General features: G+C 45.1%; 2 protein-coding genes and 1 pseudogene across 3 annotated transcripts in view; 1 reads left to right on the top strand and 2 right to left on the bottom strand.

Annotated features, from left to right (window-relative positions):
- The window catches only part of LOC134934231 (zinc finger protein 850-like), a 146,158-nt gene extending 125,658 nt beyond the window's left edge, over positions 1–20,500 (top strand). Inside the window, exons 3-5 of the mRNA XM_063929715.1 lie at positions 17,044–19,755; positions 19,881–20,055; positions 20,220–20,500. Of these exons, the coding sequence (XP_063785785.1) occupies positions 17,044–18,435 (1,392 nt within the window). The 3' untranslated portion in view covers positions 18,436–19,755; positions 19,881–20,055; positions 20,220–20,500. The remainder of the gene's footprint in view (positions 1–17,043; positions 19,756–19,880; positions 20,056–20,219) is intronic.
- Positions 20,501–42,704: 22,204 nt separating this feature from the next.
- LOC134936055 (zinc finger protein 182-like) lies at positions 42,705–124,159 on the bottom strand. 2 transcript variants are annotated; one of them, XM_063930962.1, is made up of 3 exons: positions 124,056–124,159; positions 100,571–100,645; positions 42,705–47,696 (listed from the first exon to the last, which is right to left on the bottom strand). In XM_063930962.1, exon 3 carries the CDS (start codon positions 47,522–47,524, stop codon positions 46,304–46,306), a length of 1,221 nt encoding a protein of 406 aa, XP_063787032.1. In that variant the 5' UTR covers positions 47,525–47,696; positions 100,571–100,645; positions 124,056–124,159; the 3' UTR covers positions 42,705–46,303. The 2 variants fall into 2 exon arrangements, with proteins under 2 accessions (XP_063787032.1, XP_063787033.1); XM_063930963.1 differs by lacking the exon at positions 124,056–124,159 and adding an exon at positions 123,912–124,042.
- On the bottom strand, positions 122,543–122,661 carry LOC134938165 (5S ribosomal RNA; annotated as a pseudogene).
- Positions 124,160–144,179: the final 20,020 nt, after the last annotated feature.

Genomic DNA, 144,179 nt, shown 5'->3' with positions numbered 1-144,179 from the left:
CCCTGCAGCAACCCCTCCCCCACCCATGGTGGCTCCAGAACCCCTCCCCAACCTGTGGCACCCCGCAACCGCCTCCCCCCACACATGATGGCTACAGAGCCTCTCCCCCCATCTGCAGAAAGTCCTCACCTGCCCTCCCCCAACAGCAAGCACCCCCGCAACTGCCCCTCCCCCACCTGTGACAATGCCGCACCCGCCCCTCCCCCATCCATGGCAACAAGTCCATGACTCGCAAGACTCACTTGGTGGGTTTGGGGGTGTGGGAGGCTGCCTATTAGAGCAATGGGGAGGCACGGGATGAAGTACAGTAAACTCAGTCTCATAAAGGTAAGTCAGAATAAAAAAAAATCACACTTGTATATTTCTGTAAAAAGTAGCACCTCCAGTTTTTTTCTCACTTACGCCAGGCATCTCTCGTTCTCTCAGTGCATGCACAATGCTAATATGCCTACAAATGAATGTGCCTTCTGGGTTCCCTTTCTCCAACCAAAGCTAGCAGGAGTCATTCCCGTGCCTCCCCATTGCATTAATAGGCAGCCGTCCCCACCCTCAATCTCACCCCTATGAGACTTGTGATTTCACGGACTAGGTGCACTGCTTAGTAAATGACAATCACAATACAGCTGGTAAACTACTGTATATAAATTAACGGCTCATGCTGTCATTAACTAAGCCGTACAACCAATCCATGAAATCACAAGTCTCACAGGGGTGGGATTGGGGGTGTGGGAGGCTTCCTATTCAAGCAATAGGGAGGCCCAGGAAGAAGTACAGTAAACTCAGTCTCATAAATATAAGACTCTTGTAATTTGCAAAGTCACACTTGTATATTTGTGAAAAAAGTAGCACCTCCATTTTTTTTCTAATTTGGACTGTGCACATGTCTGACTCTGCATACAAAGTATGACAGAACTCTTTTAATACATTATTTTTAAAAACCTGTGGATGCTAATTTTTACACATACAATACAAGTGTGTCCTTTGTGGGAATTGGACTATAGATCATGGGCATGGAAACCACCAGCAACACCACTGTGCCAAGAGAGCCTTGGAGATAGGTGATTGACACCTGCAGTGACAGTGATGTTGCTCATAATTTTTCTGTGTTCATATTTTATACAGCACACCAGGGGAACTTTCAGTTGTATGGCATGTTGTCACTGGGTGCCTGCTGTTCTGGTGATTTCAAACTCCAACCTGCAGTAATTATGTATTCAAACAGAACTACTACATTTAATGTGCACTGGCCCGCTTGTCAGGGCTTGCTACAGTGTTCAGTATTCTGTAGTGCCGTATCCATCTGCTGCTATTTAGCACTGTACTGTAATTTTCATTAGTGGAACAATCACCACCCAGTGGTGAAACTGTGTATTGCATGCTGTGAATCCAAATGTGCCTTATCATGCCTTACTTCGCCAACCTATGCTTTTTGTATGGCACAACTAGGACTCCTGTATGGGGCCGCAGCAGCACTAATGAGCTTAGCTACATCTGTACATCTCTGCCAAATCATCAGAGAGAGGCTAATAGGATGATAGTGGGCTCCTAGGCCCCACCAAGGGTGGGATGCTGAAGTATAGACATCCTAAGCCGTAGTCTCTTACCAGTCCATATAAAAGAACTATCCAGATACTGCAGGGAGGCAAAGGTTCATCTGAAATAAGTAAAGCAGAATGGGGAGAAGGTTTATTTTAATGGCCACTATGTGAAAAGTCCATGAAATAAATGGTTTATTTTTAGGATGGAATAGAATGTAATTAGCTTTAGAAAGTGCAGAACAGTGTTTAATAACAAAAATGCCTAAATAGTGAAATTGGGAGGACTGCCAGGTAAATTGGAAACTAAGGGCAAGAAATTTCTTTGTAAACAGAGAGAGAAAAAGAAATGTGAAACATTGGTTTTATCAGGGTTGATTTGAATTTAGAGCAGGAGCCAAATAGATGAAGTTCATTAAATTTATTTCAGGAGAGATGTCAGGGGATTAGAGAGAGACATTAAAACCTCATTGGCATAAAGGGTACTTTTATGCTCCCGGGTGCTAGAACCCTGATATTCATGGTGTTCTAGCACAAATAGGCAGCCAAGGGTTCCATAATAAGGGCAAACATTAGAGGGGAAAGAGGGCAACCTTGACATTTGCCATAAGAGAGGGTTCGGACAAGGAGCCTTCAACTTGGACAAATGCTAAGAAATTGTGATAGTCAGCAGAGATGCAAGTCAGATATTCCCCAGAAAGAGCAAAGGATCCCAGGACATAAATCTATGAACGTGACCATACATTTACAGCATCTCAGGCTATATTAGAGAAGGGAACTTAAATGATTTTGATGAATCCGGCCCATCACTCCTGGGACAAAACCCACCTTATCAAGGTGAATAAATTGAGGCAAACAGGTAATCTGGTGGCAGACACCTTTGCAGATATCTGGAGATCAACATTAAGGATAGAGATTGGTATGTAACTGCTGCATAAAGTCAGATTCTTACCTTGTATGTGTATGGTGGCCTACCCAAAATAAGCAGCATCCCTAAATGCATTAAAGAGATCAGCTAGCCTAGCAGCGAGGATTCTACTAAATGTCTTTTAGAGACTGGAAAACACATTGTGATCTGGATCCTTAGATGGTGACTTGCACAGAGTGACTGGTACCCTGAACCATAAGGACTATCACCGCATTTTGCAACTCAATGCAATACCCTCTGGTCTACAATTAGTTGGTCATGGGTTCATCCTACAGCAAGATAATGCCCCAATATATGCCTCCAGGTTATTTCAGAACTAACTCATGGAAAAGAACATTGCAGTTGTAGGTTTGAAATCAGGTAAAAGCCAACACAGTCTCCAGACTTAAAACCCATTGAACTGGTTTGTGATAAACAGGACAAAGGGTGAAAGAAAAGCAATCTGCAAGTGCAACACATTTGAGGGGAATTTTGCAACAGTGTTGGGAAGAACAAAACTTGAATTTAATTGTGGAGTGAATGTCATGAGCTGGTCCAGTGGTTATATATGCAAACGACTATTTTTTTCTTTTTAAATAATGTTTTTATTAAGTTCCAGATACACAGGAACCAAGAATAAAAGTACTTACATAAATTGTACATAAGATAACAGAATTGAGTAAACAGCGGAAATTTACATAACACAATAGCACTGGAGCAGAGTGCTCAATTCGCCAACTGTGTACTCATAACCTTGGCATCAAACAAAAAACAAAAATGAAAGAACAGCAAATAATGCAAATAGGAGGATAAGAAGAAAAAGTACAATACAGTGACACAGAAGGGGAAACAAATAGAGGTAAAATACTACAATATATGTGTCCATGGGAACGGCATATCCAGGTATTGGTACATAGGGGTAGAAGAGAAATAACTGTTACAATTGGTTAGTATCAGATTGTGGGGATTTTAAAAGTGACAAATCTGTGGAGTCACTAATAGTCATAGCATGTCCCTGCCTTACCCGGAATTCCCTCCATTTCAACCGATTCCTATGAATTGAGGGAGGCGATATAGAGTACACACCCCCTGCTGTTTCGAATAAGAAATGCTTGTGGGTATTATTGATAGTCTGGATGGTGGGTATTGACTGCGATTTCCACAATTGACCTATTGCTGCCTTAGTGGATAGTAAGATGTGACCAGCAACATTCCTATCGCAGTTCAGTAGGGTATATGTTGAATAGTGAAATAAGGCAAACACTGGGTCCAATGGCACCTCCACACCCAGCACTTCCCACAAAAGAGTGAACACTTCCGTCCACAACGGTCCCAGGATCAAGCATTCCCCAAAAATGTGTAAGATAGTGCCCACATGTCCACAATTTCTCCAGCAGAGTTGGGATATCGAGGGCCAAATACTATGAAGCCGTTGTGGAGTGAAGAACGCCCTGTGGCATAATTTATAAAACATTTTGGAATGTTGGAGACATTTAGAAATCTTGAAACACATTAAGGAAATAGTGTCCCACTCCTCCTCTCGGAGAACTATAGAGAGGTCTGTTTCTCATTTAATCTGCTAAGGTATATTACTCGTTTTAGTCAGAAGGACAATGCACTGATACCATCTAGACATCCCACCCCTATGTCCAGGGGAAGACAACCTAGAATATAAAGGAGCAGGGAGGGGAGAGGGACTTCCAAACTTACTAATACAAGAATGGAGCCAGTGCCGTATTTGTAAGTACTTAAAGAAATCATGTTTCGGTATATCAAAATGGGATTGTAGGCGAGAGAAAGGTACTAAACATGCTTCAGAGCAGAGATCCTTCAAATTCACAATTCCAGCATCTATCCAAGCGTCCAGCGTGAGATTGGGAATAGTACAGGCAATAGTTCTAACAGAAAGATCAGCTGCTGGCAGCAAAATAGTTGGGTCAGACGTTACCACTAAATGCCAGAGCTTTAAAGTACATCTAACTGCTTCTCCACGGCCTTGCCATTTTAGAACGCCGTGGATAGGCAGCAGGAAGAGATCTATTATGTTTATCAATCTCAAAAAAATCATTCAATAAGTACCCAAGGTTTGGGGTGGTGCATAGCAAACCAGTCCCTAGCCTGGTCTAGAAGACAGGCGGAGTGGTATGCCTCCAAGCCAGGGTAGGCTACACCACCAAAATTCTTGGGTAAAGTCAAAACCTGCCTATCTATGCGGGGTTTAGACCCCTTCCAAATAAAGTGAGACAATTTTATTAGCTCTGACACTGAGAGGTTTGGGGAAGCTACGGGGCATAGCCCGAAACAAGTAGAGGAGTTTAGGTAGCAATACCATCTTAGTTGCAGAAATATGCCCTAGCCAAGAGATTCCATGGGAGGACCATTCTTTAATTAATTTTTCAAAGGTGCATAATTGCAATCGTACAAATCCGTGTCTAGTGAAAGATGAATACCCAAATACTTAATAGATCTCACTTGCCAAGCATATCTGTATCTGTCCTTGAGTAAAGCCAGTGTATGCGGTGGGGTATGGAGCGGTAGAGCTTCCGTTGTGGAAGTATTTAATTTATAGTAAGATATTCCGGAATATATATCCAGTATAATATGGAGGGCGGGAAGGGAGGAGTCAGGGAGGGTTAAACAGAGCAAGATGTCATCTACGAAAAGGTTGATCTTGTGATTCAATCCTCCTATCTCGGGACCTGTAACTGTCGCATCAGTTCTAATGGTCTTGGCCAGGGGCTCAATAGCTAGAGCAAAAATGAGGGGTGACTAGGGGCAATCCTGTCTAGTGCCATTCAGTATATCAAACCTACCCGACAGACACCCATTAACAAACACACTTGCAGAAGGAGTGGGGTACAAGGCAAAAATAGAGTCCAAAAACCTTCCAAAGATTCCAAATTTATGTAGAACAGATCTCCGATAACCCCAATGGGTTACAATACTCCATGACGTTGTAAGCTTTCCGAGTGTTGTCTGGGGCCTGCCTGCCTGGGACAAAACCAACCTGATCAGCTATGTGGGAAGGTAATAAGGGACAGAGGCGATTAGCGATAAGCTTTGCAAGAAGCTTTGTCTGTGTTTAACAGAGCTATAGGATGGTAATTTTGGACAGATGTGGGAGGTTTACCTGGCTTAGGGAGAGCAACTATTTGTGCTTCAAGCATCTCCCTCGGGAACCTCCCAACATCGGATGCCTCGTTAAAGATGGTCAACAGCTCTGGTGCCAAATCCGCTTTATAAGTTCTATAGAAATTGGATGGAAATCCATCAGGGCCAGGCACTTTATCTCGCAGGAGATCACCAATAGCTGCATCTAGTTCAGTTATAGTCCAAGGGGAGCTGAGTGACAGGTAGGCCGCGGAGTCCAGCATCGGGAGGGAAAGTTTATTCAAAAAGGACTGTATTTCAGCCTCCATGGGCTGAGGAGTAGCCGGATCCAACTATAAATTGTAAAGTTGGGAGTAATACTCTGCAAAGGTGTTTGCTATATCATAAGGGTCACATACTCTGGAGCCTGTAGAGCAAGCATTCCCAACCGCGGTCCTCAAGGGACACCAACAGTGCAGGTTTTAGTGATATCCAGACTAGCCTGTGTACAAGCCTGGCCTTCACTAAAACCAGGACTGTTAGTGTGCCTTGAGGACCGAGGTTGAGAAACACTGCCGTAGAGGAACAAATATAATGAATTCTGGCCTTAGCTCGCCTACCTCATAATTTCCGGGCCAAAAGTCGACCCGCCTTATTTCCAAATACATAAAATCTCTGGTACAGTCCTGCAAAATTGCGTTGCACGTCCCGAAGAGAGAAAACATTCACCTTCTCCCTAGCGGCAAGCAAAAGCTTAAAAACATTTCTATTTTGGGGATTAGCCTTTTGCGTCATTTCAAGTTTGGCAGCTTCACTTTCAGCCAACAATCGTTCAGCATTTTGAGAATGTTTAAGCCGTGAAGCTGCCTGAATGGCTGACCCCCGTACTACCGCTTTAAAGGAGGACCAGTTATTAAAGATCGAGGTATCCTCCGGCTTGTTAGTATCTAGATATATCTGTATAGAATGTTGTATGGCAAGAAAGGCTTCTGGATGACTTAGTAAGAAATTCCCTAGCCTCCAGGGACCTGGAGATACTTTACGAGCTCCTAGGTCCCATACTACCAATAGTGGGGAGTGGTCGGACCAGGTCATCGGCAATATGATTATTTTCCTAATCGTCGATAACGACTCCTTACCAGTCAAGACAAGGTCAATTCTAGAGTACGAGGAGTGGACATGTGAGTAAAAAGAATATTCCCTAACCGTAGGATGTTTAGTCCTCGACGCATCATAGAGATCATACTCTCCAAGTAAATGGCGAATCCAGAGTTCTTTTCTGAGGTGATCCTAGTCCTAGTTAAAGTACTTCTAGTGGGGTGAGATCTACCCATATAGGGTCAACAACCAAGTTGAAATCTCCCAATATTATAATGGCCCCTTTAGCATGGTTCTATATTAAGGAGCATAATTTCCTGCAAAACGGAAGTTGATCAGAATTTGGTGCATAGCGAGAGACCAAGGTGACCATAGTGTTTTCAAGTTGTCCTAATAATATGAGGTACCAACCTTCAGGGTCTACTATTTGGGATTCTATGTTGAAAGAACAGCTTAGGGAAATTAGTATCGCAACGTCTGCCTTTTTTGTGGGGCCGTTAGCCATGTAACAAGTAGGGAAGCAATTATCATAAAATCAAGGGGGGGGTCTAGTTTCCTAAAGTGAGTTTCTTGATTAGCGACAACATTCGCTTTCATTTTATAGAAGCAGGATAGAGCCAATTTACGTTTCTGTGGGGAATTCAATCCCTTAACATTCAGTGACACCAATTTAACCATAACTGAATTACCGGGAAGCGGGCTGACTGCTTGAACCAAGAGGTGCAATTAAAGAAACTACCGTATCCTGAACACGGTGACCTATCAGAACAATGAACATAGGGGAGACAAGACACAAGAGGGAAACATACAAGGGGAGAAAAGATGAAAATAGAAAAAGATAGAGTGGATTCCGTAAAGATACAGAGTCATAGTAAGGTGCCAAAACATCCAGCGCCTCACACTACAAAGTAGAGAGTTTAGTGGCCAACCTCTTCACAATCAAATAACCAGAAAATAAGAAAATGGTAACCACTTGGTCACATGTCTTAAAGAACAGATAAAGTCAAGTCTGCATAGACATGCTATTTTGAAAAGGTCACTGAGTCCTAGAACTAACAAAATAGCTCAGTGATTGCAATAGGGATACAAAAATGAAACATAGTACGTAAATCCAGCATCTGAAAAGCAACATTAAACAGTAAATAAATGATTATAGCCAGATAATAACTCAATGATGGTAATTAGTTAAGTCAATGTTCGTAACAAACTCTTGTAGCAAGACTTTATGAAAAACAGCACTAGCCCAGTGAGGGCCGTTCTTGGCAAGGAAGATACATCAGAGGCTAGGCCCTACTTCCCAACCGTCGACCAGTCCTGCTGAAGTCTGGGGTCAGGAGAGCCGGTCTTGTGATCGCCATTTAAATTCCATTTGTGAAGAAGTCTCATACTGTCTTCCACAGAAGACACGACAATAGTGGAGCTCTCTCAAGAAAATAGTAAATGCCTGGGGAAGCCCCACCTATATACTATACTAGCTTTCCAAAGGTCCATGGTGTCGGGCTGAAAAGAGTGTCTCTTGATGAGGGTGTACTGTGATAGGTCTCCAAAAAGTTGAAGCGGTCCAAAAGCTTCCACCATGTCAGAAGAAGGTCTAGCTGCCTTGAGCAAGGATTCTTTAATGTGGAAAAAATGGACTCTCATTAAGAAATCACTCGACGACCCTTCAGGAGCACTGTGGGCCTTCGGAACCCTATGAATATGGTCCAATATCAGATCCGATGAGGTAGCGGTAGGTAGCAGCTTCTTAAAGATCTCGATATTATAGTCATGTAGGCTGCTATCAGAGATGGATTCAGGAACCCTCTGAGCTTGAGGTTGTTTCTGCATGAGCGGTCTTCTAAATCTGCAACTTTATCCCGCAAAGCTGGCACTTCTCCCTCAAGGGTATCATGAGAGTCGATAAGGGTATTATGATATCTCACTACCTTACCCATCTTTGTTTCCAGGTGTCCGGTCCTCTTGCCTAAATCCTCAATAGAGCTTTGGCAAGACTGCAACAAAGTACAAAATTCAGATGCCACTTTGTCTTTAAACTGGTGTAACAAAAGCTTCATGTTGCCCAGCGTTAAGGCTTCTCTGTCCTCCAGACTTGGCGAGGAGGGGGGTTACGAGGTGAGGATAAGGCTGTCATGGGTGAGGAAAGCTTAGGCAAAGGGCCTGATTCGGTGGCAGGGACTCCAGTCCCCTGAGACGTGTTACGATAAGGAGAAGGCTAAAAAAAGGCGACTTGAGAAATTGATTTGGAGGCTTTATGCTTTTTTGGAGGCATAATGTAGTACCGTCAAACGAAAAAATAACACTAGTAGAAAGGTGAGTTCAGTGGGGGCCTCAGAACGGCAGATAGCTTCTATGCCACGTGTGTAGATGTGTCGGCTAAAATGATTGCAGGGAGACACGGTGAGTACACATTTTTAAAGGTGATTACATCCTGTCAGAGCAACAGCGGAGATGACTTCAAGGAGTGAATGGCATCCACTTCTCAACAGAGAAACAGTAGTGAGGGCAGGGGATTCCAACCTCAAAACTATATAGGAGGAAGTTCACAGCGGAGTGAGCTATGGCACAGAGGACAGATGTATAGGAGGCCCAGGCAGGAGTGTGGAGATGGCATAAACAGGGCAGGCTGCCCTATAAATGCACTGGCACTATGCAGGATAGGACAACTGTATGATGCTGGTGTAAATGTAAAATGTCTGCTACAGAATTCACCTGACAGTCCTGGGTGTAGAGAGAGGGTTGTATCATAGTCCTGTGATGTCAGGGGGACCCGGGGCGAGAGACCACTGCAAAATGGGTGAGGCAGGTGTCTGCAGGCTATTCCGCGGGTTCCACTGTGGCCGCACTCCGCTCCTGGAGCTCACGGCCGGGTCTCCTCTAAACTCTAGCCCCTGGTCTCAGCACTGGATGGATGGAGGTCACATTCGCCGGGTGATGGGGGGAGCTGCCTGACCCGCTGGTGCTGCTCAGTATGCTGCCACAGTTGTGGGTAGGTCCCAGGAGGGGCAGAAGTGCTGTGCTTGTTGCAGGCTCTCTGAGCCCCAAGTATCAGACAGGCGGGAAGGAGAACTCACCAGCTGTCCAGAGCTGCCACGGCCGCCGCCCAGCGCGGAGGGCACCAACTTCTGCCGCAGCTCCTGTTGCAAGTGTGGATGCCACTGCTCCCGATCTCCGTGGTGAGGGTGTTCCGCTATGCCGAGAACCGAATCTGGGACATAGGGCCAACTGCAGCCCCAAGCTGCACTGTGAATGGAAGGCCACAACCCGCAAGGACCCTAATAAGAGTCCTCCGGCTCCATGGCTGCATCCCCCTCTATCACACAAGCTGGGGGGTGGTATCAGGAGACAGTGGTGGCAGAGGGAGCCCCCAATTATGAATAAAACCCGTAGTATGTCTGGGTCTAGCAGGAGCTCCTGGAGTCAATGTCCGTTTGCTTAGCTTGCTAGGCCACGCCCCCACAAACAGCTATTTTAAGGAGTAAAATATTTAAATTCTATGATTTATTTTTTGGTGGTTCTTAGGTCTTTGCTAACAGAACCACCTGTGCATCTTCCTCTGTGAATACACCCTCCCTGGAAAATGTCCTTACCCTGGTTTGAGTCACACTGCTTTGATAGGCTGACACTTGAAGCCATGATCATTAAGTGGTCTTTTTTGTTCAATCATTTAGATTATGCTTAGAGCTTGAAAGCCTACATAGGCTGGGATCTATCACTCAGTGTGGAAGACATACACTATCTGGTGTGACTACAGTAGAGTCTCTGAGCCCCAGATCAGGATGGCTTTGATGAGGGGCTTATTATGTGTCAATTCACAGCCCATTTTATCCCCTTTCACTAGAAACTGGCCTGCATTTTGGAGTTTCAGACCTTTTATCCAGGGTTTTTTTTCATATGCAACCATGTTATATTACCCTTTAAGACTTAAATTTGGACTCTCCAGTAGAATTAGGGGGTAATTAAGACTGTATCGCTACAGCGGCAGCGATCGCAGTCTGAATTACTTTGTGGAGTGCGCATGCACAATGGCCGTACTGCGCGTGCACACCCCGGGAGCCCAGTGAGATGCTATCGCATCTGCCTGTATGACAGGCAGAGGCATTCGCGGGAGGGGGTGAATATATTTTTTTATATTTTTATTGTTATTTATTTTTATATCTTTTATATTTCTTATATGCCTCTTATGATATTCAATTGCTGCTATACAATATAAATTATGATGACTTCCAGAAAGTGGTCGATAAATATATATAAGTCATGGAGACTGACCATATGGAGCGCACTTGACCCGCAAATTAGTATTACAACACACAGCGACTTGGTGGAAATTCATTGATATAGCGACCCACATGACCGGAAGTTACGATTATCTATATGGAACGCATTTGAGCCGCAAGCGGGAAGGGCAGTGTGCAAGAGCTTGATGGGAGTTCCTGTGAAGACGCAGACCACATGACCGGAAGTGACGATAACGGAAGAGCGATGTTTTGAATGTTCTAACGAACTGTTCCACAGCTGACTTTGTTTTTTATGAATTGTGGGGGTATATAAGGGAGGTCTATTACTACATGGGCACTATCCGCTTTGGAAAAAGGTTAAATCCGTAACGCGTTAAGCGGGATCACGTCCTCTGTATCCTGATGGATTCCTGCACACCGTTTGTACACTGCCTGGAAGGCTGAGCTGTGGGTAACTGGGACTCGTACTTACCTTGCTGTAAACTACCATCCCAGCAATCCAGTGTGGTGTCCTCTTGGGAATTGCAGGATAAAGACATATGATATGCTTGTTATTCTACTTTACCACGTGAGTGCATTTATGTAAAAATAAAAAACCTATTTGTATAAGGGAATATTGCACTATCGGTCTCTCTTTCTGCTGTATGTGTATCGGAGGCAACTCTGACACATATCCTACAGGTTGAAAGCACAAAGAAAGCTGGGTCCATTTTGGATTTCTTGTGGAGTCTATTTGAGGAAATCTTGAACATAAAGATACCTTGATATGCCTGAAATTTCTGGGAACTTTGTGAGTGAGATGTGTTAAACATATTGGATATTCTATGAAAAGGATTTCTACACTATTGTGTTTTTCTCTCTCTTTACATGAGTGGCATAGGCGTGCGCAGCACATTTTATTAGGGGGTGCACGATTGGAGGGGCGTGCCTATAATCGTCTATTGGGAGTGACTAACACGCCTATTGAGAGATGGAGGGAGAGCGAGGAGCGGAGACGTAGAGAGAGGGAAGCAGAGATGGAGAGAGACAGGGGGAGATGGAGAGAGAGCTGGTAGACAGAGAGAGAGAGAGAAAGAGAGAGAGAGAGGGGGTAGACAGAAAGAGGGGGTAGACAGGGGGAGACAGAGCGAAGGAGAGAGAGAGTGGTGAAGAAGGAAGAAAGGTGCAGGGGAACAGAGAGAGAGAGACACACAGGGAGAGAGAGGGGGTGGAGACAGAGGGGCAGAGATGGAGATAGAGACAGACAAAGAGGGGTAGACAGAGAGAGAGAGAGGCATAGAACAGTAGCAAACGCAGGATTTTTAGGGGGGGGGGTTTCCAGATATGCGAGATAGAGATTATATATATATATATATATATATATATATATATATGTACATACACACACACAGCAAGATATAGCGGCACTTCACAGACTTGATAACGTTAATAACAGCTTTCCTTATTGGCTGATATATATATATATATATATATATATATATATATACCCATTTGTGTGTGCTTAGGAAGACATGAAAGGGACAGAGAAAGAGGAATGGAGTGAGAAGGGGGGCTTGGGGAGGGAGAGAGAGTGGGGGAGCATGGGAGAGAGAGAAGAGAGGAAGAGGACTGGAAGGAGGAGAGAGAGGCATGGTGAGACAGGTGGCCAAGGTGTGAAACAGAAGGGGGACATGGGGAAAGAGGAGGTACATGGGCAGGGAGAGGGGATATGGGAAGAGAGAGTGTGGGGCATGGAGAGAGGTGGGAGAGAAAGACACGGGTGAGAGGGGGCATTGGGAGACAGAGAGGGGGCATGGGCAGAGAGAGGCATGGAGAAAGAGGGGCATGGGGAGAGGCATGAGGGAGGGAGAGAGAGCGGTGAAGGGTCTTGGGGGGAGAGAGATTTCAGCAGCAGCCAGCAGCACAATGAGAAGAGGTTCCCGTGGAGCAGTTATATTTTACCTGCAGGTTGGGAGGAATCCCTGAGGTCCAACAAGCTGGTCCTCCGGAATGTGCAGTGCTCTAGAGGGCTATCAGTTCCCACAGCCCGGCAACGGCTTTTAGTGAATTATCAGATACGCGGGAGGTAGACGGAGAGGCAGAGACGCGGCACAGGCAGAGGCACGCGCGGATAGGAGACACGGGAGGCGAGAGGAGGAGACGCGGGAGGTTGAGGCCCGAGATGCGGGACAAGCAGAGACACGGGCGGCGAGAGGAGGAGATGCGGGACACGAGAGGAGGAGACGCGGGACAGGCAGCGACATGGGAGGCGACAAAAGGAGACGCGGGAGGAGGAGTATAGGTTGAGACGCCGATGCAGGTGTGAGTTTGGTGAGGAGCACACTCATTTGTACAAAGATCCGCTGTTTAAATAAATGATCAGTCATCTGTGGCAATTGATCGGCTGGCAGGGGGGGTTTCCAGGTACTCAGAAACCCCCCCTGCGTGCGCGTATGTAGAAGAGGAATTATATTAGGCAATAGGAGAGAGTGAGGGTGAGAGAGAGGGATGAAGAGGATGGAAGAATGGTGCAGGGGAACAGAGAGAGAGACATAAGAGAGGCATAGAGGGAGAGAGAGAGAGATTGTGGGGGAGACCGAGAAAGAGGGGCAAGGGAGGAGATGGAGAGATAGGGGGCAGAGAAAGAGAGGCAGGGAAGTGGCAGAAAGAGGGGGGGAAAATGAGAGAGGGGGGGTAAAGAGAGAGATAGAGGAGGGCCGAGGGAGAAAGAGCGAGAAATAGTGCACAAGAAAGAGAGAGAGGGCAGAGGGAGGGAGAGGGGGGGGGGGGGGGCAAGAGAGAGTGGGACCTGAGGGGGAGATAGAAAGACAGAGAGAGAGAGGGGGCCGATGGAGAGACAAAGAGGTGCTAAGCAGCTTGCTACTTGAACAAATCTAGGATTGTGTTTCTCCTACCTCTACAATCAAGTGCTGCTGCACATCATGATGGTCAGCGCCTTTGCTACCCTCCAATGCACGTTTTGGAGCTGGGGACATCAGGGCACGTGGAGAAGTATGAAAGGGGAAGAGCTGAAAGATCAACCCCTCCAGCCGGGGAATCCCACACAAGCAGCATTGTGACCTATGGGAGGAGGAGCTAAGAGAGCGGCCCCTCCTCCCCCTCCGTCCGGCAGGTCCCACACAGGCAGCATTATGGAGTATGGGAGGAGGAGCTGAGAGAGCGGCCCCTCCTCCCCCTCCCGCCGGCTAGTCCCACACAGGCAGCATTATTGACTCTGGGGGGAGGAGCTGAGAATGCGGCTCCTCCTCCCCCTCCCGGCCGGGACCCGGTCATTGCAGCTGCTGTGTTGCTGAACTTCTGAAGACTCTGGGGCACTGGCAGCGGACAGCGCAGCGCTGGCATAACATGAGTCAGTGTGACTCTGTAATGCCTGCGCTGTGGCAGGCACAAGAATGAGCAGCGTGCTGCAGGCGTGGCGTGTGGGGGGTGCTGGACATTAGGGGGTGCCTGTGCGCACCAGGCACCCCCCGTGCGCACGCCTATGATGAGTGGTATTTGATGTTTTTACCTGAGGGTGAACACAAACACACAGTCTATAGGTTGTGAAATACAAGTATAAGATTGAAGAGAACAAGCATTAGTAATATGACTTGTTACATTTGGAAGGCGCCTTAGTGGAGAATATTATATCCTAGAACTGTGAAAATGTTTTGCAGTAGGTGAAACTTCTTTATATCTTTGCTGGGCTGACTTCTGGATCTTGTTGCGCACTCTGTAAACCACTTATTTTCCTTGAGTTGGTGGGGTGTGGTCTGGACAACGGAGGCGTGTCCGGACCATTTGGGGGGGGCGGTCCGTGGTGGCTGCGTGATGTCACACGCAGCTGCTGCGACCCAAAGTGTGGTGGGTAGCTCCCTGCCGCTGCACAGGAGCTATGCTGGCAGGGAGCTACTAGTCAGGTACATAAGCATCACCGCTGTGCCATGCTTTTATACCTGTGTGGGGTGGGTTGACCCTGACATGCTCGGCTGACTTGCCCTGTGCTGGGCATCCCCCCGCATGTCAGAGGAAATGATCGTAGAAGTGCTAAATTTACTACATCTACGATCAACTTTGAATTCCCCCCTTAGTGTCTATGTTTCATTTAAATCAGGAACTTATCCTGCTGGCTTCTCAGCATTCCAGTTCTTCTAGTTCTGCGAGCCCATTTCATCTCCTGCATGTGATACACCCCTTAGCAATCTATATTGATCAGACTGCTTAGCAAGGCAGCGAGCTGGTCTTCCCTGCACACGTTTATGACATTTTACACATTCTCAATACCTTTTGTGTCTTGGGATGCCCGTTTTGGGTGTTGAGTGTTGCTCACGGTAATTCCAAAAGCATTCACACCCTTTATAGGCTCGCTGTGGGAAATCCTAGCGTATGCAGTTGCCCCCTGATTGGAGGTAGAGAAATCAGTATATTTGTGTAAGCAGTTGCCCCTCTGATTGGATGTGGGGCTTTTGTGTAATGAAGGTTACAATTGTTTCTCATAGTCCATCTGGGTAATCTGCCTTCCCTCCCTTATGATATATTGTTGTTGTCTTGTTTCTGGTTTCTGTTTTATTAGTTTGAATGTGGTGTCTCCATTAGGGCTTTGTTAGTGAAACAACTGGTGTCCTTCTTGATGTAGGAGGGGTATACAGGGGAGAGCATCAATTAGGTTTAAGTAATTGATTTCTCCAAGTGCCCAACTCTATGCCCAGTGTAAGCCATGTCCCCCAGTTTGACAATGAGAAACAGATTTTCTGGAAAGTACATAAGAAAATTTGGATTTTCTTTGTCGTGAACACAAGCACCAAACCTACCCGTGTCTCTTACATAGACATCTATGTGCTCTTATATATACTGGTTGCTCAGGTTACAGATCCTGGAATGCTGCTGTTTCCTCTACACACGCTGCTCAGAATGATTGTAGTGTGTCACATTATCCCCATTTCCATGACTTGTGCAGAGAAAGTGGCAGCATCCTGGTGCATCAGCTGATGGGAGGTATGGCCAGATTTGTAGCATATATCACCTATCTATGCTTTTTACAGGAGGTCAGAATATCATTATTTAGATTTTGCAAGAAACCCTTTCTCCACACCTCTCCTCCCTTCCCCACTGTCCGCTCACTCCTGTGCATCTCTGACACTGGGGGGAGGGATCAGAGTTCTTACCAAGGGGGGTATCCAATTAGCCCTGATAACACAATCTGAGATCACAGCTAATGTTATCACACCTATGTCCCAATAAAATCAGGTTATCGCAGCCTGCGCGCTCCTATTTATCACATCTATACTATTCCAAAATGGCAATAACAGGAAACGCTTGATAATTCTAGCTGGCATTGGAGAAAGTGAGGAATTCTGCCTGTACCCCAAAAAAATCAAACTAACTTAGGAAAACATTGTAGACGTCTATTAGTGGCCATAATAAAAATATTTACGGTCATTAAATTAGGTCAAATTTCTGTTAATGCATTTTAAAAAAAATTGCATATAAGATTATATAAAGCAATTTTTTTCAGCAAAATAAGTGCTCTCATTAAATTTGGGGTACATAATACAAATGGGTATAAGTATATATTTGGGTAATTTTAGGGAACTTTAAAAAAAAGAGGAAACCTAATATAAATAATTAAAAACTTCTAAGTGCCTCATTAGTCATTCAGAGGGATGTACCAGGGATTCAGAACCAAATGGTAACATTTTTAATAGGGATTTTTCATTACTTACCACCAGCTCAAAGATGGTGAAGAGAAATGCACAATAAACCCTACGGAGACTTATCAATAATAACTTATCGCCACTAACACGATACCAAATGATTGCATTTGTGATAAGTTATCAATATACTGCAGCTAATTGGATACTGCCTAACTGTCATTTCATTCCAAATTGATAACATAATTTATTATAATTTGATTTGTTTTATATACATAAGTTGTATCTGTGGCAGGAGGAATGTGGTCTCTGTACTGCACACCTGACTGGAAATGGGAGCCCAGCAATTAGGCAACATTCATAAAGATACATCATGTTCCTTATACAATATAACACTACAACTGATTACAATGGTGATCTTCAGGCTATTAAATAACAGATTTTATTTTTCTAATTTTTTACAGGTAACTTAAGGAGCTGGAGTCCCACTAAGAATAGAAGACAGGGCTGCAGAAAGAGACGGGAAACGATCTTGTTCCCTGATCTAGAAAACTAAAGATATAATTTCTTCTTTAGCTTCTGAATGGTTCAAAGAAACGATTTTCATGTTATGGATAGAAGTTTTTATCCATTACATGATGAGTCTCACAGGAGAGAGACCACATCTGTGTTCTGAGTGTGACAGAAGCTTTACATGCAAATCAAAACTTATCAGACATCAGAGGAGTCACACGGGAGAGAGACCATTTATTTGTTCTGAATGCAGCAAGTGTTTCTCCCAGAAGTCGCATCTTGTTATACATCAGAGGAGTCACACAGGAGAGAAACCATTTATATGTTCTGAATGCAGCAAGTGTTTTTCCCAGAAGTCATGTCTTCTTATACATCAGAGGAGTCACACAGAAGAGAAACCATTTATTTGTTCTGAATGCAGCAAGTGTTTCTCCCAGAAGTCACATCTTGTTATACATCAGAGGAGTCACACAGGAGAGAAACCACATCTGTGCTCGGAGTGTGACAGACGCTTTACATGTAAATCACATCTTAGCAGACATCAGAAGAGTCACACAGGAGAGAAACCACATATGTGCTCGGAGTGTGACAGAAGCTTTACATATAAATCGCAGCTTATCAGACATCAAAGGAGTCACACAGGAGAGAAACCATTTGAATGTTCTGAATGCAGCAAGTGTTTTTCCCAGAAGTCAGAGCTTGTTATACATCACAGGAGTCACACAGGAGAAAACACAATTATATGTTCTGAATGCAGCAAATGTTTTGCCAGGAAGTCATATCTTGTTATACATCAGAGGATTCACACAGGAGAGAAACCATTTAAATGTTCTGAATGTAGCAAGTGTTTTTCCCATAAGTCATTTCTTATTCGACATCAGAGGAGTCACACAGGAGAGAAATCATTTATATGTTCTGAGTGCAGCAAATGTTTTTCCCATAAGTCATATCTTGTTATACATCAGAGGAGTCACACAGGAGAGAAACCATTTATATGTTCTGAATGTAGCAAGTGTTTTTCCCGGAATTCACATCTTGTTATACATCAGAGGAGTCACACAGGAGAGAAACCATTTACATGTTCTGAATGTAAGAAGTGTTTTCCCCAGAAGTCAAAGCTTGTTATACATCAGAGGAGTCACACAGGAGAGAAACCATTTGAATGTTCTGAATGTAGGAAGTGTTTTTCCCAGAAGTCACATCTTGTTATACATCAGAGGAGTCACACAGGAGAGAAACCATTTACATGTTCTGAATGCAGCAAATGTTTTTCCAGGAAATCACTTCTTATTATACATCAGAGGAGTCACACAGGAGAGAAACCATTTACATGTTCTGAATGTAGCAAGTGTTTTACTAGTAAGAAAACACTCAGTAATCACATGCGGAGTCACTCTGAGGGCCTGAATGCAGCTTGTGTATCATAACTAATGTAACTTATCACAACTGTATGAATTCAATGGAACCAATATTTATTTTCTGAATGTGACAAGTGTTTTATATAAATCTGTCTTGATAAAGACAGGAGAGGTCTGACAAGTGGACCTGGAGGTACTTTTCCCCTTGGAAGGTCTCTGTGTTGGGAACTAGAGCTGCAGTATAACAATAGCCAATGACCGTGGGACTGCCATTACTGAGCTCTGTAATATACAGCTGTTCTGCTCATGCAGGTGCTGGGACTAGTAGAGAATTCCAGCAGCTCCTCTCAGTACTGGGATTCCTTCTCTGACCAGCAGGGCTATGAGTGCTGGGTATTTCTACAGGAACAATGTATGCTGCTCTGTTTCACCGTATGGGTTATTGTACGGGGTGTTATTTTTAACCACTTTTAGATGCCATTTTGTCCATGTTTAACTCCATTTTGTATGTGTATGACCTCATTGCTTTATATACTGTACATACTTTTTATTAGTGCTTTGCAGACATATAGGCACCAGTTAGAAATAAAGTCTCACGTTAAGTTACAAGTTTTCTTTCACCTTTGACATAGTGTGAAAGACATAGTGAGTGGGAAGTGTATACAGCTTTTAGGGTGGTTGATTATAATAAATAAATGTTCCTGTTATCAGTATCTCAGATGGAAACTGTCTAGTAAGATGTTTGGGGTATTGTGTACATAAGTAGGGGAAAGGGTACAGTTGTCTAGAATAACATAAATTATGTTATCTTGAATGACTACTGCACCCAGCATCACAGACCCTGAATGTAATATCTGGTAAGACAATGTTAGCGTATCCTTGCAGGGTTATAAAGCCTAGAGACTTACACATAGCAAGTAGTTCTGATGGAAGCTAGGTCTGGCTGCAGCGGACCTAGACTTCTACAAACCCCCTCCAGCTTTTAACTTGCAACAAAGTTATTAGGCGGGACCCAAGAGAATGACTGAACTACATTAAACTACTTAGTTAATCGATGACCATCATCTGGGACAGATCTTATAATAGCTGGGATAAGAGCAGAGTGTATCTGATTTCATTATTTTTGGCTCTTCACAAGATATCTCCCATGATAAGAGATGTGAATAAAGAAAAGAGAGTGGAACAGGCACGGCGATGGATTGAGAGTGGTGAAACATTTCATGATGTGATTTTCACAGATGAATCGTCTGTTGCCCTTGAGCGGTTCTCCAGAATGTCATTCCGGAAACGTAACCATATCATTAAAACCATGCCCAAAGCATCCATTGAAAGTCCATGTATAGGGAGGCATATCACGATTAGAAGCTGGTCCCCTGTTATTTTTCGAAGGTACAGTACTATACTTTATTCTGTGCCTGTGTTCTGTAAAAATACAAGCTGTACTGTAGAGTATATGTAACTGCACAATAAAATAAGTTGCTTATTAATGAACAACATTTTTTTGATTTCTGTAGGGATCATGGATAAGAAATGTTTCCAAGAAACAATAGTAGAGGGATGTATGGTGCCATTTGTGAATAAATATTACCCAACTAACCATAGGATATTCCAAGACAATGATCCTAAACACTCCGCCTCAGCCAAATTTATGGAAGAGAAAGGTATGAATTGGGAACGCACACCACCAGAGTGAGTATTCTTTCAACAGTGTACAAGTAAAATTTTGGATAGCACTCTAGTACTGTAAATTTATTTTTTTATTTAATAAACAGTACAATATTGTATGTTTAATTTTCTCTATTTACTGTAATGTCATTAATTTTTTCTATACGCTTTTTATTTTTTTTATATAGATCACCAGACATGAACCCAATCGAATTAGTGTGGGCTCAATTGAAGAGGTACATTAGGAGTGTTGCGAAGCCAACAACAAAACAGCAGCTGTTGGATGGGATAAAGAAATTTTGTCTAGAAGTACTCACACCTGAACATTGTAATAATTATATAAATCACCTGTATAAAGTATTACCTGTTATAGTCGAAAGAAATGGTCAAGCCACAAATATGTAGTTCTGTACTGTATTTTCTGTTTAAAATTTTAAATTGGTGCATTATTAAAAATGTTTATAAAATTGCCTTTGTCTGATTATTGCATAAGCTAATGTAGAATATTATACAGTAGTAATGTTATTGATGTGTATGAACAGTTATTTTCAGTTTTATAAGTCCTGAATAAGAGTACTCTACATTTTGATAAGTACAGTACATGGAATCAGATGTTGTAATAAATACTTTTTTGTACATTAATATTGATGCTTTTCCAATAAATATTCCATTATACAGTATGGTATGGTACAGTACATGGGGGTAACTATAGTATGATGTGACGTTATAGGGGAGAAATACTGTATACACTAAATGTACAGTAAAATGTTTTTTACTTATTACAAACACACAAATCCCAGATGGAAATCTGCTTTACACAGCAGACAGCTTATGGTGACAAAATTTACCTATTGTATCCCCACCCATAGTCGTGGTATATTTTAGATTGCCTAATGAGACACTTCTGCAGCATTGCCATGGATTAATGTAAAACCTGTGTGCAAACAGTATCTCTATTGAATGCAAAGTACAGTAACAGTACAGTATACAGTATTACCAGAGCCGTACCTGACCAACATGATGCCCTAGGCTACATTTTGGCTGATGCCCCCTTGCACAGATGCTAGTTCTGCCTCTAACCCTGCACCCCTTTCCCAGCACCATTACCCATTTTGGCACTCCTACCCCTATATTTTAAATAGGAAAAATGTGCACATTTAGTGCCAGCCCAAAACAGTGCATGTTCTTGCTGGGAAGGGGCATGGGTAACACAATAATTCCCCCAGTTGAAATGACACAACACAGTACTGCAACTTTATTCACATTATATCATGCAATAGTGTCTCTTATTCTCGTTACATCATATGATAGTACCACATTACTCCTAACAGTATTGCCCCTTATTCACATTACACCCCACCACATTGATCTTTATTTACATTAGACCACAGGTTCTCAACCTCGGTCCTCAGGACCCCACACAGTGCATGTTTTGCAGGTCTCCTCACAGAATCACAAGTGAAATAATTAGCTCCACCTACTGTATGGACCTTTTAAAATGTCAGTGAGTAATTAATACACCTGTGCACTTGCTGGTTTACCTGAAAAACATGCACTGTGTGGGGTCCTGAGGACCGAGTTTGAGAACCACTGCATTAGACCATGCAGTAGTGCCCTTTCTTTATGTTACGCCAGAAAATATTGTAGTACACCTTATACACATAGTAATGCATTTCATATTTAAATTTTCAGATTTCATTTCATAGAGCCGCAGTCACACACAGAATATAGGCATGTAGCATCTCATTTTATTCAGCAGAAAATGATTATTCCCCGTTTGGCTAGTTTGCCAGCTCTGTATATTACAATAGAAAAAAATAATAGTGTCAGTGAAAAAAAACACCTCATGACAGATACTGTACAGAAGCTCATGTCTAAATGTACAGTAAGCAGTGATACCTTGCCATTGGCTTTATAGTAAGCCTTAATGGCAAGGGGACTTGGCCGCAGACTTACTGTACTGTACCACATCCCTAACTTTAATAGACCACACTGTTGCTTAAACTCCTTGTTTTGTGTCTGTATACTGTACATTATACAGCATTTATTATTTGATCATTCTACGGGACCTCATTGCCTCTGTGTACTGTTATTTTAGCTAGGGGATTGTGATGCTCCTTCAGCATTGCACCGTAGCCTGCAAAACTTATGCTATTTCTCACTCCATATCCGAGCGCTGCCTGCCACGTGGTGGGGGTTCAGGGGCGGGGGCCATTTTGCCAGTGTGCTATGAGAGAGAGTCCGGTGTACCGTAATATGCATAGACCTCGCTTATGCCTATCGCCCCTGTGTACTTTAGCTAGGGGATTGTGATGCTCCTTCAGCATTGCCCCGTAGCCTGCAAAACTTATGCTATCTCTCACTCCATATCGGAGCACTGCCTGTCACGTGGTGGGGTTCAGGGGCAGTGGCCATTTTGCCAGTATGCTATGAGATCAAGTCCGGTGTACCGTAATGTGCATAGACCTCGCTTATCCCTATTGCCCCTGTTAGCTAGGGGATTCTGATGCTACTTCAGCACTTCCCTGTTGCCTGCAAAATCTATGCCGTCACTCGCTCCATAGCTGAGGGTCTCCATGGGGCAAGGAGTCACAGGCGGTAGCCATTTCAATTGAGTCTGCCCTGCTACAAAATTGTATATGTACCGTATGGTGCATAGAACCTTAACAGTACATCCGCTCCTGCAGCTTTGCCCTGGTTTATGTGAATAAAAATAATAATAAAGTGTCTGGAAAAAACTAACATTCATTCGTACTTTAGGAATCGAACACGGGACTCTGAGTATAGGAAGTGGAACACTTCACCACTTTGCCGCAGACAGATGAATAAATCCATTGGTTTTGATTGTCATAATGGCTACGGAATTAGGATGCTAACATACTGTACAATATTCCTAATATCATTAGGCAATAATTAACTTCTAACACGTCCATTTGCATCAGTGTACACTACTGGTTTTATGTTGCTTTGTCTGTGGGACTTGGACGCTTACATATTCCTAAAGTACTGTAAATGGACCATATATGCTGTACTATTTGCGTCTGTACTGTATATACTATATTAAATAATGCAGAATGAGACGCTGTACATACTGTATGCAGCGTAACGAGACGCACTAGTAAAGTATTCCTTACTATAAATTTCAGTATTTTTATTTTATGGGAGACCACACGCATTCGCAGTGGTGATTGTAAAAAGCGACATCTGGTGGATGATCGCAGGTATTACATGTAAAGGTAACGCCCAATGCCCTGTCTGCCTCCGTGCGATAAGATACGCCTCTCTGTGACTAGGCGCGCCTCCCTACGCCCCAGTACGCTGCGTATGCTCGATCGGGACAAACGCCTCAGCCAGTCAAGATAAAGGTGGCTACATCTGTATGTGGGTGGTCAGTTTACTTTAAATGTGACACAGGTTTTAAGTCTACTTCCTAGGGCCTCATTCACACTTCTATGCAATGCTGATGTTCCTGCAACTGAGCGATTATCAGTAGACTGCACACGTCCCAAGCTACTCTTGCAATGCCAATCGCAACCAGGAACAAAAATATAGTGCTATGAATTGTTTGTTTGAGGGGGGGGGGGGGGGGGGGGCAAAATCAATATCTTGCCTAGGGCCCCATGAGGTCTAAATCCAGCTCTGATGAGTGGTGGATAATATGAAGAAGCAAAGAGTGTTTAAGTATGTTCTATAGAACTCAATAGGACACTCCAAGCAACAAAAAGATTGTGTTTAATGAGGGATGTTGGAGGAACCTATTTTAATCTTGGGGGATCTATCCATACTGGAACTATATTACAGTATCCTCCAATAATGAGTTTTCCCTTTGTCAGCTTAGTCAGGTAGGTAAAGAAGGAAGCCAGAAAGGTAATTGGGCCCACATTAGGGGTATAAACTGAGGCAGTAGTATGACCTAGAAGAATGTGATAGAATTATTTGAAATTACCTTGAGGGTCTGTTATGAGTCACCAGCATGACTCATCACTTCAACGGGTTATGGCTGTTGCTAAGCAGCTGGGATGCTGCGTAACTCTGCTGCATGGGCCACTGGTCCGAACCGGTTTATTTAAGAAGCTTTGGGTTATAAAACCGCCACTTCTGATCATGTTTATGACTATGCCCAAAATTTAAAAGGGCAATGCTTTTATTACCCATCTCTAGCTAGTAAAAGCATTGCCTTTTTAAATATTGGGTATAAACACAAACAGTAGTGCTGGTTTTTACAACCCAATGTTTCCTAAATTAACCACCAAGTGTAGTGGAGGATCATATTGAGAAGAGCGCTGAGAGACCAGGGGCAAGGTGAGCAGCACATGGATACTAAAAATGACCAAATTGCAGTAGAATTGGAGGACAACTGGAATATTGCCAATGTGAGAGCGGAGTAAGGGTGAAAAAAAAACATAACAGTAAAATCATGGCAAGTGAGAGGTATTGCCGAGGGGTTGATGCCTCGATGAATGACCAAAGCCACAAAGATCCCTAAGGAGAAAACCTAGGGCGAGGTCATGGAAATGACAGGACACACCAGGGAATGTGTAAAAACCATAGTAACAAGTAGGGATGATGAGTAAGTGGAGAGAGAGGAAAAGCAAAAAGAAAATGAGGTAAGGAGGGAGCAGGAACAGCTGCTATGAGAGGGGGAAGGGAAGCAAATTTACCAGAGAAGGGCATAGGGCCTAGAATGAATACTATAATAATACAGAAGGGATCATCTGATCCCATCACCAAGAGCATATAATTATTCAAAAATCTCTCCTGAAGAGGACCACACCAGTTACATATACACATCCCAGTGCCGGGAATCCAATGGATAATGGACTGGGAGAGGAGGATTTTGAAAATGTAAAGTCAAATGTGGAAATCCCATAGAGAGTGACCCTGATCCTTTGTTGTATGCTATGCCAATGCGGCAGGGAAAACGCGCAATTTGTGATTACGCTCAGTGAGTATTCAATCGCAAGTGAAATGACAGGAAGTGGCCGTTTCGTGGGAGGTAATGGGGAGTGGTGGCAAAAACACCCATCTCCTGCGTGTCAGTCAGTCTGTATTAAAAGATCTACAGTAATTAAACTGACAGCCAATAGGTATAAGGTCAACATGGTCAAAAGGTCAACAGGTTAAAGGTAGACAGTATATAAGGTCGACAGGTACAAAAGGTGGACACAGAAATGCTTGACACGTTTTATTTTCTTTGTTTAACCATATGTGACCACCATTAGTAGAAACGCTTCACTCGCCATGCTTCCGGCTTACTACAGGTAATCCTTTGTGACATGGATTGTAAATTAAGCAAAAGTTGAAAAAAGACTGAATCCCCCCCAAATTTTTAACTATTGTCATGTCGACCCTTTGAACCCATCAAACAGAGGCCTGTTGACCTATCATCCTAATACCGTCTCAGTTGTAGCATCCATTCTGAGTGACCACAGACCCATTGCTTTCTGAGTAGGGGGAGAATTGGGCAGATGACAGCTCTGGGAAGAGAATGGTGTGATAAGAAACATACATAATATGGGACTGTCAGTCTCTACTGATTCCCTGAATTAATATCTGATCAAATAACTCGCAATACATGACCGTTGTCAGCTCCTGGCTACCTATACCTGTTACAGACAGCACTCTGCTCACCTGTGACTGGGAATTTTACTGTAAGGGGAACCTCAAGATTCCACCACTCAATTTTGCACTCCCCTACCTCAGGCTCCTGCTTCAGTCATAAATCTACTGCTGCCCTGCTTTGTAGGTCAAATCTCCCATATTGTTTAGCTTATGTCAGGGGTGACAGTGACACTAAGGAGTTTGTTTGCAAAAACAGTGATTTGCTGTAGCTGCTGAGTAGTCACTGCTGACAACTCTCATTATCCTCCCTTGTGGGAACCCCTGACAGGAGAGAGAGACAGCAGCACATGATCACACACAGCAGGGTCCTCTTATCTGTACTGGTGTGCACTCATCCATAGTGTGCTGCTGCTGCTGCTGTTAGGATAAGAATCGTTCGTAATCTTTCTGTAGTTAAACACATTTCTTTAATTAGACTATCTGGTGTCAGTAATGAGTCTGTTAATGCTGTAATGGTATGGAAAACAACACATACAATAAATATAGGTAGTGTCTACAAGATAGGAAAAAACGGATAATTCGAGACAACAGTCTCAAATTTCACAAACCGGCGCTGATTAGTTATGTTTCATTAAAACCAGCGTCTCTTTAAAGCTGCTGAGTAAAACAGCTTGCTAAGCTGCACAACAAAAGCAATTAGAACAAAGAAAAATAACTCTGCGCTTAGAAACACTTTATGGATTTATATACGTGTGGTCTGTCATGTAGAATAAATAACTCAGTGAGACTTTGTATATTGATACATATTAACAATCTTTGATAAAAAGTAACATTTATCACAACATACAAGTATTAGTAATTTAGTAGCTATTATACATAAAATATGTAGTAAATGAGTGATTAAAAGCTTGTAAATCAGCACTAAAAGTTACACTTTGTATAAAGGTATAATTGAATATTTATAGACACATCATAACAAGGTGTAAAACGTTACTCTCCTATTTGGTATTGATATATAGTTGCACTGGCGTCCCAGTGTATTACTAAAATGAATGTCCTGCAACAGATTCACACTAATTACAGTCTCATGAAGACAGCATTTGCTTGAATATAATTACCCCCGTGTTGGTTCCTGACGGTTCCGTTTAGCAATATTACACGTGGTATACTTGCTGCTTAATAGCGCTGTACAGAACAGCCCCGCTGGGGGATGAATGTGTCCCCACTCTCCCGTTGATGCTGCCCGCTGTTACACTGTACGGCTTGTTAATTGTGTAATGATATGCGGTCCTCGCGGCGGAGGTCAGCCCAGACTCACCCGGCATACAGCAACAAGTCCCAGTGGTGGTTAATGCTGATGCTGTTTGGTGGGATCTTGTGCATTCACCCGTGATGTTACTCGGTGATCCGGACCTTTGTAGCAGAGGACGCAGGGTTCAGCCGAGAATAGCCGGGTCTAATTACAGCGGTGTGCGGGAGCTGTTCGAAGTGGCGGTGAATACCAGTTGGAGAGTAACTTCAAAAAGTGGGCGTCAACGCGTTTCATCTCCTAGCAACCGGAGACTTCCTCAAGATCAAAAATGGTGCGCCCCCTCCCCTCCACAAAAACAAAATTAAAAAGGAAAGTATGTGCCCACACCACCGGTGTCACTGTATATAAAGATATGAGGGTGTGTATGTACAGATGTAGGTGCAGTGGTCGAAGAGGAATTTTTAAAGAGGGAATGAAATAGTGAAGGTTGCAATTATGCGCGTGCCTAAGGCGCGCTCCGGAAAAGGGGGCGTGGCCACTCAAAAGGGGCATGGCCTTCAATGTAGTAGGTCTCCTTATACTATCTAGTACTGGTGCCCCTTTCACATTACAGCACATAGTATGAGCCAAAATTCACATTATGGGGTATATTCAAATGAAATCAGATCCATTCCAACATGCATTTGTCGGAATGAATCTGACAACCCCTATTCAAATCTCATCTCAATTCGACTTTTTCAAGTGGAATTGAGATGAGTGACCCAGGAGGAGGAGAGGAGGGGGGGGGAGCCACGGGGGACAGCCAGAGGATGTCAGTGCTACAGTAGTGCTGCAGAAGGATGTCACACAGCCGCCCGACCTCACGGCAGTGTCCACCCGGCTCCAGCAAGCTTGCTGGAGCTGGGTGGACGCTGCTGTGAGCGGCACGGCTGTGTGACATCCTGCTGCAGCGCTGGGCTGTAGCGCTGATCTCCTCTGGCTGTCCGTGGCAGTCCCCCGTCTCCCTGCGGCTCTCCCCCCTTTCCTCCTCTGGGTCCGCATCTCAGTCCAACATCTTTTGATGTCGGACTGAGATGGTTGAAAAGGGGGCTGTAAGCACGTGGATCGGCAGCTATTCTGCCGATCCACGTGCTGGTTGTCAAGTCAAATTCACAGAATTGGCGAACATATTGAATAGGTCGAATCACAATTCGACCTTAAAAAGTCAAAAACTACTGTCTTTTCTACAGACGGCAGTTTTCGACTTCAATTGAATATACCCCTAAAGCACACGGTATGAACCAAATTCACATTATAGCACACGGTATGAGCCGAAATTCACATTATAGAGTGAGGGGATCCTACCCCCCTCAATTAACTAATCCTGTGGGGCCCTTAATTAACTAATCCTGTGGGGCACTGTGGTGAGGGGAGCCTACCCCCTTAATTTACTATTTGCAGAGTTTAGCAGCGGAAGGGTTGCAGCGGTTTCTCACCCCAAGCTGCGGCGCTTCTACCACCTCCGACACTCAACGTCTTTGGCGCCACCCGGGATGCAGAGCACCGCACCGGGGATGCACCCTTTTCAGTGTGGTCTGCTGCGCTATGTAGGGGGATCTTCTCTCCTGATGCAGGATCCTGAAGTGCGCCGTACTCCCCGTTGTTCTGCACCATCTTCTTTAAGCCAGCCAGGGTCTTCTGTGGGTCCTTGCTCCGGTAAGCGGGTGTCCTCCGCGATGCCGGTGATCCCGTTGCTGGTCAGTCTCCTCCTTTGCTGCAGGGTCCCGCTCCACTGAAGGTTGGATGTCCTTCCCCGGTCCTGCGGCTGGCTGGACTCGTCCTCTTCCGCGGTGTCTTCTCCACTCAGCGCGGACGGCTCTGGTTGCTCTGGTGACAGGCATAGGCAGCGTTGGTCCTCTCCTGGCGTTGGTCCTCTCCTGGTCCTGCGGCTTGCTCCCTTGCATCTCTTCAGCTTGTGCGCATGTCTCAGCTCCTCCTCCTCCGGTCTTCGTGAATCCTCCAGGGCTCCTTCCTACATGCTGCTGCTGTCTGCCAATTAAAAAATATACATACTTCCGGGTCTGTGGAGAAGTGCCGCTACTTCGACCTACATACAATAAATTATATATATATATATATATATATATATATATATATACACACACACACACACACACACACACATGTATATATATAAAATTCCATGAAAAGAGCCGCAGCACACTTCCAAATCAATATGTAGGTGCCATGTCATATAAATACAGTACTGTCCATATACTAAAGAATCCCACAGGAACCAAGTTCAGGATAGACCAGCACACTGTTCAAATCATGAGAAAAACTTTCTGTAATTTAATAAAGTGCAAAATATGCAAACATGCAGCACAAGTAATTAAGCAGCAAAGTGTCATATGCAATGATATACTCAACATCCCATTTTGGTATGTTGAGTATATCATTGCATATGACACTTTGCTGCTTAATTACTTGTGCTGCATGTTTTCTTGCTGGTCTATCCTGAACTTGGTTCCTGTGGGATTCTTTAGTTTATGGACAGTACTGTGTATATATATATATATATATATATATATATATATATATATATACATATACATATAGGAAATAAGGCGGCACTCACGCAGGTTTTTGCTGAAGTAAAAAGTTGTCAGTTTTATTTTACCGACATGTTTCGGGGACTCGCCCCGTCCTCAGGGCATTAACAACCCAAACTGACCAAAAGCCATACATTTATACCACCACAAGACAAACAATCATGTGTAGATCAAACTCACCTGCTCACAGCCGCCGCGTGGAGTGTCCGGACGCCCTGCAGTTTTTCCGCGTCGCCCTCCTCTGACGTCATCCAGCCGCGCCTAGTCTCCATGGAGACGCGTCAAGCGCTTGCTGGGCATCAGGAGGTCTTCCGACGGTCACATACTGCTGACCCGTGACCTCATCAGACAGCGCAGAGCCCGGGTGACATCTGTGAAACAAATAATAATAAACACAAAATACAAATAAGTGAGATACATATAAACATAACTGGCATCGTATCTAATATTTACCCTGATCTCTAGAACTTTGGATCTGACCCTGACAAGCTCATAATACCATCACTGTAATTTGAAAGTTTATATAATACCAAAGCTGATATGGACCTATCTCTAAGGGGGAAAGCTATTTACTAATAATCTGCTAATCAAGTTGACTATGTCACTGTTTAATAATGTAATTATCTACCCCCCTAGAGGGAAAACATAACTAATATACTACCCAACCATATTACAAAAAACATTGTAAACCTAGATTTTCATTAAGGCCTCGGGGGGAAAGGGTCCCTAGTTTATAAATCCACCTGGATTCTCGTTGTAAAAGTGTCCTATCCCTGTTACCCCCCCTGAGGGTCTTGGGTGCCTGGTCGATCAATATGGCCCTAATACTAGCGACCCCATGTTTAAATGCCAAGCAATGTCTTGCAAATGGCTGATCACTAAGTCCCTTTTCGAAGGCTTTCTTGATGGCGCTCCTATGGAGGGCCATACGCTCTCGGAACTGGCGTATGGTCTTGCCAACATATGCAAGACCACACGGGCAGGTCAAGAGGTACACAACATGCGTGGACGTGCACGTGAGGCGATGTTTGATGGCTATTTTCTTCCCTGTATGCGGATGGTTAAACGTATTGCCTGTCATTAAGGTGTTGCAGGTAGCACAACCAAGGCACCTATAGCACCCTGGTTTGGTTCTAAGAAAATGTGCATCTTGTTTACAGGTTAACTGGGTGACATCCAGTTTTACTATATGTTCCCCTATGTTGCGACCCCTAGTGTAACTGGGGAGTAAGGATGTCTGAGATAATGATGATAAGCCTCCATCCGTTTGGATAATGGGCCAGAACGTTTTGGCCTTTCTTATCCGTTGTTTTGTAGCTGTGGTGTATCTATTTACCCAGGGCAATCTAGGTCTCTCCTCCCTGCTTGGGCTATTAATAGGTCTAAGTGTGTATTCCCGTGATACTTTTAAGGCCCTGGATTTAGCTTTTTCTAGTTCGCCTAGAGGGTACCCCCGTTCAGCGAACCTTGCAAGCATATTATCCATAGCTACTAAGGTTTCTGCTGGATCAGAGGTTATCCGGCGAACTCGCAGGAATTGCGAGTATGGTAACCCTCTTCGGGTGGAGCTCGGGTGAAAGCTATGATAATCCAAGAGCGTGTTTCTGTCGGTCTTTTTTGTAAATATAGAAGTCGACAGAGTGCCTTGTTTAATGGTGATTTTCACATCCAAAAAATTAATGGCAGTATCATCGACCTTAAATGTAAATTGTACTGGATGCTGCGTAGCATTGTGAATGCTGTGAATGCTACGCAGCATCCAGTACAATTTACATTTAAGGTCGATGATACTGCCATTAATTTTTTGGATGTGAAAATCACCATTAAACAAGGCACTCTGTCGACTTCTATATTTACAAAAAAGACCGACAGAAACACGCTCTTGGATTATCATAGCTTTCACCCGAGCTCCACCCGAAGAGGGTTACCATACTCGCAATTCCTGCGAGTTCGCCGGATAACCTCTGATCCAGCAGAAACCTTAGTAGCTATGGATAATATGCTTGCAAGGTTCGCTGAACGGGGGTACCCTCTAGGCGAACTAGAAAAAGCTAAATCCAGGGCCTTAAAAGTATCACGGGAATACACACTTAGACCTATTAATAGCCCAAGCAGGGAGGAGAGACCTAGATTGCCCTGGGTAAATAGATACACCACAGCTACAAAACAACGGATAAGAAAGGCCAAAACGTTCTGGCCCATTATCCAAACGGATGGAGGCTTATCATCATTATCTCAGACATCCTTACTCCCCAGTTACACTAGGGGTCGCAACATAGGGGAACATATAGTAAAACTGGATGTCACCCAGTTAACCTGTAAACAAGATGCACATTTTCTTAGAACCAAACCAGGGTGCTATAGGTGCCTTGGTTGTGCTACCTGCAACACCTTAATGACAGGCAATACGTTTAACCATCCGCATACAGGGAAGAAAATAACCATCAAACATCGCCTCACGTGCACGTCCACGCATGTTGTGTACCTCTTGACCTGCCCGTGTGGTCTTGCATATGTTGGCAAGACCATACGCCAGTTCCGAGAGCGTATGGCCCTCCATAGGAGCGCCATCAAGAAAGCCTTCGAAAAGGGACTTAGTGATCAGCCATTTGCAAGACATTGCCTGGCATTTAAACATGGGGTCGCTAGTATTAGGGCCATATTGATCGACCAGGCACCCAAGACCCTCAGGGGGGGTAACAGGGATAGGACACTTTTACAACGAGAATCCAGGTGGATTTATAAACTAGGGACCCTTTCCCCCCCGAGGCCTTAATGAAAATCTAGGTTTACAATGTTTTTTGTAATATGGTTGGGTAGTATATTAGTTATGTTTTCCCTCTAGGGGGGTAGATAATTACATTATTAAACAGTGACATAGTCAACTTGATTAGCAGATTATTAGTAAATAGCTTTCCCCCTTAGAGATAGGTCCATATCAGCTTTGGTATTATATAAACTTTCAAATTACAGTGATGGTATTATGAGCTGTCAGGGTCAGATCCAAAGTTCTAGAGATCAGGGTAAATATTAGATACGATGCCAGTTATGTTTATATGTATCTCACTTATTTGTATTTTGTGTTTATTATTATTTGTTTCACAGATGTCACCCGGGCTCTTCGCTGTCTGATGAGGTCACGGGTCAGCAGTATGTGACCGTCGGAAGACCTCCTGATGCCCAGCAAGCGCTTGACGCGTCTCCATGGAGACGGACTAGGCGCGGCTGGATGACGTCAGAGGAGGGCGACGCGGAAAAACTGCAGGGCGTCCGGACACTCCACGCGGCGGCGGTGAGCAGGTGAGTTTGATCTACACATGATTGTTTGTCTTGTGGTGGTATAAATGTATGGCTTTTGGTCAGTTTGGGTTGTTAATGCCCTGAGGACGGGTCGAGTCCCCGAAACATGTTGGTAAAATAAAACTGACAACTTTTTACTTCAGCAAAAACCTGCGTGAGTGCCGCCTTATTTCCTATATGTATCTATGAGGTAACCCCTCTGGGAAGGCACCGCAGTATCTTCACCTCGTGAAAAGAGTGCCGGGACAGTCTGTCTATATATATATATATATATATATATATATATATATATATATATATACATACACACACAACACATACACACGCATACTACTGCTTAGCCCTCCAAGTGTACACACACTTCTGCTTACCCCTCTAAGCCAGACACACACACACACACCATGGATATGCGGTGACACGCACACTCCTGCTTACCCCTCCAGGCAGTACACACACACAAACAGGCGCACCATGGATATGCGGTGACACGCACACCCCTGCTTACCCCTCCAGCAACATACATAAATGCCTGCTTACCCCTCTATTGCTGGACACATGCACACACACACACCCTTGCTTACCCCTCAAACAACACACACAAACCCCTCCACTGGTGGACACATGCATGCACACACAAACACACACCCCCTTACCCCTCCAATAACACACACACCCCTCCATTGCTACACGCTTGCAGCTTACCCCGAGCCCTCCATCATTGTCAGCGGGTGGGTGGCAGGTCCGGACCGGGGCCCTCCGTGTCTGCGCACACTGTCTGGCGCTCAGTCACAGCGGCGGCCGGGAGGCAGACGGCAGGTCCGTGGCGGAGGCCTTCCTTCACAGCACACAATGGCGCTCACAGCGGCCGGCCGGCGGGAGTCAAATGATAGGTCCTGGGCCCTCCCTTTATTTATTGCACTCTCCTGGCCGCGCCTGCGAGTGCAGTGAATAGAGAGAAGGCCCAGGACGACACCACATCTGGAGGTCTCATAGCGGCGCTGGTGGACTAGCAGTGGCAGGCAACATGGAGCGAGCGGGTCGTGCAGGTGCCAGTGGCGCCCCATTCTGCTGGGGCTGTCACGGCGCCCAGGGCACGTGACCTGCTCGCCCCATGCTAGTTACGCCTCTGATATTGCTACTACTGTTATATAGAAATATCTCACAGCAACAAGCATGTAAGCAGAGACACGCCCTTTGGGCAGAGTATGACACGCCCCCTCTGTGGTGTTGGAGGTAAACCTCCTTTAGCCTCAGCCTTCTCTGAGAGGACTCCAACAACAGCCTGTCTTTTGTATTCAGAATCATCTTTGAACAAAATTATATAAGTGCTGTGCAGCCAGCTGGAGAAATCAAATGATCACACACTCAGCCTGGTGTATTCAATCTGAGTTCTACTTTAATGTTCTTCCATACATATATTTATACCTGTTTTTTAAAACTGTCACTAACTATTGCCTTAACCTCAGGATTGCGTCTTATTCCTGATAACGCCTGTTTGTTTCCTTTTCTTTCTCCATTTCTCAGAAGCTTTGCCACAAGTTCTTCTTTTTGCTTCGTTTCTTGGAAATGGCTTTGCCACAAGTTCTTCTTTTTGTTTCCTTTCAGCCAACTGTAATTTTCCTTCTCCCAGGCATATTTAAACATCTCATATCTTAATACTAAAGTAAACTTGTAATTTATTGTATATAACAAAATGGAGTGACATTGGCTTTATTGCAGAATCATACTAATGCTTGCCCATCTACATTCATTTTCCCTCCTTTTGATTCTCAAAAAGACATCACACTATACCTCGCTACCCTACTTCGCCAAGCAGGCCAGGCGATGACCTGGTCAAGTACGTCGGTCTCCCTGGGCCTATTGCCAGGGGAGGGTAATAACCATCCCGTACAGACAAAATAGTCACAAGGCATAGATGCATAAGAGTCCTTTTTACAGTCTTTTTTGATTGCTTCCATTTTTGTAGACGGGTGGTCTGTCATTACGTGATTCAATATCATCATATTCATCTTGGTCACATTCATCCATTTCCACTGTATGTTCGAATTTTGCGTGTTTAGCAGGTTTCTTTTTGTTTATCTTGCGTTTTACTGTTTTTTTTTTGAAGTGCATGAAATACAACAGAGAATAATATGTATGAGTACATATACCAATAAACATACTCCAGCTACTTTTGCAATTAGGAGAACAATGCCCATTAACCATCCTCCAATCCCCTTTAACCAAATTGCACGGTTTAACCATCCAAAATCCCAGTCTCCCCATGTCCATTATGATTCCTCCACCTTTCTCACAAACTGCTGTTTTATATCTTCTATTTCCTGCATTTTTGCTTACTGCCCTCCTGTCTCTCCTATGCCTGGCTTCTAACAGCTATGCCCAATAGTTACTCTTTTGCAGGGAGGGCCTTGTCCAACATCCAGTCATACATGACCTTTTCAAACTGTTTATTTATTTATTTTTCAACACTTCCAACATGTCTGTACCCTTGCAAAGTATTTTCCCCATGTATTGTAATCAAATTTACATTTAATCTGACATTCCATTGCTTTTTCCATTGGTTCCTGTCCACACTCACACAAACATTTATCCCTGCCTTCCATTTTTGCACACGGTGGTATTGGCCACACTGCATGTCTTTTTTACACTTCAGGGGCATTTATTCATGGTTACAGGGTATTTTTCCGTATTTATCTCAGGGGCTGGAGTAGGGCCTTGACTTACAGGCGTGTTTACCAAATGTACAGTAAATACAATTGCAACAATCAACATTGCGGATCCCAAATAACCCCCCACAGGGACCTATCAGGCTTAGGTCCAAGTAAATTCATAGTTATTACTTTCCTGGGGGTTTAATAGTGATCTTGGTCTTTTTGCAGTGTGATGCATGCACCTACGCGTCTCTACCCTCGAGTTTCACCGAGGTGGGGGTCACTAGCAACACTTGTAAAGGACCATCATATCTGGGCTCAAGTGCTCCTCTCACGTGTCTTTTTAAGTAGACCCAATCGCCAATCTGGATGCTGTGTGGTCCAAGATCAGCTCTTTCAGGTCCTGAGGATAAAACTTGAGAATGTATTTCAGTTAAATGTTTATTCAGCTGTTTTATATATCCTGTCATATTCCCATGTTTATGCTGCAGTTCCTGGGGCGAATAACACCCTGTCTTGGGTTTTGTCCCAAATAAAATGTCATAAGGTGAGTACCCGGTTTCCTTGCCTGGTGTTGTTCTAACTGCAAACAATGCTAAGGGCAAGCACTCTACCTATGCTTTCCCTGTCTCTTGCATGGCCTTTTGTATTTTAAGCTTTAGGGTCCCATTCAGACGTTCTATTACTTCTGGAACCCCAAATCTGCACACTATTTCTGCTATTATTTTCCTTGCAGTAGAGATAGCATTTGCTTTTGCTACCGGACCCGCCTCTGGCCATCTGCTAAAAATGTCTGTGTAGGTTAGAACATATTCATATGTTCCATGCTTTGGCATCTGTATATAGTCAATTTGTATTCTCTGGAAAGGAAAATAAGCTTGTGGTGTCTGTCCAAGGCTTGTTCTTGTTGTTCTTCCTGGATTTTTCTCTGCACATATCCAGCATTGATCCGTAAAGTTCTTTGCTGCCACATAAAATCCTGGTGCTACCCAATGGTCCTGTACCAGCCTAGTCATTTGTTCTTTTCCTTTGTGATCTGATCCATGGGGTACATGTAGCATAGGTGGGTATAGTGCTCTTGATTAGCACCATTTGTCTTCTTTCTTCCATAACCCTAAACAGGTTGCTTTGGCTCCCATCTTTTCCAATGTCTTGTGTTCTGCTTTTGCTTGTTCTTGTAGCTTGATGAGAGTCTTTATGTTCATTTCTTCGGCTTCTTCCTGAACATAAATGGCTGGTTTATGTTTGTTCTTTAGGGCTGCTTTCCTTGCTTCTGCATTACCCTTGCTTTCTTCTGTTTCTTCCTTAGTATGTGCTTTGGTCTTTATGACTGCCATTTGTTTGGGCAGTTTCAATGCTCGTTAGTCTTTGTATTAGATGCCCATTATTTATAGGTTTACCTGCTGCTGTAAGGAAACTTCTGTTCTTCCAGACTTCATGCAGAGAAATAATTGCATACCCCGCCACCCTGTATCCTTGAACATAATAACTAGAACCATCAGTAAAAAATAACATTTTTGGATTATGTATTGGTTTGTCATCAATCTTCCAATCTGGCTGTATTTCTTCCTACATGAGGGCTATACAGTCATGTTCTTGTTCCGGGTATGGTTCTGTTCTTTCCTCTGGCTGTACTTCTTCATCTTTCCCTCCTTTTGAACCGTCAGGTTCATCTTTAAGAGGTAGTAAAGTTGCAGGGTTGAGAGTGGTACATCTCTTAATAGTAAGGTTGCTTGCTGATAGAAGGGCTACTTCACATTTTGTCAGCCTTGCTGTGCTGAGATGTCTTGTAGATGCTTGTTGCAGTATTTCTGTGACTGCATGTGGAAATTGTATGGTAACTGGGTGATCACAACATCTGAACATTTGTCCTTTAGGATGGCTGCAGCTGCTACTGACCTTATGCAGGTTGGTGATCCGAGCATCACTCCATCCAGCGCTGCTGAATAATAAGCGACCTCCTGTGTCAGGACTCCTGTTACATGTCCCCTATGTTCATGGCAGAACAAGGTAAAAGGCTTTGTGTTGTCTGGGAGTCCCAGGACTGGAGCTGAACATATGGCTTCCTTCATCTGCTTAACTGCCACCAATTGTGTCTCTTGCTCTTCTTGGGAGTTTGTAGCAGTCTTCTTGGCATTATACAGTGGGTGCATAAGGGCTGAAGCTCCTGGTATCCAGTCTCGGACATAGGACACCAAACCTAGAAAGGCTCTTTTCTGTGTTAAGGTCTGTGGATTTGGGGCGTCCCGTATGACGTTTATTCTTTCTGTTCTAAGGTGGCATGTTCCTTGAGAAATGCAGTGTCCTAGGAATATCACCTTCTTCTGGGCAAATTTTAGCTTGGCTTGTGTCACTCAGCAGTCTTTATCTACAAGAAACTTTAACAATGATATTGTCTCTTCTTGGCATTGCTGTTTGGTAGCAGTTGCTAGTAGTAGATCATCCATATATTGCAGTAGCTGAGTTTCTTCTGGATACTCGGGTGCCCATTTCTTCAAGCCTGTGGCCATGGCTTCTGTGAACTCTGATGGGCTTGTAGCTCCTCCTTGAGAAAGTCTTGTCCAGCAATATTACTGTCCATCATGTGCAAGCATATCTTTGATCTGTACTCCTATGGCTGCTGTCTGTTCCTTGTTCAAGGGGTACTGTTTTATAGTTACTGGTACAGTTCCTGGTTTGATAGCTTCACAGGTTGGACCTTTATGGTTCCCACATCTTTTTCCTTTTGCCCATACCTTGTCTGGAACTCCCCATCCTCGCCAGATTTTAATTTGTTCTGGGGTTTCTTCTTCATCCTCTTCTGCAGTGGTTGCTAGAAATATCTGTATAGCGGCTTGCACTTGATCATAGTCTGTGGGTGATAGTGCTGTCTTGAATATCATCTTGTTCCCTCTGTACAGAATACTTGCTTGTAGTTTCTGCAGCAAATCTGCTCCCAGCAAGTTGACTGGGCAGGTGGGAGATACTAGGAACTCTACTGGGATTTTATGTGGATGTCCTTGTACTTGTACATTAAGGATCCTAGTTTTCTTCAGCTGGATCTTTTCTCCACTTAATCCCTTTGCTGTCCTGTAATGAGGTGTGCTGGTACTTCTTCCTGCCTTAGAACTGATTGGCTTGCTCCAGTATCAAGCAAGCAGGAAACATTTTCTCCCATTGTCAGTTTGACTTTAATAAACCCATCTTCCATTCTGTTGGGAGGTTTCATTGGGAGTATCACTGGTACTGGGGTGCCGGGTGTTAGGCGCCGAGGGTCCGCTCGTCAGTGCGGCCGGCGCCTAGCAACGGGGACGCCACTGTCGGATCGTGTTCCCCGTTGCTGGGTCTAAGTTTATATCATCACTGGTTTCCTGGCTGTGTTGCATGCAGCTGCACGGCATGTTGTAATTATCACTCATCTGTTTCCCTGGCCATGCAGCTTGTCAGCTGCATGGCATTTAATCCAATCAGCCTCCAAACAGCTGATTGGAAGACTCTCTGTTAAAAGCACTCCCAGGACTCCTCACAGACGCCGGTGATAGCTTCCTGTTTGCCTGATTCTGCTGCAGAGAGAGTTCCCAGTCCCGGTCTGTTCGTTTGTTCCTGTTCTCAGTGATCCTGTACTCGGAAGTTACCATCTGTTCCTGGAGTCTGATCGAGCACCTTTAACATCTGGTGGCGTTCGTGAGTCGCGGCGCAGCCGTGTGTTGCGGCTTGTCCGCTACTATTTATTATTGTGTTTATTTTGAGTTCTGGAGCTTTGCGGAGGATTCCGCTTCCACAAGATCCACTCTGGTGTCCAGCGGTGCCGGATAGGAGTGTCGGATCCGTGGATCTTTGGTTGTCCTTTTCCCTGGCGGCTAGTCCGCACATACCTTTTGATTTAGTTTAGTTAGCTTGTAACCCCTGGCTTGGTTGCTTAGTCAGAGGGCCCCTTGTTATCACCCTGTCTCGGACTTCCCCTTGTCTCCCATTAAGACCTGCGGGGGCATCGGGGTTGGGCAGACATAATCCGCCCTTCGAACGCGGCTGCCATGGGCTCAAGCAACCATAGTCTCGCAGGGGATTTCTGATAACACGGGCGAGACAACGGAGTTAGGGCGCCAGGGGTTACTAGGCTCTCCAGCTCCCACAACCTGTATTTTATTCCTGTACTCATATCTCTGCCATAAGATCTTCTCCAGTCTGGAGTACAGGAATCGTAACACCGGGACTTCAGTCTGACTTATCCTTGGGGGCTTGATTGCCCCTTTCTTCTATCCAACTCTTATATGTGCGACAGTCTCTTTTGAAGTATCCTGGTTTCTTGCACCAGAAGCATTTTCCCGATTCGGGCTTGATCATGGCTCTTCCTTCCCCTTCTAATTTTTTTTATTTGAGCCTTCTTCTGTGACCAGGTAGACGATTTTTGGTTTGGTTACCTTTTTCTACTTTTTAACGTATCCAGAATTTGATCAATAGGTGTAGACCTATATGCAGGAGTACTAGTAATTAATTTCTGTTTTAGACTTTGTCTTAAACCTTCCAATACTCGGTATCTGACCATCCTTTCTCCTGCTCCTGTTTCTGGGTCCAAATCTTTATTTCGGACCATATCCTTAATTTTACAGAGGTAACTTCTAAATGGTTGTTCTCCTTGTGGTCCAATAGCTTCTGGATACCTTTGATTTCTTAAATAACACCATCTCCTTAGGCGTGCCACAAATTGTGGTCCACTGGCTATAGTTTTCCTTTGTGCTTCTAGTACATCTTCTATCTGTTCATGATAATCAGTGGCTTGATGAGCTGCCATATCCTTAATCTGTCTTAGATCACCCTCTGCTAATTTATTTTTACATATTTGTTCCACATCTACCCATGCTGCGGAATGTAAATTACACATAGTCTCCATATATTACCTAAACCGTCCAGGCTGTTTGTAGGGATCTGGGCTATCTTTTATTATGGCTGTAACTTCCATTACTGAAAAAGGGGTATGCTGTTCTCTTGTAAAAAAATTGTGGTCTAAAATTATTTTGTCCTTGAACATATCCATCCTCATCCGCTAATATAGGCTGTCCTCTTGGATTGACATAGGCAAAGGTACGTACTGGGTAACAAGCATGAACATTTAACTTTTCTGATTCATCTTCTTCCTCAATTTCATGCATCTGTAGAGTTCCATTTTCTGCTTCAGTGTAAAATAAATTTCTTGTTCCCAGTCTCCCCTTTCTCAGTTTTCTTTCGTCTTTATGAGACAATGGGGATCCTGAATGCATTTCCCCTTGACCGTGCAGGTTGTACGGTTTCAGTCTATTTATCATTAATGGAGTTCTGTGGCCTGTTCCTATCTGGGGTGTACAGTTGGGACAGGTCATCCTCTCTGGTTACAACAGAGATGCACATTGGGGACATTTAGTTAAATCGGGGTACTGGTTCCATACTATAGGAGGTTGCCCTGGGGTTCCCAGATTTGCGGGGTAAGGGGGTGGATCTGTGACTAGTGTAGGTACTGGTAATACAGGTGGAGGAGGGGGCGGATTGGGAATAACTGGCACATTATGGCCCTGGTTCGTTCCTGTAGTTGCTAAACAGACTGTCATATGCTGGTCATCTTCCCTCTTTCTTCTTCCTTTCCTCCTCCTGCTCCCATTTCTCCCTTCTGTTAGCCAAATATAAACCTGATCCCCTTTCTTGCATTTTTCTATCCATTCTCTATTACAGATTCTGAACTTTCTCCATTTGTCAGTGTTAAATTCCCCATCTGGAAGAAATCCTCCCCTTTTGGCTATACCTTTAACTGCATGTGGTCCAACCTCCTGTTTAACTATTTCCACAGGGGTTAATTCACCCTTGCTATTAGAGGTTCCCATCCTACCTTCTGCCAACTTATCAACACTTCTCTCTCCGATATGGGTTACACAATTTCAATACTCTGTTGATTATTGTAAAGATGGGTTTCCTGAACACTACAGGTTTACCTCTGTCCTACTGATTACATACACATGTAATCATTCAGTTTCCTTATGGGTGGACTCACAATCTTCCGTTATCAAGGTTATCTCAATCTGGTGGGTCTGACAGAATAGGGACAAAAGAATCTTTCAGGTTCTGGTTCCTTCAGTATCTTCCGCAAATCCTTGCCGTCCCTTTGATTAACAAAACCATGACATCCTGTTGTTAATATACCTTTTATATAACCCACAGTTTTACCATAAACATCTTCTTGATGTCCCTTACACTTTATTAAAAACCGGATATATCTTTTTTCAGTGCGTCCAACAAATGTAATATTTACTGACCCATGAGGACCTTGCACAAACCACTTTAAACTAACAGTACAACACCTACAACCATATGAGCTTTCAAAATCAATACATTCTTCAATTTCAGACATATATTTACATTGCTTGTTCTGATACAAAAGAGGCAAGGCTTTTACTAGGAAGCGCTTGAGTTGAACAGAGAAAACTGACACTTCTGACACAGACGTTAAAACACGTAAAGTAACAATTGGCGAAAAATCGCAATCACTTTGTTACTTACCGCGGTTTAAACGGTTCCAACGTCTAGAGTCAGGTGACTTGTTGCTCCTCTATTCAACTTCTTGGCTTCCCGGGTTTCGGCACCATGCAAATGTTGGAGGTAAACCTCCTTTAGCCTCAGCCTTCTCTGAGAGGACTCCAACAACAGCCTGTCTTTTGTATTCAGAATCATCTCTGAACAAAATTATATAAGTGCCGTGCAGCCAGCTGGAGAAATCAAATGATCACACACTCAGCCTGGTGTATTCAATCTGAGTTCTACTTTAATGTTCTTCCATACATATATTTATACCTGTTTTTTAAAACTGTCACTAACTATTGCCTTAACCTCAGGATTGTGTCTTATTCCTGATAACGCCTGCTTGTTTCCTTTTCTTTCTCCATTTCTCAGAAGCTTTGCCACAAGTTCTTCTTTTTGCTTTGTTTCTTGGAAATGGCTTTGCCACAAGTTCTTCTTTTTGTTTCCTTTCAGCAAACTAATTTTACTTCTCCCAGGCATATTTAAACATCTCATATCTTAATACTAAAGTAAGTTTATAATCTATTGTATATAACAAAATGGAGTGACATTGGCTTTATTGCAGAATCATACTAATGCTTGCCCATCTACCTTCCTCAGTGGCACAGAGCGATTTGAGCCGCACATCCTACTGTAATCTCCCTGATTCTAGTTTTCAAAAGTAGGTGAGTATGGATATACAGTACATACAGCAAAACACATATAAAAGGAGAAAGTCCAAATAAACCTACAGTTGTATAATCTGCCCCAAGGGAAATTGGCATGGGTGAATAAACAGTTAATCAATTACACTGATTTCCAAAAAAGGTCAGAAAATGTATTTAATACAGAGTAAAACATTTTTCTTGGAATGGGCACCCAGAGAGCAGTGTATGCTAATATGTGGGAGCAAATCAGTGTGCGTCTTTTACCCTTTCTGGGCGGCTCGGCACATGCCATTTTTAGCAGTAACAGTTTCGAGAAAATTTTAATTTCAGCCTCTGCCTGGTTGATTCACTTAATGCAATGCTATTGCAGGACCTGTACTGCACATGCACATAATAGGTATTACACATGGGCCGGTTCCCCATCAGGAAATTGCACAGAGGATCGTGATTACACTCCTTACTGAATAACCACCTACACTGGCTAAGCTGTGCGGCAGGGGGATTGTTTTACTCCAAGTTATTCCTCATGAGGACAGGAGACAAGGAAAGACAGCAGCAAAGCAGGGAATACGAAGTATCGTTCCTTCTACAGAGCAATCCCTGATTGGCAGGAAGACCCTGTGTTTATATTTCATCCACAGCTGTAAAATGACATAAATAATCTATTTGCCGAGTAGCAATAATGATAAATGATTCTTTGAGGATTTAATATTGTTTGCGAGATAGTTATCATTACATGATCACCTAAGTATCTCTCCTGGTTCTGACTTCTAAAATGTAGAAGAGGAATGTACAAAAGTATTAAATATTGATGAAATTGTTTTATTCAATGAGTGTTATGGGGGGAGGCTCTCGATATCCCAGCTGTCGGGATCCTGGCGCTCTGCATACCGGTGGTCGGGATCTTGGCGCAGATATGCTGGGAGCCGGTATCCCAAGCGCCGGTATATCGTAGTACACCCATTATGGGGACAACTGCTAGTAACATGTATGGGTATTACAGATATGGGGCCGGATGTAATGGTTTGGAGACGGCCAGAGCTCCGAGACTCCGGCCCAACTCCTACATTATTTCACAGCAGCAAATGTTTACAAGGCAAAACCAGTCTCAGAGCTCCATCCGTCTCGCAGCCCATTACATCCGGCACATTATTTGTACATGGTCCTTCAGTCTACATACAGGACAGATCTGTCTGCGTTACATCACTGAGTCCTATGGACCTGATTCAGAGATATATGCAGCCAGATCTGCGCCCATCTCTTCACATGCTGGGGGCCGCCCAGCACAGGACAAGGCTGCCCGGTATGTGTGATGGTCTGCCTCCTGATGCATCTGCAATTAGATTGCAGATGTATGAAACTAAGATTGACCCCCAGCAGCGCAGCCTGTCTGTGCTGTCAGGCAGTCGCCCACCATTTTTTAAATTGGAGCAGCTGCATGTGACATCATGCATCCGCCCCCCAATGCTGCGTCGCCACCCCACAGTGGTCGCTGCTGTCAATCATCTTGCGGCCACATCCTTCCTGGATGCAGCCACGAGAAGGGTCACACATGTGCACTGCGGCCAGTGCATGTGCGCAGACCACCCAAATGCAGCCACTGCGTACAGATGCACGGCTGTGTTCAGGTCTGTATGACCCCTTATGTCAAGGTATCGTGTATATTATTACTGTCATACTAGTTTCATTTATTGTGAAGGAACTTTACTATTAGCCTGGTACACAATGTGCACAACTTGGGACTTGTTTAATTACATGATGTGAAAAACAAGCATGCGCTGTAACCCATAGCAACCAGATATCAGCTATTAGCTGTCTAGTGCCAGCAAACAAGTGTTCTAATTTGGTTGCAATGGGATACAGATGACCAGTGTTTTAATTGCACCATTTTAGTAAATAGTAATATAAAAGGTATTAGAGAAAGAATACAGAGGTATAAGAGACCAGAGGAAAGACCTGTAGCGAGTATACTGTAGTTACTACACAGTTATTTTGAAAGCCAGAGATTTTCACTCCATTTGTGTGCTGGATTTAAAGGGCAATAGAAATACAAGCAAAACAAGCCTGAATTTACATGTATTATTACTGACCTTTATCATCCAGCGATCATAGACAGTGAGAAGAGTGGTAGTCATGTGACCGACGGTCGGTCAGCCGACCGTCACATGACCTCCCCCGTGAGCCCGATGGCTCACTATCCCGATGGTCGGCATGCCGACCAACAGGGACTATTTCCACTCGTGGGTGTTCCAGTGGGAATAGAACCAGTGGCTACCGCAGGTCGCCACCGAGCCCGCAAGGGGCTTGCTGCACTCGCCCCTCCCCGCCGGGATCCCGGCATCGGTAAGGAGACCGCCGGTCACCCGTACTACACCCGTGAGAATCAGTGGCTTTGAAAAACTGATACTAAGTTAATATAACTGTTGTCTGTTGAAAATCTCAAGCGACCAGGTTCTGGAATACAATGTGTTAAATATGGAGACACTCACAGGACAAAGTAAAAAGGATAATCATTAGTCAAAGTTACAATAATGAAAACATGCAAGTAACAAGTTCTAGTCAGTTACAATAATAACAAGAACAAATTAGAACACTCAGCTCTTATCCCAGATGTTATAAGATCTGTCCCAGATGATGGTCATCGATTAAGTAGTTTAAATAATGTAGTTCAGTCATTCTCTAGGGTCCCGCCTAATAACTTTGTCGCAAGTTAAAAGCTGGAGGGGGTTTGTAGAAGTCTAGGTCCGCTGCAGCCAGACCTAGCTTCCATCAGAACTACTTGCTATGTGTAAGTCTCTAGGCTTTATAACCCTGCAAGGATACGCTAACATTGTCTTACCAGATATTACATTCAGGGTCTGTGATGCTGGGTGCAGTAGTCATTCAGGATAACATAATATATGTTATTCTAGACAACTGTACCCTTTCCCCTACTTATGTACACAATACCCCAAACATCTTACTAGACAGTTTCCATCTGAGATACTGATAACAGGAACATATATTTATTATAATCAGCCATGTCTTTCACACTATGTCAAAGGTGAAAGAAAACTTGTAACTTAATGTGAGACTATATTTCTAACTGCTGCCTATATGTCTGCAAAGCACTAATCCTAATAAAAAGTATGTACAGTATTTAAAGCAAGGAGGTCATACATATACAAAATGGAGTTAAACATGGACAAAATGGCATCTAAAAAGTGGTTAAAAATAACACCCCATACAATAACCCATACGGTGAAACAGAACAGCATACATTGTTCCTGTAGAAATACCCAGCACTCATAGCCCTGCTGGTCAGAGAAGGAATCCCAGTACTGAAAGGAGCTGCTGGAACTCTCTACTAGTCCCAGCACCTGCATGAGCAGAACAGCTGTATATTACAGAGCTCAGTAATGGCAGTCCCACGGTCATTGGCTATTGTTATACTGCAGCTCTAGTTCCTAACACAGAGACCTTCCCAAGGGGAAAAGTACCTCCAGGTCCACTTGTCTGACCTCTGCTGTCTTTATCAAGAGTCATTTATATAAAACACTTGTCACATTCAGAAAATAAATATTGGTTCCATTGAATTCATACAGTTGTGATAAGTTACATTACTTATGATACACAAGCTGCATTCAGGCCCTCAGAGTGACTCCGCATGTGATTACTGATTGTTTTCTTTCTAGTAAAACACTTGCTACATTCAGAAAATAAATATGGTCTCCATTGAATTCATATAGTTGTGATAAGTTACATTACTTATGATACACAAGCTGCATTCAGGCCCTCAGAGTGACTCCGCATGTGATTACTGAGTGTTTTCTTTCTAGTAAAACACTTGCTACATTCAGAACATGTAAATGGTTTCTCTCCTGTGTGACTCCTCTGATGTATAACAAGATGTGACTTATGGGAAAAACATTTGCTGCACTCAGAACATATAAATGGTTTCTCTCCTGTGTGACTCCTCTGATGTATAACAAGATGTGACTTCTGGGAAAAACACTTCCTACATTCAGAACATTCAAATGGTTTCTCTCCTGTGTGACTCCTCTGATGATTAACAAGATCCGACTTCTGGGGAAAACACTTCTTACATTCAGAACATGTAAATGGTTTCTCTCCTGTGTGAATCATCTGATGTATAACAAGATATGACTTCCTGGTAAAACATTTGCTGCATTCAGAACATATAATTGGGTTTTCTCCTGTGTGACTCCTCTGATGTATAACAAGCTCTGACTTCTGGGAAAAACACTTGCTGCATTCAGAACATTCAAATGGTTTCTCTCCTGTGTGAACTCTCTGATGTATAACAAGCGCTGCCTTCAGGGAAAAACACTTGCTGCATTCAGAACATTCAAATGGTTTCTCTCCTGTGTGACTCCTCTGATGTCTGATAAGATGTGATTTACATGTAAAGCTTCTGTCACACTCAGAGCACATATGTGGTTTCTCTCCTGTGTGACTCCTCTGATGTCTGATAAGATATGATTTACATGTAAAGCTTCTGTCACACTCAGAGCACAGATATGGTTTCTCTCCTGTGTGACTCCTCTGATGTATAACAAGATGTGACTTCCGGAAGAAACACTTGCTGCATTCAGTACAAATAAATGGTTTCTCTTCTGTGTGACTCCTCTGATGTATAAGAAGAAGTGACTTCCGGAAGAAACACTTGCTGCATTCAGAACATGTAAATGGTTTCTCTCCTGTGTGACTCCTCTGATGTATGATAAGTTTTGATTTATATGTAAAGCTTCTGTCACACTCAGAACACAGATGTGGTCTCTCTCCTGTGTGACTCCTCTGATGTATGAGAAGATATGACTTCTGGGAAAAACACTTGCTACATTCAGAACATTTAAAAGGTTTCTCTCCTGTGTGACTCCTCTGATGTATGATAAGTTTTGATTTATGTGTAAAGCTTCTGTCACACTCAGAGCACAGATGTGGTTTCTCTCTTGTAAGACTCATCATGTAATGGATAAAAACTTCTATCCATAAAATGAAAATCGTTTCTTTGAACCATTCAGAAGTTTAAGAAGAAATGATATCTTTAGTTGGCTAGATTAGGGAACAAGGAGCCTTTCCCGTCTCTTTCCACAGCCTTGTCTTCTATTCTTAGTGGGACTCCAGCTCCTTAAGTTACCTGTAAAAAAATAGAAAAATAAAAACTTATTTAATAGCCTGAAGATCACCATTGTAATCAGATGTAGTGTTATATTGTATAAGGAACATGATGTATCTTTATGTATGTTGCCTAATTGCTGGACTCCCATATCCAGTCAGATGTGCAGTACAGAGACCCCTTTCCTCCTGCCACAGATACTATATATATATATATATACAAAACAAATAAAATTATAATAAAATGATGTTATCAAATTGGAATGAAATGTCAGTTAGGCAGTATCCAATTAGCTGCAGTATATTGATAACTTATAGCAAATACAATCATTTGGTATCGTGTTAGTGGCGATAAGTTATTATTGATAAGTCTCCATAGGGTTTATCGTGCATTTCTCTTCACCATCTTTGAGCTGGTGGTAAGTAATGAAAAATCCCTATTAAAAATGTTGCCATTTGGTTCTGAATCCCTGGTACATCCCTCTGAATGACTAATGAGGCACTTAGAAGTTTTTAATTATTTTTATTAGGTTTCCTCTTTTTTTAAAGTTCCCTAAAATCACCCAAATATATACTTATACCCATTTTTATGTACCCCAAATTTAATGAGATCACTTATTTTGCTGAAAAAATTGCTTTATATAATTTTCTGCATTTTTAAAAAAAAATGCATATAACAGAAATTTTACCTAATTTAATGACAGTAAATAATTTCATTATGGCCACTAATAGACGTCTACAATGTTTTCCTAAGTTAGTTTGATTTTTTGGGGTACAGGCAGAATTCCTCACTTTCTCCAATGCCAGCTAGAATTATCACGCGTTTCCTGTTATTGCCATTTTGGAATAGTATAGGTGTGATAAATAGGAGCGCGCAGGCTGCGATAACCTGATTTTATTGGGACATAGGTGTGATAACATTAGCTGCGATCTCAAATCGTGTTATCAAGGCTAATTGGATACCCCCCTTGGTAAGAACTCTGATCCCTCCCCCCAGTGTCAGAGATGCACAGGAGTGAGCGGACAGTGGGGAAGGGAGGAGAGGTGTGGAGAAAGGGTTTCATAAAAAAATCTAAATAATGATATTCTGACCTCCTGTAAAAAGCATAGATAGGTGATATATGCTACAAATCTGGCCATACCTCCCATCAGCTGATGCACCAGGATGCTGCCACTTTCTCTGCACAAGTCATGGAAATGGGGATAATGTGACACACTACAATCATTCTGAGCAGCGTGTGTAGAGGAAACAGCAGCATTCCAGGATCTGTAACCTGAGCAACCAGTATATATAAGAGCACATAGATGTCTATGTAAGAGACACGGGTAGGTTTGGTGCTTGTGTTCACGACAAAGAAAATCCAAATTTTCTTATGTACTTTCCATAAAATCTGTTTCTCATTGTCAAACTGGGGGACATGGCTTACACTGGGCATAGAGTTGGGCACTTGGAGAAAGCAATTACTTAAACCTAATTGATGCTCTCTCCCCTGTATACCCCTCCTACATCAAGTAGGACACCAGTTGTTTCACTAAGCCCTAATGGAGACATCACATTCAAATTAAAATAACAGAAACCAGAAACAAGACAACAACATATATTATAAGGGAGGGAAGGCAGATTACCCAGATGGACTATGAGAAAATAAGAATTTACTTACCGATAATTCTATTTCTCGGAGTCCGTAGTGGATGCTGGGGTTCCTGAAAGGACCATGGGGAATAGCGGCTCCGCAGGAGACAGGGCACAAAAGTTAAGCTTTAGGATCAGGTGGTGTGCACTGGCTCCTCCCCCTATGACCCTCCTCCAAGCCTCAGTTAGGATACTGTGCCCGGACGAGCGTACATAATAAGGAAGGATTTTGAATCCCGGGTAAGACTCATACCAGCCACACCAATCACACTGTACAACCTGTGATCTGAACCCAGTTAACAGTATGAGAACAAAGGAGCCTCTGAAAGATGGCTCACTACAACAATAACCCGATTTAGTTAACAATAACTATGTACAAGTATTGCAGATAATCCGCACTTGGGATGGGCGCCCAGCATCCACTACGGACTCCGAGAAATAGAATTATCGGTAAGTAAATTCTTATTTTCTCTATCGTCCTAGTGGATGCTGGGGTTCCTGAAAGGACCATGGGGATTATACCAAAGCTCCCAAACGGGCGGGAGAGTGCGGATGACTCTGCAGCACCGAATGAGAGAACTCCAGGTCCTCCTTAGCCAGGGTATCAAATTTGTAGGATTTTACAAACGTGTTCTCCCCCGACCACGTAGCCGCTCGGCAAAGTTGTAAAACCGAGACCCCTCGGGCAGCCGCCCAAGATGAGCCCACCTTCCTTGTGGAATGGGCATTTACATATTTTTGGCTGTGGCAAGCCTGCCACAGAATGTGCAAGCTGAATTGTACTACAAATCCAACGAGCAATAGTCTGCTTAGAAGCAGGGGCACCCAGCTTGTTGGGTGCATACAGGATAAAACAGCAAGTCAGATTTCCTGACTCCAGCCGACCTGGAAAACTATATTTTCAGGGCCCTGACAACATCCAGCAACTTGGAGTCCTCCATGTCCCTAGTAGCCGCAGGTACCACAATAAGCTGGTTCAGGTGAAACGCTGACACCACCTTAGGGATAAACTGGGGACGAGTCCGCAGCTTTGCTCTGTCCGAATGGACAATCAGATATGGCTTTGTGAGACAAAGCCGCCAATTTTGACACTCGCCTGGCCGAGGCCAGGACCAACCGCATGTTCACTTTCCATGTGAGATATATCAAATCCACAGATTTGAGTGGTTTAAACCAGTGTGATTTTTGGAAACCCCAAAACTACATTGAGATCCCCCAGTGCCACTGGAGACATCAAAAGGGGTTGTATATGCAGTACTCCCTTGACAAACTTCTGGACTTCAGGAACTGAAGCCAATTCTTTCTGGAAGAAAATCGACAGGCCGAAATTTGAACCTTAATGGACCCCAATTTGAGGCCCATAGACACTCCTGTTTGCAGGAAATATAGGAATTAACCTAGTTGAAATTCTTCCGTGGAGCCTTCCTGGCCTCACACCATGGAACATATTTTCACCTAAACTGTGATAATGTTGTGCGGTCACCTCCTTCCTGGCTCTGACCAGGGTAGGGATGACCTCTTCCGGAATGCCTTTTTCCCTTAGGATCCGGCGTTCACCCGCCCCTGCGTCAACGCAGCTGCGTTAAGTCTTGGAACAGACATGATTCTTGCTGAATCAAGACCCTTCTTATCTCTTGAAGTTCCGGTTACCAAGTCCTTCTTGGCCAAACCGGAGCCACGAGTATAATTCTTACTCCTCTCCTTCCTATAATTCTCAATACCCTGGGTATGAGAGGCAGAGGAGAGAACACATACCCGACTGGTACACCCACGGTGTTACCAGAGCGACCCAGCTATTGCCTGAGGGTCTCTTGACCTGGCGCTTCAGGTGGGATGCCATCTTATGACCACCTTTGGTCTTTCCCAACGGTTTACAATCATGTGGAAACTTCCAGATGAATTTCCCACTTTTCCGAGTGGAATTCATTCCTGCTGAGGAAAATCAGTTTTCCACTCCCGGAATGAACACTGCTGACAGTGTTATCACATGATTTTTCGCTCAGCGAAAAGTTCTTGCTGTCATTGCCCTCCTGCTTCTTGTGCCGCCCCGTCTGTTTACGTGGGCGACTGCCATGATGATGTCCGACCAGATCAGCACCGGCTGACTTTGAAGCAGAGGTCTTCCTAGGCTCAGAGCATTGTAAATTGCTCTTAGCTCCAGTATATTCATGTGGAGAAAAGTCTCCAGACTTGACCACACTCCTTGGAAACTTCTTCCCTGTGTGACTGCTTCCCAGCCTCTCAGGCTGGCATCCGTGGTCACCAGAACACAGTCCTGAATGCTGAATGTGCTGTCCTCTAGAAGATGAGCACTCTGCAGCCCCCACAGAAGAGACACCCTTGTCCTCGGAGACAGGATTATCTGCTGATGCATCTGAAGATGCGATCCGGACCATTCGTCCAGCAAATCCCCCTGAAATTTTTTTTTTTCTGCGTGAGATCTGCCGAATGGAATTGCTTCGTAAGAAGCCACCATTTTTCCCAGGACTCCTGTGCATTGATGCACTGATACTTGGCCTGGATTTAGGAGGTTTCTGACTAGTTCGGATAGCTCCCTGGCTTTCTCCTCCAGGAGAAACACCTTTTTCTGGACTATGCCCAGAATCATTCCTAGGAACAGCAGACGTATCGTCGGAAAAACGCTGCGATTTTTGGAATATTTAGAATCCACTCGTGCTGTCGTAGAACTACTTTAGATAGTGCTATTCCGACCTCCAACTGTTCTCTGGACCTTTCCCTTTTCAGGATATCGCCCAAGTAAGGGATAATTAAGATGCCCTTTTCTTTGAAGAGAATCATCTTTTCGGCCATTACCTTGGTAAAGGCCCGGGGTGCCGTGGATAATTCAACGGCAACGTCAGAAACTGATATTGACAGTTCTGTACCACGAACCATAGGTACCCTTGTTGAGAAGGGCAAATTTGGACATGGAGGTAATCCTTGATGTCCAGGGACACCATATAGTCCCCTTTTTTCCGGTTCGCTATCACTGTTCTGAGTGACTCCATCTTGATTTGAACCTTTGTATGTAAGTGTTCAAAGATTTCAGATTTAGAATATGTCTCACCAAGCCGTCTGGCTTCAGTACCACAATATAGTGTGGAAGACTAATACCCTTTTCCTTGATTGTAGGAGGGGTACTTTGATTATCACCTGCTGGAAATACAGCTTGTGAATTTTTTCCAATACTGCCTCCCTGTCGGAGGGAGCCTTTGGTAAAGCAGACTTCAGGAACCTGCGAGGAAAAGATGTCTCGAATCTCCAAACTGTACCCCTGGGATAATACTTTGTACGATCTAGGGGTCAACTTGCGAGTGATCCCACTGCACGCTGAGACTCTTGAGACGACCCCCCACCTCACCTGAGTCAGCTTGCACGGCCCCAGCGTCCTGCTGAGGACTTGGCAGACTCGGTGGAGGGCTTCTGTTCCTGGAAAGGGGCTGCCTTCTGCAGTCTACTTCCCTTTCCTCTATGTCTGGGCAGATATGACTGGCCTTTTGCCCGCATGCCCTTATGGGAACGGAAGGATTGAGGCTGAAAAGACAGTGTCTTTTTCTGCTGAGATGTGACTTGGGGTAAAAAGATTGGATTTCCCAGCTGTTGCCGTGGCCCCCAGGTCCGATGGACCGACCCCAAGTACCTCCTCTCCTTTATACGACCATACTTTCATGTGCAGTATGGGATCTGCATCACCTGACCACTGTCGTGTCCATAACATCTTCTGGCAGATATGGACAACGCACTTATCTTGATGCCAGAGTGCAAATATCCCTCTGTGCATCTCGCATATATATACATATATAGACTGCACCCTATTAAATGCTCTATATCACTAAAATATTTTCAGTCAGGGAATCCGACCAAGCCAACCCAGCACTGCATTTCCAGGCTGAGGCGATCGCTGGTCGCAGTATAACCACCGTATGTGTGTATATACTTTTTAGGATATTACTCCAGCTTCATATCAGCTGGCTCCTTGAGGGCGGCCGTATCTGGAGACGGTAACGCCACATGATAAGCGTGTGAGCGCCTTATCCACCCTAAGGGGTGTTTCCCAACGCGCCCTAACTTCTGGCGGGAAAAGGTATAACGCCAATATGTGCTATCGGGGTAAACCCACGCCTCATCACACACTTCATTTTATTTTATCTGATTCAGGAAAAACTACGGTAGTTTTTTCACTCCCACATAATACCCATCTTTGTGGTACTTGTAGTATCAGAAATATGTAACACCTCCTTCATTGCCCTTAACGTGTGGCCCTAATGAGGAATACGTTTGTTTATTCACCGTCGACACTGGATTCAGTGTCCGTGTCTGTGTCTGTGTCGACCGACTAATGTAAACGGGCGTTTTAAACCCCTGACGGTGTTTTTGAGACGTCTGGACCGGTACTAATTGTTTGTCGGCCGTCTCATGTCGTCAACCGACCTTGCAGCGTGTTGACATTATCACGTAATTCCCTAAATAAGCCATCCATTCCGGTGTCGACTCCCTAGAGAGTGACATCACCATTACAGGCAATTGCTCCGCCTCCTCACCAACATCGTCCTCATACATGTCGACACACACGTACCGACACACAGCACACACACAGGGAATGCTCTGATAGAGGACAGGACCCACTAGCCCTTTGGAGAGACAGAGGGAGAGTTTGCCAGCACACACCAAAAACGCTATAATTATATAGGGACAACCTTATATAAGTGTTTTCCCTTATAGCATCTTTATATATATTTCTAACGCCAAATTAGTGCCCCCCCTCTCTGTTTTAACCCTGTTTCTGCAGTGCAGGGGAGAGCCTGGGAGCCTTTCCTCCAGCCTTTCTGTGAGGGAAAATGGCGCTGTGTGCTGAGGAGATAGGCCCCGCCCCTTTTTCGGCGGGCTCGTCTCCCGCTCTTGAACGGATTCTGGCAGGGGTTAAATATCTCCATATAGCCCCCGGAGGCTATATGTGAGGTATTTTTTGCCAAATAACAGGTTTCCATTGCTGCCCAGGGCGCCCCCCCCCAGCGCCCTGCACCCTCAGTGACTGCCGTGTGAAGTGTGCTGAGAGCAATGGCGCACAGCTGCAGTGCTGTGCGCTACCTTAAGAAGACTGAAGAGTCTTCTGCCGCCGCTTTCTGGACCTCTTCTCTTTTCGGCATCTGCAAGGGGGCCGGCGGCGCGGCTCCAGTGACCCATCCAGGCTGTACCTGTGATCGTCCCTCTGGAGCTAATGTCCAGTAGCCTAAGAAGCCAATCCATCCTGCACGCAGGTGAGTTCACTTCTTCTCCCCTAAGTCCCTCGATGCAGTGATCCTGTTGCCAGCAGGACTCGCTGTAAAATAAAAAAACCTAAAGTAAACTTTTCTAAGCAGCTCTTTAGGAGAGCCACCTAGATTGCACCCTTCTCGGCCGGGCACAAAAACCTAACTGAGGCTTGGAGGAGGGTCATAGGGGGAGGAGCCAGTGCACACCACCTGATCCTAAAGCTTAACTTTTGTGCCCTGTCTCCTGCGGAGCCGCTATTCCCCATGGTCCTTTCAGGAACCCCAGCATCCACTAGGACGATAGAGAAACAGTTGTAACAGTCATTACACAAAAGCCCTACATCCAATCAGAGGGGCAACTGCTTACACAAATATACTGATTTCTCTACCTCCATTCAGGGGGCAACTGCATACGCTAGGATTTCCCACAGCGAGCCCATAAAGGGTGTGAATGCTTTTGGAATTACTGTGAGCAACACTCAACACCCAAAACGGGCATCCCAAGACACAAAAGGTTTTGAGAATGTGTAAATTGTCATAAACGTGTGCAGGGAAGACCAGCTCGCTGCCTTGCTAAGCAGTCTGATCAATATAGATTGCTAAGGGGTGTATCACATGCAGGAGATGAAATGGGCTCGCAGAACTAGAAGAACTGGGATGCTGAGAAGCCAGCAGGATAAGTTCCTGATTTAAATGAAACATAGACACTAAGGGGGGAATTCAAAGTTGATCGTAGATGTAGTAAATTTAGAACTTCTACGATCATTTCCTCTGACATGCGGGGGGGATGCCCAGCACAGGGCAAGTCTGCCGTGCATGTCAGGGTCAACCCACCCCACACAGGTATAAAAGCATGGCACAGCGGTGATGCTTATGTACCTGACTAGTAGCTCCCTGCCAGCATAGCTCCTGTGCAGCGGCAGGGAGCTACCCACCACACTTTGGGTCGCAGCAGCTGCGTGGGACATCATGCAGCCACCATGGCCCGCCCCCCCAAATGGTCTAGACACGCCTCCGTTGTCCAGACCACACCCCACCAACTCAAGGAAAATAAGTGGTTTACAGAGTGCGCAACAAGATCCAGAAGTCAGCCCAGCAAAGATATAAAGAAGTTTCACCTACTGCAAAACATTTTCACAGTTCTAGGATATAATATTCTCCACTAAGGCGCCTTCCAAATGTAACAAGTCATATTACTAATGCTTGTTCTCTTCAATCTTATACTTTGTATTTCACAACCTATAGACTGTGTGTTTGTGTTCACCATCAGGTAAAAACATCGAATACCACACATGTAAAAGAGAAAAAAAATAAGATTTTAATCCTACCGGTAAATCTCTTTCTCCTAGTCCGTAGAGGATGCTGGGGACTCCGTAAGGACCATGGGGATAGACGGGCTACGCAGGAGACATGGGCACTTTAATAAAGAACTTTAGGTCTGGGTGTGCACTGGCTCCTCCCTCTATGCCCCTCCTCCAGACCTCAGTTAAAGAAACTGTGCCCAGACTTAACGGACAGTACGAGGAAAGGAGTTTTGTTAATCTAAGGGCAAGATTCATACCAGCCCACACCATCCACACCGTGTAACATGGAATATACTAACCAGTTAACAGAATGAACAAAACAGCATCAGCCAAAGACTGATCTTAACTGTAACATAACCCTTATGTAAGCAATAACTATATACAAGTCTTGCAGAAATATGTCCGCACTGGGACGGGCGCCCAGCATCCTCTATGGACTAGGAGAAAAAGATTTACCAGTAGGTTTAAAATCTTATTTTCTCTTACGTCCTAGAGGATGCTGGGGACTCCATAAGGACCATGGGGATTACACCAAAGCTCCCAAACGGGTGGGAGAGTGTGGATGACTCTGCAGCACCGATTGAGCAAACAGGAGGTCCTCCTCAGCCAGGGTATCAAACTTATTGAATTTTGCAAAGGTGTTTGAACCCGACCAAGTAGCAGCTCAGCACAGCTGTAGTGCAGAGACCCCTCGGGCAGCCGCCAAATAAGGGCCCACCTTCCTAGTGGAATGGGCCTTGACCGGTTTTGGTAACGGCAATCCAGCCGTAGAATGAGCCTGCTGAATCGTGTTACAGATCCAGCGAGCAATAGTCTGCTTTGAAGCAGCGCCAACCTTGTTGGCTGCACACAGGACAAACAGTGCTTCTGTTTTTCTGACTCTAGCCGTTCTGGCCACGTATATTTTCAAAGCCCTGACCACATCAAGGGACTCGGAATCCTCCAAGTTTCGCGTAGCCACAGCCACCACAATAGGTTGGTTCATATGAAAAGATGACACCACCTTAGGCAAAAATTGAGGACGGGTCCGCAATTCCGCTCTATCCATATGGACAACCAGATAGGGGCTTTTATGAGACAAAGCCGCCAATTCCAACACTCGCCTAGCCGAAGCCAAGGCTAACAACATGACCACCTTCCAAGTGAGAGATTTTAACTCCACCATTTCAAGTGGTTCAAACCAGTGCGACTTAAGGAAACTCAACACCACATTAAGGTCCCAAGGCGCCACCGGAGGTACAAAAGGAGGCTGAATATGCAGCACTCCCTTCACAAAAGTCTGTACTTCTGGGAGAGAAGCTAATTATTTCTGAAAGAAAATGGATAAGGCCGAAATCTGAACCTTAATGGAGCCCAATTTTAGGCCCAAATTCACTCCAGTTTGTAGGAAGTGAAGGAAACGGCCTAGATGGAATTCTTCCGTAGGAGCATTCCTGGCCTCACACCAAAAAACATACTTTCGCCATATACGGTGATAATGTTTAGCTGTTACGTCCTTCCTAGCCTTTATCAGAGTAGGAATGACCTAATCCGGAATGCCCTTTTAAATTTAAAATGGGTCTGACCGAACCGTCCGGTTTCAGGACTACAAACAGGGTTGAGTAATAACCCCTCCCCTGTTGAAGTAGGGGAACCTTGACCACCACCTGTTGAAGATACAATTTGTGAATTGAATTTAACACTAACTCCCTTTCTGGGGGAGAAACCGGCTGGGCCGATTTGAAAAACCGGCGAGGAGGCACCTCTTCGAATTCCAGCTTGTAACCCTGGGAAACAATTTCTATTGCCCAGGGGTCCACTCGTGAGTTAATCCAGATATGGCTGAAAAGTCGAAGACGTGCCCCCACTGGGGTGGACTCCCGTAGTGGAGCCCCAGCATCATGCGGTGGATTTTGCAGAGGCCGGGGAGGACTTCTGCTCCTGGGAACTAGCTGTGTTGTGCAGCTTTTTTCCTCTGCCCTTACCTCTGGCAAGAAAGGACGCACCTCGTACTTTCTTGCTTTTCTGTGATCGAAAGGACTGCATTTGATAATGTGGCGCTTTCTTATGCTGTGAGGGAATATAAGGCAAAAAATTGGATTTACCAGCTGTAGCTGTGGAGACCAGGTCCGAGAGACCTTCTCCAAACAATTCCTCACCTTTGTAAGGTAAGACCTCCATATGCCTTTTTGAGTCGGCATCGCCTGTCCATTGCCAGGTCCATAGGACTCGTCTAGCAGAAATTGACATAGCGTTGACTCTAGAACCCAGTAAAGCAATGTCTCTTTGAGCATCTCTCATATATAAGACAGCATCTTTATATGTCCTAGGGTCAATAAGATGGTATCCTTATCCAGGGCTGATAAGGTATCTGTCCACGCTGCTACCGCACTACAAACCCAAGCCGACGCAATAGCCGGTCTGAGTAAAGTACCAGAATGTGTGTAAATGGACTTCAAAATAACTTCCTGCTTGCGATCAGCAGGATCCCTTAGGGTAGCCGTATCTTGGGATGGCAGCGCTACCTTTTTGGATAAGCGTGTCAACGCTTTGTCCACCCTAGGGGAGGATTCCCACCATATCCTGTCCTTTGCCGGGAAAGGATACGCCATAAGAATCCTTTTGGGTAGCTGCAGTTTTTTGTCTGGAGATTTCCACGCTTCTTCATACAACTCGTTCAGCTCATGAGAAGGGGGAAATGTTACCTCAGGTTTCTTTCCCTTATACATGTGTACCCTCGTGTCGGGGACAGGGGGTTCCTCTGTGATATGCAAAACATATTTTATTGCAATAATCATATATCGAATACATTTAGCCAATTTTGGCTGTAACTTTACATCATCGTAGTCGACACTGGAGTCAGAATCCGTGTCGGTATCAGTGTCTATTATTTGGGATAGTGGGCGCTTTTGAGACCACGAAGGTCCCTGCGATATAGGAACAGACGTGGGTTGACTCCCTGGCTGTTCCCTAGTTTCAGCTTTGTCTAATCTTTTGTGCAATAAATTTACATCTGCACTTAAAACATTCCCCACATATCCATTCAGTCAGGTGTCGGCGTTGCCGACGGAGACATCACATTAATTTGCTTCACCTCCTCACTAGGAGAGCCTTCTACCTCAGACATGTCGACACATGTGTACCGACACACCACACACTTAGGGAATCCTCTTATCTGAAGACAGTTCCCCCTTAAGGCCCTTTGGAGAGACAGAGAGAAAGAGAGTATACCAGCACACACCCAGTGCTAATGACCCAGGAAAAAACACAATGTTTACCCAGATAACGCTGTAATCTGTATATTGCGCCAATTATGTGCCTCCCCCCCCCCTTTTTTAAAACCCTCTTTCACTGTGGATAAGCAGGGGAGAGTACGGGGAGATTCCTCTCAGCGCTGTGCTGTGGAAAAAATGGCGCCAGTGAGTGCTGAGGAAGAAGCTCCGCCCCCTCGGTGGTGAGCTTCTGTCCCGCTCAAATATACTAAAAACCTGGCAGGGGCTCTTTATATATACAGTGCCCAGCTGTGTGTGTGTGCATACATACATACATACATACATACATACATACATACATACATACATACATACATACATACATACATACATACATACATACATACATACATACATACATACATACATACACATATATTTGCCAGAAAAGAGGTTTTATTGCTGCCCAGGGCGCCCCACCTGCGCCCTGCACCCTTACAGTGACTGCCATGTGTGAGGTGTATGGGAGCAATGGCGCACAGCTTTACTGCTATGCGTTACCTCAGTGAAGATTATGAAGTCTTCTGCCGCCTCTGAAGTCTTCTTTCCCTCTCATACTCACCCGGCTTCTATCTTCCGGCTCTGCAAGGAGGACGGCAGCGCGGCTCTGGGACGGACGGCGAGGGTGTGACCTGCATACCGATCCCTCTGGAGCTAATGGTGTCCAGTAGCCTAAGAAGCAGAGCATTGAAACTTACAGAAGTAAGTCTGCTTCTCTCCCCTCAGTCCCTCGATGCAGGGAGTCTGTTGCCAGCAGGCTCCCAGAAAATAAAAAACCTAACAAATATACTTTCTGACAGGAAACTCAGGAGAGCTCCCTGTAATGCACCCAGTCTCCTCTGGGCCCAGTAGTAAACTGAGGTCTGGAGGAGGGGCATAGAGGGAGGAGCCAGTGCACACCCAGACCTAAAGTTCTTTCTTAAAGTGCCCAGGTCTCCTGCGTAGACCGTCTCTCCCCATGGTCCTTACGGTGTCCCCAGCATCCTCTAGGACGTAAGAGAAAAACACAATAGTGTAGAAATCCTTTTTATAGAATACCAAATATATTTAAACACATCTCACTCACAAAGTTCCCAGAAATTTCAGGCATATCAAGGTATCTTTATGTTCAAGATTTCCTCAAATAGACTCCACAAGAAATCCAAAATGGACCCAGCTTTCTTTGTGCTTTCAACCTGTAGGATATGTGTCAGAGTTGCCTCCAATACACACACAGCAGAAAGAGAGACCGATCGTGCAATATTCCCTTATACAAATAGGTTATTTATTTTTACATAAATGCACTCACATGGTAAAGTAGAATAACAAGCATATCATATGTCTTTATCCTGCAATTCCCAAGAGGACACCACACTGGATTGCTGGGATGGTAGTTTACAGCAAGGTAAGTACGAGTCCCAGTTACCCACAGCTCAGCCTTCCAGGCAGTGTACAAACGGTGTGCAGGAATCCATCAGGATACAGACGACATGATCCCGCTTAAAGCGTCTCGAATTTAACCTTTTTCAAAAGCAGATAGTGCCCATGTAGTAATAGACCTCCCTTATATACCCCCACAATTCATAAAAACCAAAGTCAGCTGTGGAGCAGTTCGTTAGAACATTCAAACATCGCTCTTTCATTATCGTCACTTCCGGTCACGTGGTCTGCGTCTTCACAGGAACTCCCATCAAGCTCTCACACACTGCCCTTCCCGCTTGCGGCTCAAATGCGTTCCATATAGATAATCGTAACTTCCGGTCATGTGGGTCGCTATATCAATGAATTTCCACCAAGTCGCTGTGTGTTGTAATACTAATTTACAGGTTACGTGCACTCCATATGGTCAGTCTTCATGACTTATATACATTTATCGACATTATATACATTAATACATTATATACATTAATCTATCTATATCTATATCTATATATGTGCATCAATTCTCTATATTACAGGTTGAGTATCCCATATCCAAATATTCCGAAATACGGATTATTCCGAATTACAGAATTTTTTTCGTGAGAGTGAGATAGTGAAACCTTTGTTTTCTGAAGGTCAATGTCCACAAACTTTGTTCAATACACAAAGTTATTAAAAATATTGGCTAAAATGACCTTTAGGCTGTGTGTATAAGGTGTATTTGAAACATAAATGCATTCTGTGCTTAGACTTAGGTCCCATCACCATGATATCTCATTATGGGATGCAATTATTCCAAAATACGGAAGAATCAGATATCCAAAATTCTTCCGGTCCCAAGCGTTTTGGATAAGGGATACTCAACCTGTATTTAGTTTGCATTAAATGCTAATATGTGGTGGTAGACACGCCTGATAGGTGGTGCTAAACACGTCTTTCTAACCATGCACCCCCTAATAAAATGTCCTGCGCACGCCTATGAGTGCCGTATTCATATCTGATGATATAATAGGAACGTTGTTAATAATACGATTTTACTTACCGGTAAATCTATTTCTCGTAGTCCGTAGAGGATGCTGGGGACTCCGTAAGGACCATGGGGAATAGACGGGCTCCGCAGGAGATAAGGCACTTTAAGAAAGACTTTGGATTCTGGGTGTGCACTGGCTCCTCCCTCTATGCCCCTCCTCCAGACCTCAGTTAGGGAAACTGTGCCCAGAGGAGACGGACAATACGAGGAAAGGATTTTAGTTAATCCAAGGGCAAGATTCATACCAGCCACACCAATCATACCGTATAACCTGTGATAAACTACCCAGTTAACAGCATGAACAACAACATAGTCTTGGTTCAAACCGATGAAACTATAACATAACCCTTATGTAAGTAATAACTATATACAAGTCTTGCAGAAGAAGTCCGCACTTGGGACGGGCGCCCAGCATCCTCTACGGACTACGAGAAATAGATTTACCGGTAAGTAAAATTTTATTTTCTCTAACGTCCTAGAGGATGCTGGGGACTCCGTAAGGACCATGGGGATTATACCAAAGATCCCAAACGGGCGGGAGAGTGCGGATGACTCTGAGCACCGATTGAGCAAACAGGAGATCCTCCTCAGCCAGGGTATCAAACTTATAGAACTTTGCAAAGGTATTTGACCCCGACCAAGTAGCAGTTCGGCATAGTTGTAGTGCCGAGACCCCTCGGGCAGCCGCCCAAGAAGAGCCCTCCTTACTAGTGGAATGGGCCTTAACCGATTTTGGTAACGGCAATCCAGCCGTAGAATGAGCCTGCTGAATCGTGTTACAGATACAGCGAGCAATAGTTTGCTTTGAAGCAGAGGCGCCAACCTTGTTGGCTGCATACAGGACAAACAGTGCTTCTGTTTTTCTGATCCTAGCCGTTCTGGCCACGTAAATTTTCAAAGCCCTGACCACATCAAGGGACTCGGAATCCTCCAAGTCACGTGTTCATATGAAAGGATGAGACCCCCTTAGGCAGGAATTGAGGACGGGTCCGCAATTCCGCTCTATCCATATGGAAAACCAGATAGGGGCTTTTATGTGATAAAGCCGCCAATTCCGAAACTCGCCTAGCCGAAGCCAAGGCTAACAACATGACCACCTTCCAGGTGAGATATTTCCACTCCACTGTCTTAAGTGGTTCAACTTCAGGTAATGAGGCCAATTCTTTTTGAAAGAAAATGGATAAGGCCGAAATCTGAACTTTTAATGGAGCCTAATTTTAGGCCCAAATTCACTCCAGTTTATAGGAAGTGAAGAAAACGGCCTAGGTGGAATTCTTCCATAGGATCATTCCTGGACTCACACCAAGAAACATATTTTCTCCATATTCGGTGATAATGTTTAGATGTCACGTCCTTCCTAGCCTTTATTAGCGTAGGAATGACCTCATCCGGAATACCTTTTTCCGCTAGGATCCGGCGTTCAACCGCCATGCCATCAAACACAGCCGCGGTAAGTCTTGGAACAGACAGGGACCTTGTTGTAACAAGTCCTTCCTTTGAGGAAGAGACCACGGATCTTCTGTGAGCATTTCTTGCAGATCCAGATACCAGGTCTTTTGTGGCCAATCTGGAACAATAAGAATTGTTCTCACTCCTCATTTTCTTATTATCCTCAACACCTTGGGTATGAGAGGAAGAGGAGGAGGAGGAAACACATACCGACTGGAACACCCACGGTGTCACTAGGGCGTCCACAGCTACCGCCTGAGGGTCTCTTGACCTGGCGCAATATCTTTGTAGCTTTTGTTGAGACGGGATGCCATCATGTCTATTTGGGGTAGCCCCCACCGACATGCAATCTGCGCAAAGACTTCCTGACGAAGTCCCCACTCTCACAGATGCAGATCGTGTCTGCTGAGGAAGTCTGCTTCCCAGTTGTCCACTCCCAGAATGAAAACTGCTGACAGATCGCTTACATGATTCTCCACCCAGCAAAGAACTCTGGTGGCTTCCGCCATTGCCACTCTGCTCCTTGTGCCACCTTGGCGGTTTACATGAGCTACTGCGGTGATGTTGTCTGGCTGGATCAGAACTGGTCGATTGCGAAGTAATATCTCCGCTTGATGTAGGGCGTTGTATATGGCCCTTAGTTCCAGGATGTTGATGTGAAGACAAGTCTCTTGACTTGACCAAAGTCCTTTGAAATTTCTTCCCTGTGTGTCCGCTCCCCAACCTCGGAGGCTCGCGTCCGTGGTCACCAGGATCTAGTCCTGACTGCCGAACCTGCAGCCCTCTAGAAGGTGAGCACTATATTAGCCATCACAGGAGATATACTCTGGCCCTGGGGGACAGGGTGATCCGCTGATGCAATTGCAGATACGACCCGGACCATTTGTCCAATAGGTCCCATTGGAAGGCCCTTGCATGGAATCTGCCGTATGGAATGGCTTCGTATGTTGCCACCATCTTTCCCAGAACTTGAGTGCAATGATGTACTGACACTTGTTTTGGTTTCAACAAGTTCATGACTAAAGTCATGAGTTCCTGCGCTTTTTCCTTTGGAAGAAAAACCCTTTTCTGGTCTGTGTCCAGAATCATGCCCAAGAAGGGCAGACGAGTTGTAGGATTCAGCTGAGACTATGGAATATCGAGAATCCAGCGTTGTCGCTGTAACACATTCAGTGAAAGTGATACGCTGCTCAGCAACTTCACCCGTGATCTCGCTTTTATGAGAAGATCGTCCAAGTACGGGATAATTGTGACACCCTGCTAGCGCAGGAGCACCATCATTTCCGCCATTACCGTGGTGAAAATTCTTGGGGCCGTGGAAAGCCCAAACGGCAACGTCTGACATTGGTAATGACAATCCTGTACCGCCAACCTCAGGTACGCCTGATGAGGAGGATATATGGGGACATGCAGGTATGCATCCTTTATGTCCACAGATACCAAAAATCTCCCCATTCTAGGCTGGCGATGACAGCCCTGAGTGATTCCATCTTGAACCGTTTTAAGTAAAGGTTCAGGGATTTTAAATTTAAAATGGGTCTGACCGAACCGTCCGGTTTCGGAACCACAAACGGAGTTGAGTAGTACCCCTGCCCTCTTTGAAGCAGGGGAACCTCTACCACCACTTGTTGCATACACAATTTGTGAATCGCATGTAACACTATTTCCCTTTCCAGGGGTTGTTTCGGTAGGGCCAATTTGAAAAAACGTCGAGGAGGCACTTCTTCGAATTCCAGCTTGTAACCCTGGGAAACAATTTCTATTGCCCATGGATCCACCTGTAAGTGGACCCAGACGTGGCTGAACAGTCGAAGACGTGCGCCCACAGGAGCTGACTCCCTCAGGGGAGCCCCAGCGTAATGCGGTGGATTTAGCAGAGGCCGGGGAGGACTTCTGTTCCTGGGAACTAGCTGTGTTGTGCAGATTTTTCCCTCTGCCCTTACCTCTGGCAAGAAAGGACGATCCACGTGCTCTTGCTTTTATTGGAACGAAAGGACTGCATTCGATAATGAGGCACTTTCTTAGATTGTGAGGGAATATATGGCATAAAATTTGATTTACATGCCGTAGCCGTGGAGACGAGACCCAAGAGGTCCTCTCCAAACAATTCCTCACCCTTGTAAGGCAACAATTTAGTGCCCCCCCTCTTTTTTTTACCCTTCTGTAGTGCAGGACTGCAGGGGAGAGCCAGGGAGCGATCCTTCCAGTGGAGCTGTGAGGGAAAATGGCGCCAGTGTGCTGAGGGAGATGGCTCCGCCCTTTTTTTGGCGGTCTTTGTCCCGCATTTTCTGTAATTCTGGCAGGGGTTAATTTACACCTATATAGCTTCGGGGACTATATATGGTGTATTTTTTGCCAGCCAAGGTGTTAATATTGCTGCTCAGGGCGCCCTTCCCCCCCAGCGCCCTGCACCCATCAGTGACCGGAGTGTGAGGTGTGCATGAGGAGCAATGGCGCACAGCTGCAGTGCTGTGCGCTACCTTGTTGAAGACCGAAGTCTTCTGCCGCCTATTTTCTGGACCACCTTCTTGCTTCTGGCTCTGTAAGGGGGACGGCGGCGCGGCTCCGGGACCGGACAACGAGGTCGGGTCCTGTGTTCGATCCCTCTGGAGCTAATGGTGTCCAGTAGCCTAAGAAGCCCAAGCTAGCTGCAAGCAGGTAGGTTCGCTTATTCTCCCCTTAGTGCCACGTTGCAGTGAGTCTGTTGCCAGCAGATCTCACTGAAAATAAAAAACCTAAACTATACTTTCTTCTAGGAGCTCAGGAGAGCCCCTAGTGTGCATCCAGCTCAGCCGGGCACAAAAATCTAACTGAGGTTTGGTGGAGGGTCATAGGGGGAGGAGCCAGTGCACACCAGATAGACCTAAAGCTTTCTTTAGTTGTGCCCAGTCTCCTGCGGAGAAGTCTATTCCCCATGGTCCTTACAGAGTCCCCAGCATCCACTAGGACGTCAGAGAAATTATCTATGTGTTCTGAAGTATATTCGCGTGCACTCTAAACCAAGCAGTATGGCAACAGTAACAGTTTCAACACTAAAACATAACTGGATGTGAAAACACAACTTATTCCCTAGAACAGAGGTCCCCAAACTGTGTGCCGTGGCTCCCTGGGGTGCCTCGGGACACTTGCAGGGGTGCCCTGGGTTTGTGGTCCAGGACCAATTCAAATTATTCATGGTCAATAAAATAGGCAAAACCAGTGCTGGTGGCTGCCAGTCATAAAATATGTGGCCAAACAGAAGCAAATCTTTTCCCTCACCACACAACTGACCTTAAGGATGACATATAAACGCGATCTACTTCATGTAATATTTCTTTCTAAATTTCTCAATAAGAAATTTTTGGCCTAGGGGTGCCGTGTAAAAAAATTCTGATATTCTAGGGCACCGTGATTAAAAAAAAGTTTGGAAACCACTGCCCTAGAAGATAAACACTCACACACACACCTATCTGACCAGTATAGGTTTCTGGGAGTGATAATAAGATGAACAACACACCTAAACTGATATGTACTGGATAAGGTGAATATGTTCAACATAAAGTGGTGATTGGTTACCCTGTCTTCAAACGATCTATTACTACAGATATTTGAAGTCCTGGGAAGGACAATAAAATTAATATGTCTGCGATCGTTAGGACTTTAAGGGGCTCTCTCAGCGGATAAAATATCAGTGTGATTCATGAGATATAGATAACGAGTGATCATATATGACCATATAGGACATTAATATACTCACTACATATGAGCAAATAGGACACTCTTTATTTACTTTGATCTCTAAGATATATTTATAAGGAGTTAATCCAGTAACATCCAATGCGCAGAACATTTACTTTTAATCACGATTTCTTTTTTATTTACACTTATTCTATCTTCCTTTTAATATTCGCTGGTTTTATTATATATTGTAATAAAAGTTATATTTTATCTTATATCCATAACTGTGCACCACCATAGGGCAATCTTTTTCTCCTTTTTTCTACTGTATATTTACATTGCCTGTGGTAGCACCCCCCAAAAAATATTTATTGCTGAACATGATTGTGATTAGATATTAAAAACGGGGGTCACCCATGTGATATAGACACACCTGTGCGGCCAGTTTCCATATAGCGAGAAAGAGTAAAGGTGGGTACACACTAATAGATATATCTGCAGATCAATTGATATGCAGATATATCTATGGACGGATCGAGCAGTGTGTTCAACATACTCACTGCCCGATCCGCCAGGGACCGACGTCATGAACTGGGCGGGCGTGTACACACGCCCACCCAGTTCAGCTGTCAATCACCGCTGTCCGCCGCAGCATGTGTGCGGGCGGTCGGCCGACCGCCCCGTTCACACACAGCGTTGCGCCAATATATCGATAGATATATTGCCCGTCGGCTGTGCTGCACGGCGGACGCGATACGCCTGTGAACGATGGACTTCACAGACGTATCGGCCGTACACACTGCCCGACAGTCCCGCGATATATCGGCCAGTGTGTATGGGCCTTTAGCCTAAGCAAACAAGCCTCTGACAGGGTACTAGCTTGTAATAGGGGCAGGTTCTCTCATGTCTACTCCAGTGTCGAACGCAGGATTTTTCTTGGGGTTTGGGGTTCCATGTGATTACATATATACAGTACATCATGCATACACACACCTATATAGCATACAGACACACACACCTCCCACTCACCAAGCAGAAGAAGGATCAGCTGCAGTCAGGACAAGGCCCCATTCTATTAGGCTCCGTTCCCAAAAATGCAGGTCTTCCTTGAAGCGGATAATGGGACCGCTGTGGCAATGCTAGCAGCTCTGAGTAGATGCCGGAACCTGGAGGAGCTCGCACAGACTTCCTCCAAACTGCAGGCTTCTGATAGGTGTGACACGACAAGCTATTCTGTAAGCATGGTGAGTGACATGCTGCTGGGGGCAGGGGTGTATGCAGCTTTAGGTCCCACAGTCCGACTACCGGCTCCCCGTTCAGGCCCAGCCCCCATTCATTCCGAGTTCGCTCATGCGCAGTCCGTTTTCTGAGGGGGAGGGAAGGTTGCAGTGTGAATCCGGGAGCTGCCATACAATATGTGGGGCAGCGGGGGACTCGAGCAAAACACGAGAGCAGAGCCGGATTAAGACCATGGGGGGCCCGGGCACTTAAGAGAGTGAGGCCCCTAATAGAGAAGGCAGAATATATATACAGTATAAATATATATATATATATATATATATATATATATATATATTTGCCTCCCCAAGCAGCACACGGCGGACCTCCTGCCCTGCACTCCCTTCCCCACTGCAGCAGCGGCCAGCCTGCCGCTCAGTCATTGGCTGGGCAAGTAATTAGTACACCCACCCCTCCCCCCACCCCACCTCTCTCAGCTCCACTGGTCTTATCCCCCACTGTGAGAAGTAGAGATGAGCGGGTTCGGTTCCTCTGAATCCGAACGTCAGCTTTTTTTTCACGGGTCCGAGCAGGCTCGGATCCTCCCGCCTTGCTCGGTTAACCCGAGCGCGCCCGAACGTCATCATCCCTCTGTCGGATTCTCGCGAGACTCGGATTCTATATAAGGAGCCGCGCGTCGCCGCCATTTTCACACGTGCATTGAGATTGATAGGGAGAGGACGTGGCTGGTGTCCTCTCCGTTTAGATTAGAGACACTTGACTTGAGTTGATTGATTTACTAATTTTGGGGAGCATTAGGAGGAGTACTCAGTACAGTGCAGCAGAGTTTTGCTGATAGTGTGACCACCAGTTTAATTTTAATCCGTTCTCTGCCTGAAAAAAAACGATACACAGTCACATACCATATCTGTGCTCAGCCTCAGTGTGCTGCATGATATATCATCTATGTATGTATAATATATCTGACTGTGCTGAGTGCTCACTGCCAGTGCTCACACAGCTTAATTGTGGGGGAGACTGGGGAGCAGTTATAGCAGGAGTACAGTGCACACTTTTGCTGCCAGTGTGACCACTGACCACCAGTATATTGTCTGCCTGAAAAAGTTAAACAAAGACTCCTGTGGTGTTTTTTTTTTTTATTCTATAAACGCATTCTGCCGACATTGTCCAGCAGTTCCGTCATTCATTATATTATATAAATATTTACCTGCAGTAGTGTTATATTTTTTTTGTTCATCTCTATCATCTTTATCATCTCTAAATTAGCAGACGCAGTACGGTAGTCCACGGCTGTAGCTACCTCTGTGTCATCAGTGCTCGTCCATAATTGTATACCTACCTGTGGTGGGTTTTTTTTTTCTATCTTCTTCATACTAGTAGTTCAGCAGTCTTCTGACAGTGTCCAGCAGGTCCGTCATTATATTATATATACCTGCAGTAATGATATATATATATTTTTTATATCATTAATTATCATCTCTATACTAGCAGACGCAGTACGGTAGTCCACGGCTGTAGCTACCTCTGTGTCGTCAGTCACTCGTCATCCATAAGTATACTAGTATCCATCCATCTCCATTGTTTACCTGAGGTGCCTTTTAGTTGTGCATATTAAAATATGGAGAACAAAAATGTTGAGGTTCCAAAAATAGGGAAAGATCAAGATCCACTTCCACCTCGTGCTGAAGCTGCTGCCACTAGTCATGGCCGAAACGATGAAATTCCATCAACGTCGTCTGCCAGGGCCGATGCCCAATGTCATAGTACAGAGCATGTAAAATCCAAAACACAAAATATCAGTAAAAAAAGGACTCAAAAATCTAAAATAAAATCGTTGGAGGAGAAGCGTAAACTTGCCAATATGCCATTTACCACACGGAGTGGCAAGGAACGGCTGAGGCCCTGGCTTATGTTCATGGCTAGTGGTTCAGCTTCACATGAGGATGGAAGCACTCAGCCTCTCGCTAGAAAAATGAAAAGACATAAGCTGGCAAAAGCACAGCAAAGAACTGTGCGTTCTTCGAAATCACAAATCCCCAAGGAGAGTCCAATTGTGTCGTTTGCGATGCCTGACCTAACCAACACTGGACGTGAAGCGCATGCGCCTTCCACCATTTGCATGCCCCCTGCAAGTGCTGGAAGGAGCACCCGCAGTCCAGTTCCTGATAGTCAGATTGAAGATGTCAGTGTTGAAGTACACCAGGATGAGGAGGATATGGGTGTTGCTGGCGCTGGGGAGGAAATTGACAAGGAGGATTCTGATGGTGAGGTGGTTTGTTTAAGTCAGGCACCCGGGGAGACACCTGTTGTCCGTTGGAGGAATATGGCCATTGACATGCCTGGTGAAAATACCAAAAAAAATCAGCTCTTCGGTGTGGAAGTATTTCAACAGTAATGCGGACAACAGGTGTCTAGCCATGTGTTGCCTTTGTCAAGCTGTAATAAGTAGGGGTAAGGACGTTAACCACCTCGAAAAATCCTCCCTTACGTCAACTGCAGCGCATTCATCATAAGTCAGTGTTATGCACACCAGTGCCTGCAGGAATGTACTGGTGTCTGAACAGAGAGGGATGCAAAACAAATGAACTCACAGACAGACTAGGATATATGACATAACGTACACAGAAGGTGATAGGGTAACAAAACCAACACAGAGTGAACAGAGAAGCCCAGAGGCTAAGAAACTGGGTGTCTCCCTAGTATTAGAAATGCTCAGATGGAAAAAGCAAGATGTTGTGTTTTAATACGTAGAGAACCCGAAATGCTGTTGCTAAGGGCAACAGCAAAACCCTAAAGGGTTACCAACGGGTGTGGCAGTAAACTCCTTGGTCAGAGATGAAATAAGAGACACAAGGAGAGTCTCCACAATCCTTATTCTCACTTGCAGGGCCCAGGTTCAGCTTACTGCCACTAAACTGACACATGGACGCCCTGCACAGTGAGAGAGGATTAAGCAGGCAGGTCTGAAAGTACAGCCACAAACCTGCTGGGTTCACAGAATAGCAAAAGAACCTCAGCAGGCTAAACGACTGACTCCAGTCTTACTGCTAGGTCTGGATTGGCAGAGTGTAGTACCAAATTCCCAGGCCTATTTGCAGTAAGCAACAACAAATACAAAGCTACACAGTACTGGCTAACTTTCAGGAACTGACTAACCAACAAAGATTCAGCAGCATCTGCTTAACCTGAGAAGAGGCCTTATAAAGCAGGTGCTGTCCACGCCCCCCTCAGACCTCACAGACTGTGAGCACAAAAACCAGCACCGGATCCCCTGCCTGTAACCACTGCACAGCAAAAGACCCGAACCGGAGTATCAGCTGCGCTCAGGTTACTCCGCTAGCACTTGTCTCCCGGTTGCCATGACGACGTGGCAGCACAGGGCAGGAGACCCCAACAGTACCCCCCCCCCCTCTGACGAGGGGTCAAAGAACCCCTACCACCGGGTTTATCGGGGAACTGCGAGAAGAAAGAGCGTATCAGTCTGGGGGCATGAAGATCACAACTGCGCACCCACGACCGCTCCTCCGGGCCATACCCCTTGCAGTGCACCAAAAATGACAGCCGACCCCGGACCATCTTGGAGTCAAGAATCCTTTCAACAACAAACTCCCTTTGGCCACGTATCAGAAAAGGGGAAGGTCTTCCTCTGGAAGAAGGATTACTAATCGCCCGTTTTAAAACGGAACAATGAAATGTTTTATTGATACCCAAAGAACGGGGCAGATCTAACTGAAATGCCACCGGATTGATAACCCTGGTGATCTTATAAGGGCCGATGAACCGGGGGCCTAACTTATGAGATGGCTGTCTCAACTTCAAATTCTTGGTAGACAACCAGACGAAGTCTCCTAATTTGAAGCTGCAGGGTCTTTTCCGCTTATCAAAAACCCTTTTGATCACTAATGACACAGACACAAGCGCTTTCTTCACTTTCCTCCAAATACCTCTACGGACCGAAACGACAGAGGAACCACCAGGCGTGGAGTCCAGGGGGTCAAAAGAATTTGCCTTAGGATGATGCCCATACACACAAAGGAAGGGAGAGATCCCTGTAGCAGAGTGAGCCGCGTTGTTATAGGCAAACTCCGGCATTGACAGATGAGCCACCCAGTCAGTCTGACACTTGGAGACATAACACCTGAGGAACTGCTCCAAGGACTGGTTCACCCTTTCAGTCTGCCCATTAGACTGCGGATGGTAGCCTGACGACAAGCTGACAGAAATCTGGAGATCGGAACAAAATGCCCTCCAGAATTTGGGCACAAACTGGGATCCGCGGTCAGAGACCACATCAAGTGGCAACCCGTGGAGACGCACAACATGCAGCATAAATAATTCAGACAGGCGTCTGGCCGATGGCAGCCCAACCAGTGGAACGAAGTGCGCCATCTTCGAAAACCTGTCAACGACAACCCAGATGGCTGTCATCCCCGAGGATTTGTGCAAGTCCACAACAAAATCCATTGAAATGTGGGTCCATGGCTTAGATGGAATAGAGAGTGGATGTAATGGGCCAACAGGAACCCCTCTAGGGGTCTTATTTCGGGCACAGATGTCACATGCCCGAACCCACTGATCCACATCCTTAGCCACCAAGGGCCACCACACCGCCCTAGATAGCAACTCCCGAGTTCTGGCAATACCCGGGTGACCTGCCGACTTCTTCGCATGGAATTCCAGGAACACTCGCTGTCTTAACTTAGGAGGCACAAACAAAAGACCTACCGGAAGGTCTGGAGGAGCCTGCTCCTGTGCTCTAAGAACTAATGACAAGAGGTCCTGGGTAATGCCCACTTTAATACATGAAGGGGACACAATGGGCAACGGCTCCTCAGTGGTCTCCTGGATTGGAGCAAAACTCCGCGAGAGCGCATCAGCCTTGATGTTTTTTGACCCAGGGCGATATGTTATCAAAAAATTAAAGCGAGCAAAAAACAAAGCCCATTGTGCCTGCCTGTCATTGAGACGCTTCGCTGACTCTAAATATGCCAAATTCTTATGGTCGGTGAGAATTGAGACCACAAACTTAGCCCCCTCAAGCCAGTGTCTCCACTCCTCGAGTGCATCCTTAATAGCCAACAATTCCCGGTTACCCACGTCCTAATTCATCTCGGCAGGCGAAAATTTACGGGAAAAGTAAGCACAGGGATGAAGGCGATTATCAGACACTCCAATCTGAGAGAGCACTGCCCCAATACCCATCTCAGAGGCATCCACCTCCACCACAAAAGGACGCTCTGGATCTGGGTGTCGCAGCACCTTGGCCGAGACAAATGCCCTTTTGAGACGGGCAAAAGCCGCTTTGGCCTCACGAGACCAGTGAGCAACATCCGCCTTTTTCTTAGTGAGTGCCACCAAGGGCGCCACTATAGACGAAAATCCAGCGATAAATCGTCTATAAAAATTTGCAAAGCCCAGGAAACGCTGAAGCGCCTTCAAACTAGTGGGCTGCACCCAATCCAGGACTGCCTGTACCTTGGACCCCTCCATTTGGAAACCTTCTGGGGAGATAATATATCCTAGAAATGCGATTTGCTGAACTTCAAATTCGCACTTCTCCAGCTTCGCCCCAAGCCGGTGGTCTCTGAGTTTCTGGAGGACTAAGCGTACATGCTTCCGATGTTCCTCCAGGGAATGGGAGAAGATTAGGATGTCATCTAAGTATACAACTAAGAATCTATCCAAATATTCCCTGAGCACATCGTTCATGAAATCCTGGAAGACTGCCGGGGCATTACAGAGCCCAAAAGGCATCACCAAATATTCATAATGCCCCGAGTGGGTATTAAAGGATGTCTTCCATTCATCCCCCTCTCTTATTCGGATTAGATTGTACGCACCGCGTAGGTCAATCTTAGAAAAAATGGTGGCAGTACGAAGCTGGTCAAACAAGACCGAAATGAGAGGCAGTGGGTATGAGTTTTTAATTGTGATACGGTTCAATTCCCTGAAGTCGATGCAGGGTCGCAACGAACCGTCCTTTTTACCCACGAAGAAGAACCCCGACCCAACTGGAGACTGTGAAGGTCTGATAAATCCCTTAGCCAAGTTCTCCTGAATATACTCTGCCATAGCCGGAGTCTCAGGACGTGACAGGGAGTACAACCTGCTCTTGGGAAGCTTAGCATTCGACAACAAATCAATGGCACAGTCATAGGGGCGATGGGGAGGTAGTACCTCTGCAACTTTTTTGGAGAACACGTCCGCAAAATCTGCATAACACCCTGGCAATCCTGGCAAACTTAGCTGCGAGAGCCTGACTGGAAGGCTCAAGCAACTCCTGAAACAATCAGTACCCCAACTAAGAATCTCCCCAGAGACCCAGTCAAATTGAGGATTGTGGGCCCTTAACCAGGGTAACCCCAACACCAATGGGGCAAAAGTACAGACAGTCACGTAAAAGGACAATTTTTCAGAGTGTGTGGCTCCAATAAACAAAGAAATCTGGCTAGTGCAAGAGGTAATTTTACCCTGGGATAATGGTTCCCCGTTTAACCCACAAATCTCAATTTCCGATGCCAAGGGTACTAAGGAAACAGAGTGTTTCAGGGCGAATTGGCGGTCCATAAAAACCCCGTCGGCCCCACTGTCCACAAAGGCCTCAGTCTTGACAGTTTGACAGAGAATCTTCAAGGTCACCGGAATGATAAAAGTCTTCTTGGGAAATTCTGACTTCTGGCCTGACAGGATATTTCCCATCACCCTCAGGCCCTGAAGTTTTCTGGCTTTTCTGGGCATGATACTACCACATGACCCTTATTCCCACAGTACAAACACAACCCCTGCTGTCTCCTCCGCGTCTTCTCACGGGAGGAGAGGCGGGTAGCCCCAATCTGCATAGGCTCCTCGGAAAATTCCTCAGAGTCTGAGGTTCCCTTGGGAAAGAAGGAAACCTCAGTCTCCCTTTCAAGCCTACGCTCTTCTCAGCCGTCTATCCACCCGGATGGATAACTGCATGAGCTGATCCAAGCTATCAGGCAAGTGATATTGTACCAGTTGGTCTTTTATCTGGTTAGAAAGACCTCTTCGGTACTGGTGTCTCAGGGCTGGGTCATTCCACTGGGTATCATGGGCCAACCTCCGAAACTCTGTACAGTAAACCTCAACTGGCCTTCGCCCTTGCTTAAGGATCGAAATCTGAGCCTCGGCAGAGGCCGTCTTGTCAGGGTCATCATACAACATGCCCAGTGCCGTAAAAAAAGCATCAACACTTTTAAGCGACGGACAGTCAGGCTGCAACCCATATGCCCAGACCTGTGGGTCTCCTTGTAGCAAGGAAATCACTATGCACACCCGCTGAATCTCTGACCCAGAAGACTGAGGCCTAAGCTGGAAATATAACTTGCAGCTCTCCTTGAAACAAAAGAACTGCGAGCGATCTCCAGAAAAACGATCCGGAAGATTTACTTTCGGCTCCTTAACCCCTGAAGGTGCTGCTGCTGCGGGAGCTCCGCCAGCGGCCTGGGAGGTGTGCATTTTAATGGACAAATCATTAAACTGACGAGTCAGGACCTGCACCTGATTGACCACCTGTTGCAACGTATTTTGAGGGGTATGCTCCATATTCCCACAAAATTTCAACAGGAGTATTGGGCTGCTGAATATGTTATGCACACCAGTGCCTGCAGGAATGTACTGGTGTTTGAACTGTTATGCACACCAGTGCCTGCAGGAATGTACTGGTGTCTGAACAGAGAGGGATGCAAAACAAATGAACTCACAGACAGACTGGGAAATATGACATAACGTACACAGAAGGTGATAGGGTAACAAAACCAACACAGAGTGAACAGAGAAGCCCAGAGGCTAAGAAACTGGGTGTCTCCCTAGTATTAGAAATGCTCAGATGGAAAAAGCAAGATGTTGTGTTTTAATACTGTACGTAGAGAACCCGAAATGCTGTTGCTAAGGGCAACAGCAAAACCCTAAAGGTTTACCAACGGGTGTGGCAGTAAACTCCTTGGTCAGAGATGGAATAATAGACACAAGGAGAGTCTCCACAATCCTTATTCTCACTTGCAGGGCCCAAGTTCAGCTTACTGCCACTAAACTGACACATGGACGCCCTGCACAGTGAGAGAGGATTAAGCAGGCAGGTCTGAAAGTACAGCCACAAACCTGCTGGGTTCACAGAATAGCAAAAGAACCTCAGCAGGCTAAACGACTGACTCCAGTCTTACTGCTAGGTCTGGATTGGCAGAGTGTAGTACCAAATTCCCAGGCCTATTTGCAGTAAGCAACAACAAATACAAAGCTACACAGTACTGGCTAACTTTCAGGAACTGACTAACCAACAAAGATTCAGCAGCATCTGCTTAACCTGAGAAGAGGCCTTATAAAGCAGGTGCTGTCCACGCCCCCCTCAGACCTCACAGACTGTGAGCACAAAAACCAGCACCAGATCCCCTGCCTGTAACCACTGCACAGCAAAAGACCCAAACCGGAGTATCAGCTGCGCTCAGGTTACTCCGCTAGCACTTGTCTCCCGGTTGCCATGACGACGTGGCAGCACAGGGCAGGAGACCCTAACAGTCAGTGACAAGTTCAAAAACTTTGGGCGACAGCGGAAGCAGTCCACTGACCAGTAAATCCCTTCCTTTTGTAACCAAGCTCACGCAAACCACCCCACCAACTCCCTCAGTGTCAATTTCCAGGAATAAACAACAAAATGGTAGTACTTTCAGATGAGCGCAGTAAGGAGTAAGGTGCTGCCCAGGTCCAAACCAGAGGAGACAAACACAAATCTCCAGCAGTAATGTACAAGGAAAAGGTGATAATGGACCCCTGGCGCACAATATTCGTGGATGCTACTAATTACTCCTATAACTGAATAATGGAGCCAACATGTGCTGTTTAACACACAAACTAACAATATTTATTAAAACACAATCCCCAGCCGGGAATAAACAATAATGTATTAAAAACGTGATAAAACAAATAAACAGATACAGTGAATGGATGGGAACCGGGTGCTTTCATAAAGTGCTTTCCATGCTCAGAGTCCTTCTTAAATAGAGGGAAAATCTCTCACCATAGTTCATAGCCGCGGTGGGCTAGCTTTAAAGAGATAGCTGGGGTCCTAGGCTGAATTGCCCAGCACCACCGCAGCAGGCGTATCAGCTTACAGTCACCGGTTCCCGAGTATCCACCACGTCTGTCCTCATCCAATTAACGCGTTTCGGTCTTGTATTGGCCTCTCTCAAAGTTGGATGAGGGATGTCCTCAATGCTGGCTTTTTATTTTATTACTAATTGCTGTATAACAACCGGTAATTCGTTCCTCCTGCTACTTCCGGGTTAGTCAACCGGAAGTAAGGCACATGCGTTCCAAATACCGGGGAAGATATTATTTGCGTTCCACTGGCGATTCGGCTATGTCCTCTCACGACTTCCGCATATCCATGCTTCAAGGTCACATGTTTGCGGGTCAAACGTCACCGGAAATGACGTGCTTGCGGTGCAAAACCTCTCTTCCTCCACACGGAATCTCAATTTGATATGCGTTGCACCTTATATTACTGGATAACCTATCCGTTGTTCCATATGTAGATTGGTAATCTGATTTACCCCATCTATACCAAACTAGGTGGTTCTTTATGTTCCCAACCTGTCCATCCCTATTACCAAGATGGGGTAAATTACTTTCGCATGTGTATCCATTCAAAGAGTCCATATATTTAGTGGAGAAATAAATAAATAGACAAGAGATTAATACATGACAAATTAAATGAATTTAAAATAAATTTAAAATTAATTTAAGAATATTTTAGAAACAATATAAAATTCAAATGGTTAAGCAATTGATAAAAAATTGTTAGAAATGGAATGAGGTAGGGAGATAATATACGGAAATATTTATACTAGGAGAATGGAACTGAACATAACTCCTAGAAACAGAATGGAAAAAATCATAAAAATCATAAAAACCATTTCAACTCAAAATCAACGTTGAGGCCGTTTGGTTTTATGATGTTTAACATGTAGATCCACTTCATCTCGCTCTTTGCTAATCTGGTTTCTACATTATTACTTCTCCAATCTGGTTTAATTTGTTGTATACCCAAATACCTCTTGATTTGGCCTTCACATTTACCGTGTGCAGTCCTAAAATGTTCTGATAAAGGGTGTGTATCGAGGCCTTTCCGGATATTATACACGTGTTCTGCCGCTCTTATTTTCAATGGTCTAGACGTTTTTCCAATGTACACGTGCCCACATCCACATTCCAGTAGGTAAATCACATTTTTGGAATGGCATGTTATAAATTCATTTATTTTATACACTTTACCCTTATATTCAAATTCTGTTGTTTTTCTTACCACGTCTTTTTTTGTGGTAGACCGACACATGATACAAGACCCACAACGATGGAACCCTTTATTACACGATCTCACTGTGTTTTTTTCTTGCAGGCTACTTTGTACTACATGGTCCTTAATGGACTTTGCTTTCTTGTAGATGAAAACAGGTTTGGGCGGAAGATAACTTCCCAAAACAGGATCATCCAATAGGATGCGCCAATTGTTTTTAAAGATTTTTTCTATCCTTTTGTAGTTTGCACCATACTGAGTAATAAAGGCCCATTGATAGGGGTTATCTCTACAGGGTTGTGGCTCCTTTACTTTCAAAAGATCTTTTCTTTCGATTTTTTCCACTCTCTTCTTTGCTGCTTCTAATAATGACGGGTCATATCCTTTTTCCAAGAACCTATTCGACATTTCGTCCATTTGCGAATTTAAAATGACAGGGTCTGTGCAGTTCCTCTTCAGACGTTTGTATTGACCCACTGGAATATTATTTAGCCATCTAAAATAATGTTCACTATTTATATGAAGGTAAGCATTAGAATCTGTGGGTTTATGATGCGTTTTTGTGCAAATTCTCTGATCTTGAATATATACCCTTAGATCCAAAAACACCAAATCTTCTTTGCTTTGGGTGTATGTTAAAACAATGTTGAACTGGTTGTTATTTAAAATTTCTTTAAAAGCTTCCAAAGATTCATCATCTCCATTCCAAATACAGAAAATGTCATCAATGAACCGCCACCAGCAAACCAGGCCCGCTCCCTGCCCCCTTACCTGATCTATGGTAAGGCTCTCCCAATAGGCCATGTAGAGGTTTGCATAGCTGGTAGCGAACCTGGTGCCCATGGCGGTCCCCCTAGTTTGTAGGTAATAAGAACCATCAAAATAAAAGTAATTATTCTGAAGAATCAAATCAATCGCTTCCATCAGAAAAGACTTGGTTTCTTCTTTAAAATCACTTTTGTTTAAAAAATATTCGATGGCTATTTTCCCTTTGTCCCAATCAATGATTGTATATAAAGTGCTTACATCTGCGCTCATTAAAGTGCTATTCATTTCCCAAGGTATCTCTTCAAGTTTCCTCAATGTATCTCCTGTATCCTTCAAATAGGCACTGGTAGTTACTACCAAAGTCTGTAAAAAAGAATCCACCATTGCAGAGAGATTGGACGTGACACTGTTGGTTCCTGTAATTATTGGGCGTCCCGGAGGATTTTTTGCATCCTTGTGTACCTTGGGTAACACATAGATAGTGGGAGTTGAGGGGTCACTCACATTAATGAACTCCTGCTCTCTCTGTAATTGCTCCACTATCTACTGCCTTTTTTGTTAACATCTTCAATTTTTCAATTATACCTTTTTTGTGGGTCAGATTTAAATTTTTTGTATGTGTCCTGATCTCCCAGCTGTCTGTACACTTCCTTTAGGTAATATTCTTTTGTCATTACTACGACTCCTCCCCCCTTGTCGGCTGGCTTTATTATAATTTCGTCATTAGATTGTAATGACTCCATCGCCTGAAATTCCTTTTTGGTAAGGTTCCTTTTCTTCGACCGTGGTATGGTTCTAAGCTCCTTAGACACAATGGAATTGAAGCAATTAATGCTTCCATCTTTTATATACTGAGGATAGAAGCTAGACTTTTTCTTAAATTTTTAAACCTCAATGGTTTCCTCCTTATTTGACGACTCCTTACTCAAAAATAATTTTTTAAGGGTGATCTTCCTGATGTATTTTTGGAGATCAATAAAAAGATCAAATGGATTGGGGTCACTAGATGGGGCAAATTTCAGACCCTTTAAAAGTACACTTTGCTCATGAGGGGTCAAGACGTGACTACTGAGATTAAATATTTTACTCTCAGTGTCAATGGTACACCCAGTATTTCCTATCTGTGTATTCTCCGTGTCATTGGCTACTTTCTTTTTACACTTTTTTGTGGGGTTCTTATGGGGTTTTATTTTGCCCCCTCTCTTCCCCCTTTTGGTTTTCTTTAAGTGTGTAATGATCATTCCCTCCTTGGGGATCGCCGTCCCCTTCCTAAAAAATGACGGCTATCCCTCGGGGTCGATGGTTTCTTTTGTCTTAAGTTCTCCTCAATATAATTCCCTTCTGTATTGGAATTACCCATTTTTTTTGTACATATCTTTCCTTCTTGTTGTATATTTTGGAGATTGATGGTGATCCCTTCTCCCATCAGGATTATCATATCTCCTTCTTGTGTCAAAACTGGGGGGAGGTTTATCAAATGGTTGCCTTCTATCCCAATTCCGATTACGATTCCTTTCGATGAACCCACTATTCTTATTCATGGGGGAATCTTGACATTTTCTTTTAGAACCAATGGCTTTCTCCCGCCAAACTGGAGTGGGAACAGCTTGTTGTGTTACCTTCTATTTCTTAGTGTTCAGTCTAATGGGGTCAGGTAAAAGTCCCCTCTTTAGGTTCATTACAATCTCTCTGAAGTTATTTAAAGGTATTAGTTGATCCCTTTATTGATTCAAAAGAAGTGAAAGAGAGAGAGAAAGAGATACTCCATAAACTAGAAAAAGAAACCAAGGAGTTAAAAAATAGGAAGAAACGCAAACTTCAGATAGATTGTAATGAACCTAAAGAGGGGACTTTTACCTGACCCCATTAGACTGAACACTAAGAAATAGAAGGTAACACAACAAGCTGTTCCCACTCCAGTTTGGCGGGAGAAAGCCATTGGTTCTAAAAGAAAATGTCAAGATTCCCCCATGAATAAGAATAGTGGGTTCATCGAAAGGAATCGTAATCGGAATTGGGATAGAAGGCAACCATTTGATAAACCTCCCCCCAGTTTTGACACAAGAAGGAGATATGATAATCCTGATGGGAGAAGGGATCACCATCAATCTCCAAAATATACAACAAGAAGGAAAGATATGTACAAAAAAAATGGGTAATTCCAATACAGAAGGGAATTATATTGAGGAGAACTTAAGACAAAAGAAACCATCGACCCCGAGGGATAGCCGTCATTTTTTAGGAAGGGGACGGCGATCCCCAAGGAGGGAATGATCATTACACACTTAAAGAAAACCAAAAGGGGGAAGAGAGGGGGCAAAATAAAACCCCATAAGAACCCCACAAAAAAGTGTAAAAAGAAAGTAGCCAATGACACGGAGAATACACAGATAGGAAATACTGGGTGTACCATTGACACTGAGAGTAAAATATTTAATCTCAGTAGTCACGTCTTGACCCCTCATGAGCAAAGTGTACTTTTAAAGGGTCTGAAATTTGCCCCATCTAGTGACCCCAATCCATTTGATCTTTTTATTGATCTCCAAAAATACATCAGGAAGATCACCCTTAAAAAATTATTTTTGAGTAAGGAGTCGTCAAATAAGGAGGAAACCATTGAGGTTTAAAAATTTAAGAAAAAGTCTAGCTTCTATCCTCAGTATATAAAAGATGGAAGCATTAATTGCTTCAATTCCATTGTGTCTAAGGAGCTTAGAACCATACCACGGTCGAAGAAAAGGAACCTTACCAAAAAGGAATTTCAGGCGATGGAGTCATTACAATCTAATGACGAAATTATAATAAAGCCAGCCGACAAGGGGGGAGGAGTCGTAGTAATGACAAAAGAATATTACCTAAAGGAAGTGTACAGACAGCTGGGAGATCAGGACACATACAAAAAATGTAAATCTGACCCACAAAAAAGGTATAATTGAAAAATTGAAGATGTTAACAAAAAAGGCAGTAGATAGTGGAGCAATTACAGAGAGTGAGCAGGAGTTCATTAATGTGAGTGACCCCTCAACTCCCACTATCTATGTGTTACCCAAGGTACACAAGGATGCAAAAAATCCTCCGGGACGCCCAATAATTACAGGAACCAACAGTGTCACGTCCAATCTCTCTGCAATGGTGGATTCTTTTTTACAGACTTTGGTAGTAACTACCAGTGCCTATTTGAAGGATACAGGAGATACATTGAGGAAACTTGAAGAGATACCTTGGGAAATGAATAGCACTTTAATGAGCGCAGATGTAAGCACTTTATATACAATCATTGATTGGGACAAAGGGAAAATAGCCATCGAATATTTTTTAAACAAAAGTGATTTTAAAGAAGAAACCAAGTCTTTTCTGATGGAAGCGATTGATTTCATTCTTCAGAATAATTACTTTTATTTTGATGGTTCTTATTACCTACAAACTAGGGGGACCGCCATGGGCACCAGGTTCGCTACCAGCTATGCAAACCTCTACATGGCCTATTGGGAGAGCCTTACCATAGATCAGGTGAGGGGGCAGGGAGCGGGCCTGGTTTGCTGGTGGCGGTTCATTGATGACATTTTCTGTATTTGGAATGGAGATGATGAATCTTTGGAAGCTTTTAAAGAAATTTTAAATAACAACCAGTTCAACATTGTTTTAACATACACCCAAAGCAAAGAAGATTTGGTGTTTTTGGATCTAAGGGTATATATTCAAGATCAGAGAATTTGCACAAAAACGCATCGTAAACCCACAGATTCTAATGCTTACCTTCATATAAATAGTGAACATCATTTTAGATGGCTAAATAATATTCCAGTGGGTCAATACAAACGTCTGAAGAGGAACTGCACAGACCCTGTCATTTTAAATTCGCAAATGGACGAAATGTCGAATAGGTTCTTGGAAAAAGGATATGACCCGTCATTATTAGAAGCAGCAAAGAAGAGAGTGGAAAAAAAATCGAAAGAAAAGATCTTTTGAAAGTAAAGGAGCCACAACCCTGTAGAGATAACCCCTATCAATGGGCCTTTATTACTCAGTATGGTGGAAACTACAAAAGGATAGAAAAAAAATCTTTAAAAACAATTGGCGCATCCTATTGGATGATCCTGTTTTGGGAAGTTATCTTCCGCCCAAACCTGTTTTCATCTACAAGAAAGCAAAGTCCATTAAGGACCAGGTAGTACAAAGTAGCCTGCAAGAAAAAAACAGTGAGATCGTGTAATAAAGGGTTCCATCGTTGTGGGTCTTGTATCATGTGTCGGTCTACCACAAAAAAAGACGTGGTAAGAAAAACAGAATTTGAATATAAGGGTAAAGTGTATAAAATAAATGAATTTATAACATGCCATTCCAAAAATGAGATTTACCTACTGGAATGTGGATGTGGGCACGTGTACATTGGAAAAACGTCTAGACCATTGAAAATAAGAGCGGCAGAACATAATATAATATCCGGAAAGGCCTCGATACACACCCTTTATCAGAACATTTTAGGACTGCACACGGTAAATGTGAAGGCCAAATCAAGAGGTATTTGGGTATACAACAAATTAAACCAGATAGGAGAAGTAATAATGTAGAAACCAGATTAGCAAAGAGCGAGATGAAGTGGATCTACATGTTAAACATCATAAAACCAAACGGCCTCAACGTTGATTTTGAGTTGAAATGGTTTTTATGATTTTTTCCATTCTGTTTCTAGGAGTTATGTTCAGTTCCATTCTCCTAGTATAAATATTTCCGTATATTATCTCCCTACCTCATTCCATTTCTAACAATTTTTATCAGTTGCTTAACCATTTGAATTTGATATTGTTTCTAAAATATTCTTAAATTAATTTTAAATTTATTTTAAATTCATTTAATTTGTCATGTATTAATCTCTTGTCTATTTATTTCTTTCTCCACTAAATATATGGACTCTTTGAATGGATACACATGCGAAAGTAATTTACCCCATCTTGGTAATAGGGATGGACAGGTTGGGAACATAAAGAACCACCTAGTTTGGTATAGATGGGGTAAATCAGATTACCAATCTACATATGGAACAACGGATAGGTTATCCAGTAATATAAGGTGCAACGCATATCAAATTGAGATTCCGTGTGGAGGAAGAGAGGTTTTGCACCGCAAGCACGTCATTTCCAGTGACGTTTGACCCGCAAACATGTGACCTTCAAGCATGGATATGCGGAAGTCGTGAGAGGACATAGCCGAATCGCCAGTGGAACACAAATAATATCTTCCCCGGTATTTGGAACGCATGCGCCTTACTCCCGGTTGACGAACCCGGAAGTAGCAGGAGGAACGAATTACCGGTTGTTATACAGCAATTAGTAATGAAATAAAAAGCCAGCATTGAGGACATCCCTCATCCAACTTTGAGAAAGGCCAATACCAGACCGAAACACGTTAATTGGATGAGGACAGACGTGGTGGATACTCGGGAACCGGTGACTGTAAGCTGATACGCCTGCTGAGGTGGTGCTGGGCAATTCAGCCTAGGACCCCAGCTATCTCTTTAAAGCTAGCCCACCGCGGCTATGAACTATGGTGAGAGATTTTCCCTCTATTTAAGAGGGACTCTGAGCACGGAAAGCACCCGGTTCCCATCCATTCACTGTATCTCTGTTTATTTGTTTTATCACGTTTTTAATACATTATTGTTGTTAATTTCCAGGAATGCCAATAGTCCTGCAGGCCATGTCACTGGCAATTCTGACGAGTCCTCTCCTGCCTGGGATTCCTCCGATGCATCCTTGCGTGTAACGCCTACTGCAGCTGGCGCTGCTGTTGTTGCTGCTGGGAGTCGATGGTCATCCCAGAGGGGAAGTCGGAAGACCACTTTTACTACTTCCAGTAAGCAATTGACTGTCCAACAGTCTTTTGCGAGGAAGATGAAATATCACAGCAGTCATCCTGCTGCAAAGCGGATAACTGAGGCCTTGGCATCCTGGGCGGTGAGAAACGTGGTTCCGGTATCCATCATTACTGCAGAGCCAACTATAGACTTGTTTGAGGTACTGTGTCCCCGGTACCAAATACCATCTAGGTTCCATTTCTCTAGGCAGGCGATACCGAAAATGTACACAGACCTCAGAAAAAGACTCATCAGTGTCCTAAAAAATGCAGTTTTACCCAATGTCCACTTAACCACGGACATGTGGACAAGTGGAGCAGGGCAGACTCAGGACTATATGACTGTGACAGCCCACTGGGTAGATGTATTGACTCCCGCCGCAACAGCAGCGGCGGCACCAGTAGCAGCATCTCGCAAACACCAACTCTTTCCTAGGCAGGCTACGCTTTGTATCACCGCTTTCCAGAATACGCACACAGCTGAAAACCTCTTACGGCAACTGAGGAAGATCATCGCAGAATGGCTTACCCCAATTGGACTCTCCTGTGGATTTGTGGCATCGGACAACGCCAGCAATATTGTGCATGCATTATATCTGGGCAAATTCCAGCACGTCCCATGTTTTGCACATACCTTGAATTTGGTGGTGCAGAATTATTTAAAAAACGACAGGGACGTGCAAGAGATGCTTTCGGTGGCCAGAAGAATTGCGGGACACTTTCGGCGTACAGGCACCACGTACAGAAGACTGTAGCAACACCAAAAACGCCTGAACCTGCCCTGCCATCATCTGAAGCAAGAAGTGGTAACGAGGTGGAATTCAACCCTCTATATGCTTCAGAGGTTGGAGGAGCAGCAAAAGGCCATTCAAGCCTATACATCTGACCACGATATAGGAGGTGGAATGCACCTGTCTCAAGCGCAGTGGAGAATGATTTCAACGTTGTGCAAGGTTCTGCAACCTTTTGAACTTGCCACACGTGAAGTCAATTCAGACACTGCCAGCCTGAGTCAGGTCATTCCCCTCATCAGGCTTTTGCAGAAGAAGCTGGAGACATTGAAGGAGGAGCTAACACAGAGCGATTCTGCTAGGCATGTGGGACTTGTGGATGGAGCCCTTAATTCGCTTAACCAGGATTCACGGGTGGTCAATCTGTTGAAATCAGAGCACTACATTTTGGCCACCTAGATTTAAAACCTACATTGTATCTCTCTTTCCGGCAGACACAAGTCTGCAGGGGTTCAAATAACTGCTGGTGAGAAATTTGTCAAGTCAAGCGGAACGCGACCTGTCAACATCTCCTCCTTCACATTCTCCTGCAACTGGGGGTGCGAGGAAAAGGCTCAGAATTCCGAGCCCACCCGCTGGCGGTGATGCAGGGCAGTCTGGAGCGACTGCTGATGCTGACATCTGGTCCGGACTGAAGGACCTGCCAACGATTACGGACATGTCGTCTACTGTCACTGCATATGATTCTCTCACCATTGAAAGAATGGTGGAGGATTATATGAGTGACCGCATCCAAGTAGGCACGTCAGACAGTCCGTACGTATACTGGCAGGAAAAAGAGGCAATTTGGAGGCCCTTGCACAAACTGGCTTTATTCTACCTAAGTTGCCCTCCCACAAGTGTGTACTCCGAAAGAGTGTTTAGTGCCGCCGCTCACCTTGTCAGCAATCGGCGTACGAGGTTACTTCCAGAAAATGTGGAGAAGATGATGTTCATTAAAATGAATTATAATCAATTCCTCCGTGGAGACATTCACTAGCAGCAATTGCCTCCACAAAGTACACAGGGAGCTGAGATGGTGGATTCCAGTGGGGACGAATTGATAATCTGTGAGGAGGGGGATGTACACGGTGATGATTCGGAGGTTGATGATGAGGTGGACATCTTGCCTCTGTAGAGTCAGTTTGTGCAAGGAGAGATTAATTGCTTCTTTTTTGGTGGGGGTCCAAACCAACCCGTCATTTCAGTCACAGTCATGTGGCAGACCCTGTCACTGAAATGATGGGTTGGTTAAGTGTGCATGTCCTGTTTATACAACATAAGGGTGGGTGGGAGGGCCCAAGGACAATTCCCTCTTGCACCTCTTTTTTCTTTCATTTTTCTTTGCGTCATGTGCTGTTTGGGGAGTATTTTTTGGAAGGGCCATCCTGCGTGACACTGCAGTGCCACTCCTAGATGGGCCAGGTGTTTGTGTCGGCCACTTGGGTCGCTTAGCTTAGCCATCCAGCGACCTCGGTGCAAATTTTAGGACTAAAAAGGTGTTCAGAATAGGTGTGAGGTGTTCAGAATAGACTGAAAATGAGTGGAAATTATGGTTATTGAGGTTAATAATACTTTGGGATCAAAATGACCCCCAAATTCTATGATTTAAGCTGCTTTTTAGGGTTTTTTGAAAAAAACACCCGAATCCAAAACACACCCAAATCCGACAAAAAATATTCGGTGAAGTTTTGCCAAAACGCGTTCGAACCCAAAACACGGCCGCGGAACCGAACCCAAAACCCGAAAAATTTCCGGTGCACATCTCTAGTGAGAAGGTGATTGGGATATATAATACGCACAATACTCCTATATCATTGGACACATAATTGTTCCATTGACTAAAAATATACAATATTTTTAATAGCAATAAATTCCCTTTCTTTATACAGCTACTGTATATCCATTACATATGTTCCATTAACACTCCGCACAGTATTCAGTCACAGTTTCAGAGACTGAAGCAATCCTTTACCAGCTGGAGAGTGAACAAGAGTGGAGAAGTGGCCAGTAGAGAAGTTCTCTTCCGCGCGCCCCCACCATCACCTGTCAGCGGTCTTCATGTTAAAGTTATGTAATCTTGAAGGGAACAAGTACCTCCTGCCCTGCACTCCCGTCCCCTCTGCAGCAGCGGGCGCACAGACAGGACAGCTGAGCTGAGCGACGGCTCAGCTGTCCAATAAAGTATGAATGAAGCAGCCTGCCGCTCAGTCATTGGCTGGGCACGCAGGCTGTTTCATTCATACATTATTGGACAGCTGAGTCGTCGCTCAGCTCAGCTGTCCTGTCTGTGTGCATCTGCTGCAGTGAGGATGGGAGCCGTGGAGCACAGCACCGCAGATTGGATCGGAAGAGAGATCCGATCTGCGGTGTGGCAGGGGGCACTTTTGGAAAGGCGGGCCCGGGGTACGTATCCCCCAGCCCCCCCCCCCCCCCCTTATTCCGGCTCTGCACGGGAGGGTAGGCAAGTCTGCTGTATATGTATAATGTGCAGTGTTATTATACAGCAGGGATACTGTCCTAGGTTATATACACGATACGTTGGGGACTATATACCAATAACATCTATCTCTATATATACTGTATATGTATAATGTGCAGTGTTATTATACAGCAGGGACTGTGTCCTAGGTTATACACATGATATACTAGGGACTGTATACCAATAACATCTATCTCTATATATACTGTATATGTATAATGTGCAGTGTTATTATACAGCAGGGACTCTGTCCTATGTTATACACATGATACACTAGGGACTATATACCAATAACATCTCTCTCTATATATACTGTATATGTATAATGTGCTGTGTTATTATACAGCAGGGACGCTGTCCTAGGTTATACACATGATACACTAGGGACTATATACCAATAACATATCTCTATATACACTGTATATGTATAATGTGCAGTGTTATTATACAGCAGGGACGCTGCCCTAGGTTATACACATGATACGCTGGCGACTATATACCAATAACATCTCTCTCTACATATACTGTATAATGTGCAGTGTTATTATACAGCAGGGACGCTGTACTAGGTTATATACATGACGCACTAGGGACTATATAACAATAACATCTATCTCTATACATACTGTATATGTATAATGTGCAGTGTTATTATACAGCAGGGACGCTGTCCTAGGTTATATACATGATACACTAGGGACTATATACCAATAACATCTCTCTCTATATATACTGTATATGTATAATGTGCAGTGTTATTATACAGCAGGAACTTTGCCCTAGGTTATACACATAATGCACTAGGGACTATATACCAATAACATATATCTCTATATATACTGTATATGTATAATGTGCAGTGATATTATACAGCAGGGACTCTGTCCTAGGTTATACTTCGTTTGCATGAACATTTTCATGGCTCTAGGGCCAATGTTGGTAATCATGGTAATAGTGAGCGGGATTCTCTCCCGGCCCAGTTACAGAGATTACAGAAAAAATCTTCTTTTGATCCATATACTAACAATATGTCGATTAAAACTTTTTCCCGCATGCTTACACATGATGTTAGTAAAGCTATTGACAATAATCATGAGGGTATACATGGTCATAGCAATCTATCTGCTGTTGAATTTCAGGCACTTAAGAACCTTGCCAGTTACAATGATATTATCATCCGCCCCGCCGATAAGGGCGGGGCTATCGTTGTCCAGGATTTAGTGGATTATAAATTATGCGACAATTAGCCGATAATTCAGTTTATAGATTGCTGGACCATGATCCTACTTCAGAGTTTGCCTTAAAATTATCTAAAAGGTTGTCCCGTGCAGTCAGTGATGGACATATCCCTCAGTCACTATGTGACGCTTTGTTACCTAAATGGCCGGTTGCACCTTTGTTGTATACTTTGCCTAAGATACACAAGGATGCATCCCATCCTCCGGGACGTCCAATTATTGCTGCCCGGGACTCATTATTTCAAAATTGTTCTGTGTATTTGGATAGTCTGTTGCAACCCTGTATTCTGGGACATCCAGGATATTTACTTGACACGACCAGTTTTTTGAACAAATTATCAGAGATTGAGAATATTCCTGATAACAGTCTTCTATGTAGTTTGGATGTATCTAGTTTATATACTATTATTCCTAACTCTGATAGCATTGCTGCAGTGCGTCATTTATTAATTAACAATCCTTTATATGTTGGACCTGACAGACCTGATTTGTGATCTTTTGGAAATTATATTGACATGCAATTACTTTATTTTTGACGGCCGATTTTATTTACAAGTCTACGGTTGTGCGATGGGGTCAAATGTGGCCCCATCGTACGCTAATTCTTACATGTTTAGAGCAGAGCAGGATATTTTTGTCAGTAATATTAATATTTTTGACAAAATATTTTTTTACGTTCGGTACATAGATGATTTATTTTTGATTTGGACTGGTACTAAAGAACAGTTAGTATCATTTGTTGAGGTACACAACGGGTCTGATTGTCCAATTAAATTCTCCTGTGACATTAGTGATAAGTCCATTAATTTTCTTGATGTGATGGTCTCAATTGAGAAACAACATATTTCCACTAATCTGCACATCAAGAATACTGATAGAAATACTTTGTTACATTCGACTAGTTTCCATCCTAAATCTTTGAAATATAGACTCCCTTATTCACAGTTTCTTAGAGCTTGTCGCATTTGCAGCAATGCCAATGATGCATGTATCCAAATCGATAACATGATTGATAAATTTTTGTCCAGAGGTTATTCTTTACCACAACTCATTTTGGCTAAAAAGAAAGCCTTGGGTAAGGCCAGAAGTGAATTACTGCACACAAAAAGGGAGAGGACCTTGGACAAGTGTTTACCATGGGTTAATCACTTTAATGTGTGTAGTGGTGCAATTAAATCTGTGTCGAAACATCTATGGCCTATAGTGAGTACTGATCAGGATCTTAACCTTGGTGATAATAGACTTATGTCATGCTACACCAGGGGACGTAATATTCGTGACTGGGTTGTTAAAACAGATGTCTCTAATATGTCGAATACCATCAGTTCTCAACATTTTTTGAGTCAACGTAATGGTTGCTACAAGTGTGTTAATTGTGTCACCTGTCGGTATTTGATAGCTGGAGAAAGTTTTTGTCATCCATACAGTGGAAAAAAGTTTTTTATTCGACATAAGGTGACATGTACAACCAAATTCATTGTGTATATCATCAAATGTCCATGTGGACTGATTTATGTCGGTAAAACAGACAGGACTTTACGGGAACGAATGGCGGGACATCGTTCCACTATACGTGCTGCCATTGATTCTGGTAAAAGTGACCATCCTGTGGCGCGCCACTTTTTGGAGGCGGGTCACAGCATGGCCAATCTTAGATATATGATCATTGATCATATTCCTCCATCATTGCAGGGGGGTAATCGTTCACTTAAATTACTTAAATGTGAATCTGGTTGGATTTTTAGATTAGGTTCTCTCGCGCCCCGTGGTCTTAATGATAATTTGGGTCTACATGCATTTATTTAATATATAATGGTTTATTATACTCTATCCATGGTATTCAGACTGGCTCTATGTGCATTTATGGTGCAGTGTTATATGTGATATGATTTTTTTATATTATATTAGATCATATCTATATTTAACAAGCCGATTTGTTCCATTTTTTGCATTTTTTGTAACCTACATTATTTTCATCGGTGTTGCTGTCCTTGCTGCTGCCGTTTTTATTATTCACTATATTGTTTACTAGTGGTTACCATGGCTACGGACGGGGTGTGAGGACGTCACTCGTGGGCGCCTCAATTCCTGTTTCCGGACGCCGTGGCCGCCGCTGCACATGGTGGGGATATAAGGTGAGCAGAGTTTTGTGTTTGTGTATATTGTTTGCCTGATGACGATGTAAAATAGACATCGAAACGTTGCAGTAATCCTGACTTCTTGTGGTTATTACGCTGTGTGCTGCCGACTACAGTTGCTGAATATATATATATATATATATATATATATATATATATATATATATATATATATATATATATATATATATACACATATACATATATATACATATATACATATATACACAGACATTTTTTTTCTCCTCTCCAGGAGAAAGGCCCCCCACATCGGGAAATGCCGCGGGTCGCCGGGAAGGGGGCGGGGCTAAAATGACGTGATTTGCGTCATTTTAACCCCTTCTTCACCCGACGGACCCGCGAATCGGGAGGTTCTCTCTCCATCCTGCTCGCATCACTAGGGTGTGCGAGCAGGATGCGGGAGACCTGCCCACTCTTCCGGGGGTGCGGGGGGCTACCCCAAAAAAATGGGATCCTCCCGCAGCTTCCGGGAGAGTTGGTAAGTATGATGTGCAGTGTTATTATACAGCAGGGACTCTGCCCTAGGTTATACACATGATACACTAGGGACTATATACCTATAACATCTATCTCTATATATACTGTATATTAGTGTTCCCTCTAGGCTGTTTTAGCAGGGCGCCGCGCCCTGCCCGGTTTTTAACAGGCAAAACCCGCCCTGCCCTTTTGCGGTGCCCTGCTAGAACAGCCGCCCGCTCCCTGCCCTCCCGGCGTGTATAGATGTCGTGCGCATGCGCGCGGCATCCATTTACGCATTGGGAGAGGGCTGGGGGAAGCCCAGCACCGACGGAGGTGCTGGGCACGCCCCCAACAGTGACGTCGCCGGCCACAGACACTCTATAGTAGCGTCTGTGGGCCGCACCGCCCCCTAAAATGACGGAGGGCGGTGCCCCCGCTGAGTCCGGCGCCCTGCCCCAGTTCACTCCTAGAGTGAACACTATATATGTATAATGTGCAGTGTTATTATACAGCAGGGACTCAGCCCTAGGTTATACACATGATACACTAGGGACTATATACCAATAACATCTCTCTATATATACTGTATATGTATAACGTGCAGTGTTATTATACAGCAGGGACTCTGTCCTAGGTTACAAACATGATACGCTATGGACAATATACCAATAACATCTATCTCTATATATACTGTATATGTATAATGTGCAGTGTTATTATACAGCAGGGACTCTGTCCTAGGTTATACACATGATACGCTGGGGACTATATACAAATAACAGCTATCTCTATATATACTGAATATGTATAATGTTCAGTGTTATTATACAGCAGGGACTCTGTCCTAGGTTACAAACATGATACGCTATGGACAATAATAAGATTTTACTTACCGATAAATCTATTTCTCGTAGTCCGTAGTGGATGCTGGGACTCCGTAAGGACCATGGGGAACAGCGGCTCCGCAGGAGACAGGGCACAAGAATAAAAGCTTAGGATCAGGTGGTGTGCACTGGCTCCTCCCCCTATGACCCTCCTCCAAGCCTCAGTTAGGATACTGTGCCCGGACGAGCGTGCATAATAAGGAAGGATATTGAATCCCGGGTAAGACTCATACCAGCCACACCAATCACACCGTACAACCTGTGATCTGAACCCAGTTAACAGTATGATAACAACGAAGGAGCCTCTGAAAAGATGGCTCACAACAAGAATAACCCGATTTTTGTAACAACTACTATGTACAAGTATTGCAGACAATACGCACTTGGGATGGGCGCCAAGCATCCACTACGGACTACGAGAAATAGATTTATCGGTAAGTAAAATCTTATTTTCTCTGACGTCCTAGTGGATGCTGGGACTCCGTAAGGACCATGGGGATTATACCAAAGCTCCCAAACGGGCGGGAGAGTGCGGATGACTCTGCAGCACCGAATGAGAGAACTCCAGGTCCTCCTCAGCCAGGGTATCAAATTTGTAGAATTTAGCAAACGTGTTTGCCCCTGACCAAGTAGCTGCTCGGCAAAGTTGTAAAGCCGAGACCCCTCGGGCAGCCGCCCAAGATGAGCCCACCTTCCTTGCGGAATGGGCTTTTACAGATTTTGGCTGTGACAGGCCTGCCACAGAATGTGCAAGCTGAATTGTACTACAAATCCAACGAGCAATCGTCTGCTTAGAAGCAGGAGCACCCAGCTTGTTGGGTGCATACAGGATAAACAGCGAGTCAGATTTTCTGACTCCAGCCGTCCTGGAAACGTATATTTTCAGGGCCCTGACTACGTCAAGCAACTTGGAGTCCTCCAAGTCCCTAGTAGCCGCAGGTACCACAATAGGTTGGTTCATGTGAAACGCAGAAACCACCTTAGGGAGAAATTGAGGACGAGTCCTCAATTCTGCCCTGTCAGAATGAAAAATTAAGTAAGGGCTTTTATACGATAAAGCCGCCAATTCTGACACACGCCTGGCTGAAGCCAGGGCTAACAGCATCGTCACCTTCCATGTGAGATATTTTAAATCCACAGTGGTGAGTGGTTCAAACCAATGTGACTTTAGGAAACTCAAAACAACATTGAGATCCCAAGGTGCCACTGGAGGCACAAAAGGAGGCTGTATATGCAGTACCCCTTTTACAAATGTCTGAACTTCAGGCACTGAAGCCAGTTCTTTCTGGAAGAAAATCGACAGGGCCGAAATTTGAACCTTAATGGATCCTAATTTTAGGCCCATAGACAGTCCTGTTTGCAGGAAATGGAGGAAACGACCCAGTTGAAATTCCTCTGTAGGGGCCTTTTTGGCCTCACACCACGCAACATATTTTCGCCAAATACGGTGATAATGCTTTGCGGTTACATCCTTCCTGGCGTTGATCAGGGTAGGGATGACTTCATCTGGAATGCCTTTTTCCTTCAGGATCCGGCGTTCAACCGCCATGCCGTCAAACGCAGCCGCGGTAAGTCTTGGAACAGACAAGGCCCCTGCTGGAGCAGGTTCTTTCTTAGGAGGTAGAGGCCACGGGTCTTCCGTGAGCATCTCTTGCAGTTCCGGGTACCAAGTCCTTCTTGGCCAATCCGGAACCACGAGAATAGTTCTTACTCCTCTCCTTCTTATGATTCTCAGTACTTTTGGTATGAGAGGCAGAGGAGGGAACACATACACTGACTGGTACACCCAAGGTGTTACCAGAGCGTCCACCGCTATTGCCTGAGGGTCCCTTGACAATATCTGTCTAGTTTTTTGTTTAGACGGGACACCATCATGTCCACCTTTGGTTTTTCCCAACGGTTTACAATCAGGTGGAAGACTTCTGGATGAAGTCCCCACTCTCCCGGGTGAAGGTCGTGTCTGCTGAGGAAGTCTGCTTCCCAGTTGTCCACTCCCGGAATGAACACTGCTGACAGTGCCATCACATGATTTTCCGCCCAGCGAAGAATCCTTGCAGCTTCTGCCATTGCCCTCCTGCTTCTCGTGCCGCCCTGTCTGTTTACGTGGGCGACTGACGTGATGTTGTCCGATTGGATCAATACCGCCTGACCCTGAAGCAGGGGTTTCGCTTGACTTAGGGCATTGTAGATGGCCCTTAGTTCCATAATGTTTATATGAAGAGATGTTTCCATGCTTGACCACAAGCCCTGGAAATTTCTTCCCTGTGTGACTGCTCCCCAGCCTCTCAGGCTGGCATCCGTGGTCACCAGGATCCAATCCTGAATGCCAAATCTGCGGCCCTCTAGTAGATGAGCACTCTGCAGCCACCACAGAAGAGACACCCTTGTCCTTGGCGACAGGGTTATCCGCTGATGCATCTGAAGATGCAATCCGGACCATTTGTCCAGTAGATCCCACTGAAACGTTCTTGCATGGAATCTTCCGAATGGAATCGCTTCGTAAGAAGCCACCATTTTTCCCCAGGACCCTCGTGCACTGACACCTGGCCTGGTTTTAGGAGGTTCCTGACTAGCTCGGATAACTCCCTGGCCTTCTCCTCCGGGAGAAACACCTTTTTCTGGACTGTGTCCAGAATCATTCCTAGGAACAGTAGACGTGTCGTTGGAATCAGCTGCGATTTTGGAATATTTAGGATCCACCCGTGCTGACGTAACACTACCTGAGATAGTGCTACTCCGACTTCTAACTGTTCCCTGGACCTTGCCCTTATCAGGAGATCGTCCAAGTAAGGGATAATTAATATGCCTTTTCTTCGAAGAAGAATCATCATTTCGGCCATTACCTTGGTAAAGACCCGAGGTGCCGTGGACAACCCAAATGGCAGCGTCTGAAACTGATAATGACAGTTTTGTACTACAAACCTGAGGTACCCTTGGTGAGAAGGGTATATTGGGACGTGGAGATAAGCATCTTTGATGTCCAGAGACACCACATAGTCCCCATAGTTCCAGGTTCGCTATCACTGCTCTGAGTGACTCCATCTTGAATTTGAACCTTTTTATGTAAGTGTTCAAGGATTTCAGATTTAAAATTGGTCTCACCGAGCCGTCCGGCTTCGGTACCACAAATAGCGTGGAATAATACCCCTTTCCCTGTTGTAGGAGGGGTACCTTGATTATCACCTGCTGGGAATACAGCTTGTGAATGGCATCCAAAACTGCCTCCCTGTCGGAGGGAGACTTTGGTAGAGCAGACTTCAGGAACCGGCGACGGGGAAACGCCTCGAATTCCAGTTTGTACCCCTGCGATACTACCTGTAGAATCCAGGGGTCCACTTGCGAGTGAGCCCACTGCGCGTTGAAATTCTTGAGACGTGCCCCCACCGTGTCCGAGTCTGCTTGTAAAGCCCCAGCGTCATGCTGAAGACTTGGCAGAAGCAGGGGAGGGCTTCTGCTCCTGGGAAGCGGCTGCAGTCTTTTTCCTCTTCCTCTGCCCCGGGGCAGAAATGAGTGGCCTTTTGCTCGCTTGTACTTATGGGAACGAAAGGACTGAGTTTGAAAAGACGGTGTCTTTTTCTGCTGATTTGAGGTGACCTGGGGTAGAAAGGTGGACTTTTCAGCCGTTGCCGTGGCCACCAGGTCCGATAGACCAGCCCCAAATAACTCCTCCCCTTTATACAGCAATACTTCCATATGTCGTTTGGAATCCGCATCCCCTGACCACTGTCGCGTCCATAACGCTCTTCTGGCAGAAATGGACATAGCACTTACTCTTGATGCCAGGGTGCAAATATCCCTCTGTGCATCACGCATATATAATAATGCATCCTTCAAATGCTCTATAGTTAACAATATATTGTCCCTGTCCAGGGTATCAATATTTTCAGTCAGGGAATCCGACCACGCGACTCCAGCACTGCACATCCAGGCTGAAGCGACTGCTGGTCGCAGTATAACACCAGTATGTGTGTATATGCTTTTTAGGATATTTTCCAGCCTTCTATCAGCTGGTTCTTTGCGGGTGGCCGTGTCAGGAGACGTTAACGCTACTTGTTTAGATAAACGTGTGAGCGCTTTATCTACCCTAGGGGGTGTTTCCCAACGGGTCCTAACCTCTGGCGGGAAAGGATATAGTGCCAATAATTTATTAGAAATTAGCTGCTTTTTGTCGGGGGAAACCCACGCTTTATCACACACCTCATTTAATTCATCTGACTCAGGAAAAACTACTGGTAGTTTTTTCACACCCCACATAATACCCTTCTTTGTGGTACTTGTAGTGTCAGAAATGTTCAATGCCTCCTTCATTGCCGTGATCATGAAACGTGTGGCCCTACTGGACATTACGTTTGTCTCCTCACCGTCGACACTAGACTCAGTATCTGTGTCTGGGACTGTGTCGACCCATTGAGGTAACGGTCGTTTTAGGGCCCCTGACGGTGTCTGAGACGCCTGGACAGGCACTAATTGATTTGCCGGCTGTCTCATGTCGTCAACAGTCTTTTGTAAAGTGCTGACATTGTCACGTAATTCTTTAAATACGACCATCCAGTCAGGTGTCGACTCCCTAGGGGGTGACATCACTAACCCAGGCAATTGCTCCGCCTCCACATCATTTTCCTCCTCATACATGTCGACACACACGTACCGACACACAGCATACACACAGGGAATGCTCTGATAGAGGACAGGACCCCACTAGCCCTTTGGGGAGACAGAGGGAGAGTTTGCCAGCACACACCAAAAACGCGCTATATATATATATATATATATATATATATATATATATATATAAACAGGGATAACCTTATATAAGTGTTTCTCCCTATATAGCTTGTTTTATATTTTAGCTGCCAAAAGTGCCCCCCCTACTCTTTTTTACCCTGATTCTGTAGCAGGCCTGCAGGGGAGAGTCAGGGAGCCGTCCTTACAGCGGAGCTGTGAGGGAAAATGGCGCTTGTGTGCTGAGGAGATAGGCTCCGCCCCTTCACGACGTCCTTATCTCCCGCTTTTTCTGGAAAATCTGGCAGGGGTTAAATACATCCATATAGCCCAGGAGCTATATGTGATGTATTTCTTTTTGCCACATAAGGTATTTTCGTTTTTATTGCGTCTCAGGGCGCTCCCCCCCTAGCGCCCTGCACCCTCAGTGACCGGAGTGTGAAGTGTGCTGAGAGCAATGGCGCACAGCTGCGGTGCTGTGCGCCTACCTTATCTGAAGACAGGAAAGTCTTCTGCCGCCGCTTTCTCCGGACCTCTTCACTCTTCTGGCTCTGTAAGGGGGCCGGCGGCGCGGCTCCGGTGACCCATCCAGGCTGAACCTGTGATCGTCCCTCTGGAGCTAATGTCCAGTAGCCTAATCCACTCTGCACGCAGGTGAGTTCGCTTCTTCTCCCCTTAGTCCCTCGATGCAGTGAGCCTGTTGCCAGCAGGACTCACTGAAAATAAAAAACCTAAATTAAACTTTTATTCTAAGCAGCTCAGGAGAGCCACCTAGCTTGCACCCTTCTCGGCCGGGCACAAGAATCTAACTGAGGCTTGGAGGAGGGTCATAGGGGGAGGAGCCAGTGCACACCACCTGATCCTAAGCTTTTATTCTTGTGCCCTGTCTCCTGCGGAGCCGCTGTTCCCCATGGTCCTTACGGAGTCCCAGCATCCACTAGGACGTCAGAGAAATACCATTAACATCTCTCTCTCTATATACTGTATATGTATAATGTGCAGTGTTATTATACAGCAGGGTTACTGTCCTAGGTTATACACATGATAAGCTGGGGATTATATACAAATAACATCTATCTCTATATATACTGTATATGTATAATGTGCAGTGTTATTATACAGCAGGGACTCTGTCCTAGGTTATATACATGATACGCTAGGGACTATATACCAATAACATCTATCTGTATATATACTGTATATGTATAATGTGCAGTGTTATTATACAGCAGGGACTCTGTCCTAGGTTATATACATGATACACTAGGGACTATATAACAATAATATCTATCTCTATATATACTGTATATGTATAATGTGCAGTGTTATTATACAGCAGGGATACTGTCCTAGGTTATATACATGATACACTAGGGACTATATACCAATAACATCTATCTCTATATATACTGTATATGTATAATGTGCAGTGTTATTATACAGCAGGGACGCTGTCCTAGGTTATATACATGATACACTAGGGACTATATAACAATAATATCTATCTCTATATATACTGTATATGTATAATGTGCAGTGTTATTATACAGCAGGGACTCTGCCCTAGGTTATACACATGATACGCTAGGGACTATATACCAATAACATCTCTCTCTATATATACTGTATATGTATAATGTGCAGTGTTATTATACAGGAGGGACACTGTCCTAGGTTATACACATGATACACTAGGGACTATATACCAATAACATCTCTCTATATATACACTGTATATGTATAATGTGCAGTGTTATTATACAGCAGGGATACTGTCCTAGGTTATACACATGATAGGATACAGATATAGCTTTCTCTCACTATATACACCTATACTACAGCTGTAGCCACGCTCATCTATACCGTGATGCATTCACACATGCCCACGCATTGCTGCATAGTGTGAACGCGCCGCTGTGATACTGATTGCAGCGGGTGTTAGCCCCATAGGGTAACATGGTGTGTGCATGCGTACGCAGTGGGCACACTTGTCACAACATCGCTGCCGCGATACACAACGATGATCATGGCTACATATGTATATATAATATACACAATATATATGCCAGTATATGATGCTACATGTATAAATATAATGAGCGCTGTGTATTACACAGCAGGGTCATCCCCATCCCCCATCTGCCGCTCGCCCACCTTCCATCCAAGGACCTTATTCAGTAAGGATTGCAAAATGATCAAATCACAATCCGGCTTATTCTGGAACGGCTGCACATGAGCAGTGTTTGCATTGCGCACGTGCGAGTAATAATAGCGACAGTAAATGCGTACACATCGTGATCACAATGCAGACGTTATTTGACTGTCAGGAAGCCGGCATTTCTGGGTGGAAACCTGCCATTTTCTGGGTGTATGTGATAAAACGCAGGCGTGTCCAGGAGTTTTTAAGGAGGGCCTCTGACGTCAGCGATGACCACTTCCAGCCTCTTGTGTCACAAGAATTGTAGCCGACCTTACCTGGCGCAGATAGGAAAATCTTCCATGTTCCGGTAATTGCGCATGGTTCTGCGATCAGCTGCATATTGCGATGCAGTCACAGTTTCTGCAATGGGCGTTTTTTCTCAATTTCTGGGCGGCAACTATTTGATCGCAGAAACTGCTTTTTATCAGAAATTGCAATCCTTACTGCATAAGGGACCTAATTCAGACCTGATTGCAACAGCAAAATATTTCTCTAATGGGCAAAACCATGTGCAGTGCAGGTGGGGCAGATGTAACATGTGCAGAGAGAGTTAGATTTGGGTGGGGTGTGTTCAAACTGAAATCTAAATTGCAGTGTAAAAATAAAGCAGCCAGTATTTACCCTGCACAGAAACAGTATAACCCATCCAAATCTAACTCTCTCTGCACATGTTACATCTGCCCCACCTGCAGTGCACATGGTTTTGCCCATTAGAGATAGATTTTGCTTTTGCATCAGGTCTGAATAAGGGCCTAGGTCCCACGTATGGGGAGCTGGTCACTCATACCATATATGGTGCCCACAGATGTCTCTCATACACCAGGAACATCGCTCACCTCACTGCCGGTCACCGTCACCTCCTCTCCCGCCGCCTCCTCCACTGAAATGTGTTGTGTCCAATGTTGCTAACTCTAAATAAAAAACAAGCAGCTGATGAGTGAAAAACAAGCCCAGCACCAGCGTCCTCACTCCTGCTCCTCTCTCCACACACACAGGAAACTTCTCCTCCCCCCTCCTTCCCCTAATCCATGTCCTCCACTCTGAGCTCACACAGAGCCTCTCTCTCACTTCCTGATTGTATTAACTCCTTCAGCTCCTGAAGTGGTTACAGTCCCATAGTACAGCAGGACAATGCAAGGGTGTGGATCATAGGATCCACAGTGTCTAGGTCGACAATGTTTGGGTTGACAGTCACTAGGTCGACAGTGTAACCCTCCCTTATGTCTGACAAGGTTACTAATTCTAATAATGTGCCTCCACCCAAGCTATTGCTCTAATAACATGCTGCATGGGATGCCTGACTGCTATATGTACATATCTCTCTCTCTCTCTCTCTCTCTCTCTCTCTCTCTCTATATATATAAATCATATATTACCCATATACCCGTTCTTCTTTCCAGCTCTTCCAATCAACCTCCAGCAACAACAGTTGGTAAGTATTATATTTGTAATATTATTTTACACACCTTATTCATATACTAATAAGTAATAACTAGGTTTATGCATACACCCATGTCCTAGCTACCCCACTCTCCTATACAAAACAATTGCATGCAATACACAATACAATATTTGGTGATAACCGCGCTGAATAAGTGACCCGGGGACTCTGAAAAAACCTGGGTTGCGCAAGTTGTGGCCCATAAAGATGATAAACAACAATGTTCTGTTATATTCCAAATATATGAGAGCGTGAAAGTTCCTTTACTGAGTCTGAGGACACTTTAGAAATTCCTGCTTAGATGTGTAACTATAATTCTTTATCCTGGTTACCAGTGTAGCCCAAAATAAATGACATTTCTCTGTTCTGAATGTAAAGTTACATGACTCTGTATCCAGTAAGCTGAATGTAGAGAACTGATCTATGTCATGAAGTATAAAGACCCAGTATATCTCCTCCGCTGGCTTAGTACAAAGAACTCTAGATCTCATAACACCCAGATGGGTAACGTGACAGTTGTTCTTCATACAGACTCATTTCTGTCTTGATTATTTTCTACATTAAATGATAGCATCAGTGTCTCTTTCTCTCTGAACAGATCTACTTGCAGTCTCTGAATAGCTTGTGTAGCTAGTAATTTATACTCTAATATTCTTAGTCTTATTCGACTGCATAGACAATTTCATCTCCCTTGTGTATATATACGTATACAATTATAATCTCCATTTCTGTGACAAACCATCTAATAAAATGATATACAGTACAAGTCCTTCCATTTATCTATCAGATGCGTATACAGGTTGAGTATCCCTTATCCAAAATGCTTGGGACCAGAGGAATTTTGGATATCAGATTTTTCTGTATTTTGGAATAATTGCATACCATAACGAGATATTATGGTGATGGGACCTAAATCTAAGCACAGAATGTATTTATGTTACATATTAGAGATGTGCACCGGAAATTTTTCGGATTTTGTGTTTTGGTTTTGGGTTCGTTTCCGTGGCCGTGTTTTGGATTCGGACGCGTTTTGGCAAAACCTCACCAAATTTTTTTTGTCGGATTCGGATGTGTTTTGGATTCGGGTGTTTTTTTCAAAAAACCCTAAAAAACAGCTTAAATCATAGAATTTGGGGGTCATTTTGATCCCAAAGTATTATTAACCTCAAAAACCATAATTTACACTCATTTTCAGTCTATTCTGAACACCTCACAATATTATTTTTAGTCCTAAAATTTTCACTGAGGTCGCTGGATGACTAAGCTCAGCGACCCAAGTGGCCGACACAAACACCTGGCCCATCTAGGAGTGGCACTGCAGTGTCAGGCCGGATGGCCCTTCCAAAAAATACTCCCCAAACAGCACATGACGCAAAGAAGAAAAAAAAGAGGCGCAATGAGGTAGCTGTGTGACTAAGATAAGTGACCCTAGGGGCCGACACAAACACCTGGCCCATCTAGGAGTGGCACTGCAGTGTCACGCAGGATGGCCCTTCCAAAAAACACCCCCCAAACAGCACATGACGCAAAGAAAAAAAGAGGCGCAATGAGGTAGCTGTGTGAGTAAGCTAAGCAACCCTAGTGGCCGACACAAACACCTGGCCCATCTAGGAGTGGCACTGCAGTGTCAGGCCGGATGGCCCTTCCAAAAAATACTCCCCAAACAGCACATGACGCAAAGAAGAAAAAAAAAAGAGGCGCAATGAGGTAGCTGTGTGACTAAGATAAGTGACCCTAGGGGCAGACAAACACCTGGCCCATCTAGGAGTGGCACTGCAGTGTCACGCAGGATGGCCCTTCCAAAAAATACTCCCCAAACAGCACATGATGCAAAGAAGAAAAAAAGAGGCGCAATGAGGTAGCTGTGTGACTAAGATAAGCGACCCTAGTGGCCGACACAAACACCTGGCCCATCTAGGAGTGGCACTGCAGTGTCACGCAGGATGGCCCTTCCAAAAAACACTCCCCAAACAGCACATGACGCAAAGAAAAATTAAAGAAAAAAAGAGTTTCAAGATGGAATTGTCCTTGGGCCCTCCCACCCACCCTTATGTTGTATAAACAGGACATGCACACTTTAACCAACCCATCATTTCAGTGACAGGGTCTGCCACACGACTGTGACTGAAATGACGGGTTGGTTTGGACCCCCACCAAAAAAGAAGCAATTAATCTCTCCTTGCACAAACTGGCTCTACAGAGGCAAGATGTCCACCTCATCATCATCCTCCGATTCATCACCGTGTACATCCCCCTCCTCACAGATTATCAATTCGTCCCCACTGGAATCCACCATCTCAGCTCCCTGTGTACTTTGTGGAGGCAATTGCTGCTAGTGAATGTCTCCTCGGAGGAATTGATTATAATTAATTTTAATGAACATCATCTTCTCCACATTTTCTGGAAGTAACCTCGTACGCCCATTGCTGACAAGGTGAGCGGCGGCACTAAACACTCTTTCGGAGTACACACTTGTGGGAGGGCAACTTAGGTAGAATAAAGCCAGTTTGTGCAAGGGCCTCCAAATTGCCTCTTTTTCCTGCCAGTATACGTACGGACTGTCTGACGTGCCTACTTGGATGCGGTCACTCATATAATCCTCCACCATTCTTTCAATGGTGAGAGAATCATTTGCAATGACAGTAGACGACATGTCCGTAATCGTTGGCAGGTCCTTCAGTCCGGACCAGATGTCAGCATCAGCAGTCGCTCCAGACTGCCCTGCATCACCGCCAGCGGGTGGGCTCGGAATTCTGAGCCTTTTCCTCGCACCCCCAGTTGCGGGAGAATGTGAAGGAGGAGATGTTGACAGGTCGCGTTCCGCTTGACTTGACAATTTTCTCACCAGCAGTTCTTTGAACCCCTGCAGACTTGTGTCTGCCGGAAAGAGAGATACAACGTAGGTTTTAAATCTAGGATCGAGCACGGTGGCCAAAATGTAGTGCTCTGATTTCAACAGATTGACCACCCGTGAATCCTTGTTAAGCGAATTAAGGGCTCCATCCACAAGTCCCACATGCCTAGCGGAATCGCTGTGTTAGCTCCTCCTTCAATGTCTCCAGCTTCTTCTGCAAAAGCCTGATGAGGGGAATGACCTGACTCAGGCTGGCAGTGTCTGAACTGACTTCACGTGTGGCAAGTTCAAAAGGTTGCAGAACCTTGCACAACGTTGAAATCATTCTCCACTGCGCATGAGACAGGTGCATTCCACCTCCTATATCGTGCTCAGTTGTATAGGCTTGAATGGCCTTTTGCTGCTCCTCCAACCTCTGAAGCATATAGAGGGTTGAATTCCACCTCGTTACAACTTCTTGCTTCAGATGATGGCAGGGCAGGTTCAGGCGTTTTTGGTGTTGCTCCAGTCTTCTGTACGTGGTGCCTGTACGCTGAAAGTGTCCCGCAATTCTTCTGGCCACCGACAGCATCTCTTGCACGCCCCTGTCGTTTTTTAAATAATTCTGCACCACCAAATTCAAGGTATGTGCAAAACATGGGACGTGCTGGAATTTGCCCAGATTTAATGCACACACAATATTGCTGGCGTTGTCCGATGCCACAAATCCACAGGAGAGTCCAATTGGGGTAAGCCATTCTGCGATGATCTTCCTCAGTTGCCGTAAGAGGTTTTCAGCTGTGTGCATATTCTGGAAAGCGGTGATACAAAGCATAGCCTGCCTAGGAAAGAGTTGTCGTTTGCGAGATGCTGCTACTGGTGCCGCCGCTGCTGTTCTTGCGGCGGGAGTCAATACATCTACCCAGTGGGCTGTCACAGTCATATAGTCCTGAGTCTGCCCTACTCCACTTGTCCACATGTCCGTGGTTAAGTGGACATTGGGTACAACTGCATTTTTTAGGACACTGGTGAGTCTTTTTCTGAGGTCTGTGTACATTTTCGGTATCGCCTGCCTAGAGAAATGGAACCTAGATGGTGTTTGGTACCGGGGACACAGTACCTCAAACAAGTCTATAGTTGGCTCTGCAGTAATGATGGATACCGGAACCACATTTCTCACCGCCCAGGATGCCAAGGCCTCAGTTATCCGCTTTGCAGCAGGATGACTGCTGTGATATTTAATCTTCCTCGCAAAGGACTGTTGGACAGTCAATTGCTTGGTGGAAGTAGTAAAAGTCGTCTTACGACATCCCCTCTGGGATGACCATCGTCGTCCAGCAGCAACAGCAGCGCCAGCAGCAGTAGGCGTTACACGCACGGATGCATCGGAGGAATCCCAGGCAGGAGAGGACTCATCAGAATTGCCAGTGACATGGCCTGCAGGACTATTGGCATTCCTGGGGAAGGAGGAAATTGACACTGAGGGAGTTGGTGGGGTGGTTTGCGTGAGCTTGGTTACAAGAGGAAGGGATTTACTGGTTAGTGGACTGCTTCCGCTGTCGACCAAAGTTTTTGAACTTGTCACTGACTTATGATGAATGCGCTGCAGGTGACGTATAAGGGAGGATGTTCCGAGGTGGTTAACGTCCTTACCCCTACTTATTACAGCTTGACAAAGGCAACACACGGCTTGACACCAGTTGTCCGCATTTCTGTTGAAATACTTCCACACCAAAGAGCTGATTTTTTGGGTATTTTCACCAGGCATGTCAATGGCCATATTCCTCCCACGGACAACAGGTCTCTCCCCGGGTGCCTGACTTAAACAAACCACCTCACCATCAGAATCCTCCTTGTAAATTTCCTCCCCAGCGCCAGCAACACCCATATCCTCCTCATCATGGTGTACTTCAACACTGACATCTTCAATCTGACTATCAGGAACTGGACTGCGGGTGCTCCTTCCAGCACTTGCAGGGGGCGTGCAAATGGTGAAAGGCGCATGCTCTCCACATCCAGTGTTGGGAAGGTCAGGCATCGCAAACGACACAATTGGACTCTCCTTGTGGATTTGTGATTTCGAAAAAACGCACAGTTCTTTGCTGTGCTTTTGCCAGCTTAAGTCTTTTCATTTTTCTAGCGAGAGGCTGAGTGCTTCCATCCTCATGTGAAACTGAACCATAAGCCATGAACATAGGCCAGGGCCTCAGCCGTTCCTTGCCACTCCGTGTGGTAAATAGCGTATTGGCAAGTTTACGCTTCTCCTCCGACGATTTTATTTTAGATTTTTGAGTCCTTTTTTTACTGATATTTTGTGTTTTGGATTTTACATGCTCTGTACTATGACATTGGGCATCGGCCTTGGCAGACGACGTTGATGGAATTTCATCGTCTCGGCCATGACTAGTGGCAGCAGCTTCAGCACGAGGTGGAAGTGGATCTTGATCTTTCCCTATTTTTGGAACCTCAACATTTTTGTTCTCCATATTTCAATAGGCACAACTAAAAGGCACCTCAGGTAAACAATGGAGATGGATGGATACTAGTATACTTATGGATGATGAGTGACTGATGACACAGAGGTAGCTACAGCCGTGGACTACCGTACTGCGTCTGCTAGTATAGAGATGATAATGATATAAAATATATATATATATATATATATATATATATATATATATATATATATATATATCACTACTGCAGGTATATATAATATAATTTTTGAATACAAATGTGTGGGACACCAGAATAACAGGCGCTTAACAGATTAAATCAAGAAATATACTTAGTAAAACGTCCCTGGAATGTGTAGGAAAGGTGGAGCTTCCAGTTATCGTGTCGACAGGCGTATTTCCCTTCTCTGAAGCGATTCTTTCTCCTCAACTCGATATTCACATGAAAAGATGGTATATATATACTTGTGTAGTAATGTTTCAATAATGGATAACTGGAAGCTCCACCTTTCCTGCACATTCCAGGGACGTTTTACTAAGTATATTTCGTGATTTAATCTGTTAAGCGCCTGTTATTCTGGTGTCCCACACATTTGTATTCAAAAATTGTGGTATCTGAACTTTTTGGTGAGGTTCAGGTGTGGTGAACCGGCCTACGGGCTGCTCTTTTTTGCGCCACTTGCCAGGGATTCACAACAACCTTTCTTTTGTGATATATAATATAATGACGGACCTGCTGGACACTGTCAGCAGACTCCTAAACTACTAGTATGAATGTCAGGAATCTACTCACCGCTGTCATGTCGGTCCGCCGGAGCGGACTCCGTCCGGGGTCACTGCATGTTGCTGTCACCTGTCGCCCTGCTCGTGGATGCACCCTCAGGCCTGGAAGCGCCCCTGGAGTCAACGGGCGTGTGAGCGCGCCGCGTTCCTGCCGGGCCGCGGCATGGGCGCTGCCATGATAGTATTTCCCAGTGTAAGTGCGGCGGCCAATCCGGAGCTTGGCCGCACCCCCTTGTCTCACTCCAGCCAATGCCTGCCGGTCAGGGGGTATATCAGGAGCTGCTGGGTGAGTCAGAGGTTGTCCTGAACTTTGTGTCACTCCTGCGACTCGTGTGTTTGGACCTGTTATCCTGTTCCTCCGTGTTCCTGGATATTCACCTGATCCTCCGTGTTCCTGGATACTCTCCTGTGTCTCCGTGTTCCTGGATATTCTCCTGTATCTGCTACTTCGTGGAACTACAAGCACCAGCACCACAGCAATACCTTTCTGGCTTCACACCTTCTACACCTGCAGTGTGCTCCAGCCATCAGCAGTAGAGACTCCCTATCCAGGTGCATTCTAACATCTCACCTGTGATTCAGCCTGCAAGCTGATTGTGCTTTCCACCAGCACAGTGGACATTAACACCACGTCTCCTGCATTGCTACCAGGTTTGCTACCATTATTCCCATCTCTGCTGGCTCCACGTTTTAAGCATTCCGGTTTTATCTCCATATTACAAACTCTGCCATAGACTTTCAGATTACCATTTGCCATTACCATTGCTATTACCATTGCCGTTATCATTGCCATTTCCATTGCATTCGTTTGTTTTACTTTCTGCTGCATTATTATTATTATCTGGACTTTCTGTTATTAATAAACCTCATTGTGCACATGCGCAGAAATCCAGTACTGCCTCCTCACTTCATTCCTCCTACCTCCACTGACCCACTAGCGCCCCCTCCGGGGACACAAACAAAACCGTCTCTGACAGTAAGTTCAGGACCGATGGACTCGGACGGTGGTCAGAGTGTGGGGTCAGGGGCCTTAAAAAAATCTGGTCTCCCGTTTGGATGGACAAGAGGTTGTGCAGCAGCAGATATTCCAGTTTCTGCAAGGGATGTCCTCCCGGATTGATACGTTACAACAATCTCTGCTAAGTGCGCCTGCACCTCCAGTTCCTGTTACCCCTGCACATGCCAGTGTTGGGGGTTCTTCTTCTTCTCCGGCTGCATCTGCTCCTGTATCTCGTTTGCACTTGCCTGTGCCTAGCAGGTATGATGGCAGTCCGAAGTTATGCCGTGGGTTCCTCATCCAGTGTGAAGTCCAGTTTGAACTTTTACCTCACAATTTTCCCACGCCAAGGTCCAAGGTTGCTTATATCATCTCACTGCTCTCTGGATCAGCCCTGAGCTGGGTGTCTCCTCTGTGGGAACGTGCCGACCCGTTGATGAACAACTATGCCGAGTTTGTTTCCATCTTCAGACGCATCTTCGATGAACCGGGTCGTGCCACATCAGCCTCCGCAGATCTTCTCCAGCTCCGTCAAGGGACTCGCAGTATGGGCCAATACGTCATCCAGTTCCAGACGCTAACCGCAGAGATCCAGTGGAATAACCAAGCCTTGGTAGCAGCCTTCTGGCATGGACTCTCGGAGAGGATAAAAGATGAACTGGCAACTCGTGATATTCCTGAGCAATTACCCGAGCTAATCTCCCTATGTATCAAGTTGGACTCTCGCATCCGCGAACGCAACAATGAGCGTGCTCGTGCTGAGTGTCGCAAACCAAGAATGGTACCTCCTGTACAGTTGTAGCCTCCACCTTCTGATGAGCCTATGCAAATTAATAGGTCCCGCCTAACTGCTGAGGAGCGGTCAAGGAGACTCCGTGAGAGACTGTGTCTTTACTGTGCGGCAGTAGGCCACCAAATAAGTTCTTGTCCAGTGCGTTCGGGAAACGCCAGATCCTGACTTGTAAGGGAGGAGTCAAGTTGGGATCTTTCAAGCAAGCTCCTTCAACCCAAGATCTCATTCTTCCTGTGACCTTAGAGACGACGGCTGGACTCCAATCTGCAACTGCGTTGGTAGACTGTGGTGCAGCGGGGAATTACATCACTCAAGCTGCGGTAGACAAGTTTCATCTGCCGGTCTGTGAACTTTCATGTCCCGTCTACATTACGGCAGTAGATGGTAGCCGTATCTCTAAGGGGTATATCACTCAACAAACCAGGCCAGTGATACTGGGGGTTGGGTTCCTACATTCTGAGTTAATAAAGTTTTTAGTTATTCCACAGGCAACTCAGGAGATTGTGTTAGGTATGCCCTGGCTCCAGCTACATAACCCACAGATTGACTGGTCTACATTACAACTAACTGCTTGGGGGTCACATTGCCGTCAGTCTTGTTTAGCCCAAGTTGTTCCTGTCAAGACCTCTGAAATCAAGACCCCGTCTACTTTTCCAATGGCCTACCAAGACTTCGCTGACGTCTTCAGCGAAAAGGCCGCTGATGTTCTACCGCCCCATAGAGAGTGGGATTGCCCCATCGACCTTGTTCCTGGCAAAAAACCACCTAGGGGGCGCACCTACCCGTTATCTGTTCCTGAAACCGAAGCGATGAGTAAATACATCCAAGAAAATCTACAGAAAGGATTCATCCGTCCCTCATCATCACCTGCTGGGGCAGGTTTCTTTTTTGTTAAAAAGAAAGATGGAGGACTACGTCCATGTATTGACTACCGGGGACTTAATGACATTACCATTAAGAACAGCTACCCGTTACCTCTTATTACCGAGTTATTTGATAGGGTCAAAGGAGCCCGCATCTTCACCAAGTTAGATCTCCGCGGTGCCTATAATCTCATCAGAATCCGCAGCGGTGATGAATGGAAGACGGCTTTCAATACTCGGGATGGCCATTACGAGTACCTGGTAATGCCATTCGGGTTGAGCAATGCCCCAGCAGTGTTCCAGCACTTTGTTAATGAAATCTTCCGTGACGTTCTGTACAAATATCTCGTAGTTTACCTGGACGATATCCTCATCTTCTCTCAAGACCTCTCCTCTCATCGTCTCCAAGTCCGTGAAGTTCTCCGACGTCTTCGTGAGAATCGTCTCTACGGCAAGTTGTCCAAGTGCACCTTCGAAGTTGCCTCCATACCCTTCCTGGGGTATATCATTTCTGGATCGGATCTTCAGATGGACCCGGCAAAATTGGAAGCCATTGCCAATTGGTCCATTCCGAATACTCTCAAGTCAATTCAACGATTCCTGGGCTTCGCCAATTATTATAGGAAATTCATCCGAGGCTTTTCAACTCTCATTGCTCCTATTACCAGCTTAACTCGAAAAGGGGCAGATCATTCCAACTGGTCAGAAGATGCCCTGGCTGCGTTTCAGAAAATCAAGATGGCTTTTATGACCGCACCAGTCTTGCTACAACCTGATGTTAATAAGCCATTCGAGTTGGAGGTGGATGCCTCCACAGTAGGAGTGGGAGCTGTTCTCTCTCAGATAGGAGCTGACGGGAAGATCCATCCCTGTGGATTCTTTTCCCGCAAATTTCTTCCTGCTGAAGTTAATTATTCCATCGGAGATCAAGAGCTTCTGGCGATTAAGCTGGCCCTTGAGGAATGGAGGTATCTCCTGGAAGGGGCGAAGTTTCCATTAAACATCTATACGAATCATAAAAACCTGCTCTATTTGAAGGCAGCTCAGTGCCTTAATCCTCGCCAGTCCCGATGGGCTATGTTCTTCTCCCGTTTTAATTTTAAGCTCCATTTCCGCCCAGGTTCTCAGAATACCAATGCAGATGCCCTGTCTCGATCCATGGAATCCGAGGACGAGATGTCCGATCCAGTACCACGCTCCATCCTGGATCCTGTGGCGTTTGCCTCATCACAAGTTTCTCCAGCTCCGCCTCCTGGTAAGATTTTTGTTGCTCCTGAACTCCGTTCTAAGTTGCTGTCTTGGGCCCATCAGTCTAAATTTACTGGGCATCCTGGTGTCCTAAAGACTTTTAAATTTCTCTCCGGGACATACTGGTGGCCGAAGATGAAAGTTGACATTAAAGACTTTGTAGCTTCTTGTCCTAAATGTGTGCAGCACAAGACTCCTCGTCAGTCTCCAGCAGGTCAGTTACAGCCATTATCCATTCCCAGCCGCCCTTGGTCACATCTGTCGATGGATTTCATCTCTGGCCTTCCTTTCTCCCAAGGATTCAATACCATCTGGGTAGTGGTCGACAGATTTACCAAAATGGCTCATTTTGTTCCACTCCAAGGACTTCCTTCAGCTCCAAAACTGGCTCAAATCTTCCTGCGGGAGATTTTCCGTTTACATGGACTACCCACTGAAATAATATCTGACCGTGGAGTTCAGTTTGTGGCAAGGTTTTGGAGAGCTCTCTGTTCTGCCATGCAGGTCCATCTCAAGTTCTCGTCAGCATATCATCCTCAGACGAATGGGCAGACAGAGAGGGTAAACCAGGAGTTGGAAACTTTCCTGAGACTGTACGTATCATCTTTCCAAGATGACTGGGTGGATTTGCTCCCGTGGGCTGAATTCGCTCACAATTTCCGCTACCACACAGCTACTGAAACTACTCCGTTCTTCGCTGTTTATGGGCAACATCCACGTGTTCCTGATTTTCAAGATCTTCCTAGCATCGATGTTCCTGCTGCCACTACTGTCCTCAGTCAGTTTTCGACAATTTGGAGGAGGATTCATACTTCCCTCAAAAAGGCTTCTGCCCGATACAAGTTCTTTGCCGACCGCAAGAGACGTGCAGTTCCCAGCTTGAAACCAGGGGATAAAGTCTGGCTGTCCACTCAGAATCTCCGTCTTAAAGTGCCTTCGATGAAGTTTGCACCACGCTTCATCGGTCCTTTCTCCATCGAAAGAGTTCTTAACCCTGTGGCTTACAAGCTCAAGTTACCCTCTTCATTACGAATTCCTAATGCTTTCCATGTCTCTCTCCTCAGACCATTAGTCCTGAATCGCTTCCAAAGAGCTCTTCCAGCTGGCCCCAGCATTCCAACTCAGCGGGGCATAGAGTTCGAGATAGAGAAGATCCTGCACTCCCGTCACCGGTATGGTCGTTTGCAATATCTCATCGACTGGGCCGGCTATGGTCCTGAGGAGAGGAGTTGGGTGAACTCTGCTGATGTCCACGCTCCCAGGTTGGTCCGTGTTTTCCACAGGTCTCATCCTTCCAAGCCACGTGGGTGTTCGGTGCCCACCCATAAAGGAGGGGGTACTGTCAGGAATCGACTCACCGCTGTCATGTCGGTCCGCCGGAGCGGACTCCGTCCGGGGTCACTGCATGTTGCTGTCACCTGTCGCCCTGCTCGTGGATGCACCCTCAGGCCTGGAAGCGCCCCTGGAGTCAACGGGTGTGTGAGCGCGCCGCGTTCCTGCCGGGCCGCGGCATGGGCGCCGCCATGATAGTATTTCCCAGTGTAAGTGCGGCGGCCAATCCGGAGCTTGGCCGCACCCCCTTGTCTCACTCCAGCCAATGCCTGCCGGTCAGGGGGTATATCAGGAGCTGCTGGGTGAGTCAGAGGTTGTCCTGAACTTTGTGTCACTCCTGCGACTCGTGTGTTTGGACCTGTTATCCTGTTCCTCCATGTTCATGGATATTCACCTGATCCTCCGTGTTCCTGGATACTCTCCTGTGTCTCCGTGTTCCTGGATATTCTCCTGTATCTGCTACTCCGTGGAACTACAAGCACCAGCACCACAGCAATACCTTTCTGGCTTCACACCTTCAGTGTGCTCCAGCCATCAGCAGTAGAGACTCCCTATCCAGGTGCATTCTAACATCTCACCTGTGATTCAGCCTGCAAGCTGATTGTGCTTTCCACCAGCACAGTGGACATTAACACCACGTCTCCTGCATTGCTACCAGGTTTGCTACCATTATTCCCATCTCTGCTGGCTCCACGTTTTAACCATTCCGGTTTCATCTCCTTATTACAAACTCTGCCATAGACTTTCAGATTACCATTTGCTATTACCATTGCTATTCCCATTGCCGTTATCATTGCCATTTCCATTGCATTCGTTTGTTTTACTTTCTGCTGCATTATTATTATTATCTGGACTTTGTTATTAATAAACCTCATTGTGCACATGCGCAGAAATCCAGTACTGCCTCCTCACTTCATTCCTCCTACCTCCACTGACCCACTAGCGCCCCCTCCGGGGACACAAACAAAACCATCTCTGACAATGAAGAAGATAGAAAAAAAAAACCCACCACAGGTAGGTATACAATTATGGACGAGCACTGACGACACAGAGGTAGCTACAGCCGTGGACTACCGTACTGCGTCTGCTAGTATAGAGATGATAATGATATAAAAAAAAAATATATATATATATATATATATATATATATATATATATCACTACTGCAGGTATATATAATATAATGACGGACCTGCTGGACACTGTCAGCAGACTCCTAAACTACTAGTATGAAGAAGATAGAAAAAAAAAACCCACCACAGGTACAGTAGGTATACAATTATGGACGAGCACTGACGACACAGAGGTGTCAGGTTGTCAGGATTCAGATTTAGTCTGTTCCCGGAGGGGGCACTAGTGGGTCAGTGTTGGAATGACGTATGAGACGTGGAGGTTGCATAAAGAGTCCTGCGCTGAGGTTTATTAAACATAAAAGTCACAGAGAAATGATATAGCAGTGGATGATAACTTAGAACTGGCAGTAACAGAGGAAATAATAAGCAGTAACTGAATCCAAGGTAATAATCAAAAGTCTCTGGCAACACAAATATAGAAGATAACTTGATGACTGAATGCAAATGGTTTCAAGCAAAGCAAAGTCTCTGGTAACAAACGTAGAATAATTTGGTAACTGGATGCAAATGGTTTAAAGCAAAATAAAGTCTCTGATAACACAAATGAGGAATGAAGATAACCTGATAACTGAATGCAAACGGGTTTGAAAAATATAAGGTCACTGGTAACTGTGGTTGATGCAAACAGAACTTTGGTATTTGTAAGAAGCACACAGTCTCTGTAACATAAAAGTTCTTTTAGTCAAGCAAGGCCCAGGCAGGAGACAGTCCTAACTGAGCATGTTTTTTTAAGTGCTGGATGCAATACACAGAATGGAATGCTGGTAACAAGGTGCATAGATTAGGCAAAGTGTAACACCTGAGGAGAGTCTCTTACTGCTGTTGAACTGTGGCTGGAGTCTGGAGCAAGCAGGAGAAATGCAGAATGATGTATGGAATGAAATGATGAGAGGAACCACTGGAGACTGGAACACGGGGAACCACTGGAGGCTGGAACACGGGGAACCACTGGAGGCTGGAACACGGGGAACCACTGGAGACTTGACACACCAAATGTGACTCATTGTCCAAGGCCATGTGAATGAGCTAAGAACTGGAGTTTATAGCACCTTGCTCTGTGATGATAGGATGAATCTCTGTGAGAACACACCCTCCAGGATTGGGTGCCCAGATCAGCTGAGAGTTAACTGGAGATGGTGATTAACCGGGAGAATGATTCTGTAGACTGTTAATGCAATGCACAGCTGGTTGCTGGCTGGGATCAGTAGTGCACCGGGAGTTAATGCTGGTTAACTAGAATCACTGTGTACTCCAGGCTGCTGGCTGAAACCAGTGATTACCAAATGATAGAACTGGTTAGGTGGAGCACAGTGAGCTGTGGGCTGCAGGAGACTGAAGACTGGAACTGCTGGGACCTGTAGTTCCACAGGTCCAATTCACAGGGAATACTCTGAAAACAGAGGACTGAAGCCAGGAGACGCCTGTTCACTGGAAGTGATGCAATGGAGAATGCGGATTACTGACAGTACCCCCCCTTTTATGGGTGGGCACCGAACACCCACGCTGGAACTTGGAGGATCCTTGAAAAAGAGCTTAGGAATACACAAAAGCAGAGGTCCTCAAAAGTCTTCCCAACTTTCATCTTCAGAACAAGTAGACCATTCATGGTCATTTGAGACAGAATTTACTTCCTGGGAGAAGGCATAGCTCGGAAGGATAGAACCCCCCATAAAGTAACTTGAGTCGTCATCAACAAACCTCACTTTCAGAAGTGTTACTGTAGGATGGAGACACGGGAGTATATGCAACTTTCAAATCTGAAGTCTGAGAACCTTGTCTTGACTTTACAGTTTGGAAATCTTTAATAGCTTGGTCTAATGTATCCTGATCTTGCACAGACAGAGATGTTGGAGAGGACTTAGCAGTAGACAAACTGTTGACAAATTGGCCAGAATGCCCAGATGACTCTGAATGCATAAACTTTGGAGCAAACTCCTGTTTTACGGCTTCGCAGAAAGCGGGAAGATCACTCAGTAGCGGATCTTTAGATTCAATGAGAGGATTCGCCCAGTCCTGTGCTCTACCTTTGAAGAACAGGAGAAAGTATCTGATTGCATTGGCTGGAGAAATAGTCACTGAAAATTCCGACTTCGTAAAAGCGAGGTATTGGCTCGCCACTGCACGAAACTGAGCATAGTCACCATCAAAGTAGACTGGAGCTTTCGTATCTAGTGGACACTTGGAAGGCTGAATGTCAGTTGAAGTCTCGGAAGACAATGTAGGACACTTGAGAGTTGAGGACTGGAATAAGCATTCAGAAGCAGGAGTAGAATCAACTTGAAATGCTCGAGGGTGGAGAGAGGACGTCATCTCCTGGATTGACTGACGGGAATTCTCTGCTGAGGTTGACAGAACGCTAGAAGCTTCATCTTGGGGTGAGATGCGTAGAGCCTTCATCTGGGTTGAGGCAACTGCAATATCTGCAAGAACTGTAGACTCTGGACATAGCGACAGGAGTTGCTTACTTGAAACACTGGAGAGAACCACACCGGGTTCAGAGGAACTGGAATCGGCAGGAACCGACGAAGGTAGCTCAGCATTGGAAACAGAGCTACTCAGGCTGGCTGGAACCAGAGGAGGCTGATCTGGACAGACGGATGGGACCGGATTGGGTCCAGATATGCTTGAACCGGCTGGAACCGGATTTGATATGAAGAGACTGGAATCGGCTGGAACCGAAGGAGTCCTCGGAGTGACGGATAGGACCGGATTTGATCCGAGGATGCTGGAATCGGCTGGAACCGAAGGAGGTAGCTCAGCATTGGAAACAGAGCTACTTGGGCTGGCTGGAACCAGTGGAGACTTTGGGCCGACGGCTGGAACCGGGCTAGGTCCATTGACACTTGACTCTGTATAGACAGAATCCAGATGATCCCTCTTGGAGTGGTACTGAGCTGGTAGCACTCTCTGAAGTTGGCAAACAAAAGTTCATGTCTGTATCTGTGGCTTTAAGAATTCCTCCTGGGATCTTGGCCCTGGATTCCTCACTTGAGGCTGAAACTCCAAAGACCCCTCCTGGGGTTAATAGATCAGACACACTTCTTTGAGCTGCATGCCCGGATGCCACTTCTGGAACCTGAACATCAGATGCCCCACCTGGGGCTGTAGACACAGACGCCCCTTCTCGGGCTGTAGGCACGGATGCCCCTTCTCGGGCTGTAGGCACGGATGCCCCTTCTCGGGCTGTAGGCACGGATGCCCCTTCTCGGGCTGTAGGCACGGATGCCCCTTCTCGGGCTGTAGGCACGGATGCCCCTTCTCGGGCTGTAGGCACAGATGCCCCTTCTCGGGCTGTAGGCACAGATGCCCCTTCTCGGGCTGTAGGCACAGATGCCCCTTCTCGGGCTGTAGGCACAGAAACTACTTAAGTTATGGGTAACATAGATAGTCTCTGTTGATTTCTGAACTTGGGATTGGGTCTATTTGTCACAGGACCCCAATCGTAGACTTTTTGGACACTTCTGTCTGGGGTAAAGGAACTTGAAACTGTAGAGGATACGTTGGAAGGTTTGCAGGTGAAAACTCTGTGATGTTGAGACCTGTCACCAACTTTTGAGTTGCGGAAGGAACAGTCCTTAATAAGATGACTAGAACTCCCACAGTAAAAGCAGAGGTGAAGCTGCTTGCGATGGCGGCGTTCAGCTTCCGTGAGTTTGGAGCGCGAGTAGCTCTGGAATCTGCCCTCTCTCTGCATAGGAGGAGAGACTTGAGTTTGTAGGAAGCTTGACACGGAGGTTGCACTAGTCTCAATACATTGAGCAGGACTCTTCACTGTATTTAAAGCACCACCTAGGATTTCTGGTATGATTGGAATGATTCTTGATAGCAGACTTTGAAGTTGTTCCAATAAATAACAAAGAGTGTTTATAAGTTCAGGTTTTACAGCAGAAGACAGAGGAGTCCTGAAATTTGCAAAGGAGGAAGTCGCCCTCTCAGTAGAATCAGTTGTGAAGGGTGTACCATAGGGCTGACTTGAGCGAGGTCCACCTACAGGAACGAATTGTACAGAGGAAGTTGGAATAACTGGAGCAGGAGTGACTTGAACTGGATCAACAGAACTTGGAAGGGATTGCTGCAAGGTATCCAAACGGGTAGACATTCCCTGTAGAAACAGGATCACTTGTTGTTGTGCTGCCTCATAGCCATTGAGTCGTGATACCAAACTCTGGAGTGACCCTGACCCCACACTCTGACCACCGTCCGGGTCCATGGGCCTTGGACAAACTGTCAGGTTGTCAGGATTCAGATTTAGTCTGTTCCCGGAGGGGGCACTAGTGGGTCAGTGTTGGAATGACGTATGAGACGTGGAGGTTGCATAAAGAGTCCTGCGCTGAGGTTTATTAAACATAAAAGTCACAGAGAAATGATATAGCAGTGGATGATAACTTAGAACTGGCAGTAACAGATGAAATAATAAGCAGTAACTGAATCCAAGGTAATAATCAAAAGTCTCTGGCAACACAAATATAGAAGATAACTTGATGACTGAATGCAAATGGTTTCAAGCAAAGCAAAGTCTCTGGTAACAAACGTAGAATAATTTGGTAACTGGATGCAAATGGTTTAAAGCAAAATAAAGTCTCTGATAACACAAATGAGGAATGAAGATAACCTGATAACTGAATGCAAACGGGTTTGAAAAATATAAGGTCACTGGTAACTGTGGTTGATGCAAACAGAACTTTGGTATTTGTAAGAAGCACACAGTCTCTGTAACATAAAAGTTCTTTTAGTCAAGCAAGGCCCAGGCAGGAGACAGTCCTAACTCAGCATGTTTTTTAAGTGCTGGATGCAATACACAGAATGGAATGCTGGTAACAAGGTGCATAGATTAGGCAAAGGGTAACACCTGAGGAGAGTCTCTTACTGCTGTTGAACTGTGGCTGGAGTCTGGAGCAAGCAGGAGAAATGCAGAATGATGTATGGAATGAAATGATGAGAGGAACCACTGGAGACTGGAACACGGGGAACCACTGGAGACTGGAACACGGGGAACCACTGGAGGCTGGAACACGGGGAACCACTGGAGGCTGGAACACGGGGAACCACTGGAGGCTGGAACACGGGGAACCACTGGAGGCTGGAACACGGGGAACCACTGGAGACTTGACACACCAAATGTGACTCATTGTCCAAGCCCATGTGAATGAGCTAGGAACTGGAGTTTATAGCACCTTGCTCTGTGATAATAGGATGAATCTCTGTGAGAACACACCCTCCAGGATTGGGTGCCCAGATCAGCTGAGAGTTAACTGGAGATGGTGATTAACCGGGAGAATGATTCTGTAGACAGTTAATGCAATGCACAGCTGGTTGCTGGCTGGGATCAGTAGTGCACCGGGAGTTAATGCTGGTTAACTAGAATCACTGTGTACTCCAGGCTGCTGGCTGAAACCAGTGATTACCAAACGATAGAACTGGTTAGGTGGAGCACAGTGAGCTGTGGGCTGCAGGAGACTGAAGACTGGAACTGCTGGGACCTGTAGTTCCACAGGTCCAATTCACAGGGAATACTCTGAAAACAGAGGACTGAAGCCAGGAGACGCCTGTTCACTGGAAGTGATGCAATGGAGAATGCGGATTCCTGACAAGAGGTAGCTACAGCTGTGGACTACCGTACTGCGTCTGCTAGTATAGAGATGATAATGATATAAAAAATATATATATATCACTACTGCAGGTATATATAATATAATGACGGACCTGCTGGACACTGTCAGCAGACTGCTAAACTACTAGTATGAAGAAGATAGAAAAAAAAACCCACCACAGGTAGGTATACAATAATGGACGAGCACTGACGACACAGAGATAGCCACAGCCGTGGACTACCGTACTGCGTCTGCTAATATAGAGATGATAAAGATGATAGAGATGAACAAAAAAAATATAACACTACTGCAGGTAAATATTTATATAATATAATGAATGACGGACCTGCTGGACACTGTCAGCAGAATGCGTTTATAGAATAAATAAAAAAAACACCACAGGAGTGTTTAACTTTTTCAGGCAGACAATATACTGGTGGTCACTGGTCAGTCACACTGGCAACAAAAGTGTGCACTGTACTCCTGCTATTAACTGCACCCCAGTCTTCCCCACAATTCAGCTGTGTGGGCAGTGAGCACTCAGCACAGTCAGATATACATAGATGATATTATCATGCAGCACACTGAGGCTGAGCACAGATATGGTATGTGACTGTGTATTGTTTTTTTTCAGGCAGAGAACGGATTATATTAAATAATAAATAAAACTGGTGGTGGTCACTAGTAACTATCAGCAAAACTCTGCACTCTGAGTACTCCTAATGCTCCCCAAAATTACTAAGTTAGTGTAGTAAATCAACTCAAGTGTCTCTATCTATTCTAACGGAGAGGACGACAGCCACGTCCTCTCCCTATCAATCTCAATGCACGTGTGAAAATGGCAGCGACGCGCGGCTCCTTATATAGAATCCGAGTCTCGCGAGAATCCGACAGCGGGATGATAACCGAGCAAGGCGGGAAGATCCGAGTCTGCCTTGGACCCGTGTAAAAAGGCTGAAGTTCGGATTCCGAGGAACCGAACCCGCTCATCTCTATTACATATACACCTTATACACACAGCCTGAAGGTCATTTTAGCCAATATTTTTTATAACTGTGTGCATTAAACAAAGTGTGTGTACATTCACAGAATTCATTTGTTTCATATACACCTTATACACACAGTCTGAAGTTCATTTAATACAATATTTTTAATAACGCTGAGTATTAAACAAAGTTTGTGTACACTGAGCCATCAAAAAACAAAGGTTTCACTATCTCAGTCTCACTCAAAAAAGTCTGTATTTCGGAATATTCCGTATTTCGGAATATTTGGATATGGGATACTCAACCTGTACAAGGACAGCCAATGGAATATAGTGTGAAGTCACAGAATGCTGTCTTAGTTATGACCATTTCACACTTTCCAACAAAGTATCTGGATATCGTATTACACAGTCATTAACTTTCCCCTTTACTGGATAGAGTCTCTCAACACACCACGGTACTGTACTTAGGCCCTCATTCCGAGTTGTTCGCTCTGAGTTTTTCATCGCATCGCAGTGAGAATTCTCTTAGTGCGCATGCGCAATGTTCGCACTGCGACTGCGCCAAGTAACTTTACTATGAAGAAAGTAAGTTTACTCACGGCTTTTTCATCGCTCCGTCGATCGCATTGTGATTGACAGGAAATGGGTGTTACTGGGCGGAAGCACAGCGTTTTAGGGGCGTGTGGCTGAAAACGCTACCGTTTCCGGAAAAAACGCAGGAGTGGCCGGAGAAACGGTGGGAGTGCCTGGGCGAACGCTGGGTGTGTTTATGACGTCAGCCAGGAACGAAAAGCACTGAACTGATCGCACAGGCAGAGTAAGTCTGAAGCTACTCAGAAACTGCTAACTCGTTTGTGATCGCAATATTGCGCATACATCGGTCGCACATTTAAGAAGCTAAGATTCACTCCCAGTAGGCGGCGGCTTAGCGTGTGTAACTCTGCTACATTCGCCTTGCGAGCGAACAACTCGGAATGAGGGCCTTAGTTACTTGTGGTATTATGCCTACGGATTACTTCCTCCCACTCCTACCTCCAAGATTTTTCACGTGCTGCACCACTTCTCTGGAATTCCCTACCTCTCCCCCTCAGACTCTTCGCCTCTCTACAAAACTTCAAACGGGCTCTCAAAACCCACTTCTTCACCAAACCCAGCCAAATCTCATCCTAACCCTCTGTTCCACGCTCTCTATGTACCCCCATCTGTCTCACCCATGTCTGTCTACTCCTCCCCTTTAGAATGTAAGCTCTCACGAGCAGGGCCCTCTTCCCTCATGTGCTTATCCTTTTCTTACTTTAATAATCTTCCGCTGCACCAAATCCAGCAGTCTTCTGCCACCTGATACTTATTACAGTGTCATCTGCTGATGTAGCTATGTTTATTTACCCTGTACTTGTTTTCCTGGTTGATTATTTGTTTATGTACTCTGTAATTGGGCGCTGCGGAACCCTTGTGGCACCATATAAATAAAGGATAATAATAAAATTATTGCCGTATCTCGCCACAGCTAAGCAGCAAATCCACCCTGGACTGCCCGACTTTATATTTTGCAGGTCTATAACTTAATCTAGCAATATAAGTAAAAATAGGGGTAGTTGCAATGATTACCACTTCGGCTTGCTGTATTAATAAAAAGTGCCTGGCACGGGATTATTTTTCCTCTATCTGCTTCTGCAAATTTGGTGCAGTTCATTAAACAAAAACCAGTGCGTGGTCTCTTATCTCGTCCCCAACTGCTTAGTGCTGCTGTGTGTTATATGCAGCTCATTTATATGGATTTATGCTGTGCGGTGGTGTCATTCACTTACACCTCCGGATGATAACTATTAAGGGTTGTTTTGCAGAGAAGCAAAAAAAGGGACTGTTTGATATGTCTCTCTGGGGCACACTTGATTAGAATTAATTAAATAACAATGTTATGAAACCATGAAGTATGTATGAAACATTAAAACGTAACTTTTAATATATTATTCAGACGATACGAAAATACTGTGCTGTATAAAACAGCAAAAAAAGGGTTAAAACAAGTATTAAATAGTATATAAATATGACGATATATTAATATGTTACTCGCCTATTGTAGGTGGGTGACAGATGGTTTGTCTGTAAACCCACTGGATTTTAGGCGAGTATTAATGTAAGACATTTGTCCAGAGCGAAAATAAAGAAATTCTTGTTATCTCTATGAATGTTTGATTATATATATACATATGTTTGTCATATAAGAGATACAAGAAAACGGCTTTTTTATTGCCGGACTCCTTTTTGGGTGGTCAGCTGTACTGCGTATTCTGTAGTGTTGGCTTGCAAAATAGGTTTTGCTAGTCAGTAAAAGGCATGTACCCTAATTGGACTACAGTACCCAGTATTCCCGGAAGGTCACCCTTTCTGGTACTGGCCGGGCCCAATGCTGCTTGGCTTCCAAGTTCAGACGAGATCGGGCAGATCCAGCATGGTATGACTGTAGAAGATATGGTAAATACCTCAGCATAAATAATGGCTGCCAATCTTAGCAAGCTGTGGTTCCATTAACAGAACCGTGGGTGAATAGTGGCCAAGTTATGGTCCTAAAAAAAGACTCCCATGATTTTCAAGGGAACAAAAATATTGAAAAAATATATGTGGAGAGATTGTTCATTGATGAAATCCTCCACGTGTATTACGGTTGGAAACACATAATCAATGATCAAGAACACATTGAAGTGTAATAATTAAATACTGATATGACAAAAGATAATGACTTAATGTGACAAAGTTATAGTAGACAAAGAGATCAACATGTAGTTGCTGTGTATAGCTAGCTAGATAACACCTTATCTCAAAATACGGTTATTATAAATAATTTCCCAATAGGAAGTTGATTGGTATAAGGTGATTAAGAATTAGTGTAACTATGCAATATTGCACTGAGGGTACACTGCTAGGGCTGTATGGCAGCTGACTGTTCAATCACTTAACATGTGGTTTTGCCAGGAAAAGAGTTATAGCACTACTGTATCCAAATGAAAGACTGATACAATTTGTTTATGAATGTTCCACTTAGATTGCAATGAGCAGCTGACTTCTATCACTGTAGGATACACTGCTAGAACTGTGTAGCAGCTGACTGTTTAATCACTTAACATGTGGTTTTGACATGAAAAAAGAGAGTTATGGCAATACTGTATCCAAATGAAAGATAGATACAATTTGTTTATAAATGTTCCACATAGATTGCAATGAGCAGCTGACTTCTATCACTGCATAATGTGTTTGTATGTGATTGTCACAAAGACTCAAATGCAGACAGATATTATTTATGGATAGATCACATAGGCTGCAAAAGGCAGCTGACTTCTATTGCTCTTTGCTGAGAAATGCATATGTCAACATAAAACATTATTTAAAATGCTGCAGTGAAGCTGACTCGATTTTCAACATAGAATTCATTCAAACCAGCAAAAAACACTGCAAGAGCAGCTGACATTCTATTTGCCAATAACTGGCACCAATCGACCAATTATTTACGACAAGATAGTCACAATTAATTAGAGCAAAATATTTGCACATAAAAGCTGCTCTAATAGTGAATAAGAAGAAGCTCTCCTATAAATGAAATGCCTGGGGTCAAAGATAATAGTAACAACACTCATTAGTAACTGAACCAAAGATTACCAAGCAAGGGCAAAATCCCCTGCATGAAAGTAAAATAGTCAGGAAGCGTGAGGCAATTAGTATACCAGTTTGTGTGTTGCCAGGGAGATAGACCGTGCTTTTATGCACTGAGAAAGGGCAGCTTCTCCTATGTGATTTGCACTAGGCATACGGGGAGAGAGCTGTCCAGGAGAGCTTCAATCCGCTACAGAGAGCGGTGTGATACTTGCAGTGTGTGCTGGAAGGAGTCCGCCCGTCGGAGCCCCGTTGCCGAGGTCCCGGAAGTGGGATGCCGGACCGGAAGTGACACGTGTTTCGCTGGGAGGAGCTTGTTCACAGGATCGTCTGATCTGTGAGCCCTCCGTGTGTGTCTCTTAACGGACACTGCATCCAATCATCTTGCTAGCTAACTTGAGTGGCTTGTAAATGGACCTATGAAAAACTACTAATGTAATGGCACGCAGGGATTCTAATTACTGAAGGTGCCGGGACCATGAGAATGAAAGTTAGTGTAATTACCATGAAAAGCTGATCTGGTGTGAATCAACGTGTGTTTTGCGGGGAATAATCTAATTAGGAAGGTGAACAGAAAAACAATGAACAATAAACAATACACAGAGACTTGTTGTTGTAATTGTGGAAGGATACAATTATTAAATGTCTAGCTTATTCTGTAAAAGGCCAAATATGGTGAGGCTTCCCTCAGAATTGTAAAGAGTAATAAATAAGTAGTAAATAAGGGGGGAGATAGGGCAAAGAGCTGGTTAATTAATAATAAACTGATAATTACTAATATTGATGGTTGCTAAAATATTGATTAAGCAATAATAAATGATAATTGGCTGATGAGTAAAAAATAAAAAAATTATTAAATTTTTATTTTATTTTGTGAAGATAAATAAAAGTGAATGAAAAAATGAAGGTACTAACAAGACTAATGAAAAAATTAGACATAATAATAGCTGGAAAAAGTAACAAAGATAGATGGAAATAGAGAACTGTGCAAATAATTGTAAGAAAATTGTGAAAAAAATAGTGAAAAAAATATATATTATTATAAAAAATTATTATTTAAGAAATTATAAATAGAAATATTACAAGAGTGGAGGGAAAGAGAGTAGTTGCTGAATGCTGTTGTTGAGTAGTGAAAAGACAGGGGGTTTGGGATTGGAAAATGAAAAAGTTTGGAAAGAATTGGAAAATATTATTATGTGTATGATTTGTACGATTGTGATGGTTTGTGTATTTGTAAAAGGTGCATAATTAAACAATGTGTATCTGGACCGTGCAAAATAGTGCTAATGTGTAATGACCTGTGCAGGGAGTGACAGGGAAAAGATGGGAGGGAGGAAGGAATCGATAGGGTGGAGCGGATAGTTGGAAAGGGGGGGGGGGGGGGAGTGGCGGAGGAGAGGACTCGGGTGGGTGAAGGGATGGGCGCGGGTGAATAAGATGTGAAATGCGGTTGAGGGATGGTGATGGAAAACGGGGGGGGGGTGGGTTTAGGGAGGTTGGCGCTTGGGAAGGGAGGGGAGGAGGAGTGGGTGAATGGGAGGGAAAGGGGGGAAGGGGAAAGGATGCAAAACAACCCTTAATAGTTCTTTCTGAAATAATGTCCGGGAGCACCACCAACCCTGCTCTGCCCCAAAAGCCTTTTTAGGCGGAATTGGCAGCTTCATGTTGGTCTAAATATAATTTGAATTTTCATTGTCATCATAATTTTTCCATCAACCAATGTACAATCTGGTCCAGTGCAGACTCCAAGAAAAACCCACCCAGTATAACCTCCGGATGATAGGCTGCCATCGATCAACTCCTCCCCCGACTCCTCCTTCCGTCTGTTAACTGGATGGTGCTAGCCACCCCTACCATGTGTCACTGCTCATTATGCCCTCGGCTCGGCTTGCTGATTGGACGACGTCTGAGCTGCCTGCCCTCTGCACTGCAAACTGCTCTATTCTGACAGCTGCCAGTGGACCTCAACGCCTCTGGTCTCCCTAGTGATGCCTCGTTTGGCCACTGCTGCCCGACCTCCGCAGCTATGCCTTTGCCATCCGTACTACCAAGCCTGAGTAGCACTATCAGGACCCAGTCGCCGCTGTATGTTTACAGCTAACAGCTCTTCAGCGGCACTGGTGTGCCCAGCAAGTACACTTCCGGTGTTTCCTAGCCTGTGTAGCGCTATTTGGACCCAGCCGCCGCTGTATGCTTACAGAATACAGCTCTTTCAGCGGTGCTGGTGTGCCAAATGCGCACACTAGCTGAGGGAACGCCAGTCTCAACTCAGCCGGCGAGAGCGCCTTTTCTATGCTCCCAACTACCAGCGCGTGAACCCCCTCCTTTGCACACGGCACCCTGCTTTAACGGCACGGGAATCCCTTCTTTGCACACTGCCCTACTTTTACCGGTGCGTGGCTTCCTTCTCTACAAACGGCTCTAATTCACTGGCATGTGGCTTCCTTCTCTACACACGGCTCTAATTCACCGGCGCGTGGCTTCCTTCTCTACACACGGCTCTAATTCACCGGTGCGTGGTATTCTTCTCTATACACGTCTCTAATTCACCAGCGCGTGGCTTTCTTCTCTACACACGGCTCTAATTCACCGGCGCGTGGCTTCCTTCTCTACACACGGTTCTAATTCATCAGCGCTTGGTATCCTTCTCTACACACGGTTCTAATTCATCAGCGCGTGGTATCCTTCTCTATACACGGCTCTAATTCACCGGTGCGTGGGCTCCTCCTCTACACACGGCTCTAATTCACAGGCGCGTGGTATCCTTCTCTAAACTCGGCTCTAATTCTCCGGCGCGTGGTATCCTTCTCTACACGCGGCTCTAATTCACCGGCGCGTGGTATCCTTCTCTACACACGGCTCTAATTCACCGGCGCATGGTATCCTTCTCTACAGACAGCTCTAATTCACAGGCACGTGGCTTCCTTCTCTACACACTGCTCTAATTCACCGGCGCGTGGCTTCCTTCTCTACACACTGCTCTAATTCACCGGTGCGTGGCTTCCTTCTCTACACACAGCTCTAATTCAACGGCGCGTGGCTTCCTTCTCTACACACAGCTCTAATTCACCGGCGCGTGGCTTCCTTCTCTACACACGGCTCTAATTCATCAGCGTGTGGCTTCCTTCTCTACACATGGCTCTAATTCACCGGCGCGTGGCTTCCTTCTCTACACACGGCTCTAATTCACCGGCGCGTGGCTTCCTTCTCTACACGCGGCTCTAATTCACCGGCGCGTGGCTTCCTTCTCTATACACGGTTCTAAATCCCCGGCGCGTGGCTTCCTTCTCTACACACGGCTGTAATTCACCGGCGCATGGCTTCCTTCTCTACACACGGCTCTAATTCACCGGCGCGTGGCTTCCTTCTCTACACACGGCTCTAATTCACCGGCGCGTGGCTTCCTTCTCTACACACGGCTCTAATTCACCGGTGCGTGGCTTCCTTCTCTACACACAACTCTAATTCACCGGCGCGTGGCTTCCTTCTCTACACACGGTTCTAATTCACCGGCGCGTGGCTTCCTTCTCTACACACGGCTGTATTCACCGGCGCGTGGCTTCCTTCTCTACACGCGGCTCTAATTCACCGGCGCGTGGCTTCCTTCTCTACACGCGGCTCTAATTCACCGGCGCGTGGCTTCCTTCTCTACACACGGTTCTAATTCACCGGCGCGTGGCTTCCTTCTCTACACACGGCTGTATTCACCGGCGCGTGGCTTCCTTCTCTACACACAGCTCTAATTCACCGGCGCGTGGCTACCTTCTCTACACACGGCTCTAATTTCCCGGCGCGTGGCTTCCTTTTCTACACACGGCTGTATTCACCGGCGCTTGGCTTCCTTCTCTACACACGGCTCTAATTCATCGGCGTGTGGCTTCCTTCTCTACACATGGCTCTAATTCACCGGCGCGTGGCTTCCTTCTCTACACACGGCTCTAATTCACCGGCGCGTGGCTTCCTTCTCTACACACGGCTCTAATTCACAGGCGCGTGGCTTCCTTCTCTACACACAACTCTAATTCACCGGCGCGTGGCTTCCTTCTCTACACGCGGCTCTAATTCACCTGTGCGTTGCTTCCTTCTCCACACACGGCTCTAATTCACCGGCGCGTGGCTTCCTTCTCTATACACAGCTCTAATTCACCGGCGCGTGGCTTCCTTCTCTACACACGGCTCTAATTCACCGGTGCGTGGCTTCCTTCTCCACATACGGCTCTAATTCACTGGCGCGTGGCTTCCTTCTCCACACACGGCTCTAATTCACCGGCGCGTGGCTTCCTTCTCTACACACGGCTCTAATTCACCGGCGCGTGGCTTCCTTCTCTACACACGGCTCTAATTCACCGGCGCGTGGCTTCCTTCTCTACACACGGCTCTAATTCACCGGCGCGTGGCTTCCTTCTCTACACACGGCTCTAATTCACCGGCGCGTGGCTTCCTTCTCTACACACGGCTCTAATTCACCGGCGCGTGGCTTCCTTCTCTACACACGGCTCTAATTCACCGGCGCGTGGCTTCCTTCTCTACACACGGCTCTAATTCACCGGCGCGTGGCTTCCTTCTCTACACACGGCTCTAATTCACCGGCGCGTGGCTTCCTTCTCTACACACGGCTCTAATTCACCGGCGCGTGGCTTCCTTCTCTACACACGGCTCTAATTCACCGGCGCGTGGCTTCCTTCTCTACACACGGCTGTAATTCACCGGCGCGTGGGCTCCTCCTCTGTGTTGTTAACAACTGCAGCGCTATGTATTAAATTCAACACCCTCCTCTAAGTCAGTGTCGGTATGCAGTCAATTACCCTTGCACCCCATAAACTCTCTCCCCAACATTAATATATATAACTCCATATACATGCATTTCATTAGCATATACATAATGTACATATCATTATATACACTTATACATATATCAATATATAATCCCCTTTCTGTATTTACAAATTTATACAGTAGCTCGATATTAGGCTACAACAGGGTGTGAAGGTTGACAAGTTTTCTAGGTCGACATGGTCTAGGTCAACATGAGTTTTTCACGTTTTATTGCAGTCATTTTCGCCGTACAGTAACAGGGAAGCCCAAATAGTGTACCGTGACCCCTCGCATAGCTCGCCTCACTCGCCATGCTTCAGGCTAGGTGCCTCGCTCCACTACCGCTGTGCTCGCCACAGGTTACTATTCCCAATCCTAGTCCACGTGGATCGTTAAGTATGAAAAAGGTAAAAGAAAGATTTTTTTTTTTTTTAAAACTCATGTCGACCTTTTCATACATCCCAACTGTCCCGATTTTTGTGGGACGTTCCCAATTTTTTGGGTCTGTCCTGCTGTCCCTATCGCGGGCTCCAGTGTTGGGAGGATCCCTGTCACTCGCTGCTCTGCTCACTTCATGCAAAGCAACACCCCCTTTTCAACAGGCCACGCCCCCTTTTGAAGCCATCACACAAGTACAAACAGAAAAATAAAAACACAAACATAAAAAGTCCTAGCACTTGTAATGCTCTATCATCACTCCTCTGTAGTGGTTTGCAGCCACACACATGCCATGCTCTCTGGCACAGTCAATGTCCATAGTCCCTGGGGCTGCAATCTGATCCCTGCTCACTGGTCCCTAATCGGCATCAATGCAGTGCATTGTGGGTGTAAAAGGAACAAATTGTCCTAGTTTCTTGCGGACACTGGAAGGTACGCTTTTTCTCCACTCCAAGGACAAGGTATCCCTCAAAGGGACAGTGCAACAACTGAGTGGTCCAGCAAAAAGTATCGTATTCGGACTTTCCTTATCTCATATCTCGCTGGACAGCTTGGCGCCATTCCTCCGGAATGCAATATGGACGCTGCTCAACTGCTTTTTTCAATTGTCTCGCTGACCATGTATCTATCAATGGAACAGTGGAAGGTCCAGGTGAACCAAAAAGGTACTTAGAGGTTCTTGCCCCCCAAAAAAGTAGTCTGGCAGTGCTTTTCCATTCTTCTCCCTTTTACGAGGTAGGGCCTTGAAGACTTTCCCTAGTTTTGTCTGTGTGGTTCCTCTAAGAGCTCACAAAATCCTGGGAAATTGCATCCCAATATGAGAGGACAGGGGAGCTTGGGACCAACAATGGCTACCACCTCATAAGTGTTCCCTTTTATGGTGAGGTTCACACGCACCCGAGAGAACTCTGGCACCTTTTCCACTGGCCTGGGCAGGACAACATCTGAGATCAGGGTCAGCTCTCTCCCTGGGGTCAGTTTAATCCAGGGATAGTTTGTTGACAATTCCCTGACTTGTCAATATCGTGCTCATCGTGGGAATTTGTTTGGCGGGAGTTTCCAGTTTTGTCAGGTATTCAATTCGGGGCGTATTCGCCGACATTAATATGCATGTCGGGGACTGGCGGGGCAAAGAGTTATTTTCCTGCCTAAAATTTCTGGCGGCGATGGAGAGTCTATATAGCAGGAGTTTGCAAGAAGAAGACACTGCCATTTTGCCTAGCATCTGTGAGGAGTGCTTTGGCGTGGTCTGAGCACTGGCGGCACAAGGGAGAGTCTGTCAGAGTGGAGGAGCACACGCAGGACACTAGGATTTTCTTTAGTAAGTATTTAACTGAAAATGTTTTTTTTTAGAAACAACTTTTATTATTTCACAAGTGATGCATGACATTATCACACAGCAAAAACATGGTAATTACATACACAAGCCTGGGTCGTACCTCCCAGAATCAATGTACTCAAAAGTGGAGAGGAAAAAATCAATATAGAGAATTGGTAGCAATTCCAGCATTAAACTATATACTTCCTAGAGAACAAACAGAACCATCAAAAAGGGATATACATCCTTGTAATACAACCGAACAATCAAATAATAACTGAGGGAAGGGAAGAGCTAGGGAAAGAGGGATAGGGAACCATTAGCGGAGGTGAAGAGTAGAAGCTGCCAAATGTTTTATCTATTGTCTCAGGATCAGGGCCCTCATTCCGAGCTGATCGCTAGCTGCCGTTGTTCGCTGAGTAGCGATCATTTAAAAAAACGGCAAATCTGCGTATGCACCGCAATGCACACTCGCGGCGTACGGGTACAAAGAGCATCGTGGTTTTGCACAGGTTCTAGCGACGCTTTCAGTCGCACTGGCGGACGCAAGGAGATTGACAGGAAGTGGGAGGTTCTGGGTGTCAACTGACTGTTTTCTGGGAGTGTTTGGAAAAACGCAGGTGTGGCCGGGCGTTTGCTGGGCGGGTATCTGACGTCATTACCGTGTCATTAGTCGCAGCAATCATCGCACAGAATAAGTAACTACAGGACTGGTCTTGTTTTGCACAAAATGTGTTTGCAGCCGTTCTGCTGCTCAGGCGTCCGCACTCTTTCAAAGTGAAAATACACCCCTCCATGGGTGGCGACTATGGCCCTCATTCCGAGTTGATCGGTCGCAAGGCGATTTTAGCAGAGTTCCTCACGCTAAGCCGCCGCCTACTGGGAGTGAATCTTAGCATCTTAAACTTGCGACCGAAGTATTCGTAATATTGCGATAACAAACTACTTAGCAGTTTCAGAGTAGCTTCAGACTTACTCGGCATCTGCGATCAGTTCAGTGCTTGTCGTTCCTGGTTTGACGTCATAAACACACCCAGCGTTCGCCCAGACACTCCCCCGTTTCTCCGGCCACTCCTGCGTTTTTTCCAGAAACGGTAGCGTTTTCATCCACACGCCCATAAAACGCCGTGTTTCCGCCCAGTAACACCCATTTCCTGTCAATCACACTACGATCGCCGGAGCGAAGAAAAAGCCGTGAGTAAAAATCCTTTCTTCATAGCAAAATTACTTGGCGCAGTCGCAGTGCGAACATTGCGCATGCGCACTAAGCGGATTTTCATTGCGATGCGATGAAAAAGAACGAGCGAACGACTCGGAATGAGGGCCTATGTGTTTGCACGGCTGCTAAAAAATAGCTAGCGAGCGATCAACTCGGGGTGAATGCCCATATCTCTGCTGTCTCACAGTGACTAAAGAGAAATCACGTCTTCACCCTTTTTCTTTTTTCTTTAGAGAGACGTCTCGAACAAAGACAGGAAAGTGAAAACAGCCGGAAGAACAAACAATGGTTATTTTAACAAAGCAGAATCTAATTGCCGATATAAATACCATGTGGTGGTTTCAAACCTCATATATAAAAATGAAAAATTGTCCTTCTGTCCTTCTGTCTTTCTATACAAATCCACAGTTTACAAGTGAAGATCGTAAAATGTTATATACAAGCGTATTAAACCATGGCGGAGGCAACTAAAACAATTTGAAATCCCTACCACCCTGAGGGGGGCAGACAGCAGCACAGAGTATGTCAGCAGACAGCAAAACTGTGAAAGGTCTGGAGCAATTTACAACAAACTTGGGGGGTCATTCCGAGTTGATCGCTCGTTGTTGTTTTTTTCGCAATGGAGCGATCAATGTAAATTTGCTATGCAGTTAGGACTTTTACTCACGGCTTTTTCATCGTTCTGGTGATTGTAATGTGATTGACAGGAAGTGGGTGTTTCTGGGCGGAAACTGGCCGTTTTATGGGTGGGTGCGGAAAAACGCTACCGTTTCTGGGAAAAACGCGGGAGTGGCTGGAGAAACGGGGGAGTGGCTGGGCGAACGCTGGGTGTGTTTGTGACGTCAAACCAGGAACGACAAGCACTGAACTGATCGCAGATGCCGAGTAAGTCTGGAGCTACTCAGAAACTGCTAAGAAGTGTGTAATCGCAATTTTGAGAATCTTTCGTTCGCAATTTTAAGAAGCTAAGATTTACTCCCAGAGGGCGGTGGCTTAGCGTGTGCAATGCTGCTAAAAGCAGCTTGCGAGCGAACAACTCGGAATGAGGGCCTTGGTACACATCTGACTTACAATCTGAGAACAAACTCTGTGGGGGTTAGACACCCTAGCACCCTGAGGAGTGGGACAGCAGCACAGAGTATTTCAGGAGACAGCATAACTCCAGAATGGCTAGACCAATTTACAACAAACTTGGTACACATATGACTTACAAGCTGGTAACAAACACTGTTTGACACCCCTAGCACCCCCTAAGGGTGAGGCAGCAGCACAGAGTTTTTCAGCAGACAGCAAAACTCTAGAATTCCTGGAGCAATTTACACCAAACTTGCTACACATATGACTTACACTCTGGGAACAAACACTGTGGGGGTAACACACCTCTAGCACCCCTAGGGGTGGGCCAGCAGCACAGAGTATATCAGGATATGCATGATATGTCAGTGATGACAGGGCTGCATGTGACAGGGCCAGTGACATGATGTGAGGAGGGGAATGGAGGTAGCACAAACCCACACACTGAGAGTTATATAGTGGAAGTAGCACGGTACCCCAGCAGCACAGAGTATATCAGGAGATACATAATGTGCTGTGCTATATAAGAAACTGTAAATAAATTGATAATTTCACAGGGGCACTGACATGATGTGAGGAGGGGAATGGAGGCAGCAGGAAGCCACAGGCTGAGAGTTGTATAGTGGGAAGAGCAGGGTCCCTTGGGGGACCAGAAAGGGGTCCGGCCACTACTCAAAGTGCGTCTGGGAAGCAAGATATGCCTATATACTAGATCTCCAACCAACGTAAATTAACAAACAACTATCATTCTCCTTTACCATCCTCATCCCGTAGCGAAGCACGGGTATTCAGCTATCTACAATGTTATTTATACTGTGTGTTTCATATTTACATTTATTTTTGTAAACAGACATTCTTAAAATCCCGGGTAACGCCGGGTACTCCAGCTAGTAATTTATAAATCCTAGATTGTGACTCAGTCTAGAGATGTAATAAACAGATTCATTTAATTTTTGCACTCCTTTTTCAGTATCAGGTAAATTGCCTAACAAAATACAATAATTGTAATAAAGTTTTCATCATGCCTAGGAAAGGAGGAGTTTCACAACCCAGTTTTGCATAATTGCTTTATTAGCTATGGTAACGATGACTGTCAGCACTGGAATGATAGATTTCTTATAGATACCCAGGTTCCAGTAATCAAAGTTAGCACATAACATTACCAATGGGTCTAAAGATAAGTAAAGGGAAAATAAATTATTAATGAAGCCCAGGACCTTCCCCCAAAATGTACGAATCTTCCCACATTCCCATAAATTATAGAATAAAGTCGCATTGACTTAATGACATTTAGGACATTGGACAGATTCCTCTGCCACCATGTGTTTATGTTGATCTTGAGAAATGTAAATACTATAGGGTATATTTACTAAAATTCGTATTTTTCAGAAGGAGGTTAAAGTTCAAACACGAATGACATTGAATGTGTAAAATTGCAACTTTTTGAATTACTACTAATTTACTATGCTGTCGTATTCTGCTTTTTCATGTTTTCCTATGTCAATGTCATTCGTATTTTTTGGCAGTGTTTTCCGGTAGTGAATAGTACACTGCCGACGTTAACACAATGAATCTCGGCCGGATCTGTGAGATCCATGCAGGGCTTCATTGTGCTCCTTTCGTAAAAAAAATAATGGTTAAAAATCCCCCCCAAAAAATGCGTGGGGTCTTTGAGCCGGTCCTGGTTGACAAAATCTGGGGAAAAAAATGACAGGGGTTCCCCCATATTTCATCAACCAGCACCGGGCTCTGCGCCTGGTCCTGGTTAAAAAAATGCGGGGGACAAAAAGCGTAGGGGTCCCCCATATTTTTTAAACCAGCACCGGGCTCCACTAGCCAGGTACATAATGCCACAGCCGAGGGACACTTTTATTGTGGTCCCGGCGGCCCTGGCATTACACACCCAACTAGTCACCCCTGGCCGGGGTACCCTGGAGGAGTGGGAACCCCTTAAATCAAGGGGTCCCCCCCTCCAGCCACCCAAGGGCAAGGGGTAAAGCCCGAGGCTGTCCCCCCCCATCCAAGGGCGGCGGATGGGGGCAGATAGCCTTTTGAAAAAATGAGAATATTATTTTTAGTAGCAGTACTACAAGTCCCAGCAAGCCTACCCCGCAAGCTGGTATTTGGAGAACCACAAGTACCAGCATGCGGTGGAAAACCGGGCCCGCTGGTACCTATAGTACTACTACTAAAAAAATACCCCCCAAAAAACAGGAGACACACACCGTGACAGTATAAGTTTATTACATACATGCACACCTACATACACACATACTTACCTATGTTCACACGAGGCTCGGTCCTCTTCTCCATGTAGAATCCTAGGGGTACCTGTGAAAAAATATATACTCACATAATCCAGTGTATCCTGTAGTGTCAGGCTGCACACGGTGCTCCATTGTATCCAATGGTGGGAACTTTGCGGTCAGCGGTGAAGTTACTTTCGGTCAACCGCTGACCGCAAAGTTCCCACCATTGGATACAATGGAGCGCATAGGCGCTACATTGTATCTCTGCCGTGTGCAGCCTCACGGGCACTACAGAAGCACACAGCCAATCAGGAGAGTGCCACGACGTGGCGCTCCCTGATTGGCTGAAGGGACCCTTTTTGACAGGAGTCAGGGGGGTCCTGGAAGTCGGGGGAAAGGGGTTCCCATGTGTAAACATGGGACCCCTTTCAGTGCATGGTCGGGTTTCCGGTTTTGTTTTGCCAAGTACGTGGATTATACAAAGAACAGAGGATACACTGGATTATGTGAGTATCATTTTTTTCACAGGTAACCCAAGGATTCTACATGGAGAAGAGGACCGAGCCTCGTGTAAACATAGTGGCGCTCCCTGATTGGCTGAAGGGACCCTTTTTGACAGGAGTCAGGGGGGTCCTGGAAGTCGGGGGAAAGGGGTTCCCATGTGTAAACATGGGACCCCTTTCAGTGCATGGTCGGGTTTCCGGTTTTGTTTTGCCAAGTACGTGGATTATACAAAGAACAGAGGATACACTGGATTATGTGAGTATCATTTTTTCACAGGTACCCCAAGGATTCTACATGGAGAAGAGGACCGAGCCTCGTGTAAACATAGGTAAGTATGTATGTATGAAGGTGGGTTCCGGTATGAATGATCGACATTGACCTGGTCGATATGGACACATGGTGGACACATGAAAATGGGCGACACATGAAAGGTTGATACATGAAAAGGTCGACATGAGTTTTTTTACTTTTTTTGGTGTTGTTTTTTCCGTAAAGTGACTGGGAACCCCATTTAGTGCACCGCATACCCTCGCATGGCTCGCTTCCCTCACCATGCTTCGGGCATGGTGCCTTCGCTCTGCTACCGCTTCGCTCGGCACAGATTACCGTTCCAATCGTAGTCCACGTGGATTGTAAAGTATGGAAAAGTTCCCCAAAAGAAAAAAAGTTAAAGAACTAATGTCGACCTTTTCATGTGTCGACCATGTGTCCATGTCGACAATGTCAATGTCGACCAATAGTGGTCAACCTAATGACTGTCGACCATAACATGGTCGACCATCTGAACGGATACCATGAAGGTGTGCATGTATGTAATAAACTTTTACTGTCACGGTGTGTGTGTCCTGTTTTTTTGGGGGGGTATTTTTTTAGTAGTAGTACTACAGGTACCAGCGGGCCCGGTTTTCCACCGCATGCTGGTACTTATGGTTCTCCAAGTACCAGCTTGCGGGGAGGCTTGCTGGGACTTGTAGTACTGCTACTAAAAACAATATTCTCTTTTTTTTAAAGGCTATCAGCCCCCCATCCGCCGCCCTTGGATGGGGGGGACAGCCTCGGGCTTCACCCCTGGCCCTTGGGTGGCTGGAGGGGGGGACCCCTTGAGTTAAGGGGTTCCCACTCCTCCAGGGTACCCCAGCCAGGGATGACTAGTTGGGTATGTAATGCCAGTGCCGGCGGGACCACAATAAAAGTGTCCCCCGGCTGTGGCATTATGTACCTGGCTAGTGGAGCCCGGTGCTGGTTTAAAAAATATGGGGGACCCCTACGCTTTTTGTCCCCTGTATTTTATGAACCAGGACCAGGCACAGAGCCCGGTGCTGGTTGATGAAATATGGGGGAACCCCTGTAATTTTTCCCCCAGATTTTGTCAACCAGGACCGGTTCAAAGAGCCCGAGGCTGGTTTTGCTTAGGAGGGGGGACACCACGCATTTTTTAAAAACATTTAACACTTTCCCACCCCTTACCAATGATAAACATGCACGGATCTCACGAATCCGTGCATGCCTATCAGAACACGGTAAAAAAAAGCAGGTCTATTTGAAAATTGCTTTTTTTTTCGATTTGTATTTATTCACGGCAGTGTTTGGCTATTGCCGGCAGTGTTTGTAAAATACAAATTTTAGTAAATTACCGAGTTCTATCAAATAACAGGCGTATTTGACCGATGGTGTATTCATTCGTATTTTTTTTCTTTGACTTCAAAAAAAATCTGAATGCCCTCATCACTGCCGAGATTTGTGTTTAGTAAATGACCGAGATGACACTTTGAAGGAAAAACACCAAATCGGTCAAAATCAGTAGCTTAGTAAATATACCCCTATGTATCACTTTGAAATGAGTTTCTTGTAAAGATGAAGAGGACAATAAACGTAGAGTATTATCAAAGTATTTAAATATTAATATTTCCAACCTTGAACTGTAGCTTTCCAGTCAGTATTGAGGTAAGGGGTTGGTAAGGTATTAAACCATGGGTACGTAATAATGAATGGAACGTGTCTAAGGGGGTCCTTCCGAGTTGATCGCTCGTTATGGATTTTTGCTGCGCAGCGATCAGATAAAAAAACAGCAAACCCGTGCATGTGCACGCGACGCAATGTGCATGCACGTCATATGGGTACAAAGAGCGTTGTTCCTGTGCAATAAATCCTAGCAAAGAATCCATTCGCACGTCTGATCGCAAGGAGATGGACAGAAAGAGGGTGTTTATGGGTGTCAGCTGACCGTTTTCTGGGAGCGGTAGGGAAAACGCAGGCATGTCCGGGTGTTTGCAGGGCGGGTGAGTGACGTCAATTCCGGCCCCAAAAAGACTGAAGTGATCGCAAATGCTGAGTAAGTCCAGAGCTACTCAGTAACTGCACAAAATGTTTTTGCAGAGCGCGGCTGCACATGCGATCGCACACTTGCAAAGCGAAAATACACTCCCCTGTGGGCGGTGACAATGCGTTTGCACGGCTGCTAAAAGTAGCTAGCGAGCAATCAACTTGGAATGACCCCCTAAATCTCTTGACTCCGGCAATGGTTTGGGAATGTTAGAAACAAAATGCCCGGCTTGTAAATACATTAAAAAATGATTGTTTGGAACATGAAACTTCTCTTTAAGATCTTGAAAGGAGAGCAATCAGCCACCTGCTTCAAAAATAGAGATGAGCGCCTGAAATTTTTCGGGTTTTGTGTTTTGGTTTTGGGTTCGGTTCCGCGGCCGTGTTTTGGGTTCGAACGCGTTTTGGCAAAACCTCACCGAATTATTTTTGTCGGATTCGGGTGTGTTTTGGATTCGGGTGTTTTTTTCCAAAAACACTAAAAAACAGCTTAAATCATAGAATTTGGGGGTCATTTTGATCCCAAAGTATTATTAACCTCAAAAACCATAATTTACACTCATTTTCAGTCTATTCTGAATACCTCACACCTCACAATATTATTTTTAGTCCTAAAATTTGCACCGAGGTCGCTGTGTGAGTAAGATAAGCGACCCTAGTGGCCGACACAAACACCGGGCCCATCTAGGAGTGGCACTGCAGTGTCACGCAGGATGTCCCTTCCAAAAAACCCTCCCCAAACAGCACATGACGCAAAGAAAAAAAGAGGCGCAATGAGGTAGCTGTGTGAGTAAGATTAGCGACCCTAGTGGCCGACACAAACACCGGGCCCATCTAGGAGTGGCACTGCAGTGTCACGCAGGATGGCCCTTCCAAAAAACCCTCCCCAAACAGCACATGACGCAAAGAAAAAAAGAGGCGCAATGAGGTAGCTGACTGTGTGAGTAAGATTAGCGACCCTAGTGGCCGACACAAACACCGGGCCCATCTAGGAGTGGCACTGCAGTGTCACGCAGGATGGCCCTTCCAAAAAACCCTCCCCAAACAGCACATGACGCAAAGAAAAAAAGAGGCGCAATGAGGTAGCTGACTGTGTGAGTAAGATTAGCGACCCTAGTGGCCGACACAAACACCGGGCCCATCTAGGAGTGGCACTGCAGTGTCACGCAGGATGTCCCTTCCAAAAAACCCTCCCCAAACAGCACATGACGCAAAGAAAAAAAGAGGCGCAATGAGGTAGCTGTGTGAGTAAGATTAGCGACCCTAGTGGCCGACACAAACACCGGGCACATCTAGGAGTGGCACTGCAGTGTCACGCAGGATGTCCCTTCCAAAAAACCCTCCCCAAACAGCACATGACGCAAAGAAAAAAAGAGGCGCAATGAGGTAGCTGTGTGAGTAAGATTAGCGACCCTAGTGGCCGACACAAACACCGGGCCCATCTAGGAGTGGCACTGCAGTGTCACGCAGGATGTCCCTTCCAAAAAACCCTCCCCAATCAGCACATGATGCAAAGAAAAAGAAAAGAAAAAAGAGGTGCAAGATGGAATTATCCTTGGGCCCTCCCACCCACCCTTATGTTGTATAAACAAAACAGGACATGCACACTTTAACCAACCCATCATTTCAGTGACAGGGTCTGCCACACGACTGTGACTGATATGACGGGTTGGTTTGGACCCCCCCCAAAAAAGAAGCAATTAATCTCTCCTTGCACAAACTGGCTCTACAGAGGCAAGATGTCCACCTCATCTTCACCCTCCGATATATCACCGTGTACATCCCCCTCCTCACAGATTATCAATTCGTCCCCACTGGAATCCACCATCTCAGCTCCCTGTGTACTTTGTGGAGGCAATTGCTGCTGGTCAATGTCTCCGCGGAGGAATTGATTATAATTCATTTTAATGAACATCATCTTCTCCACATTTTCTGGATGTAACCTCGTACGCCGATTGCTGACAAGGTGAGCGGCGGCACTAAACACTCTTTCGGAGTACACACTTGTGGGAGGGCAACTTAGGTAGAATAAAGCCAGTTTGTGCAAGGGCCTCCAAATTGCCTCTTTTTCCTGCCAGTATAAGTACGGACTGTGTGACGTGCCTACTTGGATGCGGTCACTCATATAATCCTCCACCATTCTATCAATGTTGAGAGAATCATATGCAGTGACAGTAGACGACATGTCCGTAATCGTTGTCAGGTCCTTCAGTCCGGACCAGATGTCAGCATCAGCAGTCGCTCCAGACTGCCCTGCATCACCGCCAGCGGGTGGGCTCGGAATTCTGAGCCTTTTCCTCGCACCCCCAGTTGCGGGAGAATGTGAAGGAGGAGATGTTGACAGGTCGCGTTCCGCTTGACTTGACAATTTTGTCACCAGCAGGTCTTTCAACCCCAGCAGACCTGTGTCTGCCGGAAAGAGAGATCCAAGGTAGGCTTTAAATCTAGGATCGAGCACGGTGGCCAAAATGTAGTGCTCTGATTTCAACAGATTGACCACCCGTGAATCCTTGTTAAGCGAATTAAGGGCTGCATCCACAAGTCCCACATGCCTAGCGGAATCGCTCCGTGTTAGCTCCTCCTTCAATGCCTCCAGCTTCTTCTGCAAAAGCCTGATGAGGGGAATGACCTGACTCAGGCTGGCAGTGTCTGAACTGACTTCACGTGTGGCAAGTTCAAAGGGCATCAGAACCTTGCACAACGTTGAAATCATTCTCCACTGCACTTGAGACAGGTGCATTTCACCTACTATATCGTGCTCAATTGTATAGGCTTGAATGGCCTTTTGCTGCTCCTCCAACCTCTGAAGCATATAGAGGGTTGAATTCCACCTCGTTACCACTTCTTGCTTCAGATGATGGCAGGGCAGGTTCAGTAGTTTTTGGTGGTGCTCCAGTTTTCTGTACGTGGTGCCTGTACGCCGAAAGTGTCCCGCAATTCTTCTGGCCACCGACAGCATCTCTTGCACGCCCCTGTCGTTTTTAAAAAAATTCTGCACCACCAAATTCAAGGTATGTGCAAAACATGGGACGTGCTGGAATTGGCCCAGATTTAATGCACACACAATATTGCTGGCGTTGTCCGATGCCACAAATCCACAGGAGAGTCCAATTGGGGTAAGCCATTCCGCGATGATCTTCCTCAGTTGCCGTAAGAGGTTTTCAGCTGTGTGCGTATTCTGGAAAGCGGTGATACAAAGCGTAGCCTGCCTAGGAAAGAGTTGGCGTTTGCGAGATGCTGCTACTGGTGCCGCCGCTGCTGTTCTTGCGGCGGGAGTCCATACATCTACCCAGTGGGCTGTCACAGTCATATAGTCCTGACCCTGCCCTGCTCCACTTGTCCACATGTCCGTGGTTAAGTGGACATTGGGTACAGCTGCATTTTTTAGGACACTGGTGACTCTTTTTCTGAGGTCTGTGTACATTTTCGGTATCGCCTGCCTAGAGAAATGGAACCTAGATGGTATTTGGTACCGGGGACACAGTACCTCCAACAAGTCTCTAGTTGGCTCTGCAGTAATGATGGATACCGGAACCACGTTTCTCACCACCCAGGATGCCAAGGCCTCAGTTATCCGCTTTGCAGTAGGATGACTGCTGTGATATTTCATCTTCCTCGCAAAGGACTGTTGAACAGTCAATTGCTTACTGGAAGTAGTGCAAGTGGGCTTACGACTTCCCCTCTGGGATGACCATCGACTCCCAGCGGCAACAACAGCAGCGCCAGCAGCAGTAGGCGTTACACGCAAGGATGCATCGGAGGAATCCCAGGCAGGAGAGGACTCGTCAGACTTGCCAGTGACATGGCCTGCAGGACTATTGGCATTCCTGGGGAAGGAGGAAATTGACACTGAGGGAGTTGGTGGGGTGGTTTGCGTGAGCTTGGTTACAAGAGGAAGGGATTTACTGGTCAGTGGACTGCTTCCGCTGTCACCCAAAGTTTTTGAACTTGTCACTGACTTACTATGAATGCGCTGCAGGTGACGTATAAGGGAGGATGTTCCGAGGTGGTTAACGTCCTTACCCCTACTTATTACAGCTTGACAAAGGGAACACACGGCTTGACACCTGTTGTCCGCATTTCTGGTGAAATACCTCCACACCGAAGAGCTGATTTTTTTGGTATTTTCACCTGGCATGTCAACGGCCATATTCCTCCCACGGACAACAGGTGTCTCCCCGGGTGCCTGACTTAAACAAACCACCTCACCATCAGAATCCTCCTGGTCAATTTCCTCCCCAGCGCCAGCAACACCCATATCCTCCTCATCCTGGTGTACTTCAACACTGACATCTTCAATCTGACTATCAGGAACTGGACTGCGGGTGCTCCTTCCAGCACTTGCAGGGGGCGTGCAAATGGTGGAAGGCGCATGCTCTTCACGTCCAGTGTTGGGAAGGTCAGGCATCGCAACCGACACAATTGGACTCTCCTTGTGGATTTGGGATTTCAAAGAACGCACAGTTCTTTGCGGTGCTTTTGCCAGCTTGAGTCTTTTCAGTTTTCTAGCGAGAGGCTGAGTGCTTCCATCCTCATGTGAAGCTGAACCACTAGCCATGAACATAGGCCAGGGCCTCAGCCGTTCCTTGCCACTCCGTGTGGTAAATGGCATATTGGCAAGTTTACGCTTCTCCTCCGACAATTTTATTTTAGGTTTTGGAGTCCTTTTTTTTCTGATATTTGGTGTTTTGGATTTGACATGCTCTGTACTATGACATTGGGCATCGGCCTTGGCAGACGACGTTGCTGGCATTTCATCGTCTCGGCCATGACTAGTGGCAGCAGCTTCAGCACGAGGTGGAAGTGGATCTTGATCTTTCCCTAATTTTGGAACCTCAACTTTTTTGTTCTCCATATTTTATAGGCAGAACTAAAAGGCACCTCAGGTAAACAATGGAGATGGATGGATTGGATACTAGTATACAATTATGGACGGACTGCCACGGTTAGGTGGTATAAAAAAACCACGGTTAGGTGGTATATAATACAATTATGGATGGACGGACTGCCTGCCGAGTGCCGACACAGAGGTAGCCACAGCCGTGAACTACCGCACTGTACACTGGTTGATAAAGAGATAGTAGTATACTCGTAACAACTAGTATGACGACGGTATAAAGAATGAAAAAAAAACCACGGTTAGGTGGTATATAATACAATTATGGTTGGACGGACTGCCTGCCGAGTGCCGACACAGAGGTAGCCACAGCCGTGAACTACCGCACTGTACACTGGTTGATAAAGAGATAGTAGTATACTCGTAACAACTAGTATGACGACGGTATAAAGAATGAAAAAAAAACCACGGTTAGGTGGTATATATTATAATACAATTATGGATGGACGGACTGCCTGCCGAGTGCCGACACAGAGGTAGCCACAGCCGTGAACTACCGCACTGTACACTGGTTGATAAAGAGATAGTAGTATACTCGTAACAACTAGTATGACGACGGTATAAAGAATGAAAAAAAAACCACGGTTAGGTGGTATATAATACAATTATGGTTGGACGGACTGCCTGCCGAGTGCCGACACAGAGGTAGCCACAGCCGTGAACTACCGCACTGTACACTGGTTGATAAAGAGATAGTAGTATACTCGTAACAACTAGTATGACGACGGTATAAAGAATGAAAAAAAAACCACGGTTAGGTGGTATATAATACAATTATGGTTGGACGGACTGCCTGCCGAGTGCCGACACAGAGGTAGCCACAGCCGTGAACTACCGCACTGTACACTGGTTGATAAAGAGATAGTAGTATACTCGTAACAACTAGTATGACGACGGTATAAAGAATGAAAAAAAAACCACGGTTAGGTGGTATATATTATAATACAATTATGGTTGGACGGACTGCCTGCCGAGTGCCGACACAGAGGTAGCCACAGCCGTGAACTACCGCACTGTACACTGGTTGATAAAGAGATAGTAGTATACTCGTAACAACTAGTATGACGACGGTATAAAGAATGAAAAAAAAACCACGGTTAGGTGGTATATATTATAATACAATTATGGATGGACGGACTGCCTGCCGAGTGCCGACACAGAGGTAGCCACAGCCGTGAACTACCGCACTGTACACTGGTTGATAAAGAGATAGTAGTATACTCGTAACAACTAGTATGACGACGGTATAAAGAATGAAAAAAAAACCACGGTTAGGTGGTATATAATACAATTATGGTTGGACGGACTGCCTGCCGAGTGCCGACACAGAGGTAGCCACAGCCGTGAACTACCGCACTGTACACTGGTTGATAAAGAGATAGTAGTATACTCGTAACAACTAGTATGACTATGACGACAGTATAAAGAAAGAAAAAAAAAACCACGGTTAGGTGGTATATAATACAATTATGGATGGACGGACTGCCTGCCGAGTGCCGACAC

This window comes from Pseudophryne corroboree, chromosome 6 (genome assembly GCF_028390025.1).
Source record: "Pseudophryne corroboree isolate aPseCor3 chromosome 6, aPseCor3.hap2, whole genome shotgun sequence".
Classification (NCBI taxonomy): Eukaryota; Metazoa; Chordata; class Amphibia; order Anura; family Myobatrachidae; genus Pseudophryne; species Pseudophryne corroboree.
Note: the sequence above shows the minus strand (reverse complement) of the source record. Positions and strands in the feature narration are given on the sequence as shown.

Excerpts from the sequence above, each read along its gene's own strand:
- LOC134936055 (XM_063930962.1), bottom strand. The coding sequence starts at position 47,524 with ATGATGAGTCTTACAAGAGAGAAACCACATCTGTGCTCTGAGTGTGAC.